This window comes from Scleropages formosus, chromosome 1 (assembly GCF_900964775.1).
Source record: "Scleropages formosus chromosome 1, fSclFor1.1, whole genome shotgun sequence".
In the NCBI taxonomy this organism is placed as follows: Eukaryota; Metazoa; Chordata; class Actinopteri; order Osteoglossiformes; family Osteoglossidae; genus Scleropages; species Scleropages formosus.
The window spans coordinates 3,596,454-3,704,319 of NC_041806.1; the positions used below are offsets into that span (position 1 = coordinate 3,596,454).

Sequence of the window (107,866 nt, forward strand, 5' to 3'; positions counted from 1 at the left end):
GTTCGATTCACGCCTCCGGCTGTCGTACCCTGGAGCGAGATACTTCCCTTAAAAATTACCGCGGTAAAAATGACCCAGCTCTATGAACGGGTCAATAATTGCAAGTACAATGACTTAATAATTAGAGCCACCAACCAGTTCCTGTTTATGCACACGTTACAGGTGTGACGCGCATGGTATCAGAACTTCCGTATTCCGCTCCTGTGTTTTTAAAACGGCTGACAGAAACCGCTGGCTTAGACCCTTCTGGAAACCACCGAAGATGATAATGTTGTTGCTACATAAGAAGCTGAGGATTCACAGAAGGTCAAAAGGTGTTTATAAAATAACATGCATTGAAGCTCAGCTTCCTGGCCTACAGGATGTCAAATTCCTAACTTTGATCACCATTTGAAAGCACCGGAGTGCTGTGTGCACAAGTTTGCGTGTTCTCCCTGTGTTCTTATGGGTTTTCTACAGGTGCTCTGGTTGCCTCCCACAGTCGAGCGACACGAAGTTCTAGTGAATTAGTGACTCTAAATTGTCCTGTGTGGGTGTGTGTGGGTGGTTGCGTTGGGCTAGAGTGATGCCCTGTCCAGGGTGTACCCTGCCTTAAATTAAGGACGTTATTAAAATCGTAGTTTGTTCACCGCAGTGAAATTTTGCGTTCGATCTCTTTAGCTCTCGGAGCCGCGGCACATGGCTTCTCACTCCTTCCCTGGTTGCGCCCTGTCTGTGTAGTACTGGACCGCTGAGGGGTGATGTGGTAATTGTTTGTTGACAGTAGCATTTTAGCTAAGTGAGTTCACCCCCCCCCCCCCCACCCCCAGCGGAGTCTTAATCTGAGATCTGAAGTCAGGACGCCCCGTTTGATTGGCCGCTGTCGTCATAAAGGCTCCCAGAGATTCTTGGCTCGAGCAGAGCCGGAGGGGGGGGTGGGACTTGGCGCTTGGCTGTCCGGGGCGATGGAGCGATGGGGGTCCTCCGCGTTCACCTTCGTTCTGCTTCCGCTCTGCTTGAAACCATCAGTATAATTGAATACGTGTATATCTGTGAGGGAAATGCCCTCACAAACATGGTAAAATATGAAGAACGGGCCTTTCGGGGGTTACCCTCAGCGTACTAATGCTACATTTTTACAGAAACATAATGATGAAACACAACATTCACATTGGTTTCTGCGTTTGGAGGGGATGGATCACAGGAACTCTTTATTGTACTGAATTCCAAGTCAGAGCAAAGGCTCTATTTTTAGCCAGTAGGGGGCATACTGGTTAGAGCTGCTGTCTTTGGACACAGAGGACCTGGGTTCAAATCCCACACGCTCCTTGGTAAGGGTATCTACCCAGAACAGATACAGTAAAAATGACCCAGCTGTTTAAATGGGTAAATCACTGTAAGTACCCTAACAGTGTAATTTGTTTTGGAGAAAAGCATCAGCTAAATGATTAAATGTAAATGTACTTATTATGTAAATGTGTGTGTGTGTGTGTGTGTGTGTGTGTGTGTGTGTATAACTAGATGGCAAATGTTTTCAGTTTCAATTTCATTGTCCTCACCCTTCGTTAGAGATGCAGCATCTCACGAAAACTTTTGAGAATGAAGAACCTGAGCGGGGTGGTGGTGGTAGTGCTGAGGAGGAGGGAGCCATCGTCCAGCACTGCTGTAACGGGAGAAGGCCGGAGGCTGGACCCACCTGCCCCCCGCCGACAGACTACCGCTCCGCCGGGGGCGCTTAAATATTGGCTCGAACCTGCTGCCCTGTTTTCCCCTAAGGGATATGCAGGGGGGAGTTCATCGAGCCCCCCCCCCCCCCCCCCCCCCAGCTCTGCCCAACCCTTCTTCAGCAGCACTGGCGTGTGCCAGCAGCTTTGCTTCGTGGGATTACTTGATGGCAGAGATAATGTTAGTTTTCCAAAGTCTTGATCTCACTTTAGGCCCCTCTATAGGCTAATTGCCATTCATTCAAGATCAATACCTCGCCTGTAATTTCCTGTGTGTGTGTGTGTGTGTGTGTGTGTGTGTGTGTGTGTGTGTGTGTGTGAGTGAGAGAGAGAGAGAGGGAATATCGATTTCAGAGATGTGTGCAGATGGATGTTTGTCTTTGCATGCAAAGTCATCATGTGGCATGGTATGTATACGAGTGTGTGCTGTGTCTGTCCGAAGGCTTTATGGGTGAGTGTTCTGTGTGCGTGTGTGTGTGTGTGTGCGTGCACATGCGCACGGATGCTGTGTGTTAGTTTTTGAATATGCTAGCTACAAAATGTTGGGTAAAAAGCCACTCTGGTAATCCCTGTACAGGTGGAATGGTTGCAGATACAGAAGTAAAGAAGGTACATGATGCATTTCTCTGCACTGGGGATTTAATTGAGAGGTCAAATATATATTTATATTTATTATTAATTTAGCGAATCTTTTTCTCCGAAGCGACACGTTAAGCTCTTTTCAGTTGCTTACCCGTTTGTATGGCTGGGTATTTTTTACTCTGTCACTGCAGGGTAAGTACCTTGATCAAGGGTATTGCAGCAGGAGGTGGGATTCGAACCCAGGTCCTTTGAGTACATAGCACAAGCTCTGTTTCAGAGGCTCTTAACCCTTTCAAGGGCACAGGCTGCACGAGAATGTGTGTATCTACCATTTACTGCACCAAAACTCAACTGTCTTCCCCAGTTATTTTATTATACGGAGTAATAGAGTAGCAATATTTCCACTTTTAACTTCTACTTAGTTACTTTCAAAGCAAACCTGAGCCCCTGAAGCCCACCTGCAGTCCACCAGGAGAAGACCCCCTGATCCCTCTAGGAAAAAATTCCGAAAACACAAGCGATACCTGCGGCAGGATTATGAAAATGCATTTCATATTTCAGTCCATGTTTCAGTTTGTTGATTGTACTTCTAATAACTGTATCCTTTCCGAGCACCAAAAGGCTCCAATTTATGACGCGGTTCGTGTCATGCGTGTCAATGAGGCGTTCGCGGTCAAAATATGGTAATCGCTGTAGATGGTAATCAGTCACTGCGCCTTACGTTAAATCGCGCAGGGTGCCTAAATAAATATGCGGGGAAATTTTTGCAAATAAATTCGAACTCGAATTAACTCTAATTCCAGCAGAGAATGCTGGGAAATGGACTGCGGGAACACGGCTGGGGCCTGCAGCCGGTCACGACGCAGCTGGACGCACGGATCTGTGTGTACCAGCAGGGGGCGTAGTGGTTGGCGCTCTTGCCTTTCGGTCAACGACCTGGGTTCGAATCTCAACTCCAGACTTTATACCACAGATCAAGGAATGTACCCTCAATTACCCTGCTGTGTCGTTGGGTGAATCAATGTACAAGTTACTTGTTTAACAGTATAAGTAACCTTGGATGAAAATGTCAGTTAAGTAAAGATAAATAAGCACGTGCGTTTTTCCAACGATACCAGTGATGGTTACAAGAATATTTCCGAAAATCGGGAAGAGTTTGTGACACCGACCGACTGTGCTTATTCCAGACCTTGAAATGTACACATATGGGTTCGAGTCCCTGTCTGGGCGCTGTGTCCTTTCCTGTCCCTACAGGCTATTTGTGCTGCGCCTCCGAAAACCACGCGCTGGCTGCGGTGCTGCGACGTCCACGTGAGTTTCGGGCGGCAGGTGGCGTAGTGGTTCGAGCGACGATCTTGCCTTCGTAAACCTGCTGGAGCAAGGTACCGCTTACCCTGGACTGGTACAGTACTGGTAAATTTCCCTGCTGTGTAAACTGGGCAAATCATGGTAACAGCTGCTTGTGTAATGCTGTACGTTGAGAAGCGCGAGATAAAAATGTGCATTATAATAATAATGAATAATGATGCTGTTACACACAGATCGCTATACGTATACAGCCGGCACCTAGTTCAGCAGCGTCTCTCTCTCTCTCTCTCTCTCTCTCGCTCTCTCGCGCGCGCTGCAGATTCCGGCGCGAGGCTGTCGAGACGCTCCAGAGTCGGTGGGCGCGCGCGAGCATCATGGCGCTCGCGCTGTCAGCACCGAACAGCTCCCGCCGCGGTGCGACCGGACGCCGCGAGCCACTGCAGTGACGCTGCCACGTGCACCGCCGCATACGTTCGCTGACGTGCGTCGCCGCGTCCCGGCCGGCGCGCTCTGGGAGCGGGCGCCTCGCGGATTTTTCTCTCTTTCCATTCGCCCTCCCTTGGCGGGAGAGCCGCGCTCGCGCGCTGCGCGCTTTGGTGCAGAGACGAGGGAGCGCGATGGCGGACTGAGTGCGGGAGCGGCGTCGCGCCGAGACGCACCGAGAGACACTACCGGGGCGTTCGCAGCATGACAAAACGATTCCGAAAAAAGGAACAAAAGCTCACAGCCCCCCCGTCCGACGAAAAGAGCGCCAGCCAGATGCGAGGCAATTGGAACGGAAATTTCTGTCGACATCTGTTCCTTAATCTGCGGCATTTTTAATTAATTTATTTTTTTTAAATTATTTAGTTGGTTTGAATGGAAAAAAAGATGGACAGTGGTCTTCGAGCGAGGCGGAACACGGGACGTTTGAGCCCGTGAAGCGATGCCCGGTGTTTTCTGTGCGCCGTCGCCGTCCGGCGCGAGGAGGAGCGGGAAGATCATGCGCGCCACTGCCGCTCCCGCTCCAGCGCTCGCGCTCGGGCTCGCGCTCATGTCCTCGTGGCTCGTGAGCCCGGGCTTCGCCTTCAGCTCGCAGCTCGACTCAGGTGAGTCCCGCCAAAACCCGGCGTTTGCACCGAACCCGACCGGCTCCTCCGGAGGAAAATTTCGGCAATGTGTGGCGTTTCGCTGCGGTTCGCATCGCAGCCTGCACTCCTTTACCCTGACGCGACGGCGCATTTTCGCAGTGTAAAAAATGTGGAGCATGACATGATTATTTTTATGTCATATTATTACCTGAGGGCTTTTCTGCCTGACTGCACTGGCTCTCCTCTAGTGTAGTCTTGCACATTTTTGTGAAGCACAATACCCTAAATCAATAACCTTTACTACCATAAATCCTACCAGAACCCGCACCTCTAAGCATCACTCATAACCCATGATAACCCGCATAACCTGTGTATGTGCACATTTGTAGGGCTTTAGTCCCACCCTTGTGACAAATGAACCTCGCGGTAATTAAATTAGGTTTCATGGCTGTCCTACCCATCCTTCCGCATGGATAATCGGAGCAATTTTTAAGGAACTGTTTAGAGAAAGGAGACAAATCCCAGGGTTTGTGCCTGACCTGGAGCTGTGCTGCGTGGCCCGTACGTGACCGGCGGTGGCGCGTGTTCATCTTGGGCTCCTCTGCGCCTCTACGAAACGTGTACGAGGAAACGTGAGCTGAAGCAAAGGACAGCAGGTCTCCGCTTTTCTCCTTCCTTTTTTGGGTTGGGTGAATCCATCAACGCGCACGTATGCCGCGTGCAGGTTCTGCTCTCGTCCTTCTCTTCGGCGGTCGCCGTGAGGTCCGGTTCTCCATCGAGTCGAGTCGCCCATCATCGCCGACGACTCCTCTGCGTCCCGTACGTTGGGTTTTCGGCCCGACGCGTCAGAGCTGAGGTGGCGTTTCTATAGTCTGTATGCAGATGTTGCATCAAACATGATATTTAACGTCGTATTTTGTTACCCATCATCATCTTCTGTGTTTCCAGCCTGATCCAGTCACCGAATCCTTTTCTCCAGCTCTGCTGCCTTCTGCTTACTGCGTTTTTGGCACTTACGTGATCGGCGCTCCCTGGCATCCCTGTCGGCTCCTTGAGTGGTTCCTACGGCGACCTGGAGGGCCTGCAGGTCCTCCCTGTTTGATTTTGGGACCCGATGCAGACCGCGGACGGGCACGCATCTGGATTTCGAAAGCCAGTCGCTCCTTTTCGCAGCCAGCAATTTGTGGAGGGACACTTCACAGGCACTCAGTGTTACTCTGTTTGATTTTCTAAATCTTAGGAAAACACTTTTTTCCACATTACTTTTTTGTCCTTTAACAAATACTCAGTTTTAACGTAAATAGCATGGATGGCTTAAAAATGAATGATAAGGCAATGAAGGAGATCTTTGTAGCAAAGCTACAGGTTACAGATGTGTAATGGAAACAATTCTTTGGCAGAATATTAATACTGCAACTACAACAGTTAATATTCATATAGCACAGAGTATTAGTCTAGAAAGAGTAATGTTTGCATAATCTACCATAGCATAAAGTCATATACTTTAATGTGAATGCAGAGGACACGTCTAAGGCGTATGTTTTCGGTATAGTGAACATCTTTCAGCACATTTCTTTTCATGTCTCAGCACGTGAAGGCTTACATATAATAAATGATATTTTCATGGCAGTGCGCAGTTCGTACGGGGGGCAGGTGCTGAAAGACGCATTCATTTTTTTGCTCAGCCATATACGGTACCATGGTAACCTAAAAGGCCCCTTGTCTCATCCCATGTGCCTGTCAAGTTTGCTTTTGCAAGCATGGTGCGAAGAAGCCAGAGTGAGAATTTGAGCTGCACGTGGACCATACGTTGTGCCTGAATTGTGGGTAATGCTGCGAAATGCCCATTTGCACAGAGTCTGCTTTGCAGCTGTTTGGCCATAGACGCAGAGAAACCCCCCTCACCCCAACGCCACTCTGCTGTCTGAGCCACCGAGCCACCAAGCCAGCAGTTGGAAGACAATTGCTAGACGTTTTGTTATTTTTCCATCTTTCCCTCCTCCCTAACATGCTGTTATATAACTCAATAAAATGGAATAACTGAACTGCGCAACTCCTGGTGCGCCACTTCCCCTGGTTACAGCAAAGGGCCTAGGATGAAGGACAAGCTTGTGCAGCACCGTTTCCGTTGGTGCGCACACCTATGTCATCTTGTGTGCTGCATTACCTTGATGGTGTACGGTAACGCTGGAACATGGTTCTGATTATCTACAATGATTTGTGGACAGGGGGGATGATTCTGTTGTTTCTTGGATTTGGACTGGCTGAATTTTGGCTCGGTATTTTCCATAAGCCGTTCTTTAATGTTAAGAAAAGCAGTGCAAGTGTAGTTAATTGCCAAACACCAAGAAAGATTTCTGTATTCCAGTTACACATAAGGTGGTGTTGTGTTTTCCCTCACTGGCATTCTGTTTGTCAGGATTCAGTGTTGAGATGTATTCATACCTCCTTCCTCTTGCCTTCAGCTCTGTCATTTGCTTTTTTTTTAATCTCACAAAGCTGCTAGCCAGATGGATCAAGTCTGTAGCAGTCAAATATGATGATTGGGGGGATAAATTAATTGAGGAATGGTGTTGCCGTGGAGACAGATGGAGTGAGATGCAGCGGCTGCATCTATGTGACCCGTGCCACCTACCCTCCGCTCCATGTTAGACACACAAAAGGCTTGGGGCCTGTGGATGGTGATGGGAACATCAGGAGTCATTTCATCATCTATGGGGGCTATGCTGACTCAGAAATCATGATAGGGATTTTATCAGAGCACGAATTTGCACGTAGGTGTGTATCTGTCACAGCAGCATTTTGCGTCACTAGTCTTCGCTGGTGTTTTGAGAGTGTGTTGATATGTTGTCGTTGGTAAGACTTTTATGAATTGGCATCTTCAGTAGATTGAAAGCATGGCTTTATTTAGTAATCTAGTAGATGTGGGAAGGCAGAAATAGAAGGTTGCTCATATGAAACATATCAGCACTGCAATGGACATGACATCATGGCACAGCATATTTAATGGAGTTTACTGTCAGCATGGGTCTTAGTTATTCGCTTCCTGTTCCCCATCTATCTGCCACCCTGTCAGCATGTGTCTGCATGTGCTGTTTCCCCCAGGGATAACACACATCTCCTGTGCAGCAGCAGAAGGAGAAACACAATTAGAGATCAAGACAGGGTAAAAGTGGGCAAGCAAGGAAAGGGATCACAGCTGGATCACAGTAGGGTCTGGGCTACACATTATCATTAGGAGGATAACGTGTATTTATTATTTCCATGATCTGATTGTAATCCAGGTTTACAGCTGAGCAATAGAAGGGGGACCATGCAAAATACCAGCTTAGCTATTTCAGCTGCGTTGCATTTAATGTAAGAGCTCAGTGATCAGCATAACTCTTGGCCTGCCAGTACGCACTAGTTTCTGCTTCGGTACAAGTGACACTTCATATTTTTCTTGTTTGTATGTTGTCTTGTGCATTGTCTCGTCATTGTTTCATTATATTATTGCGCCTTGGGTTCGCTTATCTGTCCGTCCGTCCGTCCGTCCATTCATCACTCTGTTCGCCCATCCATTATTGATAAATGTTTGTCCAGTGCAGGATTGCGGCAGTCCAGAGCCTTCTTATATTTATATATGTTATTTTTCCAGGTGGAATTACATTAATATTAGGCGTCTTTTTCATGATCCAACAGCCCTTTTTCCACTTTTTATTCATTGGTGTACAGCAACAATAATGAGCTGGGACCCACAGAATCAATTACATTAAAATGGAAAATTGCTAAATTTACTCAACTTGTGACCTAAAGGTCGGTAGTTCAAAACCCAGGAAGGGATCGGATATGGGACGTTTGAGTAAAACAAAGCGCATTGCAGTATTACTTCACCATCTGACTTGACAAATGTGTAAAACTGTGACAAAGCAAGCCATGTATATTATAATGTTATCAATGACAAACAGCAAAGATGATAAAATGGATTCTGAAGCTGTGTTCAGTATGCTCTGGTGAATGACGAGGATGCTTAATCTCAGGACACCTCCATAGTGAAGCCTGTAATGCTTCCATAACCGCTGGATGATACAAAAGCCATTTTTGACGTTGGCTGGTAGTCTGACAAAAGTAGGTAATTTTTGTACGTGGGTCAGAAGTGGGTGTTGGAGCGAGCGCACATTTGCCTTGTTAGTGCGACTGCTCCCCTTGGCGGTTCCATCAGAAGGGCTGAAGAGATTATCAGGGCTTTTCGGTTTTCGCAAACTAGGTTTTCAAGGAGAACAGGCTATTTTTAAATGAGCTTTTTGAACCCTGCAAAAGCAGGATGAGGGAGCACAGATGTGTCCTTTTTTCCTACTAGTTCATGAGTGGGGAAGGGTGTTGTGGCATCTGATGTCTTACTGACAATGATAGGCCCCTGGGTAGGCTATACTCAGCATCGTGGGCAGTCAACAAATAAACTGCTGTCCAGAGGTGTCAGGAGGTTGTAGATGTGATTTGGAGATGGGTGTAGGTTGTCACAGGCTGTGACAGATGGCTTCAGCACCGCCGGGAAACGAAAACATATGTTTATCTGTGTGTAGTTTTTTTTCAATCTCATGCTTTGGATATTGCCAAGGCCAGGAAACCGCAATGACGTGATGCCTTGCGGTGTTTCCTCAGAGGGAAGAACTGACATTGCCTCGAGTGCTGCAGATTAATTGTTCCTTTGCTTTTCCTGTGACCCAGCATCTTCGTCACACACCCGCAGAAAAACAATGGCCGGCCCGATTAGTTTAACTTGTGTGTGGATCTTGGAAAAATAGTCTGAATCAGGATACCGCCAATGTTAGTGTTCAACCAAGGTAATGTAACCAGCTCTCCCATTCCTCAGCATCTGTGCTCCTTGTCTTTGTGTCTTTGTGCTGGAGACTCATTAAAGGTCTTCAGTCTGGGTCATAAATTATCTGACATGCCTAACTTGCTTGTAAATTGTCTCATGAGGTTTGTCTGCCCAATCTAGTGATGATGTCTCCAAAGTAAGTGATGTCATGGCATATTTTCTGGTCACCAAAACTCCCTGCTGATGGAGGTTCAGGAAAGTCATCAGGCCTGCAGATGTCATGGGTGAACAGTCAGCATAGACACAGAAGGAGAAACTAGCTGTGGTTAGAGGGACTGAAAACAGAATGGGGTGTGGTGGACTAAGAATTTCATAAAAATGTTTATATACCAGTCTCGGCTAACGTGAGGAGATCTGGATTACTATCCCAGCAGCCAAATAGTGTCACGTAGCGCTTACAGTTTTGTTTTAAATGGAGCTTATCCTTTTGTGGCCTCTGTCCCACACATTGAGTTTTGCAAAAACTCAATTTCTCACAACAACAGATGTATAACTAAGCAAGCTTCTTTAGATATTCAGTTCTGCTCTGAGGGTGAAGTGTCACTGTGACCCGCACCCTCATTCAACATTTATCTGCACATCGACATGCAGTGTGATAGCCAAAAAATGATTATCCTTCCATCTGTTCTATCATCTGGAGAGGAAGATGGATTTGGTGTGTCATTTTCAGAACAGAAACACAGATTTATCATGTGCACTCCACATGAGTTACAATAACAACATGCATGCCCTCATGTCCCTGGTTATAGACAAATGCTTTGTCTTAGGAACCTTTTATAAGTAATAATAATGCTCGTAAAAGACTATTGCACGAAGTGCACATGTTCTAAAGCGCTGACAGTACATCTGTCAGCGTAGACCAAACTTTGTCATGACTAGAAAATCTTAATTTTGTTTTCTGGGCAGTTTGAATTAGTTGACCATACCTATGGCCTGCACAGTGCTCCTATTGAGTACAGCGTAATCTCTTGCTTTTTCATCATTGACTATCAACAGAGATAGGAGCCTCATTTGCAGAATATGTTGGCATAGGAAAAAAAGAGTTCCAGAAAGAACAAAAAACACTTTACAGACATTTAGAAATTATGTCCCTTTTTTTTTTTTTTTTTTTTTACCTGGCAGAAACCATTTCACAGTGATCCACAAGATATTCTTCCCAGTCTTACCAACACATTCCTGGGGCAAAAAGAAACCAGTTCCTATGCAACAGCTAACTCCGCCTCTTAGTGGCTATGATACCTCAACCCTCTCAACATGAATCAGGTTGATTGCCTTGCAGTTAGTGGTTTTGAGCCTGGAAGCTTATGCCATGAGTTAACATGGCTACTCACCCTCTTGAAACTTCTTTTTCTTATTGTAGGACTCCTTTATCCAACGTGGAACCGTTCATGAGATCAGAGGTCACGACTGGTCACTCTTGCTTTCCTTGGCTTTGGCAAGAGTTGCGAGACTCGTGGTACCTGTCACGCAGAAAATAATTATTTATTCACTTCTCTGACGTGTTCTTCGAAGAGACTCGCAACGTTAGGTTTGCGCACTAAGCTATTTCCAATGATTTGCCCAGCTAGTTAATCTTTACTGGAGAAATTCTGGTTAAGTACCTGGATCTCGGATATTACAAGATTCAAACTGAGATATTTTGATTGCAAGGAAACTGCTACGACCGCTATGCCACCTGCTGCTCCTGTCATTGTTATGCTAAATCTAGCGCTTTCCAACCACAGAAGTGCATGGCCACCTAGCTGTTAGTTTTTATATTCACATGTCCTTTATTTAAACATTAGCAGCCCACACTTGAGAATTTCATGTTTTTCTCCTAAATGTTAGTTGCTGATATGTTTTCTGTGGTGGTCCTCAGAATGCAAGGGTTGGAGCAGGCTGAATTTGCTGGATATAGTCTCTGCATCTAGATCACACTTGAGCTTGTTCAATATTTAATACACCATCCCCCCAGTTTCTTACCTTCCCTAGATTTGAAATTTTTAGCCGTTTCAGGGAATGTAAGACTTCAGCACTTGTATGTGGTGGAGTCTGCTATGGAACTAGAACTGATGGCTTCGTAATGGACAGTGATTTTTACGGTGTGAAATAAAGATAGAAAGGAGATGGATGAAGGGCAAAGACATGCATGCATGCAGACAATGAAGGGTGAAGTATTGAAGGTGGAAGGAGAGAGACAGTTCACACACAAAAGTATAGAAGAGAACTACGTAATTTTGCAAAAGGTGTATAAAAAAATCAGATTAGGTTCTCTGCATCACTCTTAAATAATGTAATCCATTATTTATTATCTTTTTTCTGGGTATTTTTGTGAGGGAGAGAGTGAACTAGCACTCGAGAGAGACACGCCAAGGTCTCTCTTTGGAGGCTGTGAGACGGGACAGGTTGCTCATCTGGTACAGCTTCCTGCTGCTGGGTTCCTGTGTGCACAGCCTCCGTCTGCACAAGGGGAATGATTATGTAAGTGGGGGGGCTGCGACTTCTCCCCCTTGTCCCCACACCGCCAAGCCTTGAGGCACTCCTCCCTCCCCTCAGTGCACAGACAGAGCTGTTAGGATTCTGTGCACGCATGGCGCATAGAGCCGGCAGCATCCAGTGCAGCGTGTTCACATCCAAACTCTCTCGACTACTACATTTGTAGGGCAATGCAAGCCCCTCAGTTTCCATGGCAACCTCTCTTTAATATCTTTAGTAGCTTAGAAGCCTTTATTAAAAAAGGAAACTGTTTGAATATTGCGAAATATCACCTATTCAGACAAGATGGATGTAAGCAGGCACATAAAGACTATTTCTTGAGGATGCAGAATCCAGCCCAGGTGTTTGAATTGACCTCATGGCTAGCTCATTATTCCTCTGTCCTACACAGTATCATGCCATATAAAATGCAACCCTTGACAACCACTGATCCTCCAGACCAAAGGAATATTGACAATTTGGCATGACTGTTCGAGATGTGACAGCTCCTCCTCGCACCTCAGGAGGTGCTGTCAGCACATCTTATGTTGGTATGAATGAGAAGGATGGGGATGCAGCTGTGACTGTCATCTGTAGTCCAAAATCTTCTGCACCGCTTGATGGGACCCCTTCCTGTTTTCCCAAACAGGGCACCGAGGTCTGGTGTCAGAGCCGGTCACGTAGTGGTTAGAGCTACTGCCTTTGGATCCAGAGGTTGCAGGTTTGATCACCACCTTCAGCTGTACTCTACCCTTGAGCAAGGTACTTACCCTAAATTGCTCCAGTAAAATTACCCAGTTTTTTAAATGGGTAAATAATTGTTACCTTAACACTCTAAGTTGCTTTGGAGAAAAGCGTCAGCTGAATGAATAAATGTAATACCGTAAGAAAAAGAGACTGTTAAAATGAAATTCTGGGTTTGCACTCTTGTCATTAGTGGCCATCTTCCCCAGCCCTTCTTGTCTAAGATTTTCCTCCATCAAGCCACGAAGCAGTATCTGGCAGAGTAGATCAGATGAGATCCGACAGAGCGGCAAGTCACTGCAATCAGAGCAGGACTTCCTGCGTTGAAAAGGTACAGTAATTTGTTTCTGTTCCAAGACACTTACGTAATCCACTCTGCACCATATCCTCTCAGCACTGGTTTCCATCACAAGCTTGGAAGAAATAAGTGCAGGAGGGAGGGTTTTCTTAAGCACCAAAATAGCTGCTTGTTTTTCTAAGTGGTGTAATATCTTGTCAGGTTTTGGAGGACCAAAAATGTCAACAGTTGTGCTCAGAGGAGTTATTCAGTGGGCTTCCTTGAACTGTTCAGGAACGGAAGCACAGAGACAGGGATCAGAGGAGAGAGGAAATGATGGAAAAGGGATGGGTACTTACATTTATTAGTTTAGCTGATGCATTTCTCCAAAGCGACTTTCAGCTTTGTGCCTTTAGCTACTTCATAGTTATTTACCCATTTATACAGCTGGGTAATTTTACTGGAGCAATTTTAGGGTAAGTACCTTGCTCTAGGGTACTGTAGCCAGAGATAAAATTTTTGAACCTGTGACCTTGGGTCCAAAGGCAGCCGCTCAATCCACTACGCTAGCAGCTGTCCCCTGGTATGATGTTGACACATATGTTTTGTTCCCTGGGGGCAGTCGGGTAGCTCTCCTACCGCAGACACCACCGGTAGTGCCTGGGAATGAACTTGGTAAACGGTAGAGGGGAACTTCTTTGCTAAATTTTCAGTTTGAATACCCAGATATAGTGTACAATAGGTAAAGTAGCAGTCAAAAGTTTTGGTACACCTCGGCAGTACTTGTACGGAAGGACCTGGACAGAAGTGGAAGAAAAGCCACACAAAAAAAAGTGTCCTACATCTGTGTGAATGGCTACCGAAGAACTGGGAAGACACACAGCGCCTCGTTTCCTGCTCAAACTTGTTTACCAAAAGCCTTGAGAAAAAAATAATTTCCAGCAGGTGATCTCACACGATTCACTGGTACTTTACGTTCAGACGAGATATGAAGGCAAAGGATACTGGAGAAAGGAAATTGTAGTGAACAGTCCTGGCTCTTACTAAATGAAGTTCTCTCCACTTGTGCCTTAGTGGACTGAATCCACGAGTCGTAGTGATGGAAAACTGACAAACACGGCATTGCCAACGTCAGGATGAGTGGCCCCTACCCAGATGTCTTCTGTCCGACACGTAAAAAGTTACGTTTGTGTGCATATTTGTAAGCTTCGGTATATGTGTTCACATGGGAACCCTTCATAATTTACACGACATTTAATTATTTAGCTGATTCTTTTCACCAAAGCAACGTACAGCTTGGAGCACTTAATTCTCTGAATGCTTGAATACTTCAGCTTTGTAAGAAAAGAAAAGTAAGAAAATTAAGATGCATGGTGTACGTTTTTCTGTACAGTGCAGAAGCAAAGAATGCGGAACACCTTGGCAGCCCTGCCTTTGCTTCCTCACACCATCTGCAGCTCTTTCTGTGTGCCCAAGGAACCAAAATTAGGTCTCGCTTTGTAGATCAAGAAACATTGGTTTTACGCAGCGATTGCCATAAAGGCAAATAATGAGTGTGATTGATATTATCTGCGTGTGACCTTGAGCAAATGAATGGATTGCCCAAAGGCATTGTTTTTTAGAGCAGAGAAAGCACACACATTGTATGGTACAAAAGAGAAATCCCTCGCAGCCGTGTTGCTGAAACAAAAACCCTTTTAAAATAAACCGGTGATCATGCTACTCCCGCTGGACCTAATGAACTGTTTATTACTGTAATGGCTGCAAAACTGGCTCCTCACACACCCTAGAGGGGCCTTCATCCCAGAATTAGATGAAAAAAGATGTATGCTGAGTGTGACAGCCCGCGATGTTAATAACTGCAAAGAAGGACAAACGCCTCGGAGGCCGCATGATGTAACGGCATTAAAAGCAGCGAAACGAAACAGGCCAGTGAAAACGGAGGTATGACTCACTGCAAGATCATCATATGTTACACTGGGAGTGGGGGTGGCGGAATAGGTCTGGGGGCAAACGGATTCTGTCGTGGTTTTCTCACAAGAAGAACCAAAACTGGCAATAGTTTGGGGGAGGAGGGACGAGATCAAATTTTATTGAATGCCGAAGCCTCAGGAATCAAGAGCGAGGTAGCAACAGCTGCAGCATAATTCTGCAAGCCTGAGTATGCAGCCTGGTTGTATTATTTGTACCGACTGTGTGTTGACCAGATGCTCTGTCCAATGTAGCTTGCGTAACGTACAGTTCATATGCTTTCAGTCGTATACGGCAAGATATTTACTGATTGCGTCTGAAAGCCTGCTTCAGCTGAACAGCAGCTGTTACCCCCCTGGGAAATTAAACCAGGAACCTCTTTGTAAAACACCACATTCTGAAACTGGTCCACCACCTGCCGCTGTGATGGGGTGGATGTCCATGTGAGCCGATGATTCAGTTAACGGTCTTAGCGGAACGCATATAAGGGGTTTACTGTTGGCTGCTCCATTAAATGACTGAACGTGAATCTGGAGATGTTTAGGATGCTCAAAAGGTGCTGGGTGCTGGAGCGATGCCTACCTTTGACTGCTCAGTGTGTGGGCGTACACATCCAGAGAAGTAGCCGGCATACCGCCGAAGGACGTCGGACACCTATTCTCAAGACGTGACCCTACCGTATCTGGGACGCACAGGATAGAGGTACAGGCAGACTCATAATTGTGTTTGGCGGCGACTCCTGTTTTTGGAGATTGAGGATTAGCCAGGTGACTTGACTGTTGTAGTGACCAAGGCCTTTCCTCACTTTGGTCAAGGCCAGATAACCTGATGACTGCAGAGGGCTTCCAGGTGGAAGTAAGACATGGTAATAATCATCCAGGGGTAGGATATTTCACAGATAAAAAGCTGAAGAGACCACAGGACTTGGCATTCTCCTACTAGACATGATGTAACAAGTGATCGAGAAGTACTTTACGTGCTGTATTTCTGCTTAAACTCTGACTGCAGGCTGCACTTCCACAGTTGTGTGACTGTCAATGCATAAGTACCAGGGCTAGATGCAGAACTGAGTCACACTTTCACAGGCACACTTTTTACTGTGCTGTACAGAAGAATTAAATGCGAAACACATTGTTCATCTTTAAGCTTTCATTATACCTTGATGGAAGTATCCATTTTAACCCATTCATAACATTGTCATAAACAAAACAGCTTGTGGAAACAGGCAATGGGGCTTTATGACAGCTGTCACAACACCAATGCTAATCAGTAATGCAATTCATCGTAATAATGCAGCATGGTAACATACTAAAGAAATGGAAAATTGTGCCCTGGATCCATATAAAGAAGATCGCCAAGTGCCACCCCTTCAGAATGGGTGTACTGCACTGTATTTACGCTTCAGTGGTGCTGAGTCACCCAGAGGTCAGGTGTTCTGGTTTCTGCGTGTTGAGGTCGGCGAAAGAATTGGATTTAAGTGCGAAGCAGACAAGGACGTTCTATCCGGGACTGCTGTTCTGAGTCGGATCTTTGATTTACACTAAATGAACAATAAGTTTTTTTTATACGTCTACTAGGACTCATGGAGCGTGGAAACATTTTTAGGCGCAAGGTACCTGCGCTGATGGCAGTGGGCTCTCACGTGGAAGAACCTTCTTGTCCACCTTCCAACGTGAAGTCCCTGAATGAGACAAAGGAAGTGAGGCTGTGTGATCAGCCTTCGAAACAAGCCGGGAGTCTACAGCGGCGAAGAGCAGGAGACTTCTGTCATATATTTCACCTGGATTGCTGTAATCTTATCATTTGTGTGTATTCATCTTTTCTGTGTGTTTTTCTCTCATTGGAAGCACACATGACATTGGAGTCATACTTTGGACACGTCATGAGAAGTCTGGATTCTCTCAAATACAGCAATGCCTGGAACTGCTGGGCAAAAATGTATAGAGTGTGACCAGGAACAAAATGGATGGACTCCATCGGAGTAACGATGAACACACCTCTTTCGGCTGGAGGGTACAACATCCTGGAGATGCTCTATAAATGTGGTTGCCAAGTGCTGACATCACCTCAGAGGCTCAACAGTATGTACGCAGCTCTTCTTGGTTAACACCGAGGGTGTGCCACAGCAGTTTCGCTGTCAGTCTTGACAACGTGTCATCAGACCTTCATATTCTCTATCCTTCTGTCCCATTTGGTCAACCCGAAAGGTGGCCTGTTCTCCTTCCTGTTCCACCTCCTATCTCCAGGCTGTGCTTGCTGGCCTGCGTTGTTGCGAAGGTTCTTTGCTCATTTCCCACGGCCCCTCGGCCTCGCTCCTCGCTCTCCCATGCTGTTTGTGTCGCCTTTCGTTCTCTCCGACGCCCCTGTCTGTCTCGGATAGCAGGCTGCCATCAGCGCGGGCCGCTCTCCGGGGCACTGCTCTAAAGAGCAAAAGTGGGACATTTATTTCTATATTTTTATTTTACGGAGCTTGCAGTTTTGTCCGTGTAACTTTGTCACTGGGGAGAAGATGACACCCACCTTCTTGGTCAGGAAAGGCTGCCATTGTGGCACTGCACAGCCATGGCTACACTCAGAAGAACAATTTCAGCGAATGCTGTTTTTCATCCTATTTATTGATTAGTTATGCCATGTTATAATATACATGGAAGTAGCAAATTGACCAAGGTCACTGAAACACACTGTATGTATCATATTTCACTGCAGAATTTTGCATATTGGTAGGGGTAAGGACAAGAGGACGCGTGTGTCGTTTGTGTACCGTGTTACTATGTCTGCAAAGAGATGATGGTGCTGACAATTAGCCACGCAGACTTTATACAGTAGGTCTATGGCTCTGTGTGTGTGTGTGTGCGTGTGTGTGTGTGTGTGTGTGTGTGTGTGTGTGTGTGTGTTGGGGAGACTTTTACTCTCCTACTTTATTGGCTCCTAAGGGTGTGACTGACCCCAAGAGGAAGAGGAACCGGTCCTGGGTCCGGTTCAGTGAAAATATCTGAGGTTCGAACAGACCTTTGCCCTTCTTCAGACGTCCACATGGACTAGAGCTCCCATGGTGTTTTGCACTACACATCTGTCTGGATAACAGCCTGTCCTGTCCATCACATTCTTTTTCCTGCTTATGTACAACTGCTTCTGGTGTAACTGTCACTTGTGAATGTCAATTTGATAGTTTTTTTTATTATTTTGTTTCTATATGTTATTTATTAGCTTGTTGACTGTGCACCTTACTGCTATGTGTCACATTGAGCTGCTGTGTGTGAATTTCCCTGCAGGGATTAATAGAGTATTGTCCTGTCTTGTCCTATCCTATCCTCTCATCGCGTCTCCTGTTGTCTCCTCTCCTGTCCTGTCCTGTCCTCTCGTCCCATCTGCTGTTGTCTCCTGTCCTGTTCTGTCCTGTCCCCTCGTCCCATCTGCTGTCATCTGTCCTGTCCTGTCCTATCCTATCTTATCCTAAATTTATTACCACTCCTACTCAGTAGTAGAAATTGTCATTTGCCACTTCAAGACATAGCAGTTGTGTCGTATGGTTTCAGCAGTGGGATTTCTGCTAACAGACTCATTTTGTAGTGACGGTAGGCTCTGAAAATAATGTATATTGTGAACACCCCAAAGAGTTAAGATTGATTGTCGCAATATAATTATGCAGATGACAAAATTTAATGTTTCCTGACGTGCTCTTTATGTGCCTTTCCCTCCGTTCTTCTCACTCCTTCCTTCTGCGGTGTCTATACTCCCTCTCTTCTGCCCTTCCAGCTCAGAGGCTCATTAGTTTGGCGTTAGTTGATTTTCAGGCTTTCCATTCATAGTGGGAGCCTGGGGCTCGCTCTTTGTTTTCTGATTTAGTCCCTTGTTGTTGTCAGCAGTGCGGCAAATCTGAGTTAATGGGCCACTGAGACTGTGTTTTGTTTGCTTAGTGTCAACTGGCACTTTGACACGGACCCTGTTCCCGTGTGCCACCCTCTCTGTGTGTGATGGACCGCTGTGTTCTTGTGCGAGAGCCTCTCCGTCTACGAGGTGTGTGGCGTTGTTTCCTTCTGAATGAGTGCTTGTATGATAACTGTGTACCTCCGGACATCCCTGCATGAGCATTTGTGTGCACATGTCCCTGCTCAGTGTGTGTGTGTTCATTCTATGTTTGTGTGTTTTTGTTTGTTCATACTGTATGTTTACACATTTTGTTTGTTCATCCTCTCTGTATGTTTCTTCATGCTCTAAATGTGTGTTTGTTCAGACAAGTAGTGTGTGCATTTTTGTCTGCTCATGTACCGAGTGATTGCTTTTGTTGTCTGTCTGTCAGTTCCTCCTCTCTTCATGTGTTTTGTTCATGCTCTGTGTTTGTCTTCTCTGTGCAATTTACACTTTTTCTTCCTCTGCTCGTGTATTTTTTGAAAATCGTGTCTGTCTGGTCATCCTCCGTTCATGTCCCTATGTTTGTTCATGTGAGTTTTTGTTAATTCTTCGAACATACTTGTTTGTTTGTTCTTTTCGTTTGATTATTCTTGTGTGTGTGTGTATTCTTCTTGCTCTGTCTGTTTTTAATCTCCTCGTGTGTTTTTCTTTGGTCATGTCCCGTCTGTGTTCTTGTACTTGCTGTGTGTATTTGTGTTTGAGCATATTCTGTTCATGTGGGTTTTGTTCATACTCTGTGTGTTTGTTTTGTCATCCTCTGTTTGTTTGTTTGTCATGTTTGTTCGCCCTTTGTGGATCCGTCCGGTGCTCTGGGTGTGTGTGTTTATTCAAGCTTAAAGCAGGCATCGCAGGACTGTGTGTTGGCCCTGTGACAGCGCTAACCTGTGGATGCCCAGAGAAGGCAATTACCATCCCCTGTGCGGCGGCACCATGCCAGTCGTCTGCAAATCCGCAAACAAAAATTAAAGGAAAAATGAAGAAAACGGAATGGCTGGAGATTTAACAAACGTTTTGTAGCTGTGTTGCGGGTGAGCTCACGGTGTATCTGTGGTCCGTCACATGTGCGTGTTGGTGTTCTGTGGGACACTTCTGGGTGATGCTCACCCTCCACTGCTGATGCGCGTTTGTATGTTCAGCTCTCGGCTCAGGCCTTTATCTGTAAATGTGCGCATCCTTCTCATTGACTATGTGGTCATCTTCAGTTGTAGTCGCTGCGCTGCTGTCCATCCCCTCCCTCCAGTATTCAGCGATGAATGTGTTCAGGCTGCGCTCGTGGGGCCATCGTCTCCCACTCCTCATCATTTAGTCATCAGCCACTGTTTTGCTTCTGCACCATGGGTGGTTGTAAATGGGTGCCGATGCCCAAGTGGAGCCCAGCGGGCAGGGCCTGGAGGAGCTGACAAGCCGCCTGTTACTGGACCTTAAAAAAAGAGCATTTTTTGTTCTGCACAACAGCTTTCTTCTCTCTCTCACATCCATATTCAGAGGGTGTCGTACCTGGATACGCCAATTTCGTAGTTTCAGCAATGCGATTTACAAAGAATTTTAAAAACCCGGCACCAGTATGTAGACCTGGCAAACACAGACAAATGAACGCAGAGTTAATAGCAAGTGGCAGATAAACAATGCTAGTCATGTTTTGTAAGTCTGCAAAAAGTAAAGAAATAGCAAGATGATAATAGGCAAAGGACCACAACCTCTCTCTCTAAGTCTCCTTGGTGGCAACAGGGGAGGGGAACAGATGACAGCTTGAGAAGCTAAGGGCCAGTGTTGGTGGTCTCGATACCTCAGGATTTCTACCAACCTTCAGCAAGCTTTTGGATGGCGGTGTCCTCGATTTCCAACCCAGTCAGTGGACAGTCTCTGGACATGTCTTTGAGCTCAGCCTATCAGCGCCGCCCTTTGGTTTGCGCGTCCTAGGCCGCCGGACACGTTTTGATGAGGAACGGTCTCTGATGGGACAGTTTCACATCTGAATTTGAAGGAACCTTGTCTGCAGCTGGGGGGTGGAGAGGTGGGTGGAAAGAAGGGCCTCTAACCTGTTTCCTGTGTAGTTTTCTCCAAACTCTTTGAATTGCTCAGTCACTTGTCCATTGAATCTTCTGCTCCATTATAAATGGCCTTGATTCTCCAGCCTCTGGGAGAGGTGTGCGCATGCGGAGGGCATCGGACCCACCTCACCTTCTCGTCTCCAGCCGCTCCCTAACGGGAAGATGGTGAGCGTGAAGGGCGTTGGAGTAGCAGCGGACGGAGGGGGCACAGTATCAATCAAAGCCGTGCTCCTTCCGTTTGGACAGGGCTTTAATAAAGGCTCCGCTTAAGTGCTCCGTTTTCATTTTCATCGCGCGGTGAGTAACGTGGGCTCTTCAAATATTAATGAAGTGCCTGGCTACCGCTGAGCTATCCCCCGGCCGTCCTCCGCAGCCCCGCCCCCTGCCACCTGCTGTGGCAGCAGAATTTATGTGTTTAAGGACAGCCAAGATTTAATAACATCGACTCCGTTGCTCATCATTGACGAGAAGGACTCTCACGCTGATTAAAGCCATCTTTTTTTTTTTTTTTTTATGCTGCATCCTGCATCCATCCTGTAATGTCACACTGCAGCAGCCTTGTTTCGCTCCGGGTTCATAAGAGCACGGGGCAGCCCATTGGTTGGTGAGATAGGCTTGTGACTGAAAGGTATACTGGAAATGCTGCTGTCCCCTTGGGCGAGGGCAGTAAAAATTCCTTAACTGAACATATAGATGTAGTTGGATGCAGGTGAATGGAAGTATTAATGAATAATGATAAATGACATCATGTCCACATCTGATGCCACACCCTATGGGTCTCGTCATCTTACCCATGGGACCCCATCCCACCCCTCCTCTTCTGAGCTGCCTCTCAACATTTTGCTCACTGCGAACGACCGTGTCCTTCAGGAACCCTTCCCGCTTCTTTTCTCAACTACTGAGCACCATGGCATCTCTCATCTTTTACTTTTGTTTATTTCTCATTACAAATCGGTCAAAGATGTAAAATGAAACGCCAAGAAGAAATGAGGTCACTTCTCATAAGAACCCCCACCCCCCTCCAGGGTCCCCCAAAATTACCCGATGCTGAATATTCTGTTTGCTTGGTTCAAAGTTGTTAAATGACAATTTACACTCATAGAGGGCGAGCTGTAGACCTCCACTGTAAAGCGAAAGTAATTCCTTCTTTCCTGACTAATGTTTAATAATTAATTTAGCCTGTTGGAGCATTTGCTGCAGTGGGGAAAACTTGTGATTGATCACGGTGATTATTAATCTCCTTCTCGTACCATTAGCATTCCATTAAAGATATAACTCCCGTTACTGTATGTGAGCGTAATGAAAATTTCAGCCGTTGAACGTGGCCTTCGTAAAACTACACGACCTCAACATCTACAGCTCCCGTTTTGGCTGCTGTAATATCCCTTCACACAAAACACCTTTCTGTCGTTTTAAAATCTGCGTTTCAGCTCCACGCTGACTCGACTACGCTTTGTACCGCGAGGAATCTGCTGAAGAAAACCCTTTGCTTGTTTCCATGGAGTCTGTGCACTCCTCTGTTTCCATGGAGTCCGCGGACGGACCCCTTACATGTTTCCATGGAGTCCGTGCGCAAATGTACCCCATGAATGGGGACCTGGAGGCAACAGGCTTTATCAAGCTCTACATGTCCCCCCTCCAGAGTCTTCTCATGCCTACAGCACTCCAAAGATAAAATAGAAATTGTTATTCTGAGAAAAATTCTCAGGATTGTATCAGTTTGCAGTCTGATCTGTAAAACAAAAAATTACATTATTCAGATGTTTTATGTCAACCCATCAGTGTAAAATGTGCGAGGCAGCAGATGGCCCTAACCCCAACCCCAACCCTAACCCTCTTCAGTACACAGGCCAGAGTTTGGCGACAACGTACACAATGTGTAGTATTGACAGGCAATGTACACAATGCTCTGAAAAGGTTTACATATAATATAAATGGAAAAAAGGCTGTATGGGACATGTAATTTCAATGTAAATTAGAACAAGGGAACAGTCGACACTGGACTCTAGAGGCACTAGACAGCTATAGCTATAACTGTTTATTTGCTTAAAGAGTGACATGTGCCTTGTACAAAGCAGTAGCAGTAGCCCCTTGCCCTCCTCCCACACTCTGTCTTGACCCCCACCTCCAACCCCACCTTCATACCTTCATACCTGCACACCTGCACTCTGGTTCAGGGCAGATGTGTGCATTCCAGAAAGTGGCGGCAGCCAACGGAGGGAGCAGCTGTCGGCGGATCAGCCCGGCAGGGCGGGAGGGTGTGATTTCCAAGCAAAGGGAATTAAACACAATGTAAATGTGACACCCAGGCAGTCTGTTTCCGTGGCAACTGTCTTTTTACACTTTGAGGTTTATGCTGGTTTACTTCTGAATGTGAGTACATTATAGAACTACCCTGCAGAACGGAAGCGGCCAAAAAATTCCTTTTTAGGGGGTGATGTAATGGTCCTGGGTTAAAAATCCCCCCTTCCATTGCTGTACCCTTGATCAAGGTATAAAAATTACCACTGTGTAAATGGGCAAATCAGTGTGAAGTTGCTTATTTTATAAACCCAGCAAGACAAAAACATCAGCTAAACAAAATACAATACACCAGTTTTTCAGTTTTGAAAAAGACTTTTGTTAATATTTTATACAAGAATGATGATTATCACATACTTTCAAGCAGCACCGTACATCTTAAATAAGATATCCGTAAAGAGATAAGAAGCAAAGTTAGTTATAGTGCTTGTTGGTGCAGGAGAGCTGTCTTTACTGAGCTGATAAATACAGCAAATCCATATTTCCCAGAATCCCTTTGGGTGTGTCAGTACTGGATGCGTGCAGGATCACGGGAAAAGAGGTACACTATGTTCATTTCCCCACTGTTGCATGCCAACGTCTGGCTGACACACTGAGCGAGTTGACATGTCAGTGATGCTCGATGTGACACACTCAACATCCAGCCTCCCCCCATCTGTCCATCTACTCTTCCCCCCCCCCGTTACATTAGGGAGGCCTGTTATAGGATGAGGGCCCTTGTCTTGCTGCAGTAGTGCCCCTAACAGGGATTTGGCCTGTTGCATTGTGGGAGAACAAATGTGATGCTGGCAGTGACAGATGTGCGTGATAAAACCATTTACCCAAAAGCCCCTTCTTCAGCCGAGCTTTTGTATCGCATGCTGTAAAGAGCTTTTGTCCTTGAATAAAACGCTGTACATATTTACTAGTGTGCAAGACACACTATGAATCATCGCTGTAAATTACTCAAATTGGATTCATTATACAAATGCATGAAAGAGTTCTGATGTTGCCACAGAGTACACAGTGGAGCTGGACCCATAATCATTATATTAGGAGCCAAAGCCGATCAATGGAGTCGCTTCCTTCAGCTGCTGTGTCTGGAAACGTTGACCTTTTTAGAAAAGCTGAAATAAAGACCAAAAAAAACTGATAGATAAATGGATGGATTGATGGACAGATAATTGATCAAAAAGGAAATAAGGTTTTTTGAAAAGTTTAATTTTCATCACTGCTTTTGCTGTTTATGCAGTGATGATTTGAGATGGAATAACTGTCCCACGTTTTGGACAGAGGACAAAGTAGAAAAATGTGAATGAGATCCGAGGGGTTGAAGCGTTACTGCAGTGATGTCTTTTTCCCAGCAGATGGCGCCCCTCTGAGCGAGCTCTCCTGGTCCTCCTCTCTGGCTGTGGTGGCCGTTTCCTTCTCTGGCCTCTTCACCTTTGTCTTCCTCATGCTGGCATGCCTGTGCTGCAAGAAGGGGGACATCGGCTTCAAGGTGGGCACACGTGTTCTTTCATTTCCCCCTTTTCCCTCCTCCCACCCCCCATCCCATCTCCCAGGACACCCAGCCTTCCATCTGTCTCTGGGCAGCACATGGCGCCAGGTGAGGAGCACAGCTGGTCACGAGAAGCCCTTCCCTGGATACTTTCAGAATCACCTGAACGCTTGTTCTTCGGACCGTTCAGAAACACTTTATTTTACTGTGTTTTCACTTCCTCTGTAGCACAGTAAAAAGGAAAATTTGTACTGTACTAAAAACTATATTGTGTTTCTCTGATTAAGACAGACTTTTTGTGCTTTAAGAGTTGTGATGGACTGGCGTCCTGTCCAGGGTGTTCCCTGCTTTGCGTTGCACCCTGGATTTGCTGGATAGAGTCTTGACCACCGCGATCCGCACATTTAAGGACTTTTCAATAGGTAGTAGACAAGATACCTGGGTGGTGTAGAAGTTGCAGTGGTCATAATGTGGCCAAGGTCATAGGTTCAAATCCTGCTGTAATACCCTTGGTTGTGTGGTACTTAAACTGAGTTGGCACAGTAAAAATGACCCTGCTGTATTAATTAGTGTATGTAAACATTGTAGGTCAGTTTGTAAAAAAGCTCCAGCTAAATGAATAAATCGATGGGTAAACAACCAAGTAGTTTTGGCTACAAATGTAACTTTGCAGAAAAGTTCTAGATAAATTAGTAAGTGTTCAAACGAATTAAGTAAGAAAATGGATTATGAAACACCAGGTGACACTTAAGGAGTCGTGTAAATAAACACTTCTTAATATATTATGGGCTCATTTAACATTATTTGCTCACTCAAGGTGAAACAGAGAATGTTTTATGTTCTTTAAAAGTTGAACCGTGTTATTGTTAATAAGGCTCTTTGTGCCTCTTTTCCACTATAGATGTTCCCATGTGGTTTTGGAAAAAAACGTGCCGTCACATATTTTCGAGTGAATTATGAAGAAGAGCTCCTGCTTGCCCAGTTCTCCCACTGTTTGTTTTCTGTAACATTGCTCATCTGTACCATAGTTGGACGAGGTGCAGCTTCGGCGCTGAGGTCCAAGGACAAGCCCCTCGTGCTGCGTCTCACATGGGGGGGGAGTTGAGGGATTGAAAAACTGTTTATTGGGGCTTAACGACTTTGGGTCTGAATTACTGAAGTTTTGGTGTTGCCAGCAGTGAGATGTCCTTTGTGTGGTGGACTAGACGCGCGTGCGGTTTGTAGCTTGAGATACAGTCGAGAGTAGTTGCAGTCGACTACCCACTGGCCAACTTGCAGGAATTTGGTACAGAAACAATCCCTGTGGTTGACCAGAGATAAGCAGCTGATTAGGAAATGGGGGGGGTGTGGACACATATGGATAAGACCTTTTTCCTTGGGGACTCTATCTGGACATGGACACACAGATTTCCACCGAGGAGGAAGAGGGGGACAGGAGGAGGATGGAGGATGGGGCCGTGGGATGAATGTTTCACAATATTTCACCCAGAGAGGGATGAGATAAGCTTTTTCTGTGGTACACAGCGGGGGGGGTCGGTCAAGAGAGAGAGGTGTCACGTCCACAGAATGTGCAGAACCCTTCTTTGCCATTCTTCTCCTTTTCTTATCCCTTCTTTACTGCAGTAATACATTTTTTGTGGTTTTTAACCCCTCCCCCCCACCAAACTTTCCTGCTTTCCTGCTCCGGCCAAAGAGGTCTCACAGATGGGATCTCGCGCTCCTTCTTGCTCCCTCTCCATGCTCCTCCTCCTTGCCTCCATGTCCCATGATGTCCTGCTTGCATGTTTCACCATGTTCATGGTAAGGGACTCCGAAGCCCGTGGCCCTGGAACAAGCATTACGGTGGGAGCAGGTAAGCAGGAGAGGCTGTTTATTTACTACATTTAATACCCTGTATGTAGGAAAGTGTGTGTGTTTGCATATTTGGGCCTGTGTGTGTGTGTGTGTGTGTGTGTGTGTGTGTGTGTGAGATGGCTGCATGTTACCATTTGCCTACGTCTCCACGATGGTGAACCTGACATGCAGGGGCACACAGTAGGAGCAGGAGGCTTGTGTTTCACACCGGAGCTCAGCAACTGAAAGGCTGCCTGTTGGGAGCAGTCTACAGAGTGTCAGTCTGCGGGTTATCAGTCTACAGAGTGTCAGTCTCTCCCCACTCTGCCTGAGTGACATTTGGCTCCTGCCTTTTTCAGTCAAGCTGCATGGAGTCCCAGTGATGCTGTGGTGCTTACCACTCACCGCTCGTCAAACCCCGGTTGTGTGTGTGCCTCGCTGCAGCGACACACCTGATCTGCGCGAATGTATCAGACATCTCTGCTCACGGGCTTTCTGCGGGAACACCGTTTGTTGACATGTTTTGCTAACCTTTGCAGAAATAGACATCCTTAAGGCCTTTGTCCGTGTGCAATGCACGTGTGTGTGTGCTGGCGCGCAGGTCCACACTCCAGGGGCCCATGAAGGACGTGGGTGGTGGCGGTGCAGTTCCCTTCTGCCCCAGTTTGGCCGCCGTACTGCACACACGTGTGTTGTACCATCTACCAAAACACTTAACATTTTTTTGGAATCTGCCACGGTCACATGTCCTTATGGCCACTCCGTCTCCTGTACTTGTACCCCCGCAGGAGTTCAAGAATGTCGAGAGCGAGGACTACCAGGGCGACTTCTCCACCCTCGGCTCCCCTGCCTCACAGTCCGGCCCCGAGGTTTACATCCTGCCCCTGACTGAGGTCTCGCTTCCTGTCTCAAAGCAGCCTGGTAGATCAAGTAAGAAATCTGTCCCATTTGCATTGCGCTGACACTTCTGGGCTGGGAAAGGCGTTTGCAGTAATTCACCCATTTGTACAGTTGGGTAATTTTTACCCTGTCAATTCAGGGTTAAGTACCTTGATCAAGGGTTCTAGAGCAGTTCATAGGATGCGAATCTGCAGCTTCTCTGAATTCAAAGGCAGCAGCTGCAAGCGTGACATCGGCTGCCCTCTTCCAGTCACACTGCTCACACTCACACGTTTCCTCATCACACACACAATCTGTGGCCGCACTGATTTTGTATTTGCACATCATAAACAAGGTAAAAATGACAGAAGATTGGTGAAGATGGAGACAGTAACACAGAGCAGCTGGAAGTTCCGAAACCGATTTCAGGAAGATTTCTCCCAAGGAAACACATTCATTGTGTGTGACTCTGGAAATGGTTGCATCTCACTGTCCCCGGGGGTGTGGCTGGCGAGCGGTATATCCTGCTCTCATTATCCGCTTCTCTTTCCGCTTCTGAAGAGCTTCTGAAAACGGTTTGAACTGCATTGTTTTTGGGAAACGACTGCTTTTCTGATACGTCATATTCTTTATCTTGGGGTCAAAAACACAGTCGTGGTCTGTGTGGCTGCTCCTACCTGCTGCATTCAGTGGCTGTGGTCTCTCTGATCAGAAGGTGACTGTTTTATTTACCAGGGTGTCCTTCGCTACGCACAACTGAGGGTTGTCCTTCTAGGACCAAATGACCACGTTGATGTCACCCATCTCCACTATCAATGGCCGATTATGCGAACGTTGACGGAATGCGGGGGGTCTCCAAGAGTCTTTAACTGTGTCTGGGTGTTGGTGTTGGAGAGTGGGATTCTGGGTCGGTATTGATGGAGGAGATCTGACCTAAGCAATCTTTGGGTGAGTCGATGTTTTTCTTTGTTACGCTCCATTAAATTTCCACTAGCTTGGATCACACTGTTCTCCTATGACACATAGCTGTTCCCTGACCAAAACATGGGACTTGACCCTATGATTTTTCACTTGGGACCCAAGGGCAGTGAGTTTGAATGGGTTCTTCCATACGAGATGCTCAGGAACAAAAATACAGGAACAAAAAACTCAGAGGACAAAAGACAAAGTGGTACAGGGTGGTCGAGATGTTACTGCTGGTCTGAACACATGAACAAGGCGGTGGTTTTGAAGAGAAGTGGCGAGAGGAAAGGGAGCCTTAGCTGCATGAGGTGGATTTTTTTTCCCCGTTCTCCTCAAACCCCTTCCATGGATCTGGGTCATCAGTTTCCATCTTGAGGTTCTGTCCCCGGGGCGTAGATGTGTGAAACGTGTCGAGAGCCACATCCTCAAGAACGCAGATGTATGATCACACATAGTCCTAGTTGTATTTTACATAGGCACATGCACACACTCGTTACACAGCTACACCCACAGACACACACAGCTGTACCATTCACTCTTCCTCCACCCTCCTCCCACACACACACACACAGCACAGCCCAGAGGGGAAAAATCCGAAGGTTAAGGGCATATGCAAGCTGCATCAACACATTTACATTCATTTAAGTTTTTGTCCAAGAGGCACACAAGTCAGTGTGTGCATCCAAAGCAGAACACCAAAAAAAACTATTCCTTATAACATGAAGTGGTCTAAGGACATACACACACACACACACATTTTCAGAACCGCTTGTCCCTTACGGGGTCACGGGGAACCGGAGCCCACCCGGCAACACAGGGCGTAAGGCCGGAGGGGGAAGGGGACACACCCAGGACGGGACGCCAGTCCGCCACAAGGCACCCCCAGCGGGACTTGAACCCCAGACCCACCGGAGAGCAGGACTACGGCCCAACCCACTGCGCCACCGCACCCCCGGTCTAAGGACATAGAGAGTGCTAAATCGTAGACCTAAATTCTCGTCCTCATGCACTCAGTGGCCACATATTCTGTGTAGCAGTTATACTAACAACAAAAAAATTCAAAGGATAATCCCTTAAGCACATCGCTGTCTACATGGTTGTCACTAGTCCCACAAGTATGGCCACTTTTTCAAATTACTTCTCTTCCCTCCCTTGCCTTGGAAACAACACATGCGGTCACTATGAGTCTGATTCAGCTCGATGGCATATCCATCCATCCATCCATCGCATTTTGCTTTTAGAACAGCTTTGGAGGATCTTGGAATGCTATCATTGTACGTCTTAGACTTATGTAGATGCCTAAACGTCCTTCAAGATGGAAACACTCTTGTTTTGACAGATGAAGATTGTGAAACTCTGTTCTTCACTCCCCACTATAGAGCTTCCCCACTATAGTCCCATAAAGTTTCAGTGATCTTTAGATCTGTTCTGTGTGCAGGTGAAGAAAAACATCCTGGGGCTCTTGGCACCACTCTTGAATCCATACTTTTCATCAAAGATTCCATTTCCAAGAGGACTAACATCTGGGCTTTATCTGTGATTATTGACCATAAACTAAATCACTTTAGTAACACTTCATTCATCCGTTCACTCATTATCGATAACTGCTTGTCCAGCGCAAGATTCGCAATGCTTTAGTAATCAATTTAGTCTCATCTGCAGAGCTACTCCAACGATATGTTGACAGGACAAGTGTTCACCATTTTGAGATGAGTGAATTTGGACCAAACAATCATCACAGTAATTGTAACTATTTACTGATAAGAATTGAAATAGATGGAACTGTTGCTGGGCCATATTTGATGGCTGCAGGTCTTTGCATTGATGGTTATTAATGATACATGTGGAAATCGGGCACCATCACCTTTCCCGTCTCATGCCAGTTGAGTAGAATGTTCACGTTTCTCCTTGCCCGTGCTGGAGCGTGGGCCTACGGTGAACTCATGGCAGGTTGTCTACGGGGCGAACTTTGGGACCATCCTCGGGAATTTCTCGAGTGGGAGATGGGGAATTTCAGGAAAACAATTAATTTCAAAACTCTTAGCAGTGCACACGAGAAACTAACATGGCCAGTTTTTCTTGGGCGGAGGCTATATCTTGGCGGACAGAGAATGGTCCCAGTGTCCTGGCCAGTCTCCTTGTACCGAGCGGTGCCAGGGGATGGACAAAGGCTTCACTTTTCCCAGCATAAGACTGCGGGAGTTAGAACATCATGGAGGCGTAGAGTATGGGAACAATCCAGAGGAGGAGCCTTGGAGACTGGGTGCGATGATTGCCCGCTCTGTAGGGTGGAGATGGTGACAAACACAGTGGGAGGTGGAGGCGGGGACTGTATGACAGAGGACCCTTTGCTCCACACAGAGCTCTGTTTGTTCCTTCTCACTCGTAAAGCACTACCATCCTAGGGGCTGGAAGAGTGGGCCATGATAATGTCGTTGCTCTCGGCCTTGGGGAGGGTTCAGATCCAGCCCAGCCGCCGGTGTGGGTGCGCGGGAGCGAGCCGTCGCCATGTCCCGGGGTGGGGGTGGTGGGTAGGATGGAGGGAAAGGGACTCCAGGGGACCTCTCTCAAGATGGACCTCTCTCAGGGTGAACCTCCACTGCATTGCAGGCTATGGTTACTGCTGCTGTGCTACCCTTACCATCTAACTCTACCAAAGCCACGCATGTGTTTATAGTGAGACTGCGAGGATTGAGTATAGATTTGAGGCAGGAGTGGCTATACTTCACCATGCGTACATGGGTTCAGTAGCGGCAAGGAGCTTTGTCCTGCATCATCTATTCTATGAAACTCGTGAGCCTGTCCTCTGAAGACTCAAGACGACGACTGCATGCACCCAGTGCTATGGATCAGACTGAGCAAGCACTCCTGTCCCCCGGCATCCACGAAGCGTCTGCTTTTGTCTTCTGGCTCTTCGAGATGAACGGCTGACCACGGTGCGATGCGGATTCAGCAAGACCGACCGGAAGGTGACCTCTGTTTCGACTTTGATTTGACCGTGTTTGACGTTCTTTTGCCACGTGGGACATTTGTTTGATTTTGTGTTTTTCTGCTTCATGTGTATCCTGATTAGAAGGGTGGATAACCAGTGTGAGCCCTGGACTTTAGGGTGATGGGTTATGGCTTTGAGCCCCAAACGAAGGGCATCTTTTTAGAAAGATGCTTTACTCTTGTTGTCCTATTAAAAAATTCAACCCCGCTGTGTAAATCTGATGTTTCCGTTATGTAAGGTGCGTTCTATTTCTGGAATTGTATGTGGCCTTCTAATGTGTTTATGTGGAGATCTTGTGGGCATTTTCATTAACGGAGCTTTCCTTAGAAATGCTGGTCCGGGTGACTGAGGTTTTCCTAAAAAGGTTTTCATTAAAGCAAACAGAGTTTTTCATTAACAATTTTCTCTCTCGGCAGAAGCGCCGGTTCCATTAGTCTTCATGAGCAGTATATGGCTCTTTTAGTGCTCCTGCAGAGGTTGGGGCTGTTCTGCTGAGAACGTTTTCTCTGGGCTGCGCAATACTTCTCTATTCATGTCTTAGGTGGAGCAGCAGCACATTTTTGAGTCCCATCACCACTGGTGCTCAACCTCAGACCTAAAGAAGGTACAATTACTGCAGCAGGTGCATATGTAGATCTCTACTGGTGAAAGCTCTATGTTGGCGTTTGCTGTTGTGCAGGTGAATCTTGGGATCAGAGTGCATTATTGGGCTGGATGCTGACTGGGCTGGGTCTGCTAGTACCTGTTTCACTTTGTCATGTTTTTTTTCTTTCTGCTCTATCTTCCACTCCTGCAGATTTTTTCTCTGAGCTGGTTCTTGCACAGAGTGTGCAGATGAAACCTAATGTTGTTTTGATGTTGTTTTGATATGAAGAACTGAGTAGCTGTGACCCCTGAATCACAGGGCAAGACCTTGTCTGCATGTGTCTGGCTCCTTGACTTCCTGTCTGCATATTTGTCTCCCTTAAGTTCAGCTGCTTAAGTCCAATGATCTGGGTCGTCACAGTCTGCTCTACCTGAAGGAGATTGGCCATGGCTGGTTTGGGAAGGTAAGTCGGTGTATGTGTGTGTGTATGTTGGCAGTGCGGTTCATCCTACCTGTGTATTCTAGTCAAAAAATGTGGAAATTGTACCAGTGTTGTGGAACACTGTGTACAGTGGCTCTTCAGTTAATGAGCACATTTGGGAACAGAAGGCCCAGAAGTCAAATAATTTCTTTTGATGTATACGTCCAAATTCACTTCAACTGCTAAGTCCCACTCAGTAAAAGCTTAATAATACTGATGTGCCTTGATTTATTTACAGGTTAGATTCTCTAAAAGTATCAGATATTTCAGTAATGAAGACATTGTTTTTTTTTATAAACTTCCAACTATGTTAAAATTAAAACTAGTTAAAAATGACTGGAAATAATGTAATCTTTACAAACTTGCATTAAGTGCTGATTTTTGACTCATCCTATTAACATGCTTATCTTATTGATGAACAACACTCACAGCCCAGATACAAACTGTAAACACTGTCAAAGTAAGTTGAATTATTTGGTCTCACACACTTAGTCAATTTGGGTGCTCTTTACTGCCATCTATAGGCAGGCTGTGTAAGCACAGGTGGTGTTGGCACTGAAATTTAAGAAAATAGAAGTGAAGAACTAAAGTGAAGTTATCTTCAGACAGTATGGTCCTTCATGCCTTTTTATCTAATTGCTTGTGTGTTTGTGTCCCTTTGTGCTCCTTTGCTTTCACATGTGCTTCCACTGGCCATTGCTGATGCTCCCAGGTTCTACTGGGCGAGGTGAATGCAGGGCTCAGCACCATGCAGGTGGTGGTGAAGGAACTGAAGGCCAGCGCCAGTGTGCAGGACCAGATGCAGTTCCTGGAGGAGGTTCAACCTTTCCGGTGAGCACCTCCTCTTCGCCCTCCGCCTTCATCTTCCTCTCCCTATCTTTCCCTCTCCTCCCGTCTTTCTGTCTAACCGTCTCCTTCCCACCTCTTTGTGCTTCTCTGCACCATCACACCCTCACCCTGCTTGCTTGTTTTATAGGTTCACACTGTTCAACTTCTTGAAGTTCCTCTATTTATAAAGGTGTTACTGACTGACAGCATGGCAACATTCATCCATCGTATACCGTGCATCATTTTCAGTAAATAGTTATTTCTGTCTTATACAAAAACCATCAGATTTTTAGTCTGTATGAAGTCATGTTTTTACCTGTCAGTCAAACACATGTACAGCTGGACCCTGCATGTTGTTCGGCCTGGGGTCTGATGGTCTCATCTTCAATATTTGTAGGTTCATTTAATATGGACTGACACTTGGCAGACTTTAACGCCCAGTATTCATTTAAGGAAATGTGACCTGTTAGGGAAGGGGGTGCAATGGCGGAGTGGGTTGGACCACAGTCCTGCTCTCCAGTGGGTCTGGGGGTTTGAATCCCGCTTGGGGTGCCCTGCGGCGGACTGGCGTCCCGTCCTGGGTGTGTCCCCTTCCCCCTCCAGCCTTACGCCCTGTGTTACCGGGTAGGCTCCGGTTCCCCGTGACCCCGTCTGGGACAAGCGGTTCTGAAAATGTGTGTGTGTGTGTGTGTGTGTGTGTGTGTGTGTGTGTGTGTGACCTGTTAGTGCTTTGCGATTAGGCTAGTCGTTCTTTGAGTGCATGTCTGAAAAAGAGGGTGCCCAGCATGTTGGTGTGTCTGTACAGAAGTGGCAGCTCACTTTCTCCCTGTTCACCATCCCCACAGAGCCCTCCAGCACCCAGCCCTTCTGCAGTGTCTAGCCCAGTGCACCGAGGTCACGCCCTACCTGCTGGTCATGGAGTTCTGCCACTTGGTGAGCGCTGCTACCCACCACCTCTACAGCAACCCAATCAAACAGCAGCAGCGCCATCTGCTGTGCAGTGTGGGCAAGTGTGTCCACCTGACACACAGTTTACACTGTTAGAGGTTATTAATGGCCCTTCCACTCACGTTAAGCAACTTAACAGCACTAAAGTTTTTGAGCCTAACTTCACAGGAAGTGGCATACTTCAGATGTGTGTGGTTGTCCCCAGGGGGCAGCAGCATCGCCTCGATTTGGGCAAAAAGATATTCTAAGATATTCTTCTTTCAATGATTGTGTGCTGCCTTTGTGTACCCTGAGCTGGGACCTCAGGCTACTGTCCTATGTAAACATCAGATTTGTTTTTCCAGTGTCCTATAATTCCAGGAAGCCTTCTGATACAATGCTTGTCACTTCCTTTCGCTGTGCTCACAGGGGGACCTGAAAGGCTACCTGCGCAGCTGTCGGGCTGCCGAGTCCGTGACCCCAGAGCCCCTGATTCTCCAGCGAATGGCATGTGATATTGCCTCTGGCCTTGTGCATCTTCACAAACACAGCTATGTCCACAGGTAGGCCTACACACCTCATCTCTGCATAACTGCCAATGACTTTTTAAAAACTAAATTGTCGATACACAAATTATTGTAAAGAAAAAACTTCACTGGACATCAATGACTCGGTTTCTACGTAATCCAGAAAAAGTTACATAAGGTCAATGATTTATCTTTTTTTTTAATCGCGATATAGTTTAGTGCAATCAAAACAGTCATTTTCTTTAGCTTTCAGTCTGTAATGATTGATATACGTTTCAGATGAAAATGAAGTAGTGAATAAAATGGGCTTTCTTCATTACATTGAAAAATTAATGGCTCCATCTTCTCTCTCTGTAATGTTTTTCATATCCTTTTCACTCGAATGTTAAGTGGGGTCATGTTTCCGTTTCCCACTGGTTACCCCCGGCAACAATATCCTGGTGCTGTCTGAGTGTGCATCACCGACTCCAGCATCAGTGATTTTGTTGCTGGGGCGTACCCCTCGGCTGCAGATGCGAAGTAAGGTAATTAATGGTGGCAGTAAGCATGGTAACTTGCTTTCAAGAAAATGACCTCTCCCTTAATAACTACTTTGATATTTATAGGTATGTACTGTATATTTGTATATATTTAGTTACTTTTGTGGGATGCTGGCACTGGGTACAGGAAGGTTTCTCAAACAGGAGACAGTCAGTGCAGTTGTCTCCTGACGGAGGAAACACTTGAGGACCTTCCTGCTTGGACACTCTGAACATTTAAACTCACTTGAGCGCAGTCTGCCCTTGTTCATACTCTGCCCTCAACAAATGGGTTGCTTTGCTGGTGGCCGAGTCACATCGGACCAACAGCCTGCCAAGCTCAGCAGGAAGAAGAGGAGCAGCGGGTGGATCACGGGAAACAGCGGTCTCACAGTGTGTCTCACCTTTCTGCTACCCTCCACTCCCCAAAAACACACAGCGACTTGGCGCTGAGGAACTGCCTGCTCACTTCAGAAGTGACCGTGAAGATCGGCGACTATGGGCTGTCCCACAACAAGTACAAAGTACGTATGATGACAAACATTTCCCATGTTTTGTGTTGCAACGAACGTCACCATCTGCAACAAATGACCACTAAAGGTTGCATAATTAAGCTCAAAAGAGTCTCTGAGGTCCACTGTTGTGTTTTAATAATTCTAATGATTATCAGTTTTTGATTAGCCAAAAAATTACACTTACAGAGCTGTTGTTTGGCAGGGACCCTAAGCAGAACTGCTCTATCTATGCACAGACGTACTCTTGTCATTAGTGTTTAAGTTTCCATCTGAGTACAGGGACGTGGAGGCTGGTGTGGTAACTGTTGATGTCCTGGTATATACCTCTCTGTCCAGGACGACTACTTTGTGACATCAGACCAGCTTTGGATCCCTCTTCGCTGGATAGCCCCGGAGATTGTCGACGAGGTCCATGGCAACCTGCTGGTGGTAGACCAGACCAAGCCCAGCAATGTGTGGTAAGGAGTTCTCTCAGCACCACAAGTGGGACAGCTTGTCAGTTCACCATTTGTTTTGTTGATCATGCGAGAGTTACTTTTACCCCCCCTGACGGTTAATAAAAGCTTAGTACTGTAGCTGTCCCTCAGTTTGTTTACAGGGTAGGTTCTGTTCAAGTCTAAGATATCGTCTAACAGAAAAAAAATCGCTTTTAAATCCTTTTTTCGTTTTATTATTTTAATTAAATCCAGGCTGTGTTAAAATGTCATCACAAACTCCTTTTCAGTGCCATTTGACTGATTTATCCCATAAACATGTGCAACGTGTCTTATTATCGATCACTTTGGAACATAATCTTTATGAGCTCTAGCTGTATAAACACTGTGGAAGTGAGGTGACGTAAGGCAATCCTACACTCCTACTCTGTTTGGCTGCTCTTTACCGTCGTCCATCAGCAAGGTGTACAAATACAGGTCATGTTCACTCTGCTGCAGACAGAGATTTTAGATGAGAAGAAAATGCAATTAAGTATAGATAAATAAATCGGAAAATGTTTGAATGCAGCCCCAACTTGCAGTGCTCCATCTCAGATTATTCACAGTGAATAGCAATTCAAATTGATACATAAATGTGCTAAGTCGTAGAGAACAGCAGAGTGCTTTTCCTCTTTCCAACACACATGGCTTCATTCGCAGACTAATCTTGAGCGGACTGTAGGAAGAGAGGACTGAATTTTAAAAAAGCATCCATGAAGAATTTTCCCCGGGGGCTGTCTTACAAGTGGATCACGAGACAGTCGTTCACAGTGCAGCGTGTCTATGTGAGCTGTAGTCTTTGTGAACAACTCATGGAACGGGGGCCCCCAGCATGTCACGTTTCCAGCATCGCAGCAAAAATATGGTGTGTTAAGGGTCTAAGCAGCAGCAGCAGTTATTCAGCTGTTCATCACATAATATGTAAAGGTGCAGTTTCCCTTGGTTAACAAATATCTATCACACTCGGATTCTGAAATCAATTGTGCAACGGTACAGTAGTTCATGTTACAGTAATTCAGGGCTAGTGGGAAGCACAGTGGTTAGAGCCACACTGAAGGTCCTGGGTGCAAATCCCTGCTCCTGCTGTAACACCCTTGATCAAGGTACTCACCCTGAGCCGATACAGCAAAAATTACTCAGATGTATGAATGTGCAAGTCATTGAAAGTAACTTCCCCTCCAAAACTCACATTGTAAGTCAGAAATTAATAATATATTATTATAGTATTCCATGTTTGGGTGGAACGAGGTCTGTACCTGGTGCTGTCTGACACATTGCAGGTCCCTGGGGGTGACGATCTGGGAGCTCTTTGAATTGGGCAACCAGCCGTACAGGCTCTACTCAGACCGCCAAGTACTCACGTATGCTGTGAAGGAGCAGCAGTTGAAACTGCCCAAGCCGCTGCTCAAGGTGCCACTGTCTGACCGCTGGTGAGTTCCCTGCTTTTGTGCAGCAAACCGATGGCAGCAGCTGTACTTTACTTAGTAGTACCACATAGCTCTGGCTTAAACTAGATTTGCGGAATTTATAATGTTCTTAAACCAGGCTTTCTCAAGTCTGCCATTTCATTTTTTGCCTTCTCATTCTAGTGGAGGATTTCGAGGATTACATCCTTTTCTGACACAAATCATATCATTGCATAAGTTTCCTAATATATGAGGTGATTAGTGAGCCTAAAGGGAAAAATACTGAAAGCAGTACTGCACATGAAGTAAAATGGAAACTAACACTAACAACATACAGGTATCTCTCAATTTACAGATCTAATCCATTCCATAAAAATGCAGCGTATATCAAATTTTTGGATCCCGAGAGCCTGTTGTCCATTATATTAAATGGGAAGGAAAAAGTATTCCAAGCCCGTTCTAACCCATTTCTCCAAGTATTACTGAAACACTGCATAACATCTTTGTAATACAACCCCCCATCTTTCCTGTGCTGTTCGCGGTTTCACGACTCAGAAAAAAGTAAGAAAGTGAGGTTTACCTCACTGCAGCAGGGTTAAATGACAGTACTCCCATAGCACACACACCCAGCCTACGCTCCTGAACAACTCTAGGATGAGCAATCCCGCCATAACTCCCTAAAACAATTTCCTAGTCAGTTATGTACAAACAATGCAGCAACCCTACATTGTGGGGAAGCCACACCTCCAAGAGTGCTAGAGCAGTGGTTACAGCTGCTGCCTTTAGAACTGAAGGTTGCTGGTTTGAATATCACCTACTTTTGTAGTACTCTTGAGCAAGGTACTTTACCTAAATTGCTCCACTAAAACTATCTAGCTGTATTAATGGTTAGATAGTTGTAAGTAGCTTAAAGGTGTAAGTTGCTTTGGTTAAAAGCATTACCTAAATGAATAAATGTTTTAAAAAAAAAAAAAAAAAAAAAAAAAAAACACCCACTGTAGCTGAAATGCAGTTTCCTACTCTTCCCATAATGCAACACACTTACATTTTGTAACAACCAATAGGCGAATAGCTCTGGATGCAGACACATGAATCACTTCATGATTATCAAACACTTAATGAGGTAAACAATGGGTATGTTTCTGGGCAGTGTGTTTTGAGAATGAATTGTCTTTTACTTATATCCAGTAGACAGCAATGAACATATTGCCAGCAACAGGAAGGACATTAGTGTACTTTTGGATCACTTGTGCAATGCAGGATCCAAAACTATTTCTTAGCCAGGCTTCAATTAAATTTTGTTGCACTGATTTTTTTGTTCTGTGAACTCAAGAGTCATTTTGGAGGAAGAGACTTTGTAAATTGAGGGAGGTCTGTAATCAGTATATATAGGGGTGTAATGTATATTTAATGACAACAAGGAAAGATTTTTTTCCTTGGTAGCAGATGGTCAAAATGCCATCAGACTGAGAAAAAGCTCTATCCAATTCTCTCCTCTTTCTATCATTTTGTAAAATCTTGCTTTAATTTTGTCTGACCTACCCCTTTGGCTCACTGTGCCCAGGTATGAGGTGATGCAGTTCTGTTGGTTGCAACCAGACCAGAGGCCTACAGCAGAGGAAGTGCACCTGTTGCTGAGTTACCTGTGTGCCAAGGGTGCTAGTGAAGAGGAGGAAGATTTTGAGAAGCGCTGGAACTCTATGAGGCCCAACAACAGCCACAGCAGCAGTGTCCCTGCAGCTGGCATACCACCCTCATCCTCATCCTCCTTCCCACTTCTGGAACGCTTCTCTACAGGGGACGGCTACCAGCCTGAACCCGGTGACGATGTCCTGACCGTTACCGAGACCAGTCGTGGGCTCAATTTTGAATACAAGTGGGAGCAGGCACGGCACGAAGAGCCCTACCATTCATCCTCTACCAGCGGACCACTGGGTCAGGGGAACCCACACTATCAGGACATTTACTACCCCTCTGTCAATGGGTGTGGGGTAGATGGGCTCACCTTGGGGGTCTCACCATCCTACTATGAGTCAAAACAGCTGCACGCTCCTGGGGTTGTCCCAGTGCTGAGCGCACACAGCCCCTCAGTTGGCAGTGAGTATTACATCCGCATTGAGGAACCTGTGGATTGTCACCTTGACCTAGATTACACCATGTGCCCGTACAGCCCTGGGTTCGAGGGTGGCAGTGATGGAAACTTTGTGGTTGGTAGCGGCAATCCAACTGGCTGTGTCAGCTGCCCTCCTGAGGCCCATCCTGGCTCCTACTGGTCGGCAGATATGCACAAAGGCGGTGCCTATGATTCAGACAACAGTCCAGCTGTCTCTCTTATCATGGAACCTCTGCTTGGTCAGGTGTGCAGTCCCATGCAGCCCTGGGAGTCAAGTCACTATATATCTTACAAGGATAGAGATGGGGGCTATTACTACGAACCTTCACCTTCAATAGGGGTGGAGCACTACCTGATGGAGGACCATGCAGAACCTCTGCAGGAGAGCTGGGGGTCACGCAGCTTGCGTCAAGCACTGGGTGAACTAGAGAACCCACTTGGCATCTCACCATCCCTTGGTGACCCCCGGCAAGGATACGATGACCCTTGCATGGCAGGAGAGTGCTACTACGACATGATGGGTTCATTGAGGAAGACCATGCCTGGGGCACACACAGTCAACATCAGCATTGAGAGGGAGGGCAACCTTTTTGGGGGCCAGCAGGACAGTGATTTGGATGAAGATGACCTCTTTGCAGAGAGGGAATCCAGAACTTGGGCATCCAACCACTCGGCAAACAACAATAGCTTGAATTTTGACCGAAGACCAGTGAGCTGCGGTCAGGACACCTATGTGGACTACCACTACACTTTGCCTTCCACTGATGTGGAAGACCTGTGGCCTCAGATGGGTATTAAAGAGAATGCTGCATTCCGTTCCGACAATCCTCTCGGCTATCCGGAGGCCATGCCAAAGGATAATGCCTACCACACCTTCAGCAAACACCATGCGCTGATTAGCTCCAGGGAGTGCAATACCTGCATCTACTTGTGTCATGAAGGCAGGGAGGACATTATATCGCCAGTGAAGTGTCACCAGGGTGTAAGCGTTCCACAATTTGTAGATCCCCTTGCAGGTGCAGTGGTCAGGAATTACACCATTAATGACTATGTGAGAGGGAAGAAAATAGAGCCTAATGTAGCCAAGGATGAGGATCCGCCGACCTCATCCATCCCACATGTTCAAGAGAATCTTTTCTCAAAACCCCAGCCATCAGACACTGTCACAAACCCAGTGCCAGAACACCAACCTGAAACTACTTCAGACTGCAAAATTCCTGTGAAAAAGTCAAACCATGAACAAGAGGCATCACGTGGCGAAGACACCAAACTCATGACCCAAAGCATCCATGTCACATTAGGGAAGCCCACCCCCTCAGATGCCATCTTGGAGGGCAGCCAAGCCTTGGACAGTGGTGTGGAGAAGGACTGTTCTAATGTCAGCCTAGTGGACATCAGTGATTGCAGTGATGATGACATCACGGATGTCACCTCAGGGATCTTCACAGACATTACCGTGGATTGTGCAGAGACAGTAGATTCCCCAGCCACCCGAAAAACTCTCCAAAAACAAGTAGGGACTCCAGACTCCATTGAATCCATTGACTTGCCCTCTACATCTGACTCTTGTGAGGTCTTCAACACTGTCTCTTTCCATACCAGCCCACCTAAAGCCCTGGACAGCGGGTATGACACGGAGAACAATGAATCTCCAGAATTTATGTTGAAGGAGCCTTACGAGCACCGGAACCCTGATTTGTCTATCCAACCCTCAAAGACAACTGGATGCATGAGCCCAGAAATGGGAGACACCACAGAAAAAGCCATTCTGTCAGCAGACGCAGATTTGGACACCATCTCCTTGTTGACCTCACATAACATCGAGGTTGACCTGACCAGCTTGAGCGAGAAGAACCCGTACAGGGATTCCGCCTACTTCTCTGACTATGACGCAGACAATGAGCGGTTTTCCCGAGATGAGGGGGATGACTCATTAGATAAACTGGAGGGAGAAGACTTTGTAGAACGGGAGGCTGAGAAAGAGGCACAGGCAAAGCCTTCAGAACAAGAGGACCTGAGTCCTCCACATTTACAGATAGACGAAGGGGACTCCTCAGCTTGCCCAGATGAAAGCAGAGACATAAATGCAGACACTAAGAATATGTCACCTCGAGGAGAACTCTCTGAGGCTGATGTAAGCAGCTCATCTTCAGCACCTGTACTCTCTACTCTCTCCCCCTCGCCTCCTGAAATGGGTGGCTGCCTGACAAAGGAGTCCTCCCAAGACGAAGGCCTTGGGCTGGACTCCGAACACTCTGGCGAGGAGCCATCCTCCGAGTGCTCCTCTTCCACAGTCTCTGTTGAGTCATCGAGTCAACAGGAGCCCTCAACCTTGGGCAACTCTGGGAAAGAGCCAGAAGGGACAGATTCCCTTGCCGAACCGCTGGTGTCTGACTCTACTAGTTTAGATAGCAACACTGACACCCTCTTTGAAATCAGAGACGAAGAGCCAAAGAAGAAAGAGGATCCACAAGACCCTGTGAACCTCCAAGAGAAAAGTAAGGAGGAACAAGACGACAGCTCCTCTGCAACCTTGAGTGAAGGTCAGGGAGCCAAGGAGAGGGACATGGAAGATGAGGAACCCCTGGAGACTGCTGTTACTACCAAGAGCTCTTGCCCCTCCTCTCCTCCTCCACCCTTGCCTTCTATGGAAGGCAGAGTCTCTCCTGCTGATGGTGAGGAGGCTGACTCAGAGGACAGCGAAGAGTCCGATGAGGAATTACGCTGCTACAATATCCAGGAGCAAAGCGAAGAAAGCGAAGAGGAGTCTCCAACTGTACCCGTTGTGGTGAGCGACCGCAGCAATGCCCAGCACCTCCGTAGCCTCCTCAAGATGCCCAGTTTGCTCAGCGAGTCCTTCTGTGAGGAGCTGGATCGCAAGAAAAAGGCAGTCTCATTCTTTGATGATGTCACAGTGTACCTTTTTGACCAGGTGAGTTTTTTCATTTTGTGTAGACCAGGAAGTTTTAAATTGTGCTTTGTTTTGGACTTACAGTATGGCGGGTGAATCTTTAAGGGTGATTTAGATACCATTAATTCAACTAGTTCTTGTTCTTTTCCGATCTGTTAAACCTTTTGGTCTCAAGCACGAGCGCCAGCTACAAGCACAGTGGGGATGTCGTCTACAACAATTGTACCCACTCAAAATGAACGTGATGTGCTCTGTATTCAGACTTCTCACACATTTCAAAGATCGGAAAATCCCAGAGGGGAAACTCCTCAAAAACTGTGCTTTGAGCTTGGCCTGTACATACTGTGAATGAACTTCTTCCAAGTTTATGCAGGTTGTACCTCGTGGAGGAATATGAAAATTCTGTGACTGGACATACTTCCACCTCTCCCTCTGCAGTGACCCCCTTTGTTTCAATTCCCTGCCCTGTCTCTTCCAGGAAAGCCCAACTCGAGAGCTGGCGGAGCATGGCTTTCCTCCTGGGGCAGAGTCCTGCGGGCGGGGCTCTGGGGCTGTGGAGCCATGCCCTCAAGATCGAGTCAACACCTCTGATGATTCCTCAGATGGGAACATCTCAGAAGAAAGTAAGGGTGGAGATCATGATTTTTGGACGATGGGTCATCTACTAGCTGTGTGTTGCACCTTTAACAGATTCCTGATTTTGCAAACAGTCCACAGAACATAGAACAGAGTACAGTATGGTGAACCACAAAAGTGAGCTCTCTTCTGGAACTTCAGTTTGCTGTATTCAACGTTAAAGTCATTGAACATAAAATAATGTTTGAATTACTACTGAGTATTGGGTAAAGGATGCATTTGCATTTTGGTCAGCGATTGAATTATTCTGTCTTTGTTTCTCTCACGGTAGGTGGAGGCTTTGAATGGGAGGATGATTTTCCTTTATTGCCCAGCGCATCCTCTATGACAACCTGTAGTTCAGAGCCACAGAGGGCCCCCAGCCAGCCCCCTACACCCCCTGAGCTCAAGCCAGCAGCGCAGTTCTCCCGGTTCACCGTCTCTCCTTCCAACGTTTCCCGCTTCTCCATCACACATGTGTCCGATTCCGACATGGACTCCGTGGGAGGTCTGTCCTCCTTCACATTCACATCACAGACCGCCATGCATTTTTGAAATTACAAAAAAAACCACCCACTGGAAGTACAGGTAGTCCTTGACTAATGACAGATATAATAAAGGTTAAAGGGGGAGACATTAGAATTCATATTATTTTCCAGTTCTGATGTTTGGTCATAACAGCTAAAGGCAATCGCTCTATGTGCTGTACCATAACATCGGGTGGCCGTGTTGCCACAAGACTGAGTGTCTATGAGGGACTGTGTTTTACATTTATTTATTTACCAGATGCTTTTCTCCAAAGCGACTTCCAACAAACTCTATGTAGTGTTATCACCCATACACCTTATTCACCGTGGTGACTTACGGTGCTGGATACGCTCCTTGCACGCGGTCACTCATCCATACATCAGTGGAACACACTGTGACACCCACTCTGGGTGAACCTGAACAGCATGTCTCTGGACTGTGGGAGGAAACCGGAGCAGGTGGAGGAAACCCACGCGGACACAGGAGAACATAAAAACTCCACCCAGACTGAGCAAGGATTGAACTCATGTCCTCTCGCACCACCCAGGCACTGTGTGACAGTAGCGCTACGCCACCATGGCACTGTTTTATTTACAAAACATTTTCTTTGTGTTTCAAAGTTACTTTTTCATGGTGGCTACCAAGCAAAAATGTAGGTGTTGCATGTTAAATAGTATATTACAGTGAGAAAGAAACCTCTTAGCTGTTCCTACAGATTTGTTCCATCCTCATGTGAGCTGTAGATGCTCTGGAGTGAAGCCTAATCGTGTTTCCTCTATCCCCTTTGCGCCATAGGAAGCAGTGAAGATGGAGAGAGAGAGTGAGCCAGGGAAGAAAGGCCCCTATGGAGACTGTGTTTCCAGGGTCCCAAGTCCTGTTTTCTTCTCCAATTTTGTTTTTGCTGTTTTGTCTGGCGGTTTGTGGACTTTGTGCCTCTGGAACCAGTGGCCAAGCATCCCGACAGTGCCTCCTGAAGCTAGCAGACCCCCAAGTGGAATACCCCTACCCAACTACAAAAAGACAGCTAGGGGAGGACAAAGCAATGTATATTTTTCAAAAATTATATTTATAGTATCTTAATCAATCCAGAATACAGTTATTTAATTCGTCATGAAATAAGTGGAACACTAAAGAACTGTTCCTTTTGCCATTATGACTCATACGTGGAACAATCGCTCACCCTGACCAGGGGTTCCATCTGATTCTAGAAATGCCCTCCCCCCCCCATCCACAAAGCAAAGAGTGGGGCAAAAGTGAACAGGGGAGATGTGAACCCTTAAGGAGAGTGGAATGCTCACAGCATGCTCATTAGCCTCTTACAAATGGAAGAATATGTTCAGGTTTGAATATTTCCTTTAGAAACATTTATAAGGAGGTGGTTTTAGTACACTAGAAAAAGCCCATTCTCCCTGCCAAAAGTTGTAAGGCAGCGATGTTTCTGTACACATTCCTTCTGTTTTTGCTGTGGCTACATCACAGGCTCTTTGGCATCAGCCTTGCACCTATTTGGTCCAGGAAACTAAGATTGTTTCAGCAATCCAGTGGAGACCTGGCCCCACACACAGGGAACCAGCAAACAGCAGGACACCAGGAAACACATCTGTTCCAACTCTCGGAAGGATACCCGGAAACACAACCTGTTCCAACTCGCGGATGGACACCAAGAAACACACCTGTTCTAACAATCTGAGAAACTCCTAATGCAATGGATCTTACAGGGGAAACCTACCAGATGAGTTTAGGGAGTCGTGTTCTCACATTTCGTCTAAAATTGAGGGCCCAGTGCTTGAAACACACCACTTTGGTTACCATGCACAGGTCACCCATGTACATGTACCTTTTCTCCACTCGACCTGTGCCATGGTCACCTCTTGCAGAAACGTGTCGTCCTAGAGACCCCTTCATCTGCAGGTGTCTGGCAGGAGCCCAACTTTGTGGCAGACAATCTGAGGGAGCTCTGCCTGGGAGCTCGGATTTATAGAAGCAAAAAAAAAAAAAAAAAAAAAAAATATGCTGCATGGCAAAAGGGGGGGAAGGAACAAACTACAGCAGATCACATCATGGCTTAGATAGCAGGAATTATGGAGGAACTACAGTCCCCAGTGAGTGGACTCATTTTTCATCCTAATTTGTCTAATTCACAATGGGAACACAGGTGGGGAACATCCTAGAGGTTTTAGACATAGGGCTGTTGTACCATATTCTAAATTTTGTCTTATGATAATGGGAGAAAAAAAAAACTGGAGAACACACTTAGAAAACTATTAAAAACACAAATACGTAAGCATGGCTACAAACCAATGTTTAAAATCACAGAACAAATGTTGAAAATGGTAACCGAGTTATTAAAGGTATCGTTCTGAGCTATTTACACTATGTAACATGATCTTTCAGTGTTTACATTTGTCAGTCTCCCCCACCCAACTTATTTTGTGAAAAAACCGACAGATCAGTTTTGAGAACAGTAGTGCTTTTTACATGTTTTAGGAACACGTATTACGTTACCTGGACATTTTGACTGATGCTCCCAAAATGACGATCTAGTCTCCTTCTCTGTCAGCCCATGGACTTTTGTTTCTGTTTGCAGAGAGAGCTCTTCAAGCAGTTTGCCAGGGGCCTGCGAACCCAGGTCTCGTTCTACAAGCTGTGTCTTCTGTGTGCCGTTTGCCATCTAGGTTCGATATCCTGTATTTATCTAGCACTGATCTGGTTACACTGCAGTCTGTACTATTTTTGTAATTAAACAGGCTTTAGAAATATGACATTTTACAAAGACAAAAAATGCAGAAAAAAAAAAAATCATGTTGCCAAAGAGACGGAACAAACTTGCATGACTTACCGGCATCCCAGACCTGATCAGTTGAGCTCGTAACTCAAATGGAACCGAGCAACTGTAGTGAATCGGCCGAGGGCGCATCCTGGTCTCCTTTCCTCTCTCCACACAGTATACACCTCTGTTTCACTTTCATCAAAATAATGTGTTTCACACCTGCACAGCGGTTCCGTTTCTACACACCATACAGCTTGCGCTACCACCTCACACATGATCAATGACCACAAGGAGCGCTTTGAACAGCTTCTCATCATTTTATTTAGGTAGGTATTTGTATAGATAAATCACAGCAAAGTTGAGAGACAGAGTGAACAAAGTGACGGGATGAGCACATAGAAAACAGTAGAAAACCACTTTGAAAATTAGTTTACAAATTGTTCACTTCAATACATATGAGCCTTAGACTTCCCATTGTTTGCTAAAAATAGTCCAAATGCCTACAAGCTCTTTTCAGTTGAGCATCTGTATAGGGTGAGGCCTGAAAAAGATGGCTTTCGGCTGCGTCAGTGCAAGGGGAAAGGATCCTTTGGCCGACTTACTAGCCGTAACATATCATTCCGCACCATTGATACGCTGTGTATGCCGACCCAAAGTTGTCCACATCACATTTATAGAAACGGTTAAGAAAACAGCCCAGAATCTACCGGCATCCACAGATGCAAAACATACATGGCACCATTTGTACCATCCACTGTTGGTTCTTGAGCATCCCTGCCACAACATTTGGAAGAAAAAAGAAAATAAAACCAAAAATAATCGGCCGTATTTGTTGCTCAGTATTTTTATGGCTTTTGAAATTTGGAAAACGGAAAAGTTTTTACGCATTTTATTGCAATACTGGAGACCTCATCCTCTTTAATTGTTCTTCTGACAGTTCTTAGAGTAAATTGTTTCCCACTTTGAACAAGAGAGACATTCAGCAATCGATACATTTCATGTGGAAAATGTGCCAATATTTACAGTCTGTGTAATAAAAGAATTTCAGATAATTTTACCTAAAATCACAGCATCCTTTTTTCAGCAATAAAAACTTTTTCAGTGCAAGGCGTTTTTTTTTTTCCTAGTATCTTACAATACTTTCCAGTTTTGAAGATAGCAATTTCACAAGTAATATCTGAACAAATACAACACCTAAATGTACAGGAGAAAAACAAACACTTTAACACTTGTTGAAAAGACAAGTAAGAGCAGATGACATGGCAGATTTCTTGTTAATGGCTGGTTCCTCTCCTCCTTCTTGGTATCTGCACTAACTGTGCAGCACCTGGATGTTTTACAGACCTGCAGGGTTCCAGACCAGCAGCAGCGGAAGGCACAGGAACATTTGTTGAAGAACGCCCAGTTACTTAGCAGATGCTTACGATTGCCACAATCCACCCCCAAGAGCACAGCTGGGCCGTTGCACTGAAGCAGATCAGGTTAGGTACTTTGTTCAGTTACGCTATGGAGAGCTCCTCCTGGAACTTGCAGATAACAGGTCTGCCTCTTAACCGCTCAACTTCGAGACACTCGTCTTCAAAAATACTTCTTTCCATCCTACAACTGTCCACAACACTGTCAACCCTGCAATTACAATGTTTACCTGAGGGTCTGTTAAATACGGTCTCCCTGTAGCAACAAAGGTATTCTCGGTGTGGGTGTTGCAAGTGCACGAATATTTGCAAGTATCAGTAAAGGATTTTGAAATTCTTTAAAGTTGTTGCTATGTTCCAATTTTCACGCCGTGGCTATAGAGCATTTACACCCTTTCTCCAGAATACCCTTTTCCTGCACAGGCCTATTGCGTCTTCCAGATTAGGATCGATGCTCAAAAAGTATGGGAACAAAAACACATATAAAATAACCCTTTCAAAAAAAAAAGAAATAAACCCTATCTACACTTTTGTAAGTCACAGAGTATGAAGATGCTTGTAACTCAAGAACTAAAGAAATGGGTCCAACAAAATACATTTGTTCATATACAGAAAGGAAGTTGAGCTCCAACAATTTACATCCACAATCACCAGTGGCCTGTCAATGACATCTTCCACACAGAAGACATAGAATAACTTTCTCTGTTATGTCCATCATATACGCGACGCTGGCCGCTTTGCTACCAAAACATTATGAGCAACATCGTGGAGTGCGACAGCCCATTAAAAAAAAAAAAATATATATATATTATATTTATCACACACTCATCACAGCTGTACATCAAACATACTAGAATAGTATTCTCTGTCCGTCATAAACACTCATTGACTTGGGAATTCATTTATCCATTAAAAAAATATATTGCAATATATCTCAGAATGAAATGTGTTACAATATATTTACATTTATCTCAGGATATGTGAAAATATGACAAAAGCATTTTACACTATTACTGAAACCAGAGTGAGACAATACAGTACTCCAGTGGGCATCAATTCCTCCCTTATGCTTATATTTCTGCAGCAAAGGACTATGGGAATGTTTCTGTTCCCTGTCATGGCGAGAGCAGCAAACAGCGGTACTGCAAGACTGAGGTAAGGAACGAACTGAGAAACATGTAAGGTGTGTGTATAACATGGTAAAACCCCTTCGCCACTCTTATTGCATCTAGGCGTGTAAAAGGCATTTTACTTTACTGCCAACGCTGCAAAATACACGTTACTCGAGCTCCACGAGAAAACAGAAAAGAATGAAGTTTTGAGTATTGCGTGAGCACAATTTCGAGATTTTGTAACCAATTCCTGGAAACCACAACAACAAATCGCCTTCATCGCCATTTCGGCAGAGGTGTAAAACCTGTGCAGCATACGCTCGTAATAACTCAGAGGACAGTCGGTGAAACTAACGAAATGCAATCATTTTGAGCGATCACCTCGTTCCGAAGTTCCTTCAAGTTATGCAATGGAGATGGTGCAACATTAGTTATAAAGTTATACGGCACACCAGGCGATGCACACAGGAAAAAGCGGGGGCAAATGTTGTATTTATTGCAGGTTAACTTCATCTACAAGACTAGAACCAGTTGAACTAACAAACTGCACTATAAAATATTTAGCATGCCTAGGTAATAGCCAATTAGATTAGTACGATTCCGCCAAAGCGCGGCCCACATGTACTAGATCTCTTCCCGACAGTAGTCACAAGCTGCTTTCTTCAGTTATTGTAGTCATTTACTCCAGCTAATTATGAGGTGCCATTTTACACTGACTAAAACACAGTATTTGAACAAATATACTTATCTATAAACTTGTTTTTTTCTTTAGCACAGATTACGTTTCAGTTTTTGAGTGTGCATGCCTAGCCACTTCTATAGGATTTTTACACACAAAAGTATTGACGGATTTTTATACAGAATAATGGTAGGGATTTTCCTTAATGTTAAAACAGATGAGCTTTCACTTAGACAACCTTAAAACTGCAGTGATATTTGGAAAGTAAAATAAAAAAATAAATTACCTTTTAGAAACCAAAGCAGTACTTTCAAAACCATGCCAACCTGTAACCTACTAATGCCAGTAACTGATTAGTTAGTTGATATGCTCTAGAAAAGCACAGTAATAGTAATACAATGCATGGGTCTGTTTCAGAGTACAAGAGTCAGCTTAGGTATATTTACATGGTTTTATAAGAAATTTAAATTGCCATTCTGAGAAACCCAGTCATGTATTCTGCTTTCAGCAGTGTGCAATGGAAGAAATAGGGCCAAGGGTCAAAGGTGAGGGACTGTAAACTGTAAGCATAGCACATTGAATCAAGGCATCTACCACAGGACCTTACTGGACAGGAAGAGGAGAAACCTCTAGGGTAAAATCCTAGTATAAAGGAGGGACAACTCATGGCAGATCAGAGCAAAACCAGAACCTGACCCAGTGCCTGCTGAGGAAGCCATGGTGGTGATGCTTCCAGAAGCTAAGGTCTTGCCAAGGAGCCCTTGTTGAGTTGACTTTACAGGGGAAGGAGAGTTTTTTTTTTTTTTTTTTTTTTTTTTTTTTGGGGGGGGGGGGGTCCCGATCTGAGATGCCTGCAAAATTGGTTGTATGCATCCTCTTCATTTGTTCCACGACAAAAGAATTATGAAAGAGTGGTACAACAAACCTCCAAGAAGAAGCTGGCAATAAGACTGTTTCGTCAAGGACACTAACAAATCAAAAGCTAAATCAAATCGCAGGAGGAATCCTTAACGCTTCTCGGTGTGACTCTTATGCATGTTGCATTTTTAATGCAAGATAATGTAATTTTATTTCTTTATTTTTAGAAGATTTCTTCTCAATGGCATTGTAGATGCACTACCCTTGAGGGTCATAAGAGCTTTACAAGATTTTAGGAACCAAGATTTCAAGCGGATGTGGTGAAGTAGGGGTGGAAGATTGTGCTGGTAACCGGGACCAGGAGTGAGTTGTGGACACCACCCCCCTACCCCACCCTCAACAGTCAAGATGAACCTGACACTCCAGAGAGGATGGGAGCAGATGTGTCATAGATGGCAGGTGGCATGAGCTCCCATGACTTCTCTACAGAGGGGTAGAGCAAAAGGGACAGGGGTGGGAACGGGGAAGGGGACAACCAGCTATTAGCACCTTCAAATACAGCCCCAAGATAAGGCACACGAAAGCCAGTGCTGTAGGAATGGCTGCGAAAGAGAGCGATGTGCCATAAGATCTGTACCATGCCTTGCTGATGCATGGAGCCTTCACAGCTACTGGCAAGCAGGCATGCAAACTGTAAAGGGTATGAAAGAGAGAGACAGAGCCAGAGATCGGTCTAAGTTGTTGCTAACACCATAGGCATGCCATGTTGGGTTATGTCACCTGTCCCATGACCTCAGTTAGCTGTTGATTAACAATGACATCACGGCAAAATGAACAATTGTGAGATGTCACAGAATGAAGATAGCAAGCAGTTGAGTCACACTCCCTAATGGATCTAGGCAGGTGGAACGAGGAGGGGGGACGAGGAGGAGAGAAGGAATGCGACCGGTTGCTTGGATGGTGAGGGAGGCCAGTCACTTACAGGATGTTCTGCTCTTTCAGAACCGGGCAAAGTCTGGACCCACACTGAAAAGTAAAGAAAGTCCTGGGGTTTGCACCTTACTGTTCATCTATAACAAACCATTTTAAATTAGCAATTTTTTTCATAGGTCTACATGAAACTTGGACATATCATTAGTCTGCTACCACATCACTCATCATCTCAAAATGTGCTCAAAACAGAGATGGATTGGAATCAATACTAATTTTACACAGGAAGATATATACTATAGTATTTCATGTTCAAAATTCACTCCATTAATTAATGAATTAGAGTGAACGCATTCAAACCCTGGGTAACAATACATGTTTGGTGATGATGCTACCCCACTGTACATGACTATGTTCACATTGTACTGGGTCATTTACAACCCAAGACTAAACCTTAAAATCCCGCATTTGTGTACAATATCATGCAGTTCAAATTTCCACAAATGCGTAACTTACCTACGAAAGCTTTTAGAGGAATGAAGTTTGAATGTCTCGTACTGAATATTGTTTTAAAAAAAATTTGGTCTGTTTGAATTATATGAAGTTTGAACTGCAAAACTGGTGAAAGAATGGAAGGTACGTCCCTAGGAATCGTGGGCAAACCAGAGGATGTCGGTTTATCACTTGCCTGTGGGGTGTAGTTACTGAAACCCTACAGAAATTGTCACACTCTTCCAAAGAAAGTGCCATACATTACAGCTTTAAATGTTTACACATGTGGGAGATTTAATTGGGTGAACCTACAGCCTTTCAGTTAGGAACTCAACTCCTTAAAGACTATGCGGCCTGGTGCTCTTGACAGCATTGGTGGGTATTTGGGTAGAATTGCTTTGTTTTGCATGGTGACACTTCTGAGTGCATATGGATTTACTCATATTACAGACCTCTTAAGGCGGAAAAGTGGCCATCTGCGGTAGAGTAAAATGTTTCGGGGGCGATGCAGTGTGGGGGTTAGAGGTAGTCGACCACAAGAACGTCCGTTTTCTCAGAAAACAGCACATCGGCTTCAACCAAGCGAGAAGGACGAGGCAAGCAGGCAGGCACACCAAAACACGTACACACACGGTTAACACGGTCACGTCACCGTACGCACTGGTTATGCAGTCGCAAGCGCGCTTGCCTATCTGCGCGGTGTTCGCCGGAACCCATGCACCCAAGGAAGATTACAGCGCCTTTTAAAAGATAGCCGATAGCTGACCGCGGTAGGGCTTTCGTTACTCAAGTCCATCACAATCCCACAGACACATGCAACAACTCCACACGCTACAGGCGGTTGGCGGGTCCTCGGCCACAGCAAAGCGGAAAAGGTGACACCAAATGTGTTCGCGTGGGGTGGTCAGATATCTTTCGACTTGGGGTGCTTCGGGGAAGAAAGACAACCCAAGTTGAAAAGGGATATGGCGTTAAAAGGACAGAATGGGAGAGGGAGGTAACAGCAATTGACACATGATATGAGGTTGTCACACAGGCTATTTTAGTAGCATGGAAGGGTTTAGTTTAGACTTCCTGTTGCACTATTTCAATCAAGTTTCCCTCCACCCCCACTCCTGTCCACCTCATGAGTTTGCCACACCTTTTTCCATTAACTGTGCTTGGCTGAGGTGTTGCTGAATGAACCATTAAAAAGTATGGCTTGTATGACCAAGTCTAATTGGTTCACAGTTTGACAGTTTTAGCCAATGGGAAGCAGATCGGATGTGACCAATCCCAGTTCGTCTATGACTTCGGCCAATGGGAAGCATGGACAAAGTGGTCACGCCCGGTTGCGACAATGACTTCAGTCAATGGCAAGCAAAGACATGGACCAAGCCATCTCATTGCTGGCTTCAGTCAAAAGATCAATTTAGAGACAAAACTCTTATCACCAAGATCTATCTGTTGCCTCCATGTAAAGTTCCCCATTATTCTTTAAAAAATAATTGTTTAGGTATATAAATATCAATTACTGTTACTGCTTAACAGATTGAGCTTTTAAGCTCTTGTCTGTTTTTAGAAAACCTCCATACATTTTAACTACATTACACAGTTTTGGTGTCTCCCAAAGAAAGGCATGCAAAACAGCTTACTTTTGTCACACTATTTATATATGTATATGTTTTTAAAGAAAACATCAAGTGCGTTCCAAACGAAAGAACAAGAAAACAAAGAATATATATTTTGGGCCTGTGGACCATCTGATGTCGTACCTTGGCAATATTTTAGTGCAGAAAGAAGAAACACTGGCAGGTCCCTGTAGTTCCCATTCTACTTTTGTCTCTAAATTTATCAAAACAGAGATGGAGAGTGTTGGCAACATTCAGGGAAGGACTCAGTTCAATCAGAGGGTGAGAATTAGAGAGAAAGAGAAGTTTCCATAAGAGTGGCAAGATGGATGCCTGCACTGCATTTTCCCTCCAAATTCTCCCCTGAGAGTTGCAGCTTCCTGCTGAACCAAAACGTGCACATTCTAATGCTTATTTCGTTAATACACTTTGGTCGACAAAGACCAGGAACTTCAGTTACAGCATTTACATTTCAATTTTTTTGGCTTAATCCCTAAAGTGGGGAAAAAAAACAAAATGGACCTCGATTTGTATTCAAAGTCTTTCTTTGAAATACCACCTGGTAACAACATTATGATAATTAATGCAAACATATGACCAAACCAAAAAAAACAAAACAAAACAAAAAAAGGATACATTGGTCCAACATGATGTCAACGGTCTGAGTTGAGTAGTTACGGACTGTCGAATATCAGGAAAGACAGGAGTTCCAATTAGCCAGGCAGTTTGGGTGGGACAGATGGGAGACTTAAGTGGACGGTTTGCAGCCAGAGACTGAAACCCGAACTAAGGTGGGTATCCATCAGCGGCACTGTCCTCTCATCAGCAACAGGACGTCCCTGTTGATCAGGACTCAACGCAATTACCATTGTCCCTGTGGTGTCAACTTGCAGTAGGTTCCTTTACACAGAGCATTCATGAAAACCAAATAAGCAACAGTATTAAAGCTTCACACCTTTTAAAGCTTTAATAATTCTATACGACAGCAGTGGTAGTAGCACATGTGTGCTTATGAATTTGGAATGAATGCTCAATGCAACGTGTAACATAAACCCTCAGAATTGGGGAGGTTGGGTGCATTATGGGATAGGGTTTGGGTTAGGGTGTGTGGCGATGGTCACTCTGTCCAACCCTAACTGTAGAAAAACGCAAACTTTAGCCTCTGTTCGTGTTAGAAAAAGAGACAGACAACCTTTTTCTGTTTTTTTTTTTTTTTTTTTTTTTTTTTTTAACACTTCATATTCATTCTTTTATTAAAGTCTTTTCTTTACAAAGACAAGTTTCAGAGGTCAAGGCAAAACAGGAAATGGGTTGCCAGTTTAAAAAAAAAAAAAAAAATCCCTCATCTCTGTCAGATTAGACATCTGCCAGTTGAGTTTTGGTGCTTGGATTTCACAGTAGCTTCCAACAGGGTCCGCTGAGGTCGGCCAGGTGAACCAAGCGCACGGTTCTCCTTTGGGGACCCTCCACCCAGTGAGAGCAGCTTGCGGACTTGAAAGCCAAAACTGTTCCGATTCTTACGTACAGCTGCCCCACTGTACAAGACTATGTACACGTTGCCCTGGGTTATTTACATTTATTCATTTAGCTGATGTTTTTCGATCTTAATCTACCTACAATTATTCACCCATTTATACAGCTGTGTAATTTTACTGGAGAAATTTAAAAGAAGTACCCTGTTCAAGGGTACTATGGCTGGAGGTGGCATTTGAACTTGCAACCGTTGGGTCTAAAGGCATCGGCTCTAACCGCTGCACTACCAGCCGACCCCATACTTTGCCACGTTTTCCTTTGCCACACTTGGTTACCAGATCTCGAACCACTTGCGGATGTCTGAGACTGACCTGAGCCACGTGTGTCCATAGTACTTGAGCTGGAAGCTAGTGGTCAATCCAGGTGATAATGGAATCTAGGGTCATTCATAGATGTGGACAGATCCGGCAACAGTTAAAGGCAAGATATTGCAATGCTGAGCGCTCCTCACTGACCGCAGCAAGACGATGCTCTTGCAACCACTGCTGGTAGAAATCATCACCAGCAAAGAAAGTGAAGGAATTTCAAAGTACCAGGACCAGTCATCTGTCCTTTCATGAATGACAGGTCAGCAACGATGACTGAGATGACAGTTTGGTGTTGCATTGTCCAGGGATGAGGGTTTTTTTTTTTTTTTTTTCCTCCCCTTCATTCAGGCTTGGAATTAGACAAAGAATTCATTGCAAGGACCCCACGGCCAGACATGAGAGCGACGCGCTGTGCGTCTATTGCGCTGCCTGTCCGTAAAACAAACCGGCAGTAAAGAAACGAGGCCAAAATCGAGTAACAGTACATATTGCAATATTGATCACAGTCTTCATTTGACAAAGAAGCAACAAAAAAATTGTCAGGTACTGGTCACTTTTGCTTCAAGTGATTATTGAAATGAGCTCACACCCAATTTAACTCGACTTATTACTGAGCCTCCGACACTTTACTTTCACTCCGATTCTCGCGCCCGCATGAAAGATTCAAATTTAAAACAGTTTTCATTTTATAGTTTCAGTTCATTACAGAAAACCTAATTACAGAGCCAGAAATTGTAAGTTTGGAAATTTTTGTCATTTGCCAAATGGTTACAAGCTTCTGAGCGCTGTGTTTCAGAAGTGGTGTTTAAAATAAAGCGGTTCTGACCTGAGACAGGTGAGTTTTCCACCGCCCCCGTCTCGTGCGCCGTTATTCAGGCATCGCTGATGCAAGTACAAACTGGGGGGAGGGAGGGTGTTCAGGGTCAGCTGTTCACCGTTTTTTGTTGCTTACAGAAAGGCATCGATTTAAACTTTGAACTCTCCACTGTACATACATGACACACAAAGAATTGTTACATCTTATTCAGAAATGTCCATTCAAATAACTTAACGACATCCGTTGGCCCGGCGGGTCCCTCGGGAATGACCCCGCAAGCGCCGTGGCCGAGACACCAGACCCGTCTACGTCAGGCCTGCCTACTGGTTCTGCCACCCAGCGAGGGTTCACATCGAGAGAGATATGCTTTCATTAAGGGGAGGGGCTTTGTCGGTGTGGGCGGGGCCTGAGTGGGGAGGGGGTGGTGCCAGGACACTGTGGGCAGGGCTAGGAGGGCCAGGGAGGCGGGAGGCAGTGGCTCCTGTCCTAGTGGAGTGCTGTCTGTGTCTGTGTGTCTGTCTGTCCTCACACTGTCGAGATCAGTTTGCCATCGGAACTGCAGAACAAAGAGAGGAAGAAGATGCCAGGGGGCGCCACACTCTGGAGAACAGTGCAACACATCCACACGATGGGGGGGGGGGGGGGGGAGCGGCGTGGCGATGTGGGGAGAGAGTGCCCGACCCCAGGACAGACCACGTTGGCTCCTTACTTCATCAACCCGCGTCACAGCGATTCCTTCACTTCATCGTTTCCAACAACGTGTGAAGAATGAAAAATAGGCTGATGGGTCACAAAGCTACAAAGTAGCTTTTTTTTTTTTGACCGGTTGAGCTCCTTAGTTTCCATTATACTGGGACACTGAAAATTACATCAGACATGCTTTTCGCTGACGTCTCTTGGAAACAAATGAGGCTGAAAGGAATGCCTGGACCGGGTCGCGAGCTAACCGGAGCAACCTCATTACCGCGGTGCCGCCAGGGGGTCTGTGCCCTCCTCTTCAGCAGGAGGGGGCACAAGAGCAATGAAGAGAATGGCATGAGCGTGAGTCAACGGCACGCTTTGGGCTCCCGCTTCACACGCGGCCGCGATGTCATCGTGACATCACGGCGGCCGGTGTCGCACCATCAGGTTTTGGTCCCAAATTAAAGCGGAATGTCACTGCACTTCCCCGCGAGGAGGTGGCGGTGGCAGACAGCCGGGGAAGGTGAGGGTGCAACATGTGTGTTTGTATCATTGGTTCCAGTCCCAGTTCACCACCCACCTCCCAGAATGCTGTTCCCTACTCCTGGAACTGCTCCACCACCAGAGGGGGGAGGGGACATGCAGTGATCCCGCTCATCGCTAACAGTTACTGTGGAGCGGAGTCACGACGTGACTCATACCACCCTCTGCATTGGGAACGCGGAGCATGGGGAGCCCTGGCACGGCGGCCTGGCGATCGGTCCTGCCTATCGGCCTCCACCTCACGTGCATGTGTGTGTCCAACCGGGCCTTCTTCACACAGGCACCAAGTGTGGGAGATGAAAAATCATGCAAAAGTACAAATTAAATTAAAAAAGTTAAAAATCTAACGCCACCACTCGGTGTCAAAATTCTTTTATACGTACATCACTAACGAAGAGCCACTAAAGCAGAATTTGGGTTATATGAGGAGAGGGACTAATTTGGAAAAAGGAGCGCGCTTTTCACCTGGGATTCGAGCCATACGATCCTGGGTTCGAAAGCAGAAACCCAGTCTGTACTGTACCGAAAGTCACGTGGAGATCAGAAGCGATAAACGGTGCTCAGTGGATTTGTTCTGGCTTACAAAAGGTACTTGGCGAAGCAGGGCGGCATTGGCCCCCCCACCGCCCCAGCTCCTCTTTCCTCCCGGGGATGTGTGCGATACAAACTGGCAGGTTCTAACTCGGCTCGAAACGTTCACCGGCTGGAAGACCCAAGGGCCCGGAGCACCGCAAGGCCCCGAGGAACAAGCCCCTCCCCCCCAGGGGACCGTTCCCATATCTTGTCACGAATTACACGCACCCAGCTCACGAAGAATGTGATTCTGCGGGCAGTTTGAGAGAAGCAGTGCAGGCCTACCTTGTGGGGAAGCGCACCTCGTAATCCTCCATCGCTTGCTGAAAGACAAGAGACGAGGACAAGTGAGCGAAGCGCGCGGCGACACCGACCTCGTCCACTAGGGGGCGACAGACGACACAGCGACGGTGCCGCGCTCGTCATCGGAAGCTGCGTGCTCGGAGCGCCCGGACTCTCCCGGTTACGACAGGCAGCATTTATGAGCGGCGGTTCACATGAGCACACCTGTCTGAGAGCAGAACGACTGCATCCCACTCATTGTTTGACTCATATGTCACACACACACACACACACACACACACACACCCCACGAGCCCCCCTGTGCGCGGAAGAGTGTCCCTAAAGCTCAGATCAAAGGACGTCCTTCACAGACAACGTCCGTTGCGAACACGTCGCTGGTGACACGGATCCGCATTAATTTCAATGTTACCGCATTAATACCACGGATACTCAACTTACCCCGGTATACACCATACCACGCGTCGCTGTAGCACAACTCGATTTATAAGTTATTCATGTGATGTCGGGCAGAAAGCTACAGCGGGAGTCATCGAACCTTCGCGCAGAACTTCCACCCTTGGTTAATTAGCCCAACCGGCACCCTCCCCCGCACTCTGCGGGCCTCGGCAACGACGGGGCGCCCGGCGGAGCTCGCTCTCCTCCGCGTGAGGCACCGCGAGGCGTACCTGTCCTCCCTCTCCGCAGCCAGGAGGACGGGGAGCGGAGACTTTCGAGACGCGGAAACGTGTCGCCGCGAGCGACATTTATGTAACAATTACGAAGGCGCTACAAACGGTTCGGCCCGGAGAGGAGAGCAGAGCAGCCGCCGTGCCACCGGCACCCTGCGCGCCGTGATCCGAGCGCGTGCGGAGCCCCACCTGAGGGAAGCCGGGTCCCGCCATGCTGTAGGGTCGCTGCCGAGGGTGAGTGGCCGTCTGGGTGAGAACGCGGGTGGTGGGCATGCCGTAGTCAGGAGGGGGCATGATCAGGTCCTCTCTTTCCAGAAGGTTCCCTGTACTGCTGCTCCTCCCATGGTGAAGGCTGGGGTGGGTGGAGAGGAACGATTCAACACTTGTGAATTCTCTCTCTCTCTCACACACACACACACACACGCGCACGCACGCACGCACGCGCTTACTTGACGTGAAGTCTGTCGGCATCGCTGGCCTCAGGGATCACTCTGGTGTAGGAGAAGGGGAACCAGCCGCGCCTGAAACACAACAAATGCCCCTCAAGCACTGAATGTGTTTGGGGGAGGTGTGTGTGTGTGTGTGTGTGTGTGTGTGTGTTCGTGTTCCCTGTTGGACAGCAGGGCAACTGAAGTCCCAGCATTTGAAACCTTCATCATTTTGTTAATTGTAGGTATCAACAAGGACAGCTGGTAAGCGCAGCGGTTAGAGATTCTGCCTTTAGACCCAGAAGGTTGCAGGTTTGAATCCCACCTCCAGCTGTACCCTAGTTACCCTGAATTGCTCCAGTAAAATTACCCAGCTGTATAAATGGGTAAATAATGAATAAATGTAAATAAACGGAATTGTCTGACACCACTACATTAAGGCGTCGGGCTAATTCTCGCTCCAAATCGACGACATCCAGACAAACTGGACTTCTTACCAATAGAGGCACCACAACAGGCCCACTGTAACACTCCTGAAAAGCCAGGCGAGGTGGGCAGCCTCTGGGCTTCAGACCCCCCCGACGTTCATTTTGTGCCCTGTTCCTCGGTCTGGGAGTCGTTTGTTTTCCCCTCCTCAGTTGCCAGATGGTTTATTACTCAACAGTACAGCAACGATCTTTCAGCGCAACATATTGCCACGTACTGGAGCGCCGTCCCGAAGGAAGACTCCGAGTGCGTTCTCAGATCACGGACATAAGAAAGGACCAACCGAACAAACGAGCGGACCGCACACGTAACGCACGCTCGTCTTGAGATTGGAAAAGAAGAGATTTGTCGACAAATAATCGGAAACACGGTGAACGTTCTCTGAAGGGACGCGGGGATGATGAGGGATCCAGTAAGTGGCCAAGAGGCAAAGGAGGAGAAGAAAACAAAAAATTCCACAGCGACACTAAACTGAAGGAAATGAACCTCGGAGGGGGGCCACGGTCAATCGGAACGTGAACTGGACTGGACCAAGGACCGCTGCCCCCCCACCCCGGTCAACAGATCACCGCAGTTTTGTTTCTTTCGTCTTTACTTTCTCTCTATTGTGTCTTAAGGGTGAACCATTTGGGCTGTTATCCAGCACCTTGGCACCATGTCTCAAGGAGAGTGCTGCCCAATCAAAGTGTAACGTGAATCGCCAAGAGCGAACTCTGCACTACCGCGGTACCACGAGCCGCATAAATGCCTATAAATCTAAGGTAAAGCAAGCGCGACGGGGCCGTGAGCAGGGTGCCCCGACACCTTTACGTAGCTCAGGGTCAGAGGTCGCTCACATCTTGGTCTTCTCGCTCTCGCCGTAGTGCCAGCCGTCTCGAGCCTCGGGCACCAGCAGGGTGATGACGTCGCCCTCCGTGAAGCTGAGCAGGGTGCCGTTGTCGCCGGCCGCGTGCGAGAAGATGGCCTGCACACGGGTGCGCCCGTTCCGCTCCAAGCCCGCCGCCACGGAGCTCGACCGAGGGAGCGTGCGGTTCTCCGCTGCGGAGCCCAACACAGGAGACGTGAACTAAGGTAGGAAAGGAGCCTAACTTTCCGCTGCCTTTTTACCACGCGGCCACCACGGCCGCTAAACCGGTTACAGGCACACGGCCTTGCGCTAAATAAGCGGCCGCTGCCACCGCTTGCGCCTACATCGCCCCCTAGTGGGGTGTGCCGTCGTACCCACGGTGGCCTTGCTCTTGGCGGGCGCGGCCCTGCGCACCGGCAGGGTGTTGGAGTAGACCTCGCCGCCGTGGCGCTGCGGTTGGGGCGAGGCCTGCTTGGCTTGGAGAGGCTTGACCTCCGCCCACGGCTGGTAGTCGGAGCCGTGGAGTCCCGCCGTGCCGTTCATTAGGGGCATCGTGTCCGGGCTCATCAGCCTCTGAAGTGCGCGCACACACAGCAACACACACACATTAGACGTTCTCACCGCTAAAAAACACTCTTCGTTGACTCGGCTGACTCTTGGGAACTCTAAAGTGACTTTTAGCCCCAAGTTACAACGAATGAAAGCTTGATAGGGACATCCCACGATTCGTTAATAGGTTGGATGCTGTACCAATGTCACTTTGTACCAGTATTTAAGACCTTAATTTGAGCCACACGTAGATTAAACCTTAATTTAAAACGACTGAAATAAAAATGCATCGTCTCCAAAAACTCTTGGTGAATGCCGGGTGTGTCGTATTGTTACTGATCACCGACACTCAGGAGCACAAGGCTATTTGAATCTAACTTCCACGGGTTAGAGTAGAATGAGCTCCCTCTGTCCCTCAGAGCTGCTGAATCCCTCCCAGTTTCCAAGAAGGGTGTCAAACCCATCTCTTTCAGAGGCACTTTTCTTCTGATCTCCTGACAGCCACACAAATGAGTCCAAGAGCATCTGCTATGATTATCTATGAATCTGTTACTTGAATCTATCTTCCACAGGTAGGGTACAATGAGCTCCCTCTGTCCCTCAGAGCTGCAGAATCCCTCCTAATGACACCATCTGCTATGATTATGTATTTGCTATTTGAATGTCATTTCTACAGACAGCTACTTAAGGGATGTGAACCAGCAACAGCGTGGCATCATATACACAGAATATACACAGGCTGGGTGCTGATAATCCTGTGTCTGTGTCTAAAGCTCTTCGTCTATTTTTTCACCGTTTATTCGGATCGCGCTCACCGCCTGCTGCGCCGCGCCGGCTCCCATGTAGGCGGCGAGCTCGGGGGCCATGGGCAGCGGCTTGGCCCCGGGGATCGGGTCCGAGATGAGCAGGTTGCCCGCAGAGGAGCACAAGGGGCTGGTGGCCAGCGTGCCCCCCCCACCCAAGGACATCTGCTGGGCCAGGATCATGGCGCGGTCCGGCAGCTTGTTGGGATCCGAGCAGGCCTGCTGCCAGATGGGCACTTTCTGAGTCAGAAGATCCTTACCCTGGATGCACGGAGACACACGCACAGGCAATAAGTCTCTTCCCAGTAAAACTGAACAGGAAATGCAGGTAAATAACCTCTAATTTTACAGTAAACGCCACATTCATCAAATTTTTTTTTTTTTTTTTTTTTTTTTTTTTTAATTTAAATAAATCATGAGAAGTTCCCCCTTCATTTAAATATTTTTTCCTTGAACTCGAACCCAGGTGCGCAGGCTGTAGGTGCACTGCACTCCTTGCTGCTCACAGCGAGGGCCGAGGACACACACACACACACACACACACACACACACACGCGCACACGCACACACTTACACAACTCAAAGCGTTTCATTAATAACTCATTAATAAGGAGGCGTTTGCTGCCACGTACACACACAGGGTACGGAACACCGAGGGGGAGGAAAACACACACAGGCACACGGAGGGGGTGGCATCAATCGGGGGAAGAGCTGTCACAGTTCGATGAAGGAGAACTCAGCGAAACGGGTGTAAAAATAGACACACGAGTGTGTGCGTGAGGGTATGAGGTCCTGATCCAGTTGAAGCTCTGTGTGATGCGTCTCAACTCTGAATTAACTGGTTCGCTATTAAGCGTTGAGCTTTTCAGAGGGCCTGTGCGTCTGTCTGTGTGTGTGTGTGTGTGTGTGTCCCGCAATGTAGAGGAACGCACCAGAAGTAGCATCACACCCCCTGCTGGTGCTGCTGGGTACAGGGTGCTGCTCCCTGGCCCTTGGCCGCCTACTTGTGCAACAGGTAGGGAGAGAAGGCCCCCCCCCCGCCCGACATGAACCCCCTTCGCTCCGCCTCCCCCGCATGACTCATACCGCCCCCTCCCCCCGCACCACCTCCACACACTCCCTTCATCTCTCCCATTCACTCCCGCCCCCTCCCCCTCCCCGGCTGCACTCCACTGATCTCGGAGAGAAAAAGCTTCCCACATACACACAGGCAAAAAAGCATGCTCACACTACTGCGCCCCCGTGGTGATTATCGGACGGACACAGTGTTCTGTAAAGTGGTCCACGTCACTCAGCGTCAACACTCCGCCCCTCCCCCACCCTATCCCCTCAGTGGTTCTCTCTCTCTCACACACTCACACACACACACACACACACACACACACCGTTGAACACGACACACCGAAGCCACACTCCCGAGGTCCTACAACTGGATGCCTTTCCTAGACTGCCCTCGGTTGCCACGGAAACGCCGTTCTCACTCACTGGTCCGCGGGGCGGCGCCGCTCTGAGGTCACGGCTGGCACATGATCGCAAGCGTGGCGTGATACGGCGGGGTCGGGGGGGGGGGGGGGCATGGAGACACGTGACTGGATGTAAACGATGACTGGTTGCCATGTCAACGGTTCCAAAGGGAACCGTTCACCTGCTGGGAGAAGAAAGCCCCGCCCACACGGCAGTCATGTGATCGCGGCGGTTTCAGTCCCGCCCCTCACCTTGCCGTGGTAGGCGATGGTGTTCTTGGCCACGGCGCACTGGCGGTCCACCAGGAAGCAGTAGCGCCTCCGCTCCTCCGACAACGCCGTCCTGTAGCCCTCGGCGACGTAGTTGTCCAGTTCACTCTGCTTGCTGTTGATGTTCTCCACGTACTGGGGGGAGGGGGGATCACGGGAAGGGGCACAAAGACGGCCGACAAGCCCAGTGGGCGTTCAGCCTTTCAGTTTGCAAACAAGACAACAGAGGAAAAAAAGACGTCAACCGTTCCTTTAATGGACCAGATGGACTGATGATGGACACATGTCCCGAACCCGTCTGCGATTATGGCACAGGGGAGTGTTTATGGTACTTACAATTCACAGGGTGCCATACCGCAGATGCTCTTGGCTCAGCACGGATGTGGCCCGATCTTAGGAAAACGGTTAAGGACCTGGCCTGATGACCTGCTTCAGGTGCCATGAGATCCTTTGACCCCTCCCCCCCCCGGTGGTTCCTAACCCAGACCTTTCCTGTGCACCCCCCAGCCATGGAGACAGGATGGTTGTAACCATAGAAAGCAGAAGTGAGCAAGACCGCCCTCGGCTGTTTACGGCCCCCCACGCGGTGCTACGCTGACTCAGCAAATCCTGAGAACACAGAGTCATTTGTGCCGGACCCCCAGCTTACTCCCCCCCCAGAGAGCCGCAGATTTTTACTCCATCTGTGGGGCTCCTTTGATAGAACCCTCGTCTACAGAGGGGGTCAGCGAGCGCATATGTTCTTCTTCTTCTTATTAATAATAATAATAATAATAATAATAATATGACTTTACTCAAGGCTACTGACAACATTGTCGTCAAATTTACATCAATTCACCCATTTATAGAGCAGGGTCATTTTTACTGTAGCATTTTAGGGTGAGTATAGAACTGGCAATGGGTGATGGAGGTCCAGAGTCTGTCCTGGAAGCAGAAGGTGCGAGACGAGGTAAACCGTGGTCGGGGACGTTTACATCGCTTGGGGACACGTTACACAGTGAACGCTGTAAGTAGTCCTGTGTAAAGCAATGGGTCACAGGGGTTCGAATCCCACCTCCTGCTGCAGTACCCTTGATTAAGGTGAGCACCCTGAACCGAATCTGTAAAAGTTACTGTGTTGCTGTACAGCTGGGTAAGAAGGTAAACACTGTAAATCGCTTGAGAGAAGAACTACACCATCACTGTGACTCAACAAGAGGGCTGCCACTAGGGGGCGCCATCACTTCACACCGTTTTCGGGGAACGTTGGGGTCGCGCCTCACGCACTTCTCGGCGCGTCCTCTTTGGAGGGCAACAAATGTGTCGGACAACGCGAAGAACCCCAGCAAACACGCACATGCACTTGCGGGTTATGGAGCAAGCGGGACACCGACAGGAAACGGGTGGAAAGCGCATCACTTGGGGAGCGAAGGCGGGTCGTGACCCCAGTTTTCCGTGTGAAGCGAAACTGTTCGCACCCTTCCCAACCGGCTAAAATCGAAGTACTGTAATAACACACCACACCACATGCCCTCACACCGTCTGGGCGTCGAGGGCCCACACCCTGGCAGTGTTTCATTAGCCACCAGCAGCAGCAGCAATCCCCTCCCGCAATCCCACAATTCCATAGTGATGCCAAAATTATCACCTATGGAATTTTTAAGATAACAGCAATTATTTTCCCAGGCTGTGATGTCACCCAGCCCCCCCCCCACAGCAATATCCAGGAGTCATTCTATGAGTGTGTGTGTGTGTGGTTGCGGGGGGGTTAAATTCTGCATTTCCTGTAAATGGTCAGAAATGATAACATCATAATAAAGAGGCGAAACTTCAGCTCTTTTAATAGCGCGACTCTGGAGAAGGGAACCACCAAATGAGATCCGAATCCCTAAAGAACCGACTGTAATAACTTCCAAATTGGATTTTTTTTTTTTTTCCTCCTCCCAAGGAGAAAAAGATTGGGGGGGTGGTGACGTGCGCGTTGGTTGAACGCTGAGACCATTTACGGTTTTCATGGGAATTAATCCCCAAATCCCTGCGGACGCAAAATAGTCACAATATGCCAGCATCGAACCAGTCGATAAATCGATCGGTTTCATCGATCGCTGGATCAGGACAGCGGACTCTATTGACAGCACTGAGAGTGACATGAGGGACATTTATTGATTGTGTGTGTGTGAGAGCGACAAAGGGGACAGCCTATATGTATATCCAAGCACAGTGTGCAGCTTTGTACATTTTTATGTTGATGTGCACACGGACCCCCACCCCCCCGCACTGGGTCACCTCCCACAGTGTGTGAAGGTGTGTATCACCCCCATGTGGTGACATAATGAAGTAATGAGTGCTATACGGTGCCTTGTGTACCAGGCACCCCCCCCCGCCCCCATTCCAGGGGGCACCTGTGTTTACGCATCACAGTGCTCTTAGTGTGTGGCGGGGAGGGGGGTCCATGAGTCAGAGACGGGCCAGGACAAAAGCGAACCCGTATCCCCCTCCCAGCGGGTCTCCACTTGACTCCACTGTGTGAAATGTTATCATTAATATGTCACTCCATCCACAGCATATCTACGCTCTCCTGTCACGTCCCAGGAGTTACGCTCCATCGGATCCACCAACCATCTGGAAGAATGGCGGACGCGTCCCGCTCGGCCTTCGCGGGCTTCTCCTCCTACACGCCTCGAACCGCGGGGCTCCTCACATGGGCCTGAACACACGCACTCGGTGCCCACGCTCTGGTCAAACGCTCGCCACGTGTGATGTCACCGCTCTTGACATTCAATTCATGCTCCGCCTGCTGGAGCTCACCTCCTGTCCAATAGAAAGAGGCTCCGCCCACCCATAGCATTCTTGAATACGGCGGACGTCACAGCGTACGGTTGATTTTGTCAGCAGGCGCCTGAAGCGTCATGATTATTTACCGTACTGTTACTCCGGTGCCTCCTGCTCCATATGCTCCTGGAGCCTCGCATCATTTACGGGTTGTCGGGATCAACGAAGTTGTACCGACAGCGTGTGAGGTTCGCACACAGAGACGCACAATTACACCGAAAGTGTGTCCTGGGGCCGGGCGGCGCCACGGAGCGTTGACTCAACTGTGCGCGCGCGCGTGTCCTCCACACCTGGCAGACTTCTGTCCCACGGGGCGTGACGTATCATATAAGATACACCTCTGAAATTACTGCGGCCAGGAGGGCAAAGCCAGCCGCCTCCCGGCCCAAAAATAGCAGAAGAACATGGAGCATATTGTCCGTTTAATGTTTACTCAAACAGAAACACTTCTCAGAAGTTAACGCGCCGCCGAGCCAAGAGTGCCTCATTCAAGCTGCTCCCGCAAGCCCAGAAGAACAAAGGAAGCTGGAGCTGGGCTGTGCCGCCTGCCGTGGCCAGTAGGGGGCAGCAGCGCTCGCAGGGCGCTCCCCCGGTGGGTTTGCCGCAAGCTTGCGTGACGCACCTAGAAGTCCGTACGCCCACTCAGGATGCTGGCGGACCCGGAGTACCGGGAAACCTGAGAAGTCCCGCTACCGTTGCTCCCCTCCCTCCGGTACAACACCTCCTACGTCCACTCCTCCACCCCCACTTCATTAGGATGCAGGAGACCCCGGCAGCTGCGGAAATGCGAGGCGTTCACAAAGAGCCCCATTGCGGCTCTCTGCTGCAGCAACGGTGGCGACGCGGTACGGGCCGCATTCTTTTGCGTTCCAGAAGGGAAAACGAAATCTTTCGCACCGCAATACGACATCACGCAACTCGGGTACCCTTAAGCAAGCGGCAATTGACTCATTTACCTGTAGCTGGGTCATTTTTACCAGAGCAATTGCAGGCAAGTATCTTGGAGTTGGGACTCAAACCTGCGCTCTTCAAATGCGAAGGCACCGAGCGCAACGCCACCCGCTGTTACACCCCGGAGAAGAGTGGCACCAGGGTCACTGGTATCTCAGCCCACACTTGGAGCAGAGCAGACATCATCGTTAAGAGTGTTTTACATCAGGGAGCAGCTCTACCACGGTACCTGGCTCGTATCTCGGGTGCCAAACGCTCCCCAATCGGAGGCGGAGCTGCAGTGCTGCTCCAGACACCCGTAGTTACGTGGTCCAGCTGCCAGCTGGACATCCTCACTGCCTCGCCTGGTACTGGGAGCTGCTCTCGGGGCAGGAGGGACCACGACCAAGAGGCCGCGAGGCTCCACCCGAAGTCCACCTCTTTCACCCGCACGTTGCCGTTTCCGCCACCCCCTCCACACGGCTCACCTGCATCTCCTTGTCGCTGTACTTGGAGGGGTTCTTGCTGCCCTGGCTCTTCCGGCGGAGCTTCTTCAGCTCTGCCTGGCACTTCTCCAGGCTCTCTCCTTTGCTCTTGTGCTCCATCTGGTACTTCTTCAGCGCCGCCTGCAGGAAGAGGCGAGCGGTCAGAGCCCCGTTGGGCACGCTCAGGAAGGACGCAGAGTGGCCGCTGGCCGACCGAAACCACGGACACCGCAAGCAGAGGGCCAATGCTCCACAGAGGGCATTTCGTCGACTCGTCACAGATGGCATAAAAGCTCTAGAGATGCTGGTGGTGGTGGTGTGCTGAGGCCCTGCTACTGGACCTTTGAGGAGGAGATGAGTGACACCCAAGCTATGCACGCTGGCTCCTTTAAGAAAACGTAATTGCCATTCATGTCCTAAGTGCTGAAATTATAGACCAAGCTGATGTTATTAGAACGTGTTTTCGAGATCGGACAGACGCGTCCGAGCGGAAGAGCCGCCTGTGACGTCAGCTACAAGCAATTATTTGCTTCAATTCTGGCCGCGACACAACTTCCAAGAAAACGCACACACGTCGAAATCTCAGGATAGGCGCTGGCGTCAAACACGTTTTCGGTCCACGAGTTTCATTTCATTCGCTAAAACGAGTCAATGCTCGCATCGTGAAGGCGGAGGGGCGTTTCACGCGATCTCTTTAAAGTTTGCTTTTGGAGGTCGCTGTGAAGGCCATGTGGGAAATTAGACAGGAGTAGAAGTGGGCATTCGAGCTCCCACAGCAGAAAAACTAGGACTGCCGGCACAGCGCGGCCCTAATCAGACACCGGATGCGGTTAATAGAGAACATCTGCGCACATGCAAGTCCAAAACGGTCCTTTCCCTTTAGAGCATAGACAACCTGTCAGCTCCGATGAAGAGATTTACATAAAACATGGAGCAGAGAGTGATGGGTGGCCAAACTGCACTTCACTGAGAAGGGAAAATGCCTCGCCCTACCCAAACGGCAGAAGTAGAGAGAGAGCGGAGCATGGTGTATCTGCTATGGGACTGGATCTGTGCCACTGAGGATGTAAGGTCTAGTCCCAGTCCCCGGAGGGGGAAAAAATGCACAGGTACCCTTAAGCAATGTACTTAGTGAGAATTAATGCATTAATAAGAATCTAATTTAGGGTCTCCTAGGATTAGGTCTGGGTGGTTGAAACCCTGTGCACATTTTTTTTTTTTTTTTTTAAAAAAAAAAAAAAAAGTGAAAGAGGACTGAGCGATACAATTGACTTTTCATACAAATCAGCCTCAAAAGAACAAAATACTTTAATGAAAGAAGTACAGCTGCCAGCAGCATTCCCGGGGCCCAGGAGCACGCTGGTTGAGTTTATTGCTTTCTGGTGCTCATATCCATTCGTGTAAATACCCGTTTCTTTCAGCTCTGCTACAGCTTACATGGTGATATGGGCAACAGTCGAAGAAAATGTTACGTATCACTGGATCCCAGGTGGCTGCGATATTGTTTTACCCACCATTACGATTTTAATAAGATTGGTAGAGATGTATGCAAAAGTGCAGCCCGTGCCCGAGGAGGAAAGTTACAGTTTTGATTTTCAATGTATTTTCACGCAGGTGAATAGATCACATGATCTTTCAAAGATCTGGCCACTGGTGGACCTTGATTCAACCACTTTATTTCGCGATCTTGCCAATTCGAAGCCTAGTGCATGACTAACGGCTTCCCGACAAGCATCTCTCGGTGCGTACTCCCACGCTGTCACAGTGCACACTTGCTCAGTTGATATTACTTGAAGCAATATCAGATGAGATTAATGTGATATTTGTATTTTTTCCTCCCCATGCAGTACACTTGTTCAAAGGAATTCGGAATGTCAAAAAACTGTAAGACATCTTTTTTTTTTTTTTTTTTAAACTTCGTAAATAAGGTAAGATGTTAAGAACCACCGTGTGGCTTTTTAAAGACTGTTTTGCTCTTTTAAGCATCAGGTTTTTCAGAAATGTCCTTGTAAGTGCACAGATGGCATTGGATCTACAAACAGACCACTAGAAGTTCAGACTTGGTAAAGAAGCACTAATTTTCTACTCCCAATAAAGGAAATGCTAACGCTTCAGCAAATACCTCGCTGTTTTAAGGTATCAAATACATATGAACGCATAACAAGGTCCTCTACACAACAGCATCTGCTATGGAAAAAGACATCACCCAAGCATCCAGAGTTGAAGGATAATATGAGTATGTGGGAGTTAATGAATGCTAAATGCTGTAACTTGCTAAATGTCAAGAAACACATTAGGAACGTTCATGGACTCCTAACAGATATTGTATCTTTTGACCTTTATACTTTTAAAAACCTAAAAGTTCAGACAGGAAATTGCTGCAGTACCACAAATTGTGGTCTGATGAATTTGCGTCAGGGTTGCCATTATTTCGGTGGACCTCTAAAGACAAAGACGGCAAGACAGAGAGGTGTACGTAGGTGCAGGATGAAGATGGGAGGCTGTAGGATGGTCAGACATCCCTTGGTGACTGCAGAAGATAAGGCCTGGTACTCACATTGAGGTAACGGGCATCCAGCTCCACCTTCTTCTCAAGTTCTGTCAGCAACTCGTTGTGGAATGATTTCAGCTGGAAAACAGCAAGCCACAGAAAAGGTTAACACACAAACACGCCCACTGTAGTCGACCGTATCGTCAGTGTTTCTCTCCCAATCCCGTCTGTTTCCATTTCACTGGATTTACCATGTTTAGCAGGAGACCAAGGTCTGGCTGGCAGCCATGGTCAACGTTGGCAAGCGGCACTGAAACAAAACTGTCAGCCAAGTAGGGCGGGATTTCTACTTCTGCAGAACCATTGCAATCACATGTGTGAAGATAATTTATAACATTTTTGTTTTGAGTGCATGTGGACATGCGAACTGGTGAATGTCAGACTGTACAGTCAGGCGGGAGTGCAGCGTATACATTGTAATGGTGCTCTGGCGAACCCAAATGGCATAGTGCAATACTGAGACTGTCCTTGTAAGGCATGGCTGCAGCTCAGTGTACAGTTGGCTTTACATGACTGACAGCACATCTGAAATGCTCCAACTTAGACTCTTCTTTATATTCCACTGACTTGGCATGAATATCTGCAATGAAAGATTTTTTTCTACATTTATTCAGTAGAGAACAGAAATATGGAGTGAACAGATCTTTAGGCTCCAAGTTCTATTTTTTGATGCTTTATACAGCACACTCCACCTGCCTTCCTCTTCACCTGAGTATGAGGAAATACATTCAGAACTGTGATTAGTTGGACAGGATCAGATTTAACTGTAGTTCCATCACAGCCTCAACTGGCATGCTAGAACAGATGGTGCCAAAACTCTTGCATTGGAAACATTTTCAAACTCCAGAACACACTATACACCAACGTATATCCGCATAAAAGAGAATAGGCACTGATCTTTTTTACCACTTGTCTGAACTCAACAGCGAATCGCATCAGCGCTCTCCAGCAGGTGATTGCTTACTATGGTAAGCAATGAACATAGTTCTTAAAAACTGGTTTCAGCAAACAGACTGGACACCTAGCATATTCAAGATTGAAGCTCCACTTCAAAACACATGCACACAATCACCATCAGCACAGTCCATATTGTACAAACCTAAAACAGTAAGTCACTTGCGCAAAGGGGTTAGCTAGATTAATAACAACGGTGAATCAAATAGAGTGGCAATAATGAACCTTGAGATTCTTGCTGGGTCACCTAGAAGTGTATTCAGGCGGGCCTTTATCATGCATATATGTAAGCCTCCAGTCCAGATCAAAAAACAAGTAAGAGCGTTGGGAGTTGGGTTGAAGAAAATACCTCAGAGTGACTGTGAATTGACTAGACACCAGTTGTAAGAACAGTAACGATCAAGAGGAAGGGTCTCCGGTCACCGCCTGACCCATGCGCAAGGAAACCAGAATGTGCTCAACTCCAATTAGACGAGAGATCCATGGTGAGAACTCTTAAGAATGCGAGAACAAGAGTGTCTGATTGGGGCTGACATTTAAGGATCGGTCTTGAGGAAAACCAGCTTGGGGGGGGGGGGCGCCGGTAAGATGGCCATACATACCATGTCTTCCAGCTGCATCTGGATCTGCCTGTGAATCTCAGCCATCTGAAAGAGCACATCCCCTGCGAAGAGAGCAGACCGTGGCGATGATGAATAGAGAAAGGGGACGGGGAGAGACAAAGAAGGCATCACAACCACCTCCCAGCCCCACACCCCCACCCTCTGTGCTGAATCACCAACGTGCAGGACAACCATGCAGCCAGGTAAACACACAGGACAGGCGTCTAAGCGAGGAGGAGAAGAACAGGGCAGACAGGATGGGACACCAGTCAAGTCAGAGGGAAGGAACAGACAACATCAAAAGAAGAACTCAAAATAATGAGTACAACATCATAAAAGGATATGGAAAAAATAACCAAATTTAATACAGCAAAATCACTGACTAGTTGATTGGAAAGAAAGAAGCAGTGTATCAAGTGCTTTAAAAATAATTATCATTCAAGCTTGCATTATAACTGCAGATTTATTATTTCTTTTAAATAGAAACAAAAATGCTTTGAAATTTAATGAATTATTTGTGTTCATTATCATGAGAGTAACTGAGCACAGCGAAAAGAAGTCCACTGAAGAGAAACCAGAAGAAAGCAAAATGAAATAAAAGGGGTGAGTCATGCAGCCGGGAATGCGCACGTAGCTTCAGAATACCTACATGCTGCCTCTTCTGATAATGCAATGCATTGAGAAAAAAGAAAAAAAAAAGGAAAAACAGAAACAAAAAGGAACAGAAAAATCTAGATTGAGCAAAGGACGCAAGAAGAAGGACCTGAGGAGACAGTGAAAGAAGTACCCAAGAGAAATGGGACACAAGGGGAGGCTGCCTCCACGAGGTCGAACCTCTTCATCGAGGACCCGGGATGAGGGGGGTACCGGGAACGGCCGGGTCAGGCTGCCAAACCGCAATCGGCGCGGTTCGTCACAACTTTAGTGCCGACATTTGACATTTAAAATGGCACGACAAACCCGTCCCGCTCTGTTCTCGAAGCGGCTAAATTAGGTTTTGCAACAGAGATCACGGGACTGTAAGGAACAGCGAATATCGTTTTTTCGGCATCGATACTTTATAAGACCCTTTGCCTGACAGCGGAAGGGAATTATGCAAGATCAAAACCTGAACATGTGGAAAAGCCCAGAGCGAGGGATGCTTGCTGGACTCCTGGGGGTCAAGGAGAAAACAAAGAAGTGAAACTATCTAAAAGCCTACATCAGGGTGTCGCGAGGAGAGGACTGCCGTACAGAATTTCAGCAATCGAAATGAAACCATAGGGAATGTTGCAGCAGCATGCCACATTACAGTGCCCGTAGGCTTGTTGGCACCAAAATAAAAATTTGAAAAAAATAAAGCAAAACCGAAGGGCCAGAAGTTTAGGTTACAAACGACAGGATGAGATCAACGCTTTGAGGACACAGGTGATTTGGAGGATTTTGAGAGCGGGTGGGGGACGGCGAGACGAGGGAATGGCCCGATCCCGGGTCCTGACTAACGAGGTTCGGCCGGACTCGCGTTTCATCAGAACAGCATGTAATGCAAACTGTTACACACAGATGGTGGCTCGTCTGGGTAGAGAACATCATTAGCTGCGCACACTTTAGACTTTAACCACATCACATCCTCCGCGGATGGTACAGTCCCCCCCCCCACTCTTAACGATCCTTCCAACACCAGTGAGTGTGCAGGTGACAGTGAATCCAGCCTGGAAAGGCATGATGCACCCTTGAAGAGTGCTGCATGGTTGCTCCAAAGAAGCATTTCAAACACTTTGGTGCTTTTCTGACTTCCACTGAAGTGACGGAGAGGGCCCAGAACACTCCCGACTGCCCTTTCACTGGTGTTGGTCCAACATTGGTCCAAACACTCCCTCCCAGATCCCAGAACAACATATAAACACACCCCCAGCGACACCCACATGTCCAGACCTTGTCTCTTACCCCTCACTGCCACCCATTAAATTCCAAAGTGGCTTTTTTTTTTTTTTTTAAAAATGGCAGCTAAGGTCCAGTTAAGGTCTACCGATCATCCAAGAGCCCCACTAAATGTGCAATCAATTATATCAGACAGTTGAAAGCAGGGCACACAAATAACCATAGCCTCAGTACTTTATTGGCCCCTAACAAGTACCCCTGCTTTCTGAGGTCCAGGACGCACAGGTTGGTTGCAGGTAAAGTATGGGTTTGGGATGTTAGCTTCATGAAGGTACAGGTGGCTTTTATTTTTCTTGATACCACGTCGCTGTTTTACCAGGTTGCGGGAGCTACGATGGTCGGATAATCTTCAGAGTCTAGATGCCACGTGCCAAAATCAACAGAGACGGGATTCGAGGAAAGGGGGAAATGAATATTCATTTTCTTTATATGCTGAAGAGTGAAGTAATAACCCCGCAGGCACCGATGACATGCATGGTGTGTGCGCACAGTGTGTGTGTGTATATCGTGTTGTAGGAGGGTATCCCCAAGACATGACCTTGTCACACCCTCATCTTTAGAGTGCCATTTTTCTTTCATTTTTGCCAATTATGCTAATACGGAGGTCCAGCACCCCATCTCGTATTGAAATCTGAAATCCACTCGCCCTCCTAGCAGGCCACCTAAGCCGCTTACCCATAACCGGCGCGGATCATCGCATCTGAGGACTTAGGGGTCCGGGCATATTGTTGCCTGACCGCAATGCGTGGATCGGGTAAAGAACAAGATTAGCAGACACCCTCCGCAGGATCCTGTACCGTGAGAGATTCTCCCAGAACGTGTCCAACATGAAAAAGGAGATGGCCGATTAAATGGATTTAGGCAGAAAGCCCATTGTCTCCCAGGGACTTTGTCGTAGGATGTTTATGGTAATCTTCTCTATTCCCCGAGTTTCCTAGGGGGCAAAGTTCTCTGTGAAACGATACTCACGGAGGGTTTTTCCAAAGAGTTTAGGACGTACAAAGTAGTTCTTTATTTACCGTGAGTTATCCCATGGAATCAGGTACTTTCTTGAGGTTGTTTCAAACTCATTCTGGGGCGGGGGGGAGCTAACCCTATTTTGGATTGGTGGGTCAGAAGCCTACCAGATGTTCAGGCTTCCAAAACACATGCTCATCTGAGCAAGGTCTGTAGAGATGACTTCAGCAACTCAAGTGCATAAATGGTCAAGTGTGTTTGTGTGCACACATTCCTCAGGCGCTGGGTATTTCCAAAGCAGTTCAGCTATGATGAAAATCTGAAACCCTGGAGTTATGCAAAGAATCGGCCTGGGGGGTGGTTTCTCTTGGCTGAGGTTCACCGAAAACATCTGCCCTCTTTCACCTATCCAAGGTGATCTTACAAGACAGAACCTATAAGACCAGTGCTCTGATGAGAAAACCCGTGAGAAAGGTGTGTGTTCAGCATCTCCAACCACTGGAATGCCTTGGACTCTTCTAGGGAACCAAGTCCCTCAGTGACCGAGAGTAAGTCCAGCTGAGAGGATGACCAACAGGTGGCGTGATCCACCGAAGAAGACCTGACGAAGCAACCCCGACGAGGCAACCCCAACAAAGCCAGTTGCTTGTTTTGAAGTTGAGAAACAGGACAAACCAGTTTGTGGAAGGAAGAAGAGTAATGCACTCAGAGTGCAAACCAGCGTCTCCACAAGGACCTGCAGAAACAAACTGGTGATTGGACTGGACGGAACAGGCCGGAGGTCAAGGAGATGGGGTTTAAGAAGGACTAAGTCAAAAGCAGGAGAAAATGTTGATTTTCTGTTCGCACCAGCTCCCACCTCTTAACACAACATTGAAAGATCTTCAGCCTTGGGATGATGGGGGAGCAGCACCAGCCCCATCAGACTGAGGGAACAGGTGCGTTCTGAATAAGCAGTTCTCTTCCATCTACCTTTCCATCCAAAGTGTTCCGAGATTGCCACGCCACTCTGGAGTTTCCGCGTTTCCCTGTCAGTGTCAACAGCTCCGCAGTACCCAACACACACTTCTATTATCGGTTCAAGATAGACAGGGATTAAGAGGAGAAAGAACTTGCGAAATGCCAGTTTCTCCCAGGGGGCACAGAAGATACATACTGAAGTCTCCATGCTCCTGGAGATTCTCGAGAGACGAACGTAGAGTGCTTCGACAGAGCCGAGGAGATCACGTCACTTTTACTGAGCCTCGTAACGGTTAAGGGTTGGGATTTAGACTGGCTCGAGTTGATACTTAATCAGATGTTTGGGGGAAAAATAAGCAGTGCTCGGTCTAACAATAGTCCTGCATAGTCAGCAGATATAGGAAACCTAGAAGAACAATTTGAGACTGGTATCAGTCTCCGTTACTCGCCCTTGTGTCCACGTTGTTCACTCGGCGTGAGCTTCGAAGCGGATGCGTCCCACAAGAGAAGGCGAGGCTTGCGCTCTCATCTCTCCTCGCCGGTGACAACATAGAATAGACGTGAGCCGCTAATGAGCTGTGGCTCTCGCCGTCAGTGGCCTCCTGAGCAGCACCCAGTCTTCGTGAAAGCTTCCTGGTGGTTGTTGCGAGCTTTGCTGCGCTGCCAGTGACTGGGAGCAGACAACACGAACTTTTCCTCGGGGAGGGGGGTGCGCCGTCATGCAATCCAAGCGAGAATGAGGGAACGGAGAAGATGAAGGAGCTCCGAAATCCCAGGAGGAACAGAGAGAGAAACTTGTCTTGGCACAAGATCCCATGTGCAAAAAGCAGCAGTCGTTACAGACTGAGGACACAAAACACAGTGGGATGGATGGATGGACGGACGGACACACACACACACACACCCTTGTACATAGGTATCCTAGCGATGGGAGTAAGGGATGCCAACACTGCGGACTCAATTGCACTGCTCCTGTCCATCAGAGACCACATGGAAATCGTACCTCCAACACCACTGTTCTTGACCGGGAGCAATGCTAAGTTACACGGCAAGTCACACTCTGACCCCTAGTGTTACGCTGAGCCCTGATTCAGAGCAATGCTTCAGTAAGTCACCACCCCTAAGGACGACATGGAACAGGAATGAAGACTGAAAAAAAGGGACTGTCAGACCCACAGGACCAGGGGCCAGCGGCATTGTGAAGGTGGCTGCAGTTGCCATGGAGATGGTGGTGGGGGGGGAAAGCAGGGAAACGGTTGCCTCCCGGCTGAGGATTTTCCTTTGCCTCCTCTTGAGTTAGAACGGAAAGCGTTCGGTGTGTTTACTGGAGCCTGCCAGAGTGAAGGCGTCTACACGGTACCAGAGCAACGGGGTAGTGGAGGGGGGGGGGGACGGGTTAGAGCCACCTTTAAACTGTGGGGCAGCTGGTAGTGTACTGCTTACGAGTGCTGCTTCTGGACCCAAATGTCGCAGGTTTGAATCCCACCTTCAGCTGCAGTACCCTTGAGCAAGGTACTTACCCTAAGTTGCTCCAGTAAAAAAAAAATTACCCAGCTGAATAAATGGGTAAATAACTGTAGGCAGATTAACGTTGTAAGTCGCTTTGGAGAAAAGCATCAGATAAATGAATAAATGTAAACTCAAAGAGTCCAGGTTTGAATCCCACCTCCTGTGTTGAACCCTTGACCAAAGTACTTAGCCTGAACTGCTCCTGTAAAAATAGCCCTGCTCTTTGACTGCGTGAAGGAGTGTAATCGGCAGCGTGAGCCGCTTTGGAGAAAAGCAACATTTAGATGAATAAATGACCATGCAGTCAGGAAGACGTTCGTGGAAAGGAAACTGGCAAAAAAAAAAAAAAAAAGACACGAAGAGAGGTGGAAGGGTTAGATCCCGAAAGGCGAGCACACAGAGGCCCAGTCGGAACCAGACAATTTCGCATAGTGGTGACGGCTCATGGTCGGCTGTAGACCCCCCCCCCCATCGGGGGACCGGAAGGAGTGGGGTCGCCTCCCTCGTGTAGGTGAGCTAATAAGAGCTTTTCCGCTCTTGAAATGGGGGGGCGGGTGCAGGGGTTTCGAAAGCAGACCTGACCCCCGCCCACCCCGTGGATCATCACCCTGACGTCCGGTAGATTCCCACATTTAGGGCCTAATCCACCAGCGAGAACATCCTGTTTCTCGACAAAGGATGATGCACCAGCAGCGATTATCTTCACATTTTCCACACTCTGGAGAAAGAGAGCATCACCGCGAGAAGGGAACTGCACCCGACACGCGTTTTCTGCCTCTGCTTCGTCTTATTCTGGACAGAAAACGACAGAGGCGGGAGCGTTTTCGAGGTGCGGCTGTGGGAAATCGGGTCCGGGGGGGGGGGTGACGGTGCCGCATAAGAGCGGAAAGGTCAAGAAGCCGCAGATGTTGGCGCGATCTGTACTTTTACGCCGTACGCGAGGCGCACACTGCGTCGTGGAGTCCGAGGCTCCGCCGGCTCCGACACCGTCGTACGGCGGCGCTTGAAATTCATCATCTAAAGGCTAATCGTTTCCCAGACCCTTCATTTTGCCATTTAACTTCCTTTTAAAGTGTTTTAATGAGGGGCTGCCGCTCGCAAACGTGTCGCCCTCGGGGAGGGAGGCGAAGACATGCTGCGCCAAACACAAAGAGGGAGCGACTCATTACAAGATTAATTTAAAAGTTCATTTATCAGAATTTTGTGCCCCCCCCCAACCCAAACGGAATCCCCAGAGGGGTTTTCTGTGACCTTGAGGTGATGCTACAATATGCAGGGGAAGTCAGCGGTCCCAGGAGTGATGCAGCAGATCACGGTTCGGTGCTGTGACCTGGTCAGTTGTTCACCAAGAGGATGCGCGCGCACACACACACACACACACACACACACACACACACACACACACACACACACACACACACACACACACACACACACACAGGAGGTGGAAGGGGCGAGCACCAATAAACAAGAAGCTCTGGACGACAAAGTTAGACAACAAGGAGACACGAGACAACGTGAATACCCTCATTTTGCCTTTCTTACATTATGTTCGTTTAGCTGATGCTCCCGCCCCCCCGCCCCCCCAAGCAGCATACCGTGACTTGTCCATTTAGACAGCGGGGTAATTTTTACTGTGTGCTGACTAAAGAGAAGATGTGCTTCATCAGTTAAGGGTTTGGGTGCTCAGAACCCCCTGGTACAAGTGACCGCCGAAGATGGGAGCGCACACACAAGCCCACCGCACCGGTTGCATTTCTGGCGATGTGACGGATGCGTTTCGGCTGCACGCCTTCATCAGCGAAGACTTACAAGAATTATAACCGTGTCCATTACCTTCATCAGTTCAGGGTAGGTCCCTTCACCAAGGAGGTGCGACTCAAACCCGCAACCTCCGAGTCCAGGGGCCAGCGGCTTTAACCATCGCGCCACCCGCTGCCCTTTCTTCCCACGGCACTTTCGCGATGGGACAAAATCATCAGCTGAAGGGTGAACCGACAAGAACCGCTTCTCATGCCAAGCTTTTCACGCTCTTCTGTGCCGATTTACTGAGAAATATCGCTCAAAATTATCCGAGCTCCTTCTGCATGTACTGCAGCCCCTGTAGTTTATTCGCTGCTTTACTGAGACTCTTACACCCTGCGCCGGTCCTGCACGTTAAGGTGTCCGTTCAAGCGCGAAAGAGTGATCGCACAGATGTAGCGGCGGGGATGGGCCTTTCGCGGGATTTTGCGCCGAGGAAAAAGGCAAACGGAAACGTGACATCAGCTGGTGGGTTATTTTCGTTTCCGTTGCATCAGATGAGTTTCTATCCGAAGCACGTTCGAATTGATCACGGGCCGAAGGGAGCCCCGTGCTGGCGGCGCGCATGAAATATCGAGAGCGCCTCTCCGGACCCACCCACCCACGCACGCACGAACGCATGCACACGCCAACCCGCTCACACGGCCTCCTTCCGCCTGCCTCCATTCAGCCCCTCGTCGCCCTGCGCCACAGACTGGGAAGCAAACGCGTTGAACACGGAACGCCGTTGGACGCGAACCCACTATCGACAGCGAAGGAGCTATTTTCGGCAGCGATACGTATCCCGTTCCGGCCCCCCCACCTCAGGCGGCCCACTCGACGGAATCCCCTCTGTAAAGGCAGCGTTTGATCTATTTCGACGTCGGCCCAACGCAGTCCCACGACTGCCTGGAGTCATACATCGGCACGGGGGCGACCCGAGCGACGGGGGGGCGCGCGCATCTCAGGGCTGCGTGGCAGCATGCAAATCTCTCCCTATTTTAGGCTCGTGCAAATGTATTTTTACACCGGTAATTACTTCCAAGAGACCGATTAAAAGTTACCGAAACTGGAGGAATAAAGGGATCCGGGGGAACCGACTTCACAACGTAAACTCGAGCCTAACGCGAAGGCCCCCCCGAGGGATCAGCTCAGAACTCACGGCACGATCTGGGTCAACGCGAGTGAGCGTGCGTGCGCTCATGTGTCTGCGCCCGTTTCTCCACATACGTGTGGGTGTGCGTTCATGCGCTCGAGCTCTTAAACCAACCCGAAGAGCGACTTTGCTGCAGTAAGAATTCCCTTTTATTTATGCAATCACGACGCTCACGCTGACCTAGATACAGCGCTGCGCGGAAGCGGCCGAGAGCGGAGCGCCGCATTCCGGCGTGCGTTTCGGCGTTAGCGAGTTGATGAGAGAGCGAGCCGCAAACGATGCGGTGCCCGTGTGTTAGACGTGGCCTTCGGCACGTGGGCGGAATCCCCTGCGCCAGCCGCTCGTCCCTGCGGCTTCCTTGCCGAGAGGGAAAGCGGCAAATGCAAATGGCTTGGAGACGGTTAAGGCTCCGCAACCGTCTGCAGCTTCCTCCAACTCCTGCGATAATCCGACACCTGCAAGGCGGAAGAAGGGCCAGCGCCGCTCAATAACGTATACCGTTGTTCTTTGCCATCCAGCAGCCATCCATTATTTCACGGGGTCTCCTCCGGGAGGTACTCCAGGAGCTCTGGATCCCCCCAAATTACCCTTTTGCCATAATGAAGATGTTCATGGCTAAGGCGACTCACATCAGCTTAAACATCTCCTGGAGGATGAGGTATTTAGAGAAGGTCACCTCTACAACGGGAGGTCACACCATACCGTCTCCCAGATGACCAAGTCAAACCTCGCTGACCGCGACCGAGGGGACGGCTGCGTCTCACCGCGTGGGACGTCCTTCTGCAGAAGTTTAAGAGATTAGAGAAGCCAAGCCCCAAATGACACGTCGTGGGGCTGCCGGCACCTCTCGAGGGTCCGGTCAATCCGGATGCTTAGCGAAGCGGGGCACGGAACGCAGAGGTCTCGGCCGCCGCGTCCCTCTAAGTTTTACCGCAAACTGGGACACGGAGCCTCAACTATGTTGACTCCCAGGAGCCCATGTGGAGGAAAAGAGAATTAGGGCCAAACAAACAAACAAATTAAGAACAGAGTCAAAAACTTCTTTTGTTCTTGCAGACTTAATTATCCATCATGAAAGAATAAAGATGGATTATCGCCAAATGGGCCGAGTGCCCTTGTTTATTTCATATCGGGAACAATTACACGGGGGGGGGGGGGTTGCTCTAAATTCTTGCTGTGTGAAAGGTGGAGTTACTCTCACCTCACTGAATTATTCATACCTCAAGAAGTAGTTACATGAGCAGAAGGAACAGGAATGATTCATAAACAGCTGAGCACACACATTAAATGTTACATAAGAAATAAGGGCAAGCATCTGCGATCTGTTAAATTTGCTCCGTCACCCATGCGTTTGCGGTCTCGGCGCGTCTCTTCGGGAACGCGTGCGCAAATCCGTCGCGTGCGCGCGTCCGGAAGTCTGACAAGCGAGAGGATGTGATGTTCAGTCACGGACGGACCTCCGTTCGAAGGATGTTGAGGAAGGAACATTTTCACGCCAAGTCGCTCGGCAACCCGACCCTCAGACAGGGCCACGTAACCCTGCCGAGTTGTAAACTGTTCTCACCCCGTGTAACGATGACTTCCCGTTTGCATCGTGACTTTGCGTAGGGGATTTTTAAAGTGAAAATTTTGCGAACTACACTTTATTATATTGACAAGGCAACTGTTGCACTGTGTATGTGGGCCAATGTCACTGCATGGCGCGGGTCCCAAAAGGATTTACATCTTTGTGTTTTCTCCCCCCCCCTCACCATGGCTGCTGTGCAAGTTCAGCCTTGGAAGGTGCCAGAATACTGGTAAGGAAACAGGTGACAACGTAAACAGAGCCGTCCGTAATGGAACCGGGAAACCGAACACACCCACTGTAATGACACACACAGACAGACGGAATGAAACGCCCAACAGTTCACAGCATGAAATGCTTTCACCCCCATTTCATAAATATTCTCAAGAAAACAGGAGAGACAGAACAGACAGAGGGAAAAAAAAGAACAACAACAAAGACAAAAGTTCCTCAGTGGTTCTTATTTGGTTGGAACGGGAAGTCCACAGCACGGGTAGGTGGACATCAAGGGGAGTTCGGAACCCCCTGCTGCTGTCATATCGGAGAGGTTTAGAGCTGTGGACCCAGCAAAGGTAAGAGGAATGGGGGGATTGGGGCATGGCAGGGGCTCGGGATACTTGGACACAAGTATATTTTGCACTTACAATGAAACAAGTGCAACAAGCAAAGGCTGTCAACCATTTTTTTTTTAATACAAATACAGTACCTTGGAAAATGTCAAAAAATTAATATGAAATGAATAAATGCATATGCATGTGCTCTCCCTCTCTCTCTCTCTCTCTCTCTCTCTCTCTCTCTCACACACACACACACACACACACACACACACACACACACACACACACACACACGAAAGATTGAGAGGGGACCCCAAAGAGACATGCTACCCAGGCTCACAGATTAGAGTGTTCGCCCCATGCTTTCATTACTACAAAGCGGAAAATGCCAGAAGCAGAGCACAGACTTCCGTATAAGACAGGAGCGCAACAAGGCCTGTAACCAATTTCCACCGGCGAAATCTGAATTCCACTGCATTGAATCAAACAGCTATTTAAGACGATGACTCAGAGACGAGAAACCCTGGAACACGGGGGGGGGGGGGGGGATTCCATGCATGAATAATGAACGTGAACTCTTGCATATCTTCCTCGCTGCCTTGGACAGAAGTGCTTGCTCCTCAGAGTGCTAAACCACAGGAGATACTGAAATTTTGCCCCCACTTTCAGGCGCACGAGCAGGGAGAAGTTCTACAGCAGTATACCATGCTGTCTTCTTCTTCCCATGGGCATGCTTCCACCAGCAACTCTTCGGGTGCTCGTCACCACGCAGGGAACCGATCTGTTACGAGAAGCATTTTGAGGATTCACCTGGACTGGTTCTAGCTCAGGCCAGGAGTTTGAAATCCCTAACCCTTGAGCTCCAACTGAAGACCCTTTCAACCACCCAGGTGTCATTGCTAAGAGAAGAACGAGGAAAATACAAAACTCCAAAGCAGCGTCGCACTGACCTCAGAGATTCAGGTCTGAAAGAGCATTCCCATCTATAGTTCTCCAGCTCACATTCCGTCAAAGAGAATGAATAAATAAACTTATGTGCTCATCATAAGATGCTAGTAGGGTACCAAGGAGAATGTGAAACTGAGTCTTGCTTGGGAATGAAAATGAATATTCATTTTCTGTATCAGTATTTGGATTTCCTGCATATTCAAGGAGAAATGCCATCGATGGCAACAGCACACCCTCGTGGGTCTTCGAGATGTTCTTTTCCCAAGTGTGTTGTCTTACATTCCAGGCAGGATGCTTGGGTACATACGCAGGTTTTTGGGGTAAGGAAGCTGTTGCTAATTACCACCTGCCCCCTTGCCCATCCATAACCCATGGGAGGTGGTGGGGGCATGAGGGGGTTGACTAGGGAAAAGGGAGCGAGAGGGAAGAGGACCTGCGACTCACCGAGATCCTTAGAGCCTTGACTTTCGCTCGCCAGCTCGCCCATCCGCACCAGAGCGTCGAAGTAGCCCTTGGCCGCAAATGTGACACCTGGAAACACGGAAGGATTGACTGTAAGATCTGTGCTGGTGGGTGTGGGTGAGTCGGGGTGAGTGGAGGTGGAGGCGAGTGGGCCGTCTGGCTGTGGAGAGGGGTGGGAACCTTCACCCGCTCTAAACATCACTCATCCATGTGTTCCAAACTGGTCCAGGATCAGCAACGGCTACAAGCGGGAGATTAAAGCTGCGAGGTATGGGTGCTGGTAGGTTGGGGTGTTCGGATGCTTGCGTGTAGAAATGCTCACTGATGATGGAGCAAGGGTGACTGAATTGGCATTGGTAGGGGGTGCAGCAGCTCCAGATCTCATTAAACCCACGAACCCCCTTAGACATGGAAGCACTGGATTGAGGCACAAGGCAGGATCCACCATTTATTCAAACAGAATACCCCCAACCCTTGAATAACAAAATAAATCCAAATATGTTTGTAGTAAACAACAAACACCCTGCACGTACTGCATAAAATCCAGCTGGTGTTGTGCTTAGCTCTTCAATCAGGCTGATTTATATTCCTCTGAAACGTATTCATTACGCAAAATGAAATGAACAAAAAGAACCAGCCGTTGAAGCACCAACCCAAGTGAGAAAAACCGAGTCTCGTATCTTTAGGGAAATCAAGATATTAAATAATGTTTCTCTTTTTTTGGATGTTCTGAACCAGACGCGCAGGAAGCAGGAGAGCTCCGCAAGTTTCGAGTGAGCAGACTCACGAATCGCCGCAAGGCTGCCTTTGTTTTTCTAACGGGAGTCGCTAAGCCTGTTATGTTAATCCGTATTCCCCGTGCTGGAAGAACCACACTGTAGGGCTGCTGGCCCTTTAGATCCACAGGAGTTGGCTACGGTCAAGAAAACACCGGCTCGCGATTGGCTATTGGCTGCAGGGGCTAGGGTTCCGATGGTGGAATTAAGGTTGCCAGTGCCAATTGCGCAGTAGCACTGAAGCGGGGCAGATTATCACCTGGGTGGGGGGTAGTCGATACCCCGTGGCGCTTAAAGAGCCAAAGCCAAAAACTAAGGTCAAGAGCTGTAGCCAGTGGCATCACCGCAATACCAGAGAACTACCAACCTAAAAATTTAAACTGCCTTTGCTTTTGTGGACATCAGCATTGTTTCGTGACACACTTCAACCCAATCTCTTGCTTTCCTCAGATAGAGAGGCAGTGAGATATTTTATCCACGCACAGATTCTTTCTCAGTATCTCGGGTATATTATTGATAGTGACAAGAATGTTGATATGATCCCTGTCTTTCAAAACACCAAAAAATTTTTAAATTTAAGGCTGAATCAGCAGAATTGCAGGAAAACCAGCAGTAAGTCCAAGAAATAAAAGCCAAGCTCACTATATCCACAGCTGCTCTTCTTCACGCTCCAGCTGTGAGGCACACGGCAGTTACACAGATGTTGCCAGACCTTACGTGGCCAAGTCCAAGTGGCCAAGTATTTTCAGCTGCAGCACAGTGATCGGCACAGAGAAGCTGGAAAAAGGGACCGAAAGGTTGGAAGGTTCAAGTCCCAGGAGGGGTTCTGCAGCTGTAACCTCGATACTCAGGTTACCCTAGACCTAGATACATGACCTGAATTTGTACAGTAAAAATATCCATCTGTATAAATTGGTAGGAGCAGAGAAATTAGTTGCTCAATTCAAGGGCATTGCTTAAGTGTGTTAGAACAGCACAGTCCCAACCCAGGACTCAAGACTGCAACCTTTCAACCACACATCCAGTCCCTTAACCACTGCTCAATGCTGTGCCCCAGAAAAGTTAACTGATAATACACAGCTCATTATCCCTGTTGACTAGGTGTATTTCTGGTCAACGCTACTCAAAAAGCTTTGGTAAAATGGGATGGGCGTTGGTGGTTGACTGGTGTGGTTCCATGCCAACACAGTTCTCATCAGTCATTTCTCTACATTTCTGTCTCCTGGAAGTTAACATCACAGCTAATGGAAGACCTTAATGGCACTTTGGAAGTCTTCAAAGTCAAGACAGCTCTTGGGCTGGAGACAGAGAAAAACATACCAGTCTCTTAAACATGCAAAGCCACTCACTACAGCCCTTATCCGTATGATATCTTTGGCCAACTATGGAAATACATCCCCAATTTCCTCATTAAGTGACCTTGCTGGGGTTCCTCATAACATCTCTACTACGGCATTATCCAAAAACTGAAATCGCGACTCACACCAGGCAGCAATAAATCAAGAACAGATGTTTGTCTCACCTGGTGGTAGGTTTCATTCCAACTTCTCGGCAAACACTTTATCCAGAGCAACGATTTGACAGTCTTGCCAATTTACTTGCCTGGATCCCCAAGGCTCCTGTCCTTCATGCTTCATCCGTTGCTGGTAAGGGCTTCTTTGTCAACAATGAAGGGAAAATTTCAAATCTAACACTCTTCTTCTCTCAAGACAACCTCGAAAGGGTTGGTGTCAGCAGACGGAGATGAAAACCTGACATGGCAGAAGATCATTTCTCCTTTCTTCCCATGCCAGTGTGATTTATGTACACTTCAATGTAGGGTTTGCAGACCCCCCCCCTCCTGACAGTCCTTCATTAGTCTCCTGCCTTCTGTGCACAAGTTTGGGGTGGAAAACTGGCCCATCAGACTCCTGCCCTCAGGAGGGAAAATGTTGGCCCACTTTTACCATTGGACACAGAAAGCAAGCACTAAAATATTCATCGGAACACACTTAGAGGCCGCATCAATGAGATGTCCCGATGTTCCCGGAGATGTATACCTTCACCAAGCTCCTTATAAACCAGGACAGAGTGCCATCAAAAGGATGACATTTCATGAAACCTCCTCCTTGTTAAAGCCATCTTTCACATGGGAATTCACAGTGAGTGCAGGCTGCTACAGAACACACAAAGACAGACATGTGACACACCACCAGCTAAAGCTGAACCGTTAGGTAAAGTCTGAAGACTTATGTGAATGGGAACCAAATGCATGTATTGTGTACAACACCATTACGGTACACCCTTTAGCACATGCTATTTCAGCCTCAAAGCAGAAGCTTTTCTCATCACGGCTCATCTCCAGCACATGGCATGTTCTTGGTTTTGGGACAGAAAACATCACTGCACAGGTTCTCACCATTTGCTGGTTCTGTCCAAAACAGGCCCCATCCACCTCCCATTGACACTACCAGGCACACCTCCCATCTGAAGCACAGCCAAGACACTCATGACTGACCCTCCCATGAACTCATGGAACCCTGCACTCTTGCAGCACGCCCTTGTCCCACTTCGCCACGGTCCCCTCTCCTAACATGAACATCAAGAAAGCACCCCCCCCCGGGGAAAGGGCAACATGCAGCAGGGGACGGATATGTAAAGGGGTAGCAGGGAAGGGGGGAAAAGAAAAATAAAGACTTTCCAGGGATGTGTCCCCCAAGGTAAAGGTAACCAGGCTCCCCATTAAGCATGCAACAACCGCCAAACCTCCAGACAGTGGTGTGGGAATCAATGCCCTCCCTCCACTCTGATAATCCCACAATTTGGGAAAAGAGCCCCCCCTCGCATATCTGTCAAAACTCAAACTCCAGAACACTGCAGAGATCATCTATTTTTAAGAGTCACCATTACTACTACTGCACAGCTCCTATTGTCAAGAGTTACCACAGTTCCGCAAGGAACCCAACTACCTCTGTGTTGAGATGACAGATGTGTTCAGGCGTTCACTTTCTGCTGCTCTCGGAGGGGGGGTGGGTGGGTGACCGGAGGCAGAGCGGCTCTGGGCTCGGTGGGGAGGCGCCGACAGAAAGTACTTACTGGAGAGCGCCTTCTCATACGTCTTCCCCATGGCCACAAAGTTCCGCAAGCAGGGGTTGAACTGCTCCATGATAGACTGCAACACAAACAGCATGGAGTTCTCATGAAAATCGGTTGAGACGCACAACCAGGTCATGCTGTTACATATCTGTCACCCCCCCCCCCGGCACACACACTCACCCACCCCTCTCCCATTTGGCAAACACTGAGATTCTTCCTCCATAGTAATCACACTCACCTGAAAGACAGTGGGTGGAGCCAAGACCCCATGCATACCTTTGACACCCCTTACAATCTCCCTTACTTCTCCCATCCCACCAAAACAAAACACACACACACGCACAAGCATGCACACACGCACACACAAAGCAATCAACCTTTCCGAACGCTGCCCGACACCTCCGTAGGGGTCCCTTTCTCTGCCACCAATCGGGCGACAGCATCATGCCGCGCTTTCTAATTGCTTTTGCAGGAGCATGAGGAAGCAGTGGGGAGGAGAATGGGGCGTGGCGACCGGTGGCAGGAATGCAGGGCTCTACGGCATCCGGCACAGTCCACATGGAGAGGAGGGGGACCGTCTGTATGCGAGCGCATGCTGCGAGCAAAAAATAAACCCCCGCAGCGAAAGGAGGGCAGCGAAATATATTGAGGTCACCGTCAATCCGCCATCACGCACCTTGGAATGGTGCGAGGCCCTGCCTCCCTCCAGATCGGCAGGGAAGGCAACTACTGAGAAGGCTGGACCAGATACCGCACGACACCTCCCTGGAGACCCCGAGACCTGTGAGGAGGGGGTGTACGCTAACCCTCCCCAGCTGGAACTCCTCTCCAGTCCCCTGTCCACCAAGATCACTCCAATTAACAGACCCTGCAGGGACTGTGGCATCTCTGCCGTCCCGCTGAACCTAGTACTGTCATTAAACCAAAATGAGTCTGAGGTCACCTTCCTTTATTTACCCTGATCACCTCTGAGTTAGTCAGATGCTTTTACTGAAAGCAAGACACACAGTCTGGTCTACAATTCCTCACTGGACCTGAATATACATTCTCACCAAAACAATTGAGCGTGGAACATCTAGGCAAAGGGACTGAAGTCCACAACCCTTGTGGTCACAAATGTGCAACTACAGCATGGCCTTGATGTGGCTGTATGGAAATGAGCAACACCAGAGCAAAAACGTTGCAAAAATAGTCCTTGTCTTTCAAACAGACCAAACCGTTTCCATACTGCTACTTGGACTCCAAGGACAATGGAATTTTTTTTTTTTAATTTAAAAAAAAAAAAAAAAAAGAGAGAGGCCTGGTAAACTTCCAAAAAGCTGATTGGCTGAAACAGAAGGTCACCTTTCTTGTGGCTCATAAAGTTTTATATTTATATATATTAAAAAAAAAAAAAAAAAAAAAAAAAAAAAACTGGGGCTATGCACACGGGACGTTTTTGGTGAATTTTAAGAGCTGGGAGCTCGGCTCGGCTTCATTTACAAGGTCGAGATACCGAGAGGGGAGGTGTCAGACACCCATATAAAGGTTTGAACGTCCGTTTAATAGACTATAGCCTGAAAGAGCTGGAATAAAACGGAACAAATGACAACGGAAAGGGGCGAATCGGAGAGGCACGTCACACCAGAAGAAGGGTTGAGGGAAGAGTGAAATCACAGGGTACAAATTAAATAATTGTAAGGCCTTTATTCAGAGCTGAGTCTAACCTCCCTGAGTCCACAGCTGTGGTTCGAGCCTTTACAAAAGCCCCAACGCACGTGTGCCCTGCAGGACTTGAACCAACATCCTTCGAGTAAGGACGGACGGAGCAGCCGCCATGCGCGTTCCAGGGAAAGCGAAGCGGAGCTATTTACACATGCGTGTCCTCCCTCCTTGCACGAGACCACGCTGGAGAAACAATGCACGGGCAGTGCCAATAATCGCTACGGCAACAAGCAACCGTTGGCACGGACCGTCGGCCTGGAGATGAATAAATAATGACAGCGGCACAATTCCACATAATCAGGAAACAGCTGGCAGATCTGGGCTTTTCTGATGTTGGTGCGGGGAATGTGGGTGGATTTACCGCAATGGTTACGCAATGTCGTCAAATTGGACCGTTCTCATGCTCCACACACATTTGAGATGACAAGGGCGAGGGTACGTACGTACACGTACACGTACACGTACACACACACACACACACACACACACACACCCTTCTTTATAGGAACCCCAGGTTGGCTTTTAAAACAAACAAATCATTCCTGACTCCACCTAGGTGGAAAAATCTGAAATGACCCCACAAGTGAGTGAAACATGCTCATACACACATTTACATTCTCTCTCTCTCACACTCACACACACACACACACACACACACACACACACACACCAGTGCCATCCACCACAGCCCAATCAGGGAAGGAATGGCAGGAGTGTTTAACGGTTTGTTAACCCAACAGTACCACGAAGGACACTGCAGTTGCATTCCAGTTGTGCTGCAGTTTTAACCATCCAGTCGCCTCATTTCATCCGCAGGCCCCCACCCCGCACACCCCCAAGCGCGCAGACAGGAACGTGAGGCCGATCATTCAAAAAGGAGGTGGGCGGGGCTGGATCCTCCGATTGGCTTTGCGGTAATCAATTCCGAATGTCCAATCAAAGTTAACAAGGGGATTTCTCCACACACTGGGGAGGAGAGACTGACAAAAGTAATCAGCTCCTGCTTCTGCTTAATCCGCACCCAAATCTCCACTGTTTATACACGGGCTCTGTCTGGGTGTGTGTGCGCGCGAGAGAGAGAGAGTGCGTTTAAACGGCCTGCAATCGGCGTCCGAACGTCTCCGACTGATCGCAGCAAAGCGAACGCCGACCAGCATCGTGTCACTTTACGCTTCTGGAGCTCCAGCAAGACGGGAGGCAGAGGGTCCACCAACAACAAGGGTACCAACCCTACCGGGGGCCTTTGGAAGTGGAGACAGGTGGGGCTGGGGTCAGGAGGGCCGCTTTCCACCCGAGAAGAAACAGATCATCCGTGAGGTTGAAACCATCATCACGGAGACCATACTACAAGTACCCGCACACAGGTGCGCTTGGAGCCACCTTTGATATTGGTGATTTATAGTGGGCAGCAGGTGGCGGAGTGCTTAGAAACTTCATCTTGCTGTTAAAAGACACAGGTTCAGACCCCTGTCCCAAGGGCAGTTTCCTTGATCAAGCCTCCTACCCTGTATACATGGGTAAATCAGTGTACGTAGCTTGGTTCACAAAACTTCGTATTGCAAGTAACTCTGAAGAAAATAGAAGGAACAAAAGCAAACAAACAAACAAACCAAGAACGCACGACTTGACCCTTTCGACCCGTCACACCGTTCCTTTCCTCCCCGGTACAGCAGCCGCTATCCGAACCTCAAACTTTTGGCGACGACTCACAGCTTGGGGTTCGCGAGCTCAGCGCGCGCCAGGCAGAACCCGCAAACGCTCACGGCGACAGATCGCGGTTCGAGGACAACTGGGCGACGCGTAATCGAAGAGACGACCGGAAAGGAGGGGGCGTCGCAGTGAATCGGGATTATCGCGGCGCTTCGTGGCAATACTCGGCGAGGGGGCGCGAGGCAAACGCTGGCTGGGAGGCTTTTGAGTACCGAACAAAGATGAGAGAGCGTGGCGCGTGACTGCCGAGAGATAACGTCCTCTCCTCCGGTTGTCCGCATATTCGTGCCTGTGGATCCACAGGGCTCCTCTGCCTCGTCCCGTACGGCCGCCGCCTCCTCTGCTCATTCACACTGGGGCAGCTTAACCCTCCAACTACTGATTAATTACAGCAGGTGGCGCAGTGGTTAACAGCCTTACAGTCAAAAAGGACCCAGGTTTGAATCCCACCTCCTACTGTAGTACCCTTGATCAAGGTGCTTACATTTATTTATCAGACACTTTTCTCCAAAGCGACTTCCCACGAACTCTATGTAGTGTTATCAGCCCTCACACCTTATTCACCGTGGTGACTTACATTGCTAGATACACTACTTACACTGGGTCCCTCATCCATACATCAGTGGAACACACACACACTGTCACTCAGCATGTCTTTGGAGTGTGGGAGGAAACCAGAGCACCCGGAGGAAACCCACACAGACACGGGGAGAACACGCAAACTCCGCACAGACTGAGCGGGGATTGAACCCACATTGAATCCCCCCCTACCCTGAACTGATACAGCAAAAATTACCCTGCTGCATAAATGGGTAAATCAGTGTATGTAGTTCAGTGCGCAAACCTCACTTTAGAGAAAAAGTGTGAGATTATTAATAATTAACAACCTGGATGTACAGTTACAGGCGTAATTCAGCGATGTGACAAAGGGACTGCGGAAAGGGTGACCCTGTGAAGAACATCTCCCCGCAGGCCTTGCGTAACAGGGGTCGTTGCAGGTATTAAAGCTGAGGTCGGCACATCTCGGGGTTTTAAATAAGAACCGCATTTGATCCGGCGGCTTTAGATCACGGCCCATTTTCATACTTGATGCAGGAAACAAAAACTGTGCATTTTCTTATTTTGCACCAGACTGAAACCTGTGGTCATTCGCACACCCCACCGGGTACATAATACAACTACCGTAAGCTGGTGCTGGGAAGAGCCTTTATTCCTTTACAGGAAGACGTCCCGTCTTACAGGTGGACACCTTTTCTAGCAAAGTCCCTTCCAAGCAGCTGGTCTTCTTGGCACTGGGGTGGAGCCCTCCCTCACCCTCGTTCAGGTCCCCGTTTACAGCCGCTTCGGTCCTGGCCTTAGCACTTTGCGGTCAGCGCGCGGCGCGCACCATCAGACCTCGACCGCGCGAGTAACGAGAGAAGAGGACGCCGTTCCAGGGAAGACCGCACGCGGGTCGCATGCAGGAGGAGGTTGACACACCTCTGCCGGAAGGGACAGGAGGACAGCTGATCCTGCACAACGAAGGTCACCTTCGCGTTCCAAACGCACTCTGGCCCCCCGTCAGGTACGCAGCCACGGGATGTTGGTTTCGTTCGCGCCACTCTGCACACGTGCCAATAAACACGTGTCAGTCCGTCCTGCATTCTTCACGCTCGCTTTCATTTCGACCGACATTTACACGGTCCGGTCGGCAGCTCACGGGGAAAAGCGAGACGTCGGCTAATGAAATCGATACTACAGAAAAAACGCGGTTAGAAGAATAAAAACAGCATAGGCAACGAATTAATGCGTAAACACTCCCCGTTTTGAAGATGAACAAGGACGGTGATCACGTCCACGGTGTCTTCACCATTCGGTGTAAAATACTGTTGCGTAACATGTTAAAAAGAGTCTAAAATATGTTGAAGTAAAATACATGACTCCGTAATGCCCAACGAGACGTCACAGGATATATCGTATATATACTGTATATCATCATCATCATCATCGCTAGTAGTATAATAAAGTCACTTGGATTGTCCACTATAGAAGTTACACTGATTTACCCATTTATAGAGCTGGGTAACTTTCACTGTGTCAACTGAGGGTAAGTCCTTCAATCAAGGGTACAACAGCAGGAGGTGGGATTCGAACCTTGGCCCTTCTAGTCCAACTTCAGACGCTCTAATCACTGCCACGTCCTCGGGAGCTTTTTCCTGGACCCTCCCGGGGCAGACAGTGGCTCCTCCTACTGGGCAGTGCATTGTGGGATACAGCAGCCAGAGGTGCCCCTTGCGTGAGCGAAGGTGTCGGGAGGAAACGGGCAACGCGCACACACGTTACATCTATCTACAAGGTTGTGCGGACATGTGCGTAGGATTCCTCGCCCGTGTGGTAACGGTGCTGAGAGTTAAGCCAAGGTCACCACCCTGGGAAGATTACCCAGAATACCTCCGCGCACACACTAGGGACACACCGGAGCAGAGCGAGTGCAAAAAGCCCGTCAGCGTGAGGCGACCAGGCTAATTACGTCCTCCCGGAGCTTCCATAAATCCTCACACCCATGTAGGGCAGGCAGGCAGGGGGGTCCTGTCCACCTGCAGCCTCCATCAACCAGTGCAGGAGCGCAAATACGAGTCAGAAAAATGAGCGAAACCGAACCTGATCCCTCCTGGGTGCGATGGCCCCCCAGTTGGACCTTCATCCTCTGTCACACCACAAAACCAGATTACACCTCCTAACAGACAGACACTTTCCTCCAAAGTGATGTACAGCTGAGCGTAAACAGAAGGTCATTGATGACTGGCGAAGAGTTTCACATTCACACACACACCCCTTGTGTGTCTGATACCACCATCTTGCTGGTTCACATCCCTCCAGTACCTCCTGCAGAAGTGACATTCAAATGGCAAATACATAGATCATCACAGCAGATGATACTCTTCTGGGGGGGTTATTATATACATATCTAACATACATTATATACTGTATATTAACTGTATATTATATAAGGGCGGCTGTTGAAAGCAGCTCCGACTGCATCTCAAGGTCGCGGCGCAACCCAGGTTGGAGGGAGACTCCCATTACTCATCGGGAGGTATCTGTCACAGCGTCTCGCACACCGGAGAGCAGACTCCTCACACCATCTGTAAGTGTCTGCTTGCAGAGACACACACACACACACACACACACACACACGACCCGCAGCATCACTGCAATAATGAAAACCGTCTCCTTAAACAGCAGCATCATAAGCAAACCCCCCCCCCGACCCAACCCCCACCCCCGCCATCCACGGGCAGGAATCGCACACCCCGGCGTGCAGGAAAGAGGCGCGGAGGATGCGGCAGCCATTTCCCCTGCACACACGAGCCCTCGTGTGCAACCGCGCCGGCAGCGCGTACGGCCTCCGATACGGCGGCGGCAGCACTTCCGCGCCCATGTATGGGCATGGCGGAATTCCTCACCCCTCCCCCCCCCCCGACAGAGCTGTTCATTTACATTCACCGCATGTTCTGCGGTCGGGGGGGGAGGTTCCTTCGGCGGTGCCCGGCGCGGTGTTAATAACTATTCGCTTTTAATGGCATCCCCCCCAACCCAACCCTAGACGGGGGACAGAACCCCGACGGGCCGGATGCTCAAGGTCAGGGCTTTTCTGTCGCGGCGGCACAGAGGTTCAGCACCTCTCTAGCTCTGTCTCTCTCTGTGTCCGTTAGCCTAGGCCATTCAGGGGGCATTAAAGCCCGTTCCCCCCCGCCACCCTGCGCATGGCGTTCAGGAGGAGGACGCAAACTATTCCATCCTTTATCTCGATTCTCGCGCCGGAATGACCGGAGCGCCGGACCCCCGGTCCAACCCCGACGTCGCCGAAGCGCAGGCGGTCCGCGCCTCACCGAGAGGGCGCCCGTTCTCGGAGGGCAATGACATTTGCAGGAGGAAATAAAGGGCGTCCCGCCTCGCTTGAAATTAATCAGATCGCGACGCACCCCCCCGGCCTTCCGAGGAGTCGCAGGGGCCGTTTTAATGAGCGCGACCCATAGCCGAGCGCGTCGGGAACAGAGCCGCGCCCCTGTCCGGCACGTCGTGTCGGAGCGTCGTCCTCCTCGTCGTTCCTTCTCTTCCGTTTCAATGCGCGGCCCTGCCGGACTGCATCCCCCCCCACCCCACATACAGAGAGTGGGACTGAGTGGCTCCCACTACCCAGCAAACAAGGGTACAACTATTATTTAATAGTCTCGCTGACACTAGCGGGGGGGGGGGCGGTAAAAACACAGTATGTTTTGTCATTAACCCCCCAGTGTGATGTGTGGGGCCCTTCAGTCTTGACCTCGCAAGGCACGGGACGACGCCCGGCGCATCCCGACCTGCTCTGCCTCCGAAACACGGACAGGAGGACAGCTGTTCCACACCAGCGACAGGACCTTTCCTGGAAATCTGCTGTCTAGATAAATTATTCCTCTCCTGTTCTGGGGAGATGAGAGTGTGTGTGTGTGTGTGTGTGTGTGTGTGTGTGTGTGTGTGTGAGGTTGCAAGACATTGCACTCGCCCTCTGCAGACCTCAGCGTACTCTCACTTCACCTTGCAAAAACAGGACAGGAATCTGTAGGCAGAAATAACGCCAAAATAAGGGATTAACATCCCACCCCCCACCGAAGTCGGACAACTGCGACCGTCCCCATCACCATCTGCGCCGGCGGTGCCGCCATCACATCCCCCAGACGTCCTAAATTAACCTCGAGTTGGACTGGCCGTCCTCTTGGGCCAAGCGCAGATCAGCTCCTTGACCAATACCATCTTTTTACACTGTTTTGCCTGGTTTTTTGAACGCAGGAACGTGGTTACAACAGTGATTCAATAAGATAATCCCAATAACCCCAGGTGACTAAGGAACCAGGGTTTAGCAAACTCCTGCCTCCAACGTCGCTTACGTTGTCGGATTTGTAGAGAGAATTTCTTACCATGATTTACCCCTGATTCTGGGGCAGGGCTTTTAAGGGTGGGGTGTGGCTCTGGAAACATACACTGTTAGGCTTGCACACTTATTTATGACAATTTACCCATTTATACCACAGGGTATTTATACTGCGTCCATTGAAGGTAAGCATCTTCATCAAAGGTAGCACAGCTGGAGGGGGGAGTCGAACCCATGTCATTTACTGCAAGGTTCAAACTCTAACCGCTGTGCCACTTGCTGCCCCTGTATTTCAGACACTACATAAATTATAAACGCTTGGGGGCGGGGTCTATGTCATTGGGGTGTGGCTTACATCACTGGGGGCAGGGCTTATACAATTGGGGGCGGGGTTTATGCCCTTATTTAAGCTAAGAGAATTGCCTGAAAAGGACCTCTTATTCCTCCCGCTCTCCCTCAGCGTTCCCTCTCGATGCTCCACCAGGAGCCGGGCGATCCAGACCAGTCCCTCAGGAGCACGTTGTCCCCCCCACCCCCCACCCCCCTACCGCTGCCGTGGGCGGCTGAGCCGAGTGCTGAGCGCCACAGGTAGAAGGCTGTCGCGAGCCAGCCGCCCCCGTGCTGCAGGAAGCGGGGGATCCAACACACAGTTTAAGAAATTACACACTCCATTCTCAGGCGTCTCAAATCGATTTTACAGCACCCCCCCGCCAGCCCCCACCCCCACAAGGCAGGGATGTGGGGGAATCGAGACCCCTGGAATCCGCCGCCAGGTTGGAATAATTCCTCTAACAGTATTAATAACGCATACGGCTCCTCCTTCATAAACACCTGAACAATAAATGGGTAAAATTATAATAATAATAATGACAACAACAACTAGGGGAACATCTTCTGCGCCTCCTGTCCTGGGGAGTCTGGCCATACCTGTGTGCTCCTGAATGTGCATGTTCTCCTGTTCCCATTCTGTCTCTTTGGTCCCCAGACCAGGTTCTGACCCGGTTCTGTCCCGTTTTTAATTAAAAAAAAAAAGACCATGGTCCACATCCAGACCTGGATTTTAAGCACGACTCCCAGTTCAGCGTCTTTCACCCTATATCCAATATCATCATTTTATTGCTGACATTCTGCTGTCATCCAAAGCGACTTCGTACGAAAGCCACTCGTACAGACAGCTGTTTTACTGCAGCAATTCGGGCTAGTACCATAGTAAAAGGTACTAGTCACTGGGCCACTTTCACACAAAAAGAGGCTCCGGCCAATTTAACACATATCATTACATATTCATGCGTACACACGTAATCATATATGAATCATACTAAGATATATTAATTTAACACTATATTAAATAAATCATGACATTTTCAAGAAGTTGCACCTTACCCAATTCTCTCATGAGGGATAAACGTGCCAAAAACAAAATTTGATTATTAATTATAATAATGACCATGTCCCCGAATGGCTCTTCTTACTCTTTACTTTGCACAATAACTCATTAATTTCCACTAAATTTATCTCTTATTACTGGAATATTTCACACCTCTTCATCCTTGGGCAACTGCTTTGAGTTTTTACTGGAAACGGAGTAAAGGCTTCCTTTTGGGGCACCAGGCGGCGTAATGGTTAGCACCGCCACCTTTGAAACCAGAAGGCTGCAGGTTCAAATCCCGCCTGCTGTAGCAAAAGGCGAGGTGCTTCCTCTGAAACAGTAAAAATTACTCTGTTGCATAAATGGGTAAATCAGTGTAAGTTTCTTTGGAGAAAAGTGTCAGAAAAATCAATGCAGGTAAACATGAAACGGGGACGACGGCGAAGGAAAGAGGAACTTGTGACTGTTCAGAACCCAGGCTTTCAACTGTGTTCATGAAGGGGGAAAAAAAAAAAAAAAAAAAAAAAAAAGCGATTTGTGATTTTTTTTTTTTTTTTTTTTTAAATAAAATCATGTTACATGCCACGCAGATGTGTCACCCTAAGCGAGGAACACGCATCCCGCCGCTCCGAATCTTACGCAGATAATAAAGAAATAACTCATGGCATGTTGCTAAGATACCATCTGTTTAGATCTCCCACACAGAAACAAAAACAAAAACACAAAAAGCACTTTTCAAAGAAGGTGAGAAGCTGCTGCTTGTTACTGATGGATCACTTGTTCCAGATCAACGGGCAACAAAAAAGCATCTAAACACCCCCCCCCCCACCCCCCACCCCCCACCCGACTAGATGCCCATTCCAAGTGGGACCGGAACCCATACCCACCCCCAGGCAACACGACACAGTGTTTCCAGAATGTTCCACTTAATACCTTCCTCCACCAGGGCAACAAAAAGTGATTTACCCTTTAACCAGCAGAGTAATTTTTACTGTATCAGTTCAGCATAAGTACCTCGATCATGGGTGCTGTGGCAGGAGATAGTGGGCTTTGAACCCAGGACCTTTGATTCGAAGGAATCTCTAAGCACTACACCACCTGCTGGGCACTGCAGCTTGTGCTGATCAAGTCATCTCAGCATTTTAAAAAGCAGTTTTGTGGAAAGACAAAAAAAAAAAAATTAATACAAAGTCATCCAATCACATAGGAAAAAAATAAATAAAAAAACAACATTATGCAAACATGAGTGTTCTGGCGATGCCAGCACACCATGGGAGAGGCTGGAGAAGAGTCATCTGTGTAGGTGAGCGCTGCGTCTAACTGTTCTCAACACATACTCATGGGGGGGGGTCGATAAAGGCAGTGTGCTCCTCTCCCTCCTCTGTTGTCCGGACCCTGATGACCCCCTGCGGGTTTCGAAGGCGGAGCTACATGCAAACCAAGGGTGTGCGCATGCAAGTGGGGGGGGGGGGGGCTGGACCGATTGCAGACAGCGTAGGGGTGTGCGTGTCAGCCGCAGATACCGCAGGGGTGGGGCGGCAGCAGCGGTGTGGTTCTCGCCCACCTGATACGGAAGGTTGCAGGTTCAAATCTCAAGCAGAGACGGTTCAACGAAATCGCTTTGGGAAACAGGCTACTGTATAAATGGGTTCAGATACGATACATCCATTATGTGCCTAATTATTATAATTAGCTTACTTTTATCTCAAGTGATTTCAGTGAATGATTTGACTGGAGCAGCTCGGGCTCTGTAACGTGCTGAAGCAGGAACCCCCCGCAACAGGGAACTGAACCAACAACCTTCCGGTATGAGTCTAGAGCTGTGACTTGCACTCCGCAGCAGGACACAAACGCACACCTGATGAGTGTCTCACACCTGCGGTGCCGATCACATAGTGCCAGGATGGGAGTGGGAACATTTTGAATCATATGGGTTACATAATAATGTCATTTACAATAGTTATTAATAACAAATAACTCGTTTAGGGCACCAGTAGGTGGCGCAGTAGTTAGAGGTTCAACCAGAGACCCTCGGTTTGAATACCACCTCCTGCTGTAACACCCTTCATCAACGTTCTTAGCCTGAACTGACACAGTAAAAGTTACCCTGCTGTATAAATGGGTAAAGCACTACGTAGCTGAGCAAACACACTTCACACACCAACTCCCTTGGATGAAAAAAATAATAATATTTATGTACCTACTGGATTTTTTTTCCAGGCTTTTACACTGATCTTACAGCGCAATATTTGCCAGGACTGGAGTTTCGTGAGAGGAGCAACAGCATAAACCGGTACGTCTCTCGCTTCAGGACAACATGGTGTGTGTTGCAGCTGCTGCTGGGAAGCGTGTGTTACGGGCACCATCGGGTGTCTACAGTTTACACAAGCAACGCGATAGATGGGGTAAACAGTTCCTAATGAGTGGCATTCCCGGACAATTAAGAAGAGGCAGTCAGCGCGCACGCACGCACGCACCAGTCAGTCACTCAAAGCCTATTTATCATACTTGATTTTAAGAGACCGATTTGTCATAAAGTGCCTTTCAAGTGACTTTCCAGAAGGGTCCATAAAAACAGCAGCAGATTTGTCATTGTGTGTGTGTGTGTGTGTGTGTGTGAGTGAGAGAGAGATACTGATAATGTCCCGACCTCTTACAGGGAATGTTACGAGAACACTAGAACAGTTATGAATATTCATGCAAGTATGAAAAATATAGGGCACGCGCTGGAGGTCGGCTCGCCGCAGGTCGCTGGGATGGACGGCGAAGGATGCAGCAGACGGTCCACATCTCGCGCACGCACACCTACCTACACGCAGTCCGGACCCCACCAAACACTACTGCTCCCTGCTCGGACCGACCCCGCGCTTAGGGCAACTTCCAGGATCGAACGCCGGGCCTCAGTCGTAACTGAGAGGCGATGAGCTGGTTACCATGGTTACCGACCCGCCAGTCACAGCACGGCCCCGATGCCCCACCCCCTACAGGATCACTCCCTTCCTGCAGGGACGCAGGGGGCGAGGGTGTTCGGTCAGAGTTTCCGCAACTGGGCCCCAGGAGACCCCTCTTTGTGCTACTTTTGGTCCCAACTGATGTCAGAACTTTTTTTTTTTTTTTTTTTTATTGGGTTTTGACCAGTTTCCATTCCTCTACCAAATGTTTATTAATATTTACCATGTCTAACGGAAGTGGTGCAGGGACATCGATGTACGGAGTGTAAAAGGTGTGCTCGCAACTTGATCCGAAAGCACCACGAACACAACATTGCAACGATTTTTAATAAATATCTGCTTGAGAGTGTAACTGTTCGGAGTTAACAGACCATTAATTATTCAAATTAAGATTAATTACAAAATTAAAAATCACTAATTTGCCAGTTTTAAAAAAAAAAAAAAAATACCAAAAGCAAGAGTTCAGAAGTCATGGATTTCAGGGCTGGACTACTGTGCTTTTGAACTTACAACCTTTCAGGTTCCACTCTAACTCCTCATCCACTGTCCTACTGGAAAGCAGAGTAAACCCATGGTACTTTACACTGTTGTACGCTTCCTCATAACATCCAGCTGCAGAGAAAACCTGGGAACTTCACTGCTCCTTTCACAGAAATGACTGGGGGTGGAGATTTTAAAGGCCTGAAGTCAGAGCCCAGCCCACGGCAGACCTGGGGTAGGGGTTCGAAACCCCTGAAACGGGGGGAGGAGGGTCAGGACGGGGGAGCTCGGCTCCAGGTTAGACGGCGGCCCCTCTCTTCTCATTCCGTTGGCCTGGGTGCGAGTGTGCGAGCCATTGGAAGGACTAGTTCAGTTACACTGGCAGTTTCACGCAACAGACAAGCTGTACTCCAGCTTAACCTGCGGGTAATGGGGGTAATGGGAGGGGCGGGCAGCGTTAGCAACCACCCCCCTCCATTCCACATCCACAAAGCCGGAGCGAACGGAACCCACCCGCCACACCATCCATCTCAACGCTGCCCTCGAACCCAGAGCCGGGGGCTTTTTCTCCAGTCCCCTAGGACACAGTAAAACAATCAATTTTACAGTAATTAAACGGCCCACCAGCCGCACTTCGCAATAATCCTTTTTATATTTGGGCCTCACGAAAGCACAGGAGGGCGCGCACCAGCGGCAGGGAACCGCTGCGCGCTCCCGACCGAGGCGAGGGGCTCAACAAACTGGTCAATTTATGGGTCGTTTTAAATCTCAGCGCTGCCAGCCAAATACACTCGTTACAGCGGCGACACTGACCGCTTTGCACCGAGACACGAGGTTATTAATACGCGGTAAAGGGGTAATCACTGCAAAAGGGCTCCGATTACCAGTGTAAAACGAACTCACTCAATCAGCGCACGATGACGTCATGATTAAAAAAAAAGAAAAAAAAAAAAAACACGCTGAAGTCTGACAGTGAAATGATAGGAAGCCCGCGGGCTTCCTCTCCGAGGCTTCGGAACATGAAATATGAACACTGACATTCGTCACCTTCGCGCTCGTCAAAAGTCGGCAGGAGGAACTTGAGAACCGTTCGAATGACACCTGGACTGGAGCGAAACGGGTTCGACCGCAGAGCACAGAGCTTAGCGTCTAACTATAATTAAATCATATGGAAACTAGAGCAACGTGACCGTCTGCATAACTGCCTATGAAGTGCATTAAATATTGAACAGCAGCACGCGATCACCCGCAGAAACAAGTTACAATGTAACAAAGTACACACAGCTGGTACACTTTTTTTTTTTTTTAACCCCAGTTTACTGCACTTTAACATCGGACTAATTAATTCGACCCAAACCAAAGTGCACAAGTGTGTGAAACATCATGTATCCGCTCTTCCCGCGACTTATGATACACATTATGTGTCTTAGCACGTGTGTCGCGCGCCGCTAATGGGGGGAATCTCCTCGCAATCATCTCCACACACTCATCGTGGAGGGTGGTGTACCAGTGTAATGTACCCTGCCTGGGACCTCACCTCCACCTTCTACCCATGGAGGGAGGCGATCAGTCCAACTAGAAGACGTGTGTATCAGTAGTGTGTGTGCGCGCGCGCGCCTGTGTGTGTGTGTGTTGAGGTTCAGCCACTTCATCTCAACAGCTCCGTGGGCACCAACTTGAGAAGAAGGTGCTGCGTTCAATTCCGGCTTTCAACGTGTGAACTCAACTGAGAAGATGTAGAGCGACAGCTTCCATTACTTGAGTGGTGTCTTTACACCCCTCCAAAAAACTGCTGTGGAGAAACATCCTGCTGTGACCGTGTATCTCAGGTGTGGGTCAAGGTGTTCCACCACACTTCTTCAGAGCAAGAGAAGAGCTCAGCACACATCGTGTTCATATGACTATGCAAATTCCAGACAAGCAGCACCTGAGCTAAGCTCCTTGGTTGAGTTAGTGCTGGAAATGCGAGTGGAGCAGCTGCTTGAGGTTTTGCCTGAAGTGGTGTTGGATCTGGTTGACATGAGTGATGTTGGTGGAGATGATGCCTGGTTGTGGACCAGGTGGGTTCGGTGGAGACGTTGCTGGATATAGAATAGTTGTGGTGGAAACGAAGTCAACGGAGATGTTGGTGTTGGAGAAGACTGGCTTGTTAGTGCAGATGATCTTAGAGGAGACGTAGATGATCATGATGTTGATGGATGTGCTCCTACCTTATATACATTTTCCGTTATCCGGTGCACCTCCTCGGCCCGAGACATCCTGGAGTCTCCGTCCACCACCATAGACGAGATGTTCTCCTCCTTCCACAGAAGCGCTATCCGATCCGCGTGAGCGCTGAGACTTGAACCCGCTGCTGCCGCCGCCGTGCAGGAAAAGGACGCGGTGGCGCGAGACGGCAGAGAGCGCACAGCCGGTTCCCGCCGCTTTTATACGGGAGTCGCGCGGCGGCTCCCACTCGATCCCACGCGCAGAGAGAGAGAGAGAGTGCGGGTGGCTGGGGGGGGGGTTACGGGCTGGACTTGTCATACCGGCACGGATCTGTCCTTTTAAACGGACCCCGCCTCCGCCGCCGACTCCACCCACGGGTCCGGCTCCGTGCGCGACGCCGCGTTCCGCCGCGCCCCCGCCCAGGTGCCGATGTGATGTGTGCTGCGTTCCGGCACTGACACTAGTGTTAAGGGCTAGATGGGGTTGGCCACACACACACACACACGGAAAGAAGGGGAGCGATACCCCCGCAGCACCTTTACTACAGCGACCCGTCTCCTCCTCGACCAGGAACCACGCGATCACGTGATGATGTGACCGTCCAGTCACGCGTCCCGTGTGTTGCGCTGTTGAGCGGGAGGTTAAAACGGCCTCCCGCAGCTACAATGTAGCCCGAGATCAAAGGTTCAAAGGCAGGGGCTCCTGAAGGGTCCTCTGAAGGTAACAGCCACCTACATGTCCAGCAGGTGGTGCGGTGATTAGTGGAGTCACCTGGTAACCCTGAAGGTCGCCCGTTCGAAGCCGCCCTCTCACTGCAGCTCCCTTGGTCACGTGTTGATCTCATGTACAGGTAAAAGAATATAATTTAGCTGTACATATAACAAAAAAAAAAGTTACTGGCAGCACTAATTAAAATAATTTCACTTAATACACATTATACATTTTCATACGCACTTTCCTTCATAGATTAGGGGGCAGCGCAGCGGCCAGGGACTTGTTGCTGGGGAATGCGGGTTCAAATCCCACTCCTGCCGTAGTTCCTCCCGTCGTGCCTTGATCAAGGTACATACTTGAATCGGAACAATAAAAACTACGCAGCTCCATAAATGGTAAATCGGTGTAAAGTTGATTGCTTGGCACAGTAAATCAGTTTAGACAAAGGTGTCAGATGGATTAAAATCAAACAATATTGCAGAGGCATTCCCTGAACACAGCCCCTGCAGTGGCTGTGTGACACTGCCGGGAAAGTGTACGGGGACTCGATGAGACACCTAGAGACGAGCTGCAGAAGTGTATATGCGTGTGGGGGGGAGAGGTGCGAGGAGGGAGGTGGGCCGCTATCAGTCCCCCAGCGAAACACACACACACGGAAGACGTGGCTGTGCACTTGTGCGGCCCGTGGGCGGGGATCCTGCTCCTGGTGTGTCGGCTCGTCACGACGTCTCCGGGAGAAAAAACAGAAAGAGGCCCCTTCTCCTCCTTCTCATCCTCCTGCTCCTTCCCCTCCTTCTGCTCACCCAAACTGTCCAAGCAAGGCAGAAAGTGCTTCACAAACACACACTACACCCATTTATGGTGTCTGGTAGTGGTACTGGGGATAGAAATGAGATTACGGTTAAAGATCCGGGGGGCAAGTGAGTGGATGGTCATCAGATCAAATCCCTGAGTGCAGCCGTTCAAGTGAACAGCATCAGTAAAACACAGTACACGGCCTAAAACGTTGACTATGTGACTCGCTTCGGTCACGAACGTCAGCCAAAAATAGGAATAAGGTAAAGACATATATTTCTATATATATATATATATATATATATATTAAAAAAAAAAAAACTGGCACAGGGTTTATATAACCTCACACTTCCCATCTTTCATTATTAATAACCATCAATTAATTGACACCTTTCTCCATGCTGACTTACAGTGCTAGACATGTACACTAACCTACTTACAGTGATTCACCCATTTGCACAGCCAGGTAATTTTTACCGTCCAGGTTAAGCACATCGATGGGGCCACAACAGCAGGGTTGGGACTCGAACTCGTGTCCTACAACCACAAGACGGCAAAGACTCTTTGCGACCCGTTAAATGTAGATAATAAAACGTCTCTGCGAGCCCATGTGCTGCATTTCTCTCCATTCCGGATCCTGCAGGGACCTCCAGACAATAATCAACACGTCTTCCGGTAGGTTCTGGAGTACGAGGTAAAACCCTGGTTGCCCCCTGCAGGGGCTGAAGAGCTGATACCGTGGGTCTCGTTCCATTTATTCATTTAGCTCAAGTTTGTCTCCAAAACAACTTACGCTGTACAGTTACCTACAACTATTTACCCATTTCACCGAAGCAGTTCGGGTCAAGTACCTTATTAAGAGTACTACAGCTGGAGGTGGGATTCAAGCCTGCAACCTTTCGATCCAAAGCCACCTGCTCCATCCACTACGATACTGTTTTGCCTGCAGATGTTCTGAGCTTCCTCATCTCCATGTAAAACGTCCCCAGGAGAGAGCGATCCAACACCCTCCCCCGAGAGATACCGCATTATGAAATATGATAGTTCATATACAAATACATGCAGAGGATGTGAAGAGAGAAGCACAGGCCTTTGTAGAGACCATGTGAAATTCAGATGTAGATTTAAATTAAATAAAATATGATTCATGAATGTTTAAACGGTTAGGCAGCACAGAGATGTCTAAAGAAAAATTATGTTTTATTCAAAATATTCACATGTGCACATAAAAGTTGCAGAGTTAAGGGGTGACACATCGAAACCCCAGGAGTCTGTCCCTGAAGCCCCTAAGTCAGGGGCTTACCCTAACGTGAAACGGTAAGTACCTGACAGTACTAAATGGGTAGATCCGCATGGTATTTTACTACGGTAAACGTGCCAATTTAAGCCATGCCCGTACACCTAAGGTTTAAAACTACTCATGTCAGAACCTCATGTCACGAAACCTGTACCGATCAATTTTCGTGCGATAAACCCACGTACGCATTAACGAGTTTGAATAATAAGTTCACTATGGACTTTGCTCCGCCCCTCAAACGGACCAATCGGAACATTCGATTTTCTTTTTCCATTTTGCCCTATATCGGAAAGGAAATGCGTGTTTTCAGAATTCGGGATCAGTGACATTACATGCGTGGGCCGTTGTGCCAACCCGTTAGGCAAGACATCAACGACCTCATGTGAGCGCCTCCTGCTGGACAAATTATGTTACATATGGCAAAGGGTCCACTTCTGCTCCGTTCCTTGATGCACTCAGTCTTTGGGGGCCACATCAACTAATAATTACTACGGTACTGAGTCCGGTCACCTACCAGCGAGAAGTTGTCCTCAAAATACCCCGACTTACTTTTAAATCAGCGCAGCAAACTCACACAAATGTCATCTGTCACATGAGCTCATCTACATTATTTATTAATTAAATTGCACAAATTGTATTTTTGCTGAGATGTACGTCGCTTTGGAGAAAAGCGTCTGCTAAATGAATACATGTAAATGTAATTACTCCGCACACCCTTTTATCCAGGTGACCCACAGAATTTTACTCCTTTATACTGCTATGTATTTCACTGCAGTAATTCAGTTTAAGTAGCGTGCTTAAGGGTGCTACAGCTGTAACGGCGGGCGGGACTCAAACCGACAACCTTCAGGTTACAAGCCCATGTCATTAACCAACACGCGAAACAAAAAGTCGTCTCTTTCTAGAACATTCCGAAGCAACTTGAACTGTATTGAAGAGCCAAAGAGGCCGAGAGAAACGGGAAAGTAGGTCGGCACCGATGAGTCCTCCATGATGGCAAAACAGCTCATTAAATAATAACGACCAATCCAGGGCGCGCTGGAGCGCTCCAGAGGAACCTGTCCACCAGTTGTGTCCCACTTTGTCCCGGGGAGACGGGGTCGCGAGGCCGGGCCGGGGTGCGGGAGCGGGCCGGCGTCCCTCAACATAACCCACTTTCCCGAAAGTGCCACCGCACGCCCCGCCCACTCATTTCCCCCTCATTTACTGTATTTCCCCGTCCTACAGGACTACAGCCTCATTTCCTCCATCAGCCCACAGCCACGCTCTCGCCTCTCCCCGCGCCTTGGCGGCGGACGCACCGAAGAGCCAGTCCGCCACATCATCGCATTCCCATTTCGCCGTCGAAAGAAACGAATCGAATCTGCTGCGCGTCCGAAGCCAGGGGACCTTTGGCATCTATATGCTGTTTTTCTTGCACGGCGCACGCCAACGCGTTTAATTACAGTGCTTGTTTTCTACGTGCTAACAATTATTCCGCGGGCCATGTTGCAGCAATTGTAATTAGCAATATTTTAATTGCAACTTAATTAGCTTTACAATTGCAGGCCCTGGGGGGGGGGGGGGGGGGGGGGGGGGGCTTTTAAGCACAGCGCTATTATGGGTACGCAGCGCTGCTGAGGAGCGGCGCTCGCGTCGTCTCACAGGGGTCGCCCTTACACATCACCGCCAAATAACCCGCGACGCAGGGCTGCGGTAGGACTGACAGGCTGAATATCATGTGCCTGGTTATGTAATATAAGAACGGCGAACAAAAGAACGTGGTTCAGGCCTCCACTGAGGAGTCACCTAGTCCTGTAGC

At 48.0% G+C, this 107,866-nt stretch overlaps 2 protein-coding genes across 11 annotated transcripts; one reads left to right on the forward strand and one right to left on the reverse strand.

Annotated features, from left to right (window-relative positions):
- The first annotated feature begins 4,001 nt into the window (after positions 1 to 4,001).
- Positions 4,002 to 48,794, forward strand: aatkb (apoptosis-associated tyrosine kinase b). Of its 4 annotated transcripts, XM_018745450.2 has the most exons (14): positions 4,003 to 4,681; positions 24,581 to 24,714; positions 27,336 to 27,477; positions 32,351 to 32,430; positions 33,161 to 33,279; positions 34,122 to 34,209; positions 34,633 to 34,766; positions 35,688 to 35,772; positions 36,100 to 36,221; positions 37,517 to 37,666; positions 39,207 to 42,687; positions 43,145 to 43,289; positions 43,574 to 43,789; positions 44,605 to 48,794. In XM_018745450.2, the coding sequence occupies exons 1-14, from the start codon at positions 4,519 to 4,521 to the stop codon at positions 44,631 to 44,633; spliced, it is 5,088 nt and encodes a 1,695-aa protein (XP_018600966.2). In that variant the 5' UTR covers positions 4,003 to 4,518; the 3' UTR covers positions 44,634 to 48,794. The 4 variants fall into 4 exon arrangements, with proteins under 4 accessions (XP_018600965.2, XP_018600966.2, XP_018600967.1 ...); XM_018745449.2 differs by lacking the exon at positions 44,605 to 48,794 and having other exon boundaries at positions 4,002 to 4,681; positions 43,574 to 44,088; XM_018745451.1 differs by lacking the exons at positions 4,003 to 4,681; positions 44,605 to 48,794 and adding an exon at positions 18,940 to 18,987 and having other exon boundaries at positions 43,574 to 44,088.
- A 79-nt stretch (positions 48,795 to 48,873) lies between these two features.
- On the reverse strand, positions 48,874 to 103,545 carry baiap2b (BAR/IMD domain containing adaptor protein 2b). Of its 7 annotated transcripts, XM_029257219.1 has the most exons (17): positions 103,262 to 103,545; positions 87,947 to 88,022; positions 84,078 to 84,164; positions 72,930 to 72,941; positions 72,281 to 72,342; positions 70,731 to 70,802; positions 68,177 to 68,314; positions 63,930 to 64,082; positions 62,227 to 62,475; positions 61,237 to 61,435; positions 60,852 to 61,053; positions 59,551 to 59,622; positions 59,291 to 59,453; positions 58,416 to 58,453; positions 56,343 to 56,414; positions 51,626 to 51,669; positions 48,874 to 51,126 (listed from the first exon to the last, which is right to left on the reverse strand). In XM_029257219.1, the coding sequence occupies exons 1-16, from the start codon at positions 103,331 to 103,333 to the stop codon at positions 51,642 to 51,644; spliced, it is 1,695 nt and encodes a 564-aa protein (XP_029113052.1). In that variant the 5' UTR covers positions 103,334 to 103,545; the 3' UTR covers positions 48,874 to 51,126; positions 51,626 to 51,641. The 7 variants fall into 7 exon arrangements, with proteins under 7 accessions (XP_029113052.1, XP_029113059.1, XP_029113044.1 ...); XM_029257226.1 differs by lacking the exon at positions 56,343 to 56,414; XM_029257211.1 differs by having other exon boundaries at positions 48,874 to 51,669.
- Between the last annotated feature and the right edge of the window lie 4,321 nt (positions 103,546 to 107,866).

Bases quoted from the DNA above. Each gene is read 5' to 3' on its own strand.
- aatkb (XM_018745449.2), top strand. From the start codon at position 4,519: ATGCCCGGTGTTTTCTGTGCGCCGTCGCCGTCCGGCGCGAGGAGGAGC. The intron at 32,431-33,160 runs GTAAGTCGGTGT...TGATGCTCCCAG, and splicing joins GCCATGGCTGGTTTGGGAAG to GTTCTACTGGGCGAGGTGAA. The intron at 36,222-37,516 runs GTAAGGAGTTCT...GACACATTGCAG, and splicing joins ACCAAGCCCAGCAATGTGTG to GTCCCTGGGGGTGACGATCT.
- baiap2b (XM_029257200.1), bottom strand. From the start codon at position 103,333: ATGGTGGTGGACGGAGACTCCAGGATGTCTCGGGCCGAGGAGGTGCAC. The intron at 70,803-72,280 runs GTATGTATGGCC...GCTGTTTTCCAG, and splicing joins AGATGCAGCTGGAAGACATG to CTGAAATCATTCCACAACGA. The intron at 62,476-63,929 runs GTGAGGGGCGGG...CCGTGCATCCAG, and splicing joins CCATCGCCTACCACGGCAAG to GGTAAGGATCTTCTGACTCA.